This window comes from Ctenopharyngodon idella, chromosome 20, assembly GCF_019924925.1.
Source record: "Ctenopharyngodon idella isolate HZGC_01 chromosome 20, HZGC01, whole genome shotgun sequence".
Taxonomy (NCBI): domain Eukaryota; kingdom Metazoa; phylum Chordata; class Actinopteri; order Cypriniformes; family Xenocyprididae; genus Ctenopharyngodon; species Ctenopharyngodon idella.
The window spans coordinates 29872085-30016263 of record NC_067239.1 but is presented as its reverse complement, the minus strand read 5'-3'; the positions used below and the strand labels follow the sequence as shown (position 1 = coordinate 30016263).

General features: G+C 37.7%; 6 protein-coding genes and 1 pseudogene across 6 annotated transcripts; 4 read left to right on the top strand and 3 right to left on the bottom strand.

Moving 5' to 3' along the window:
• Positions 1–53726: 53726 nt before the first annotated feature.
• On the bottom strand, positions 53727–57057 carry LOC127502636 (putative nuclease HARBI1; annotated as a pseudogene).
• Positions 57058–59758: 2701 nt separating this feature from the next.
• LOC127502754 (serpin B4-like) lies at positions 59759–63602 on the top strand. Its single transcript, XM_051876046.1, has 8 exons — positions 59759–59822; positions 60397–60422; positions 60526–60714; positions 61352–61480; positions 61577–61694; positions 61794–61915; positions 62653–62826; positions 62998–63602. The coding sequence occupies exons 3-8, from the start codon at positions 60538–60540 to the stop codon at positions 63397–63399; spliced, it is 1122 nt and encodes a 373-aa protein (XP_051732006.1). The 5' UTR covers positions 59759–59822; positions 60397–60422; positions 60526–60537; the 3' UTR covers positions 63400–63602.
• Positions 63603–72714: 9112 nt separating this feature from the next.
• Positions 72715–96311, bottom strand: cd109 (CD109 molecule). Its single transcript, XM_051875281.1, has 33 exons — positions 96241–96311; positions 95209–95375; positions 93581–93609; positions 93216–93452; positions 92943–93068; positions 92735–92774; positions 91020–91101; positions 90721–90814; positions 90482–90620; positions 90240–90349; positions 88912–89187; positions 88704–88802; positions 88560–88622; positions 87215–87391; positions 85402–85554; positions 84807–84896; positions 84651–84720; positions 83016–83121; positions 82469–82583; positions 82276–82389; positions 81785–82003; positions 80950–81091; positions 80659–80835; positions 80497–80578; positions 80057–80285; positions 79391–79562; positions 78681–78871; positions 77441–77599; positions 76767–76832; positions 75078–75214; positions 73913–74063; positions 73494–73596; positions 72715–73382 (listed from the first exon to the last, which is right to left on the bottom strand). Exons 1-33 carry the CDS (start codon positions 96309–96311, stop codon positions 73186–73188), a joined length of 4383 nt encoding a protein of 1460 aa, XP_051731241.1. The 3' UTR covers positions 72715–73185.
• A 622-nt stretch (positions 96312–96933) lies between these two features.
• On the top strand, positions 96934–100643 carry naa20 (N-alpha-acetyltransferase 20, NatB catalytic subunit). Its single transcript, XM_051876302.1, has 6 exons — positions 96934–97066; positions 97499–97523; positions 97639–97729; positions 98849–98984; positions 99165–99310; positions 100085–100643. Exons 1-6 carry the CDS (start codon positions 97014–97016, stop codon positions 100168–100170), a joined length of 537 nt encoding a protein of 178 aa, XP_051732262.1. The 5' UTR covers positions 96934–97013; the 3' UTR covers positions 100171–100643.
• A 755-nt stretch (positions 100644–101398) lies between these two features.
• Positions 101399–109159, bottom strand: crnkl1 (crooked neck pre-mRNA splicing factor 1). The gene is made up of 14 exons (XM_051875342.1): positions 108953–109159; positions 108642–108794; positions 107573–107664; positions 107332–107490; positions 106083–106249; positions 105397–105578; positions 105150–105320; positions 104325–104516; positions 104161–104220; positions 103820–103900; positions 103028–103267; positions 102280–102381; positions 101946–102194; positions 101399–101861 (listed from the first exon to the last, which is right to left on the bottom strand). The coding sequence occupies exons 1-14, from the start codon at positions 108998–109000 to the stop codon at positions 101484–101486; spliced, it is 2274 nt and encodes a 757-aa protein (XP_051731302.1). The 5' UTR covers positions 109001–109159; the 3' UTR covers positions 101399–101483.
• A 14-nt stretch (positions 109160–109173) lies between these two features.
• On the top strand, positions 109174–140693 carry cfap61 (cilia and flagella associated protein 61). The gene is given in 27 exon segments (XM_051875340.1): positions 109174–109280; positions 109512–109661; positions 110118–110268; positions 110358–110434; positions 110717–110784; positions 110877–110994; positions 111696–111790; positions 111793–111827; positions 112705–112914; positions 113012–113065; positions 113185–113306; positions 114048–114087; positions 115509–115648; positions 116141–116267; positions 116353–116430; positions 116508–116714; positions 117420–117548; positions 125418–125545; positions 129183–129275; positions 131200–131368; positions 132026–132194; positions 134609–134901; positions 135202–135529; positions 136438–136520; positions 136650–136855; positions 138277–138373; positions 138807–140693. Coding segments are annotated over 26 exon segments (3558 nt in total). The 5' UTR covers positions 109174–109280; positions 109512–109518; the 3' UTR covers positions 139005–140693.
• A 244-nt stretch (positions 140694–140937) lies between these two features.
• insm1a (insulinoma-associated 1a) lies at positions 140938–143425 on the top strand. The gene has a single exon (XM_051875341.1). The coding sequence runs from the start codon at positions 141081–141083 to the stop codon at positions 142248–142250; it is 1170 nt and encodes a 389-aa protein (XP_051731301.1). The 5' UTR covers positions 140938–141080; the 3' UTR covers positions 142251–143425.
• Positions 143426–144179: the final 754 nt, after the last annotated feature.

Here is a 144179-nt window from a genome sequence, read left to right as displayed (position 1 = left end):
CTTTCAAGTTTCAACAATGTCTCAAACTGTACTTACATTAGATAAACTCTAATCAAAAGTCAGTGAACTACCATTCATTTTAAATTCATAAATTCGTTTTATAACTCTTTACTTGTACTATATGTCAAAACTATTCCCATTTTGTTTATTTTAGGAGCAATGAAGCTGATACTCAATTGAACCCCATACATATCTAAAGTCTGATGTGGGGTTTTCCTTGGAATCTCTGATGTTTGATCATAAAGGCTTTCCATTGCACAACACCATATGCGGTATAAAAAAACAAATGGTTTTGCAGGTGCATCATTATCAACAAAGAATTTGAATTGCAGAGGATAAAAGATGTTGTGCAATGCTGGCATTTGTTTTGCAGGTGGAAAAATTATCAACAGAAAAAGCTCAAAATAATGCAGGAACTTTGACTCACTGATGCATTTTATTTGCTTAAGTGAATATTTATCATCAGATGTGGATATTGGGGATTTCCACAAGACTTTAAGCACCATCTTTTGCATTTTTCGTAGCAGAAAGTTGGAAAGTCCAACATTCCAAATGGAATGCAGCATATACATCTCCTGAGTTATAAAAGAGAAATCTCAGAGCAATAAACATTCCTTGACCTGGTACATTAACGCAGCTTTTGACAGTTTTTCCAAGTTATATTCATCATATTTAAGGCATTTTTTTAATGCAGTTGCTGATAAATACATCCGCACATTATTTATTTTACTGGAGCGATCAGAAAGTAGTTTACAGTAAACATTTAAAAATAAGATATTGAAGTTGAGACAGACTCTCCATGTTGTTTACAAATGTGTCTACAAAACCGTCCCAGCCTTTACCACGCAGAGGACCGTGGGTTAGGTGTTCAAAGTGACACTGCACTGTAGCACTGTAAATCAAGCTAATTAATGTCAGAGACAGAGAGAGGGGGTTCATGTGGTTGCAACTGCTCTCCATATTTCACATTTATACTCTCACACGACTTCTTCTGTTTAAATTAGATGACAGCTGCTGTGCTAATTTAGATAAATGGCACTTGGATTAATCAAAAACATGTTCTTGATAACTAGCTCAGTAACCGCCTCTCATCTCAGAAACACTGATAGAAATTTCACGTTTGTTCTTGTATCAGACGGTCTGAGACTTGGCGAGACATTTAGGGCCCTATCATACACCCAGTGCAATGCGGCGCCAGGGGCGATGCAAGTGTTTTTTGCTAATTTCAGCCCGACGCAGTTATCATTTTCACGTCCTGCGCCACGTTGTTTAAATAGCAAATGCATTTGCGCACCCATGGGCGTGCTGGTCTGAAAACAAGGTGTGTTCAGGCGCATTGTTGGCGTGTTACTATTTTGAGGCAACTGAAATAGACTGCGCCATTGACCAACTGAAACCTGGTCTAAAGTCAATGAGGCAGTATTTGTTTTGTTATTTAAAGATCACGTTATTAATATGTGCCTATAGGCGGGTGCACAACGCACGTATACTCTGCTTATTACACACACAGCAGCACACAAACATGCCAAATATTAAAAATAAAAGGATTATAAATGAAAAGATTATTATTGTGTGCATAAAGATAAAAATGCTTTGGTGGAATCCAGCTTATCCCGTAGATGGTCTGTGCTTTAACTTCGCGCACGTTTCCTCAGTAGAGAAGCGTTCAGTTTTTCAGCTTTCAAATTCCGCCATGTAAATAGCGAATCCGCCATGGCGCAAGCGCAACTGGCTTTTAAAAGGAATGGGAGATGAGACTCTAATTGGTTTATTGCACGTTACACCCAAATCACACCCATTACTCATTAAGAGAATAGGGACAACCCTTTTAGACCATGCACCGGGTGCGCCGACCATTTTTCCCGTCCTTAAATTAGCAAAAGTTGATTCGGACACGCCCTAAGTGCACTTACGCCGTGCGTTTTAGACCATGCGCTTAGATCACTAAAATAGGGCCCTTAGGGTTAATTTTCATTTTAACCTGAACACCGTGTCGCAATGCAAAAAGTTTCCAGCAACAAGCAATGTATCGCTGACACGTCTGGTAGGATAAAAACTCTGGGTGCATATCAATCAGCTCCCTACCTTTCCAAGGTTGTGAATCAGTATATCGTGCACACAAATTCAGCTCTGCTAAGGACAGTAAGGACCCTTTTCCCTGTTTTTCACTGTGGACTGTGGGACTTTTTTGGGAGCAAACCAGTGCCCTTTTGTGTTTGAGAAAGCCCTTAAAATGGCTGACTTCCTGATCAGTTCCCTGACTACTAAACTAGGGAGCTGATTGAGACGCACACTCCGATTAACATGGAAAAGATACCTTTTATCACGTCGTGACGTTGCTTCGAGTCTGATTAGGACCTGATAGTATAGATAGACCTGATAGTAAAATTTGGCACATAACTATCCCGACTTTCAATGTACCTTAGACATGAATGATATCTCAAGTCATGCAGCTTGTTAAAGAAAGTTATGCGATTATATTTCAAAGTGATTGGACTTGTGTTTTTCACCTGGCATAAACATACATTGAAGAAGGCACCCAAGCCATACAGGCTAGAACCAGTAAGAAACCACCTAGCAACCACTCAGAACGCTTTATCATGGGCAAACATCTACTTTGTTCAAATCTGTTGTAATTGGTAGTGTCTCACTGCATAAGTAATTAGGTTGGAAATATGAGCATCTGGCTCCAGTAAAGGATTCTTGCTCTGCATGTTGTTTCCGTGTTAGTAAACCGCTGCCAGCACACGACCGTTTAAAGTGGCATAATTGCTCCTGGTATTGTGACATCATTCAGTAATGGGAAGCTTAAAGAATTAAGAACTATTTCTGGCCGTTTCCCCCTCATGACTTCATAAATGCTGCATTTTTATAACTCCTTCTGCAGCCTCAGGAAACTGCATTTTATTATAGCAGTTTACCAACAAGTCTTTATATGAGACTTCATGGAAAATGGCTCTTCCAAGAACGCCAAGTGGTTCACAGTTGTGTAACTGCATTTAAATATTTGCTTTCATACCAGAACAGGGTATCACTGAGGTTATGTCTGTCGGTCTGTCTATCTATCTATCTATCTATCTATCTATCTATCAGACTATTTGTCTGTTGTTCTGTCTGTCTATCTATCATTCAATGTATGGTTCTATGTTTCATTCTATCATTCTATCTATCATTATTTCTTATCTATGGCCCTGTTTCCACCTGGTATTAAGAAGTGTTTTGGTTGATCAGATCACAGGTGTAAATGGGGTGTAAAAAGTTTTCAGCTTGTCTACTTTCGACTACTTCCAGAGGCAGTCGAAAACGCATTCGACCGGATTGCTTTACTAGTGTAGATGCTCATGTGGTCGAATGCATTCGAACAGTGCAAAAGACCACCTACTCTCCACCTACTAAATGCGTAAACATTATGGAAAACGCGCTAGCCAGACGGGATTTAAACTTTGTCGGTTGAAGACGCAAGTTTGGTTTGAAGACGAAAAACGTACCAAGCACAATGTTCTCTCATCATTCCTGATTTCTAACACACACTCACTGCGTTCGACGTGGTCTTGAGGCTGTCAGAGCAGAAACGAAAGCTGCTCCCTGTATGTTTTTCTGTCATCTCCGGTAGCGTTCATATGTAAATTGCGTGAGCTCATTTTGTCCATTAGATCAAAAGATCTTAAAAAAGCTATACATTTATCCACCCATAGACCCTCCCCTTGAAGAAATCAGGACAGAAGTGGTTGAAAGTGGATAAAAGAGACGGATTAAAACACCAGGTGTAAACTGATAGTGTCTCCCTCGTCTGCTTGTGGATCTGATCAACCAAAACACTGTCGTTCTATAGTTCTTTCTTATCTATAAGTCATTCTATCTATCTTTTGTTCTATTCATCCATCTTACAGACAATTAAACAAGTCATTTATTTACATAGTGCTTTATACAATACAGAGTCAATTATGAAACAACCTCAATTTCAGCTGTAAACAAAGACAATAGTGTCATTATCAGCTCAATTTAGTTCAGTGTTGATTCAATTCAGTTCAATAACTGTGTCATTGTTGAAAAGTTCAGATCGATAGATAGATTTCATGAACACTGTAAAGGAAACTTTGATCATTCATTGAGTACTTTGTCTGCTTTTTGTTTCAGAGGTGTTTTCGAGAGAGGACAGCTAATTCTGAAAAATGGTCAAAAATCAAGCCAAATGCAAGAATGTGCGCAGACGTCTGAGCTAATGTCTAGGATTAGGAGCCTTTTCTGTGGGGTAAGAAAAGGAAATTGCGCCCCCTACTGATCTGAACTCTGCTTTCTGATTCTGTTCTGAGCCAGAGGCTTTTTTCCATCAACATGAACGTGTGCCAGCATGCTGCTCTTAAATCAGATGATCCTGGCACCGGGACGCAGCCGAAGGTCTCGGAGAGACGAGGAGAAAGAGCCATCCATCACACCACAGACGGACTGCCTGTCACTCTGTTATCATGTATCTGAAAAGTCAGACTGATGTCTCAGGGAGCCATATGGAGATGAGATTGAGTATTTACTCTGAGAGGAGCCGTGATTCATGGTGAAGTGATGTGAGTTAATGAGTCCTGAATGAGACGGACCACCTGTACCGCAGTCGTCCTTGTCATTGAGTGTTTTTGTGATGGATTCAAGGGACGTCAGAGAGAGCGAAACGTCCTCTGATTGTTTGAAGGTGCTTGAGGTGTCTGTCGGCTCTGTGCAAACGAGAGGGAAGTGAACACATTCCATAGTGGTGAAACAAAGCTGTTTTCCCAACCACTGAAAGTGTTTACAGATGTGCCGTCAAATTTTACATCTCAAAAGTCATCTCAGCACAGAGGTCTCTTAAATATATAACATTAAAAACAATGTCGCAAATCTGTCACCGGGCACAAAATGCTTTCCAAGAGAAAAAAAAACACACACACAAATACACACACTAACTGCTTAACTCGATGAAATGTAAAGTTCCGTGACACAGCGATCTTCATTTGTGCCGTTTTCTTAGGCGCTGAGAGGGGGGTGGAAAATAATCATAGCACATGTCCTCAGACTCGCAGACTTGTGCATGGAGACCAGATGCTGGTCTCTAGCGGGATTGTGTCTGGGACTGTTCTGCTGGGATTCGGTTAGTCAATCCCAGACGCAGAGGCCCCGTTTACACCTGGTACTAACACTGGATCCGAACGCAACTGGATGGAGCTAAATACAGGTGTAAACTCAGACAAACATGCTTTCTGATCTGATCCTGCAAACCACATTCATAAATGCACATGACCATGTTGCATTTACAGTACGCTAATGCATCCCTGACGACAGCTTAAAAGGATAGTTTATTGTTTTGAAAAAGTGAATTAAGTCCCATCTGATAACACTTTACTTGACGTCTTTATATACAGTGCATTATAAAAGTATTTTAATGCATTAATTATGCCCTGTAATGCACCTTATAATGCATTGATCTCATGAATAATTGAAACAACAGTTATATTACAATACTTGTGAATTAATGCTACCAATTTCAGATGTTACAAGGAATCTGCCAATTATTATAATGCATTTTAACTTTGGTAACAATTACATATGAAAAGATATAATGCATTACAAAATACATTATGCATACCTTAAAGTTTTCACCTACATCGGGCATGCCAAACTGCATGCGCATTAAAGGGTTAGTTCACCCAAAAATGAAATTTCTGTCATTAATTCCTCCCCCTGATGCTGTTCTAAACCCATAAGACCTTCGTTCATCTTCAGAACACAAATTAAGATATTTTTGATTAAATCTAAGGGTATCTGATCCACACATAGGCAGCAGCAACATTGCTCCTTTTGAGGTCCAGAAAGGTACTAAAGACATCGTTAAAACAGTCGACGTGACTGCAGTGGTTCAACCTTAAAGTTATGAAGCGACGAGAATACTTTTTGTGCGCCAAAACAAAACAAAACAAAAATAACAACTTTATTCAACAAATTAATCTGTCCTGTCATACTGCTACGTCATTGCAAAGCGTTTATGTCTAAGTGAGGGCTGAGTATTGGCCGGCTCCTGCGTCAGCTTCACACGCACGCGTCGTGCTACTCACGTGACCGGAGCTGGCCAATACTGAGCCGTCGTTCAGACGTAAACACTGGAGCTCTGCGATAAAAATAACACAGCAGTATGACAGGGGACAGAAGAATTTGTTGAATAAAGTTGTTATTTTTGTTTTGTTTTTGCACACAAAAAGTCGCTTGCAGTCACATCGACTGTTTTATCGATGTTTTTAGTACCTTCCTGGATGTCAAAAGGTGCAATTTCATTGCTGATTATGTGTGGATGAGATACCCTCAGATTTCATCAAAAATATCTTAATATGTGTTCCGAAGACAAACGAAGGTCTTACGGGTTTGGGACAACATGAGGGTAAGTAATTAATGACAGAAAATTTCATTTTTGGGTGAACTAACCCTTTAAATCAAAGAATGTAAATTAGAAATACGGATGGATGTGCACAATTACAGTACATAATGTCTGAGCTACAATAACAAGTCAATCGTTTAAGAACGTAAATGCATTATTCTCATTGAGTCTGAAGGCTAGGTAAATATTAGGCTAGACAAAGTAAATATAAAATACCAAATTGATTTTGTACTTCAGTGTGATTTTGCAATGTCTGGCATGAGCGAGTTGATTCGTGCCAGATCAACTGAAGGTCCGCTGCAAAATAGTAGCAGAATATTGATGACAAAATCAAAAATGGGAGGTTAATGGTTGTTAGAGCAGCTGAAAGACTAAATACATGAATAAATGAACAGCTGATGGACTGTGACTGACAGACGGGGAGAGAACAATAAGCTCAGTAAAGAACAAGCGGTTATGAAGTGCTTGCTGGACATAGAGACGGTGTAGAATTTGACGTGGTGTTCAGATGTTTGTACAAAATTGATATACGGACAATAGAGAATAGTCCCTGTGGAAAGACATTGAGAATTGTATTTCTGCCTTGATTAGTTTAATAGTATCTGCTGAAATGTGGCTTATAATCAGCGCTGTCAATGGCGAAACCCAAATGATTATGTTATTGTGTCAGACAAAAGTATTAAATGAATCAAAATGGCTTTAGAAGTAAATATATTCTTTATCTCTTTCGTGCATTTCATTGAACAAGCCTGTGAGTTTGTTAAGCTGTCTTTGGGGCTGTTCACATTTTTCAGCATCCTGCACTTTTTAAGATGCTGTTCAGCTGTTAAAAATGTGTCTCAAAACCTCTGTTCTGTTTTTGTGCTCCATCTATCTGTTTTGTGTATTGCACCATTATGTGGATTATTTTTCATGCAGAGCCTCAGACAAACAGATTTCATGTTTCATGCAGACTCGACAAATGGTGTATGAAGGCCAAAAACAGGAGAGGAAGAGACTGAAGACACTTTACTGATTCCTGCTAACGCATACCACATCAGTCAGGTAAAAAAAACAGATGTCTTCTTTATTCTTTTGGCACAACAAAAGAAATTTAGTTTAGTTTAGATGAAGACTATCATATTTCATTGTTCTTGGAAGTAAACATACTCTTGGACTCTTGGATGCAAAGCATCCTCATGAGATGTTGAAAGTATTCAGGCGTTAATGGAGAAGGGTATAATTTGGGGTTTGGTGTCGGTAAGTTTTTTAGTACAAGTCTTCTGCTCACCAAGGCTTCATTTATTTAATAAAAATTACAGTAAAAAAGTAATATTGTAAAATATTATTATAATGAAAAATAAGTGTTTTCTATTTGAATATTTTTTAAAATGTAATTTATTCCTGTGATCAAAGCTGAATTTTCAGCATCATTACTGTCACATGATCCTTCAGAAATCATTCTAATATCCTGATTTGCTGCTTAAAAAACATTTCTGATTATTATTGATTTTGAGAACAATTATGCTGCTTCATATTTTGTGGAAACTGATACATTTTTTTCAGGATTCTTTGATGAATAGAAAGAACAGTATTTATTTGAAATCTCCTTATTGTCACTTTTGATCAATTAAATGTGTCTTTGCTGAGTGAGAGTGTTAATTTCTTTTTAAAAAATCTGTGTACAGTAGTTTTTCTTTCTGCAGATGGTGATATACAGCCGAGTGTGTGTGAATAAAGCATAATGAATCTAATTAAATTATAAAGTTTTTGATTTAGGCGTTGTTGTGCTGAAATGCATGACAGTTATTTCACTTATTCAGCACAGCTCTATTTCAGTACATTTAGTGCCTAGTTAGAGTGGATAGTAAAGATGTGCACAAAAGTGGTGCAACCTTTAGTGAATTCATGCCTTAAAACATAATGATTTTTTTTCTTCAACTCCACTCCACCTGAGTTGTTTGGCAACCACATTTTTCAGTTACTAGCAACAAGAAAAGTCGGACAGCACAGACGTTTTGTTCAATGTACCACACGGCTGACTTCTGTTTTCACTGACATTTTTAATTGCTCTTTCTCTAGCCGCTTTTCTCTGTTTTTTGATTTTTAGAGGAGTGGCCCTGTGGAAATCAAAGACATCTAGTGAAAATGACTGCCATCTTGTTGCTCTAACACTAGGGACACAGCCACAGCCACATTTCACTTTCCAAAACAAAGCAGCAGATCAGTGAAGGAAGTGGTTCCTTTTCATACTCTTTTTTTAATGGCGTGAGGTAGTGTGGTTAAAGATTACGACTGCAAACTGGCTTGATTTACTGAAGGATTGAGGTTTGATCAAGATTCAAGACACTTAAGCTCAGGTTGCCCGAGGAGATGCAAGCTGTAGAACGGCATGCTTTTCCAATAAAATGGTGTCAATAAAATTAAAATTTTTGGACGTTGATGATTAATCAATTATCAAACTGATTGGTTTAGCAAAAGAATTCTCTAGAGGAGAGAAGAAAGGTAGCAAACTAACACGAACGCAGGTGAATGGCTGCAGAGGAAAGTGTGATCTGTTTCAAATTCAGCAGAAACTCAAAGACAGACCTTCAAGTTTACAAGCTGTTACAAAAGGAAATGCATTCTCCATTTAAATGCATTCACTGAGACCGACTAGAAACAGGCGGGTGAAGAGATTAATGCTTTGCAGGCAATGGTTAAGCAACAAACAGGATTTCAGATCTGATATTAGTTCTACAGGCAAAACCATCCATTGTTTTTTCATGGACTTGACATTTTTGAGATTTGTTGTTCCATCCATCCATCCGTTATTCCATCCATCCATCCATCCATCCATCCATTGTTGTTCCATCCATCCATCCATCCATCTATCTGTTGTTCCATCCATCCATCCATCCATCCATTGTTGTTCCATCCATCATCCATCCATCTGTTGTTCCATCCATCCATCCATCCATCCATCCAACCAACCAGCTTCATCCAGTTCCAGTTCATGTTCAGATTTCTGTTCTATTAGTTTACCCTATTAGTTTTACCCTGTTCACCTGTAGTGTCTTGCATTAAAAGTGCAATGCATATAGATTGACTTGCGTTATTTTCTATAATGAACATGCTTTCAATTTCTGAATTAAAATTCATTTTGCTTTTTCATTTGATCATTTTGTGGGGTTTAAAGTAAAAAATGTCTAATTGTTGTAACTGTAACCTTGTCTGCAACCCATTTACTTGTGTAATATATCATATTTTCATGTTTTGAAATTCCTGGAAATCACTCAAAAAGGTTAATAACTTCTCCAGTTCCAGACTGGATTCCCCAGAGCTGTCCAATGACTTCTGTACCGAACACAAAGCAGCAGTTAAGGGTGGGAATGAAGTCAGCGATGGTTTGTGGTAGTGCCGTACCCTGTAAATCATCCCATTACTGCCACTGTGCATCAGTAAAAGCACTAAATGTTTGGAAACGGCACAGGGAGAAAGAACAGGAACATCTTTTATTTACAAGCAGACTCTAATACATGCTTAAAATTCTTCTGTTTGTACCCACAATCGAGTCTTATAAACAAACACATAAAGTTTAATGCTTCCCTGGTAAATGTTAGCTTGACTGCTGTGTGAACTGACATCCCTGCTGATATAAGCCGTATTTCCATGACCCATCGTGCCCGCCGGTGGCCTGGCACATGCTGGGATGCAAACGGCTGTTACACAACTCCAGTGTTGGGGGTAACGCATTACAAGTAATGTGAGTTACAGTGCTCAGCGTAAATGAGTACACCCCCTTTGAAAAGTAACATTTTAAACAATATCTCAATGAACACAAAAACAATTTCCAAAATGTTGACAAGACTAAGTTTAATATAACATCTGTTTAACTTATAACATGACAGTAAGGTTAATAATATAACTTAGAGAACAAAATTTTCAGTTTTACTCAAATTAGGGTGATGCAAAAATGAGTACACCCCACTGAAAGTCTCTGGAGCAAAGCTAAATTTTAGACTACAAATGTCTAATTTAGCAAGAATTCAACCACAGGTGAGTCTAATTATTCATTACACAGGTGTCCAGCAGACAGTTGACTATAAAAGTGTTAAAACCCCATTTCATGCTGTCAGCAATGGCACCACATGGAAGAGAAATGTCACAAGACCTGAGAAAGAAAATAATTTCTTTACACCAGAAAGGTGAAGGCTACAAGAAGATCAGCAAAGCTTTACTTATCAGAATACTGAAGCAAAAGTGGTACAAAAATTTAAAAAAGATGGAACTGCAACCATCTCACAGAGACGTCCATGGAAGTTAACACCTCGACAGGAGCGTCTTCTGATGAGAAGGGTTGAAGAAAATCGGCATGCAAGTTCACTGCAGTTATCTGAAGAAGTAGAAAGCCAAACTGGGGTGACTATTTCCCATGACACAATACGGCGTACACTGCAGAGGAATGGCATGCATGGGTGCCGTCCATGAAAGAAGCCTCTCCTAAAGCCCAGGCACAAAAAAGCCCTCCTATAGTTTGCCAAGGCCCATGCTGACAAAGATGAAGACTACTGGGACTCTATACTCTCGAGTGATGAGACCAAGATGAATGTTTTTGGAACTGATGGCTTCAAAACTGTATGGTGAGGAATACAAAGAAAATGGCATCATGAATTCACAGATGTACTGCTCTATACTAAAAGAGAAGATGCTACCATCACTCCATGCCCTTGGTCGTTGTGCACTTTTCCAACATGACAATGATCCTAAACACACATCTAAAGCCACTGTTGGATTTCTGAAGAAGAACAGGGTGAAAGTGATTCAGTGGCTCCTGATCTGAACCCAGTCGAACACCTATGGGGAATTCTGAAGAGACAAGTTGAGCATCACTCTCCATCCAGCATCCAGTCTCTAAAAGAGGTCATTCTTGAAGAATGGAAAAAGATAGATGTTGCAAAATGTCGCCAACTTGTTCATTCCATGTCTAGAAGACTTGGTGCTGTCAATAAAAATCATGGAGGCTAAACAAAGCACTAGATGTAGTAGTTTTTGTTGTGGGGTGTACTCATTTTTGCATCACACTAATCAGAATCAGAATCAGAATGAGCTTTATTGCCAGGTATGTTTACACATACGAGGAATTTGTTTTAGTGACAGAAGCTCCACAGTGCAACAGAATGACAGCGACAATACAAGACACAGATAATAAAAGAATAAAAGAATAATATACAAATATACAAGATAGACAATGTGCAAAATAGCAAAAAAACACAATATATAATATAGACAATTTTGTATGTAATTTGAGTAAAACTGAAAAATGTGTAATCTAAGTTATTATAAACCTTACTTTCATGTTATAAGTTAAACAGATGTTATATTAAACTTAGTCTTGTCAACATTTTGGAAATTGTTTTTGTGTTCATTGAGATATTGTTTAAAATGTTACTTTTCAAAGGGGGTGTACTCATTTACACTGAGCACTTTACTTAATCAGATTACTTTTTTCAAGTAACTAGTAAAGTAATGCATTACCTTTAAAATTACAACAAAATGTAAAAGTTATTTTTTCAGATAAGTAATGCAAGTTACTTTTTTTTCCCATTTATTGACCGAAACCTCTTCAGTCCCCATGTTGAGAGAAATCAGGAGCAAGTGCCAAGGTAAACGTGTGTAAACATGATGCTTGTAGTTCTAGACTAAATGTGAGCAGGCATTTACTCACCTCACTCGCACAAAAACAGATTCAGTGTTCCTTAGAATGAATAAAAACTGCGAAATGCAAACTCAGAATATTATGCAAACCTGCAATAATTAAATATGTTAAATAACACATAATCTCACTTTATTAACCAATGTTTTTGCTGCTGATGTTCTTCAACCATACGAATAAGCAAAATGACTTTTGATAAACATCACATTTGTGTTTCATTTTTTTGTTTGTAATTCTTATCAGATTCAAAGGTTCAGATTTCTTTCAATTTTGATTGTATCCAGTAAAAACACACAAACCGCTCTGAATGTTCCACACTGACATTTCAAATTTCAAAAGTTCAAAGGCTGTTACAAATGTTCCTGCATGACCTTTGTGACTCTGTGTGTTTGCAGTGGAATAGACTGTTATTTGGAGATGAATAATTATGCTGTTTGTGTTCTTATTTAGGATGCTGTGTTTGTGTCGATCAGCCGTGTCTCACCCTGCTCGATCGTTCACATCTGTGGAGATGAAAGGAGAAGCAGAGAAACGCTTTCACATGCCAAAGGAAGCATTTCACTGCATGCTGTGCAAAAACAACATGACTGTGTGTATGTGTGTACATCACACTCCATTATTTGAGCCACCCAGACACAGAAAAAAGAAAGACAAGGTTACATCACAGTCCACATTCTAAATGTACACTGCTCGGCCAAAAGAAAAAAAGTTGCTGTCTGGATTTAAATAGGCAAATAGGCAAAATGATTGGATCATTATTGCAGGTGATTATTATATTTCTTGCATGTTATATGTTTGAAACAGTTCTTCTAACCCTAACTGATGGAGTGTGTAGCTTTTCATTTCTTAAAGGGATAGTTCACCCATAAATGAAAATGATCCCATGATTTACTCACCCTCAAGCCATCCTAGATCTTCTTTCAGATGAACACAATCAGAGATATATAAAAAATATCCTTAGTCCTCCAAAGTTTATAATGGTTGTGAATGGGAGGCCACCTTTTGAAGTAAAAAATAATGCATCCATCCATAAAAAAAAGTAATCTATACGACTCCAGTGGGTTAATAAAGGCCTTCTGAAGCGAAAGCGATGTTTTTGTAAGAAAAATATCCATATTTAAAACTTTATCCCCCAGTTTCACAGACGAGGCTTAAGCTAGTCCTAGGCTAAAATGCATGTCTCAGCTGTTGTAACTGAAAGTAACTTGTACTGACAGATCTTAAAATATGTCAGTGCCATTGTTTTGTCTCAAGATGCACAACATAATGACGAATGCGGAGGCGCAGAGGAGAGAGCAAATCAAATCACCAGTCACAGATTTTAAGTCTAAAACGATAATTTTTAAAGAAAAATTTCAGAGGATTTCGATATAAGAGAAGAGGAGCTTAAATTTGTTGCAAAGCCCTGTTTGTTTGAACCACAAGAGCATCTAAGATTACAATACTCCAACATCCTGCGTCATACATCGCGTCAGAGGATTACTCATTTGGCACAAGTCGACTTGCGCATTCTGCGTACGGTCATCCGCCAGAAGCTAGTTATTTGAATTTATAAAGTTTAAATATGGTTTAAACTGGAGTCGTATGGATTACTTTTTTTTATGGATGGATGCATTATTTTTTATTTCAAAACGCAGCCCCCCATTCACAACCATTATAAACCCTGAAGGACTAAGGATATTTTTTAAATATATCTCTGATTGTGTTCGTCTGAAAGAAGATAGTCATATACACCTAGGATGGCTTGAGGGTGAGTAAATCATGGGATCATTTCCATTTTTGGGTGAACTATCTCTTTAAACAACCATGACACATCATGGCCATATTCCAGGATGACAAATGAAGATTCATCAGGCTCAAATTGTGAAAGAATGGTTGTGAGGGAGCATGAAGAATCATTTTCACACATGAATTGGCATGAGTCTAGACATTAAATTCATTAAGAGTCTTTGGGATGTGCTGGAGGAGATTTTACAGAATGCTCACCTCTTGCATTGTCAATACAAGGTCTTGACCAAAAATCACATGGAAATAAATGTTATGATGTTATTTCCATCAAGAGGTGCATCAATATTTGGTCAAGATCTTGCATTGACAATGCAAGAGTCAAGCACTCTGTAAAGTCTACTCAAGCACATCCCAAAGACTTTCAATGAATTTAAGGTCTGGACTCTGGACTTTTTCTAATCAAATTTTTTCATAGATCAATTTACAGGTTTTCTTGTGTCCTCAATATCACTTGTTAATAATCTTGTTGTTTAATCCTGTTAGTCTTCTTGTAATATTATGGTAACAAAAGCCAATGACTGAATTCAGGATAGCACTGCTCTTGATACCTTAATATTTCTGCCTAAAAATAGGACTATAAAATAATACTAGTATGCTAGAATGCTTTTAAATTCAGCCAATTACATCATTTTGATGGTTAAACCATGGTCTTGCTTGTTTAGCATGACACTGTTTACCTGCTGTAGATGTTTGAATTACACAAACATAGTTCTCCATTGACGACCATGCAATTTTTATTAACAAAAAACATTTCCAGCAAAAATCGAATTTTATAATCTGCTTTTTATGCATGCAGTGCAAAGGCAAAGGCGTAATTTTCAAGTAATATAAGTTTGTAAGTAAATACTCAAGCATTTTGTGTTTGAATAATTGTGTCTGTGTGTATTTTGACTTTTGTATAAAATATCTTCCATCTCCACAACTGTAAAGTCAAACTCAACCTGCACTGTGATGGAAACTTGGCTAAAACATCCAGTGTCAAGTGTATAAAGAGAGACGGAGCACTAGACACAGAAGTTATTGATATAAACTGTGGTAATATTTATTTTGTAACTAGAGATCTGACCGTGAAACAAGGCAAGCTGTCTTCTGTGAGATAACTATCCTGCGATTGCTCTGGAGAAACATGCGTTTGCCAGACGACACACCTAATCATTTCTTCTGCTTGAGTCAGCATCTGACGCAAGTGTAAAGTGTTTCTGTCAGAAGATAACAAAAGATCCGAGCTTTAAAAGTGCTCCAAATGCATCATCATGGCATGTTTGTGCTTCTGTTGAAATTGTGCCTCTTTTTTATGATCAGGTCCAGTGTAATTATGCGCTTGACTCTTGGAAAATGCAGGATTTTTAAGTTAATATTAACTCAGTAACTGACCATCAATGTCTTGCAAGCCAAGTAGAACTTTAAATGACCTTACAAGTTCAATTTAACCATCAAAATGTGAGGAAAATATTTTTTAATATTCTAAACATGAGGGAAGAACAAAACACTAAACTTGGTTAAGGTATTTGTCTGACGAAAATATTGGGCAAAAAAGGCAAACTACAGCTACAGGTTTTATTTTACTCTGCAAAAAAAAAGGACAGAAAAACAAAAAGCTCACAGGAAAAGGCATACATTGACTACAACATAATCAGTTATTAATGTTTCATTGGTTCTCTCTTGTTTTTGCATGTGTTCATAATTTCCTTGTATGACAGCCTGACCAAAAATAATGTCGGCACAATTTGGCATGTTTCGTTGCATTTTCACAAATAAAACAATTGACTACAAGCCAAACTTTGCATGATTACAAAATCTTTCACATATATTTTTTTTTAAATAATATTTGAATAAAGAGTGACGATGTCAATTTTCATCACTTTTGGCCACTTCTGTAAAGGGGGCATTCCTTGTGCTGTCAGAAACCACATTTATTTCTTTTTTTTTTTTTATTATTATTATTATTATTATTTGTGACGTCAAGATATTTAGTAAATATTTTTGGTATTTTTATTATTATTAAACATTTATTTGTATTATTTTATAAATTATTTTTATTTACTAAATTGTCAATTTTTAGTCATTTTATAATCTGAAAGCATGTGCTGGACTTTTGTGGTTCTGCATGGCAAACTGTTTTTATTTTTATAAAGCTATCTGAAAACATGTGGTGGACATTTTGTGGAGCTGTACAACAAAATGAAAATGTGTTTTGATAGCTGTGTTAATTGTTTTGACAACACTGGGCTTAGTTCAGTTTAACCTTTGCATGTTTGAATGCTTCTGCGAGCTTTCACATAAAAATTCAAAATCTATACACACCTTAGACAAGAATAGCTTCAGTCTGTGATGCAGGTCTGAATCATTCAGCACAGCTGTAGATGAGCAGAAGAACATGTGGACAGATCCGTATGTGTACTTCATGATAATGAACGTGCATGCTGTTATCAATTAAATATTTGATAAACATGGTGTAAACAACACTTCTTTAAACAGCATCGGTTTTAGATTTTGTTTCCTTGTCTTTGACCAACGTCTTTCATCCCCTGCCAAATTTCTGCACAGAAATGTTCAGTTTAACCTTTGCATGCAATACATATGTCAATTTTTAGCTGTTCAAAAAAAGAAGCCGTACATAGACCAAACTCAATGGGCATTGCTTAAAATACAGGGAGACTTTGGATGTGGAGGCAGAGTAAATGGAACTATAAAACCATTTTGTGGAGTCCCAATAACATCTGAAAATAACAAAAGCTGAAAGCAGCACAGTCATGCAACAGTTTATGGTGCACTTCTTAAGCTATGTTTGCTGTAGTTACAGAGGACTGGACTTTACACTTAAAATGCAAATTACACAAACGGCTCTATGAAACATTATGACTTGATCCAGAATAGCATATTACCAATTACAACTGCAGTTTTTGGCAAACTGGCAAACATTGAAATAACAGTCCACAAACACTTAAAAAAATGTAAGACTACTATAATAATGTAAAACTTTGGGACACAACAACTACAACTGACTTCCAGTAAACAGGAGTTCATTTCTAATGTTTTTCATTTTAAGTCACTATTATGGTGATCAGTGTTTCTTTTAATTGGGCTCTTGATTATTTTTGTCACCTCTGGCTCCTGTAACAATGCGTTTACAGAAAGTGATCTGATTCACAGATTTCATCTGAATTCTAACCACTCATCATAAGTGTGTTGTCACATTCCAATCCAGTGATATTATAACATGAGACACAACAGTGTTGCAACAATCAGCTATGAGAGATTTTTAAACATGCTGTACACAAAAAAAAAAGTTTTAAACTACTGAATGATTCAGAGACACACAAACATCAACAATCAGCATATGAATCTCAACAATGGTGACAATCAACATAAATCTTCATGCCGCAATTCACGCTGGGTACCAGCATAGCAAAAACTCCCAGCATACATTGCGGCATGAATAAATAAATTATACAGCTAAAATTTTCTTCATTACTATTTGCTTTTATTTTTGCTGTTGTTTTTCTTGTGACTTTTTAGTAGCTTGCTATGTGATGTTCAGAGTTGTTTATCTGTTTATCTGAATAGTTTGTTGATTGTCACCATTGTTGCAGTTTGTATGACGAGTGTTGATGTCTAAATGTGTCTCAACGCTCAGTTTATCAAAACATCATCCCTGCACCACTCTATATGAAATAAGCTAATTGGCTGATTTTAGGCGGTTTTTAACTGCTTATATACATGTTTGAAAGATTATCTTGAAACACAAGACTTATTTTCTTATAAACATTACCCCAAACTGCTAAAAGAGAATCAAAATTAAGTTCAGCTGCACAGATAGAACCAACAAGTATCAAAAATCTCCACAACATAATCAGTATGATGTTGTTTGCTTACAGTCATTTTTGTGTTTTCCAATACTGTAAACTCACAGTAAACCCTAAGCTTTTTCTTGCAGAACAATAGTAAAATACAAGAAATTTCTGAGTGCAGTTACACAGCAAAATCAATGGTTAACCCACCCACAAGTGTTAAAAACTAAGGGTACATTTACATGACAATGACGTACTAAAAATGGAAATGTTATTTCTTTGCATTTTTCGCGTACAGATGACAGCATTGTCAAAACGAGCCCCGTTCACACGGATCTGCAAAAACGACTAAAAATGCTGCATTATTCATGCTAGGCCAGAAGTTGGTAATGTCACTTTATAAAGAAACACTACGCGACTATAGACTGAATACGTAATATGCATGCACATGACGTCACCGTTTTCACAAATAGTTTACACGGAAACACTTGCACTTTGTAACCCGTTTTGAAAAGTTTAAAAAGTTTTTCAGGCCCCCAAAACCCTAGTCGTGTAAATGAACGTCCAAAAGGCATAAAAAGTTTTCCGTTTTTAATTGAAAATGGTGTCGTGTAAGGCTAATCCACCCTAACAACGAATCTACTCTCCAAGCAAAAGGCACGACACGGCACAAACATAGAACACTTCCACTGTAATCAACAAAGCTGCAATGGTGCCAAAGTAGACATGGTGCGTGAAAACCAACATCAAATTTAAATGATGCATTTTATGCTCTAATTTTAAACATATGTTCTAAACGAGAGCAGTGAAATGACAGATTTAGTTAAATAAGTCTTTTAGTAAATATGGCATCATTCTCTATGTGAAATCTGTGAAACAGTAGGGTTACTGTATGCTATTTTAATGCGTTTCCTGCTTAATGTGCGAACGTTTGGGCAAATTAGACTTCTGAGCGCTCATAGTAACACAAAGCTCTGTGTCATAATCCGCATTATTTTCACGTCCTATAGGCCTTTGAGAATTTGCTTCTCATAAAAGCGATTTGTTTGACGCACGCAAATATCAGTCATTTGATACTTGCTATGTGAACTAGTAAACATCACAAAAGGCCAAAACCAGCTTAAGAGCAACAGTGGCATTTGCAGTATTCAAGTGTGTATATGTGTGCGTCTGCATCTTTCATGCTCCAGAACTCATAAAACCATACATCTGCTGCATAAATTTTAATGAGTACATGGCTTGAAATACGCTTATTATCATGTTTTATTTCCTGGCTAAAGGATATTTGTGGAGAATGCACGGTTTGCCTTAAAGCTATTGGCATACCTTCACCACAATTGGAAAAAAGGAAAACATTAAACTGAGGATATAGGTAGTTTCCCAGGGTATCACTCATGTTAGAAGGGAACAGTTGTGCATCTAAAACTGTCCGGAAACCTTCCATACATCTTTGAGAGGCATAATATACTGAGTGTGCAATGACAAACACATTTGGGCCATTCATGAACTCCAAGACCTTTACTACTGATGACTGTCTGGAAAGACTGCAAGTCCTGTTTCACACTGCAAACAAAAGTATTTATTTCAGTGCCCATCTTAATAGGTTACAGTATTGTAAATTTTATTTCACGACAATAATTCTTAAAGCTCACTTTCTTAATAGCTCATTTTACAACTGTAGCCAATCACATGATCAAATCACTTAATACTTAATAGTGTTGTTTTCGTTAACTAAAACTATTATAAGTAAAATGCTAAATGAAATGAAAATAAAACATAAATATTAGATGAAAAACATACTTCCATACTTTGTGTACTTCCCTACTATATAGTAGGTGACAAATAATATGTGACAAAAGAAGTATGTCTGAATTCACAGTACTCATAAAAGAGCAGGCAAAAAAGTACCCGGATGACCTACTGCTTCCGGAGAGATTCTGAAGTGTGCATACGATGGACACTTTACTATCCCATGAGGCCAAGGGAGAGGATTTGTGAATGGCAGTGAAGTGACGCAACTGACACTGATAGGTCACATGACAGTGACAACATGATGAATGTAGTACTTCATACTACACGTATTCATACTATATAGAACATATATTTTTTTGCAGTTGCAAAGTATTCAAAATAAGTACCTACTCAAGAGAGTATGCAATTTCGGACACAGCCGTAGTCAAGACCAGACCCTTCAAGACCAAGACCATTGAAGAGTCACACAACAAAATCCAGTGTTGAAGTTAATGAGATAAATAAGTGATTAATTAAGTGTTAACCAGCAGAATCACTGAAGAAAAAAGAATCATCAAGAACAAAAAAAAAGAGAAGATCTACGACTGACTTCCAGCCACAGCCTTAGATGAAATCCACTGCAAATTAAAGAACACATTAAATCTCTCAAGATCACAGGAGAGGATGATTAAACTACTCCGAAATCAGCATTACCATCTCCAGTTTGACTTTATTTCTTTTGTATGTCTACAGAAGCTCTTATTGAGAATTAACAGAGGTTTAGATGTTGATGTTTTATTGAAAACATCACCATTATGGTGATTAGTGTTTGTTGTAGTTGGACTTTTTAACATTTAGTTTTTCTCTGGCTGCTGCAACTATGTGTTTATAAAACACATTTGTTACGGCATGAAAAGCAAAGAAAAAATATGATCAGGTGTTGATGGTTATACATTGATGATGACATTATTATCCTGTAATGATCTAATAACTGATCTCCTTCAGAGTCTAAGCACACAACAACGATGTAATTAAAACGGGAACATTTTTTCTTTGCGTTTTTTTGTGTATAGCTGACAATGTTGTCAAAATGATCCACGTTCACAGATCCACTGTGACCAGAAGTCAATCATTTAAAGTGAGAGTTGGCAATTTGAAGTGACCCCTGGCAATGCAACGAAGTTGAGTGCTAGAGTTTATCTTTTTGCAAAACTGAAGCTTGTGCAATCCACCACCTGATACAGTTGAGTTCAGCAGTGGAGTAGGAATGAAACCAACAGTATAGCCACTAGGAATAACCCTTTCTATTATAAAACAGCAAGAAAAACGGCCCCTGTAAGGGAAGTAGGAGGTTAAGGAGACAGACAGACAGGATTTGTGTGCTGGACTGATTAAAGTGCTCCGATAATCCACCTCAAAGCATGTAAAAGTGCTCAGCGTCAGAACACAGCCGTTCCTTCAGCCAGCTGTGAGGCTTCACTTGATGAATTACAAGGAGTTTAAACTCTCTTAAGTAAATGTAAATCTTTCTACCCTCCCTCTTAAGACCCTTTCAAGAGTTTTTATATAATAGCAGTGATTGAATTTGCATCTGGTGGGCGAAATGCCTCATTTTTGACTTCGACCAATTCATTTATCACACCGTCGGCTGATGCAAACTGCTGAAACAAACAGAATGTAATTCTGAAGTTACAAGATGCACCTATAAACTTAGAGGCCCACTTTTACAACAAGCAAAATAATGACAAACAATATATAATCTATAAAACCTCCAGTGTAAAAAAAAAAAAAGTCATTTTTTGCAGTGTAGGTTGTCGTCACACTGTGGTGAAGTTTTTCTCAAAGGTTCAGTGACGTTTAGATGTGGTGAGTGATTGAAGGCGTTTCTGCAACAACTCTTGTACATCATCAGGGAATAGTGTTCATAATGTAGGATGCAGCTGGTCTTAAAAAAAATGATCTCATATTCATTTGAGGCCATTACACAACCCTACACAGCAATCATTTGATGTAATGAGAGCTATAAGGTATCTTCCCATAACCGTACTGAACGTTTAACAGTTGGCAACACACGTTACGGGCTGGAGGCATCCTTTTGTTTTCCCCAAATATGAACCCAGGCAGACCTAGGAGAGTCTTTGAGAATTTTGTGTTCTTTACATGAGGCTGTGGGGGGGGGAAAATGGTTGTCTAGACATACAATATGATCAATTCAGAACAACTTTCCCTTTTAAAACACGGACTGCAGCTTTAACATAACAACAACAACAACAAAAAAACAGATAAATACAATCAACTTCTCAAACTACCTATCCAAAAACAAAGAATAAAGTGGGCAAACAAAATGGTATCAAATTCCTTACTTTGTATTTTCAAACACCATTTACAGGCCGGAACAAACTAGTTAAGAGGGCAAACCAAAACCAGCGTCAGTAAGCAGGCAATAGGGTCAATACTTACAATTTCTAACTCACACTCAGAGAACAAACAAAGCTCACAAAAACACTCTTGAACACTCAAACTTTGTCTAATCAAACAGCCAAACCAACAACACTCCTCACAAAACACAATGTCCTCCTAAAGGAAGTGACATCAAAAACTTCTGTTTTGACAGATTACTTTGAAAACTCATAAAGTCCCACTGTAGTCAATAATTGTATCCCTTAAAACTCATCTTTGATCACCAAAGTGACATATTTAAACATTTTTTCCTGTAAATAAAAAAAAAAATTCTTCATGCCTTAAAGTAGCTTGAATGTAACTCTACACCCTTGCTTCATTTAATATACATGCATCTATGAATATGCTAATTAGCCCCGCCTCCACTCACTCACACGAGCTCAGAGCTCTACTCGGTCAACTTACTGAGGTGAACGCTGCACAATGGTATCGCTTTTTACAACGTCGGACACATAACGGTAATTAATATGATTAGCATTTTGCTTGACAACATTATAAAACAGCTAATGTGTTGCTAATGTTACACAAACCATGTTCCCGTTCACCATTTCAGAGTCAGACAGCTGCCTTCTAAAGATCAGTATCCTTAGAAATGCTTTGAACAACAAAGTTAATCATAACATTGTAATATACATCATACACCCGCTATATTCTAAATCCTGGGATAACCTTCTTTTGAGACTCTCCTGCTTGAGATCGGTCATAGTTAATGATATGCTAACGCCGGCACGTTGACGGGCTTGGTTATGTTTGTGATGTCACAAACACCAGCGATTTCAAACTGCGTTTTTGAAACTGTCTCTAGATCACTGCAGTTAAGAAGAAAATACTCAACAATGTTGTTGACTTCTGAATTTGCACATGGTTCGTGTTAAAGCATCTTAAAAACACCACATAGACATAAAAACAACATTAAAAACTTGATTTTCACCACAGGGGGACTTTAAAATCAATTTCTGATTGTCAGGTCTTTTTTATAGTCTGTTTGCAGCTGAATTTTTAAATATAGAACGGTTTATCTGAATTTAATTTTCTTTTGCATGCTGCTTTTGTTATTCTTACCCTCAATGTCCTGTCCTATTGAAATAGCTCTTTGAGTTTTTAAATGCAAATTCACTGCAATTGAACAATCAATTCTGACCCTGTTTGCCAGTAACAGAATCCAAGGATAAACCAGCATTGTAAAGCTGTTGATACAGTTTCCCCAGTAAAAAATTAGACATGGTTTCATGATTTAATATATTCCAGATTAACTTTAGGTTTCAGTGCTACATATGTTTTCAGTTCTCCTGTTTACGCTGCATGTTTTTTGTGCTTATGCAATACTTTATGCAGCTCTATTACAATGAAAAATAATAGTTTTAGGAAAGCAGTAAATCTCATGGGCCACTCGTATTCTCCCTTGAAGGTTTTGGGCATAAAGATTCATTACCTCACTTTACGTATATTAACAGCTGAATAAAGTTTGTTCAGAACACCACAGATGACGTATCATCAACAATTCTGTAAATGACAATTATACTCAAATAAACAATTAACAATTATACTCAAATAAAATTCTTTAAGATCAATATTCCCACCCTATTGTCTCTGTAGTGTAATAAATTTACCCAGTGTCTTTTGCATTAACCATAAAAGATAATATGACTTCATTTTCGGTTCATTTTCATGAGAAAACAGTTCATGCTGATGCGCTTGTAATGGTTTAGTGACTCGTTAAATATCTGGTTATTATGACATTGTGTGGCCGATTAAGTGGCTGATTAATTTAACTACAGATTTTGTAAAACCTTAAATACACTTCAAAAGAAGCAATACCACAGCAGACCTGCAAAACTACTCTGTAAATGTGGGAGGTCCAGCGTTACACCGCAGAAATTCTCTACATTCATGTCAATTGTTATTTTATGGTTCCTTCCATGATGTTTGCTTTCATTCCCACCTCGTTTTGTTCTCTGATGTAAAGCTTCTTGGAAAATGCAGTTTTACTGCCTCAATGTGATTTTATGTTGCTCTTATGTATCCATTAACAACTGCAAGGCGTGGAAAAAGACAGGCTTGTTAAAGGGGGTGATTCATTTTTAGAATGTGATTTGGGATTAAGGTTCCACTTTAGAACTCTGAGATTCACACACACACACAAAAAAAAAACTGGGATCAGTTTTAAGTTCAAATCATAACTATCAAATAAATAACCATGGCTTGCAGTATATCAAATATTTGTTTTTTTTTTAAAGAAGTCTCTTCTGCTCACCAAGGATGCATTTATTAGATCCAAAATACAGTAAAAATTTGTAATATTGTGAAATATTACTACAATTTAAATAACTGTTTTCTATTCTAATATATTTTAAAATATAATTTATTCCTGTGATCAAAGCTGAATTTTCAGCATCATTACTCCAGTCTTCAGTGTCACGTGATCCTTCAGAAATCATTCTGATATGCTGATTTGCTGCTCAAGAAACATTTCTGATTATTATCAATGTTGAAAACAGTTGTGCTGCTTCATATTTTTTTGTGAAAACCATGATTTTTTTCAGGATGATGAATAGAAAGTTAAAAAGAACATCATTTATTTAAACAGAAATCTTTTGTAACATTATAAATGTCTTTTAATGTCACTTTTATCATGCATCCTTACTGAATACAAACATATTGGTACAGATATTGCTCATATATTTTAATTAAGCAAACTGAACAAACAGCAAAAATCGTTTTTGAGTGCAGCAGAATTTGTCCGGTTTGTCAATTAATCAGTCTACTGAACCTGTTATTTTCAGTGAATTGGTTGAACCAAATCAGACTGAATCATTTGAACCAGTTCACATCATAAGTCGGATTCACAAGCGACTTAATCAATGAACTAACTGGTCTCTCAAATTTGTCCGACACTCTGACTCAAAGTGGATTCATATAATCCTAAAAACTAGTTATGTCTGCTTTTGTTAACTCTTCTTTGAAGTCATTTCAACTAGTTTGCAAATCAGTCACTGCCTTAATTGCAGCCACTTAATATAACAGTATACGGCTCTTTGAACAGAGAACCGTATCTTTCAGACATGAACCAAGTGCACAGAATTGACAGGGTAAAATGTTTCTTGTAAAGACGTGATTTCATTTTAATAAATAGAGACTTTTTTGATGGAAATGATTTAGTGTCTGGTTTATAAGTTGTTACGAGTTGAATTTTGGTTGTAAAGAGTTGTTTAAAGTCATAATTTTCTTCCCTATTGTGACGAGTGAAACAGTTTCTGGAACAAAAAAAAAAATGTAGAGCAGGACTTTTTGTCCATGGGGAATTGATTGGATGGTTGTGGTTTGCTATTGGTCAATCTCATTTGAGTGACAGGTTACCCCGCCCTCGCGCCAGTAAACACATCATCAGAGAAGAGATGTCTATTTTGATTTCATGGTCACTTTAAGACTAGTTTAACCTCTCTTCTATATTGGACACAGAACATATAGCCTATTTGTGGACTGTTTGGGTGCAATAGGTGATTCAGGAAAATCATTCAGGAAACTTATACAAGACCTCATCAATATTGATCAGTCACAGCCTACATTTGAAAAGCTAGAACAGCTGATCATGTCAAATCCTTGACTCACAAATGTACCATAAAAGGCCTTTGCAGCTCAATAGGAAAGAGCTTGAAGTCAGAGCAGCAGAAAATTGCTTGCATATGATAGAAACATCACCAGTAAGGTGAGTCCACACGCCAGTGAGTTGCAAAGAACAATACATGTTATTAACCAGATCCGCTCTACATTAGAAACAGACAGAGGAATAGCCACTGGGTAGATCTCCGTAAGGAGTGTTTATAAAGGGGGAGGTACGTGCTTTCAGGGCTTCGAGAGCACGGCCGGCGTCTCCAGAGGCGGAGAAGAAACCCTGAGCTCCTATGGAGTCACTGTGACCTTCAGTTCTGCAAGGTCAGCCAATCAGACAGATCTGAGCAAGAGTATGTTATGTCTAGAAGACGACAGCTGAGCCACAGATATTCTCTTCCTGTCAGAGAGTGATGCCTTCGGCAGACGGCCAATGATGGAAGCCTTCTGAGCTGCTACTAGAAATCTCAGAGAAGCGCTACGGAAAATATCACTCAATATACTGAAAAAAAATATTGAACAAACAGATAGCCACAAGGGAATCCAAGCGAAACGCACAGAATATATTTCAAGTGATGTTCAAATGTGAGTTGTACAATCATATATAATGACCCAGAAACTAGTGCGCTCATATATCACTCCCACAAGGAGGACTAGAGATAAATATTGTGTAATTTCTGCTATACCAGCGGGGTTTGTGAAATTAATGATGGTTTTCAAACAAGGTTTCTCAAGCACGTCCCCGATCTTTCTTCCATTGGTTATGTTTCAACAGGTTTCTATGAAAAAAGTAAATTGGATGTGAAAACTATCCTTTGATGAAAGGTGATAATATACTCCATGTAATAATCCAAAGGGCCTATAATGCTGACAGAGGAACCATAACCTGAATGCTTATTTTTGCTTTTACTTTTAAAGGATGATCAGGACCCAAATCAAAGGGGTTTGTTCTGTCATAAAACTCTTATGTGAGTTGAAATTGTATTATGTGAAAAGAAAGAGAGTGCAGTGTGACACAAGAAAAATAAATCTTGCACAGCTTAGAAAAATGATTAAATGATTTTGACTGAAAAATGCTGTGATTGACCAATCAGAATCAAGTAATATGCAGAAATGCATTTGGAATACATCAAATTAAAAGATTAGTTCAAGTTAAAATGAAAATTACCTCAAGCTTTACTCACCCTCAAGACATTCACAAACGCATCGCTTCGCTTCAGAAGGCCTTTATTAACCCCGGAGCCGTGTGGAGTACATTTATGATGGATGCATGTTGTTACTCGTTGGTCCCATTCGCTGCCATTATAAAGCTTGGACGCATCAAGATATTTATTAATATAACTCCGATTGTGTTCATCAGAAAGAAGAAAATCATATACACCTAGGATGGCTTGAGGGTGAGTAAAGCTTGGGGTAATTTTCATTTTAAAGTGAACTAATCCTTTAATTATAAAACATGATTTGATATAAAACTAAATCATTGTAACACCATCAAAAATACCATAGGAAAACTGACATAAAACAACCTTTTTTTAGTGGAATCCATCACTGTACACATTACTAATCACGTCCAAACCTGCCGCTCTCGAGAAAAGACATACCCTCTCTGACATACACTTACACACACTAAACAAGTCTAAACATCAGAGGCTGTTGAGGGGATGAAGTGCCAGTGACACATACTGTATGTTTAGAATGACATACTACTCCTAATGTATTTCCGGTATGTATACAATATGCACATTATTTAGAATACCCGGATACATTACTACATGGATATACAGCATAGTATACAACAGAGCACACTGCATTGGACAATGTATCCCAGATTGCAATGCACTCAATATGAGTTTCCATTCTAGTCTATTTAAAAACAACAAATGTGATTTTTGTCTCTTTTTTTATCAGACAGACAGAAGATGATTGATTGTCATACAACAAGAATGCAAAATGCCTCAAACAGCAGAACATGGTGCTTTATTTTATTGGATAACACCTTTTATGGACAAAATACACCCAGCATGTCTCAAAATCCATTTTCTGAACAAAATATTCTGTAAATGAATATTCGCAAAAGGGGATGTCTGGATGTTTTTCCATAAATTCCTTTTCGTGACTCGTGATCAACGAAAATATTCATCTGAAATCACATAATCTTCTCAATCACCAAAGAACATAATTAGAGTTTACAGAATTCCCATTCATTGGTTCGTTACCTCCACTTTGAAGAAAAGCATTAACCTAACCTACTTTTGTTGCACTATCCCATAATGCTTTAGTGAAAGAGCAAACTTTTGAAAGGGCATCAAATATAAAGAACAAAGACAGACGTGGAGAACGTCACTTCGCAGCCAGAATTCCCTTTCTTCCCATTACGGGAAACTCCAGGCATTTGCATAACCCACAAAGCATGCTGATGAACCGACACGCATCCATCCAAAATAGTTTTTCCATGCGCGACAAGACGTTTCGTATGAGCTGAGATGTAATTCCTCAAAGTTCTCCACTGTCTGTTATTTTTTCCAATAACTCCCTTTTCCATGAGAAATCACGAGAAGCTACTCCGAAGACCTACAAATTACAACGGCGCTGGGTTATACTTAAAGTATCTAATGTATAAAACAGGCTTTATATTAATTTCAGATCGTTTTTGTGTGTGTTTTGATAAATGAAGTCATGCAGAAGGGTGAAGCATGTGTAATCTTCCCTGGAAGACCTTCGTTATTCTCTGTGAAGGATTCCACTATTTCATCTTAGATACTGAACTGTGTGGAATATTATAATTGTAAGTATTACGTATGACAGCTACATTAAATAACTACAGGTGTGTGTTTAAGTTTCAGTTCTGGGTGGTTGCAAGGGGGTTTTCGTATTGGTCCAAATCAAAATAACTCATTCTATGGTCTCTGGGATATTCTGGTGTCTAGATATGCTCTTTCAAAAGTAGGCCAAGTATGTGAGAATTTTTGCCCTTTTATTTATCATCCACCATGCCTAAACTGCAGTGTAAATCATATAAAAAAGTAACAGAACACCTCTCCTCAATAATACTAATAATGGCCATAAATGCTGTGCTGTTCTAGCAGCATAGGTAGCTGTAGGGAGGCATGATTCTCGTTCTCTGACTCACCACCTCTTTATGTGAGTTATTGAGTTTCCAGACGCGGTTGATCTGGGGTGAAATGTGGCAGTGGAAACATATCCTCCTTTCCTTGACGAGCCTGTTAGAATGTTCTAGGGAGAGACACAGACAGACCGACAGAGAGACAAGACAGAAATGATGATATTATGAAAGAAACAATATGCTGCCCTGTTCTGTGTCACCTATGGAGAAGTGCAAGGTTTCCTTTACACAACAAGCCTGACATCTAGTGGCAGCACGCACCATAGCGTCTGGTTTGGAGTACGGTTCTCATCATATGAAACAGTCTTTCCCTCATAGCTGAGAAATGAGTTCATATTTTTGGGAATCATTTTGGGATGGTTACGCTGCACACTGGAAGAAGATGCCGTGTATAACGGGAACTGACCGAATATTCAGAATGGAATATTACAGTCCTACTGTGAAACACACACCATATACGTACAGCAATTGGCTATGTTTTTAAAATCAAAGTGAAACACAAATAAGTTGCATTAATCCACAATATATTTTAAACAGCAATATGCTATGGTCACATGACTATATGTTGACTGACAAGCACTAGTTATCTTAATAATAAAAAAAAAACACACACATATATATATATATATATATATATATATATATATATATATATATATATTTCGTAATTTTCATTTTATGTAAAAAATAACTTGAAGTTGAATCAACGTATATATAACTACTACACACACATAGGCCTATATATTAACACATTAAAATTTCGCGCTGTCGGGTCTGATTTCGCGGGAAATTCCACACCTACGTCATGTCCGTACACAGAAAGAGGGCCGGCTACTTTATCGCGTGTTTGGTTGCAGCTTGTTGCTACAATAAATAGTGTTGTTTAAACAAGATGGCTAGCTAGCATTTAGTATGGAGAGTTCTGAACAAACCCTTGTTGACCTGTTGGGGAATCACCCTATCAAAACAAAGAAATTTCGAAATGCAAAAGGGGAATGCGGCAGAGCCCTAGCCAAAACAACACCCGAACCACAAGGCAGATGTGATTCTTAATTGTTCAGATGGCATTTTTGTTCTGATATATGCTTTGTTAGAAATGTTTCTGTCTAGATCCGCTTTGATATGATGATCACAGGTAACCATAGGAATTTCAGTGCCGAAGCACGTCTTTACACGTGACATGTAATTTTATGTTTCAGCTACAGATGGCGAAGGAGAGGTCGATTTTTTTTTTTTTACTTACCGTGGAATGAGCAAATACTGTACAAAAGTCATTGATCCGTTTTTGTTCACCTCATACATTAATTAAAAAGTGTATATGAAATTAGTATTAAAATGTGTGGTATTGCTACTCAATTCGCTTTGTACCACACACGGTATTTGAGTTGAGTCAACATAGTAATTTTATGTTAAGAAAAATAATTTCCAATATGTGGAACCACTGTGCTCAATTGAATTATGTTAAAGGGTTAGTTCACTCAAAAATGAAAATTCTGTCATTAATTACTCACCCTCATGTCGTTACAAACCCGCAAGACTTTCATTCATCTTCGGAACACAAATAAAGAACTTTTTAATAAAATTGGAGAGATTTCTGTCCCTCCATTGACAGCTACGCAACTACTTTGACGCTTCAAAAGGTTCATAAAGAGATCATAAAAATAATCCATATGAATTGAGCGGTTTAGTCCAAATTTTTTGAAGACATGATCGCTTTTATTCACATATAAACATTGATCAGTGCACATAAATGAAAGCTCTGATGATGCACAAGAACAAACCTCATTGGTGTGTACCTCAACCTCAAATGTGCTTCGTAACTCGAGAATGAACCTCATTGGTTCTCGCACGTCAAGTAAGCATGCTTGAGCTTCCATTTACCATAACTGATGTGCGTTGATACATGTTTGTATTTGAACAAAAGCCTAAATTAAATCTGTTCATCATATAAAGCAATCGTGTCTCTTCAGAAAATTTGGACTAAACCACTCAATTCATATGGATTAGTTTTACGATCTCTTGTGGTATATGACATTCTTTCATTGTTCTTTAAGATTTGGCAATTAATTACTAAAAAAATAAAAGGGTTTTTGGCATTATCAACAATAAATCTGCATATGGATCCATTTTTATCATTATGAATGAATGTTTCCATGTCCAAGGACATGACCAGCTCAGAGTTGAAATATGTAATTGCGGTAATTCCATCATGATGTGAATGCATCATAAATGCAAGATTAGTCTTAATTTAATTCTTCTTCTGAATGAAGTCAAACTGTTTTCCAAAAACAGCGGTTGTCTGTGTTTATTCTCACTCTTACATAAGCTCTTTGACTGCAGGGCAAGGATTTTTCATGCCCAAACCTGAATCATCCTCCTAGTACATCTCCACAGAATGGACACAACTCACTCCACAAAATCACAACATACACAGGTGACCATCTTCTACAAAATATCCAATGAGAAAAGTCTGTGTGCCTTAGAGTTAACCATTTGTGTTTTGTTCTTGTTCTCCTCCCCTCAAATTTTGCATTCAAGAAATTCTAAATAAGAGTAAAATAAAGTCTAAAATATTTTAAATGTGAAAGCATTTTTTTCTCATCAAGTTCTCTGCTTTATTGTTTTAATTATTGTGATTTCTGTTTTTATTTTGGTGGGTTGCATGCCTCCTCTCAATATTTATTCACTATGATCCCACAATTCCAACCAGTTCATCCACCTGTTTTACCATAACCAATGTTTCGCTGTTGTGCCTGGAAACTCTGCTCAAACAAACACTTATGGCGAATCGGAGAGCACGGGTGAATCACAAGGAAAAGGGTTATACAAAGGGAGAAATCTATTCCCATCTGTGGTATCAGCAGACTGGAACGCCGGGGCGCCACCATCACACCCAACATCATGCTGCTTCAAAGATTTCTCCTCTGCTCATGGCTCATTCTCAATTTCAAGATTTGCTTTTGTCTGTAATTTCTAGTTGCCAGAAAATAATTAGCAGGAGAAATGGAATCAGGACATGTCTTGAACCTGGACCACCCACATGAACACCAAGGGTTAATGTATCAGTGGATTATAACCGGTTATGGGTGTGTTCAAATCCCTATCCTAAGTAGGAGCAATAATATTGATGCTTGTTTTGTCATCTGCTATTGGCTGACTTATAAAAATGGCCTCATCGGGACTCTCAAGACCTGGGGCCTCGTTTATAAAACGTGCATACGATTAGATTTGATCCCAAACATACGTCAAACGTGAGGAACAAATCTGGATTTACATTATAAAGTGATGTGAAAATGTTTGTATGCATAGCTTACAAACTTTCTGCCACTCTTATAGCTACCAGTAATTCAATTCAATTAACATTGTTTATGTAAAGATAAAGACAATCGCAATATGCATTAATGTAATTATATGCATATTTTAACTGCTTACAAATGTTTTATAAATGGTTCACGTTTGGGATCATTATATGCATGTCTTTGTAAACAAACCCCCTGATGCTTCTCAAGAAGAGATGATGTTGATTTATGGGAAAGACCAAAAAAAAAAAATTCTTATCAAGTGACGGCGTGGTCCCTAGGGTATTATGTGAACATGCTCGACATAGACCCGATTAACCTGCTGCTTTAAATATGCTGTGTTGACAGCCAAGTGCCGACCATGGTTCCTGGACCTCCAGAAGTGAGCAACACTGAGATGACACTAGATTTATGACGAGTGAGCTCTTGTTTTTTAATAAGTGGAAAATAGAACCATGGGCCATGTTCACATATCTGGCTCGGAAAGTATTCCAGAGCCCTTCCAGCTGTTGGACACATCCCATTCGACAAGCAATAAAGATGGTATGAAAAACGTAAATAGCAATGCCGTGTGTATGAGTGTGTGTAATAGTCTGCATGTGAGAAAGAAACAAAAGAGTGACGAAAGGCCACAGTATTTAAAAGTGCTGCTACACATATTACAGATTATGGAAAAAATACCATCAAATACTTAAACATTTTTCATTTAGTACCACATCAATAATGATAGTATAGGTACTTACCTAATACTATCATTATTGATGTGGTACTAAATGTAAAAGAAAAAAAAAAGAAGAAAACCACAGTATTACCATTTTTAAATGTGCAAAAAAAAAAAAAAGTAATAATAGTAATGGTAATACCATGTTATTTGACACTATGGTTCATGTGTTACTTAAGCATGATACATTTTACCATAAAAATAAATAATTTAAATAATAACATTTATTTATTTGGATACGGTAACTGCAATCTTTTTTTGGTCCCAAGTGAAGCATGCACTAGTTACATGAAGCTTGGTATTTACATGGAAAAAAAAAAAAAAAAAATTCATAGTACCATATATATATATATTTATTATATGTGCCTATAGAAAATCATTATACCCCTTTGAAATAGTTACTTTATTTGTTGTACAGCCTGAAATCAAAACCCATTCCAAAAAAAAAAAAAAAAAACCTTTTTCAGCTTTATTTACAGCTTTATTTACAAATTTTGCCTTACAACAAAAAAGAAAAAGGCAACAGTTCTGAGAATTAATAAAAAAAAAAAAACTGAAAAACTAGAATAACAGGGTTGGAAAAGTCATCAGTCCCCGATTTAATACTTCGTAGAGCCACCTTTTGCTTTAATTACAGCCATTAATCTTTTTGGATATGTCGGTACTAGCTTTGCACATCTAGATTGGGGAATATTTGCCTATTCTTCCTGGCAGAATTGCTCAAGTTCAGTCAAAAAACATGGTGAACGGCAATGGACTGCTCTCTTCAAGTCAATCCACAGATTTTCTATCGTATTTAAGTCAGGGCTCTGACTTGGCCACTCAAGGACATTCACGTTCCTATCCTTAAGCCATTGAGTTGTTCTTTTGGCAGTATGTTTAGGATCATTGTCATGTCATGCCATTTTCAGCTGTCTGGCAGAAGGATGCAGGTTTTCCTCAAGAATTTGGATGTACTTGGCATCCATTTTCCCTTCAATCCTCACCAATCAATCAGTCCTCACTGAAGAGAAACACCCCCTAAACATAATGCTGCCACCACCATGCTTCACAGTAGGTAGGGTGTGTTTTGGGTGGTGTGCCATGTTTGCTTTTCGCCAAACATAGTGCTTTGAGCTCAGTCCAAAAAGGTCAATTTTGGTCTCATTAGACCATAGCACCTTTAGCATCAGAGATGGTATCAGAGTCTTCCAGGTGTGTTTTTGCATAACGTAAACAAAACTGAGTGTGGCACGTTTTTAGAAAAGGCTTCTTTCTTGCCACCCTGCTATACAGGCCAGCTTTGTGTAAAGCTTGTGAGATAGCTGTCACATGCACAGACCGATCTGTCCCAGCCATAAAGCCTTGTAAGTCCTTCAAAGTTGCATTTGGCCTCTTGGTAGCTTCTCTGATCAACGTCCTCCTGGCTTGGTCGTCTAGTTTGGACGGACGGCCTGATCTAGGCAATGTGGTGGTGGTGCCATACGCTTTCCACTTCTTAATGATGCTCTGAACAGTACTCAGAGGGATAGCTAAAGCCTTTGAAATGTTTTGTAGCCTTCTCTTAACTTGTGCCTTTCTACAACTTTATCCCGGAGGCCCTTTGAAAGCACTTTCCCAACCATGGTGAATTCTTTGCAGTACCATGCACTACTAACAGTGGAATCTTCAAGAAACAGCTTTATTTATTCTGAAGTATTTAAAACAACTTCAATTGATGTCAGGTGGGGCATTTACCTGGTGTTTGATCTGGAAATTGATTGGCTGCACCTGAGCAAGTGTATAATGGTATTTTCTTTGTGGCTGCTCACTTTACCAAACCAGGTATTTCACTAATTAATTTTTCCAGAATTCTGCAGAATCCTATTCTGCAGAATGTTTTAAAATGTATTTTTTTTTTTCACTTTGATAAGGGTTATAATGTGTACATACAGCTCAAAAAAGTTAGACTTAATTTATTTTATCTTCCAGGGTGTAATGTGACAAAAGGTAAAGATTTTATATATATACATACACCAATCAGTCATAACATTATGACCACCTTCCTAATATTGTGTTGGTCCACATTTAAAGCCCTGACCCGTCGAGGCATGGACTCCACTAGACCCCTGAAGGTGTGCTGTGGTATCTGGCACCAAGATGTTAGCAGCAGATCCTTTAAGTCCTGTAAGTTGCGAGGTGGAACCTCCATGGATCGGACTTGTTTCTTCAGCACATCCCACAGATGCTCGATTGGATTAAGATCTGGAGAATTTGGAGGCCAAGTCAACACCTCAAACTTGTTGTTGTGCTCCTCAAACCATTCCTGAACCATTTTTGCTTTGTGGCAGGGCGCATTTTCCTGCTGAAAGAGGCCACAGCCACCAGGGAATACCGTTTCCATGAAAGAGTGTACATGGTCTGCAACAATGCTTAGGTTGGTGGTACGTGTCAAAGTAACATCCACATGGATGGCAGGACCCAAGGTTTCCCAGCAGAACATTGCCCAAAGCATCACACTCCCTCCGCCGGCTCGCATTCTTCCCATAGTGCATCCTGGTGCCATATGTTCCCCAGGTAAGCGACGCACACGCACCCGGCTATCCACGGGATGTAAAAAAAAACATGATTCATCAGACCAGGCCACCTTCTTCCATTGCTCCGTGGTCCAGTTCTGATGCTCATGTGCCCACTGTTGGCACTTTCGGCGGTGGACAGGGGTCAGCATGGGCACCCTGACCTGTCTGCGGCTATGCAGCTCCATGCGCAACAAACTGTGATGCACTGTGTATTCTGACACCTTTCTATCAGAACCAGCATTAACTTCTTGAGCAATTTGAGCTACAGTAGCTCGTCTGTTGGTTCGGACCACACGGGCCAGCCTTCGCTCCCCACGTGCATCAATGAGCCTCGGCTGCCCATGACCCTGTCTCCGGTTCACCACTGTTCTTTCCTTGGACCACTTTTGATAGATACTGACCACTGCAGACCGGGAACACCCCACAAGATCTGTAGTTTTGGAGATGCTCTGACCCAGTCGTCTAGCCATCATATTTAGGCCCTTGTCAAACTCACTCAAATCCTTACGCTTTCCCATTTTTCCTGCTTCTAACACATCAACTTTGAGAACAAAATGTTCACTTGCTGCCTAATATATCCCACCCACTAAAAGGTGCTGTGATGAAGAGATAATCAGTGTTTTTCACTTCACCTGTCAGTGGTCATAATGTCATGCCTGATCGGTGTATGTATATATTATTGTATTTATTTATTCATTTCGATAAGGTAATTGAGAAAACTGACCACTTTCAAAAGCCCCTGCTACAAACCCAAGCACAATATGCAGTATCTTGGAGAGCTAAAACATTCATTGTTGCACAGTGTTCACACTTTCCAGCTGACTGGAGAAGTGCCCTCGTATAAGGAATGAGGTAAGATTGACAAATCACTGACAACAGTACAAGGACACTCATTCTGCAATGTGTGCTCCTTTGCTGGCCATTAAATTCATAATTGTGTCAGGCTGTTGCCATCCAAGTGAACAAAGAATATTACTGAACCTGCGTTCAACTTTCTGTTTTAAAGCTATGAGCTCATGGATCTGTTTTCCAAAGCTTCTGTAATAGGTCAGAGTTCTAATGGTTTGCAAGCCATTGCATAGCGTCAGAACATGAAACTCTTTTGATCCATACAGGCAATGGTGTCTAAACAAGTGCATTCTAGGCTTACATTATCGTATTTGGTTACTAGTAGGGTGGCTTTTAGAGGGCACGCTCAAGTATGCGTAAAAACCGACTACCACAGAAACATGCCAGAGCCGTGAGTTCACCTCCACTATATCATCATTTAACCTCCAATAAAAGCCACTGGAAAGTCGTTCTTTTAGTTTAGCTTATTTAACCATTAAGTCAACTCATGTTCACATGCATGCACGCACATGCACATACAAAAAGTCACGTGAGCGCACACCCACAGGCAGACGTGCACCAAAATTGACTTATATTCAAGCATGCAACTGCACGAGATCACGTGCACGCTGACATGCTCAAGAACGTGTCTGTTTGATGTTTTTGTGTCTGCACAAGTGTTGACTTTCAAGCTGCTCCTTGTTTAAATTAGAGGTGGGTGATATGACCAAAACCTTTTCCAGAATATAAGTAATTTTCAAACAAAATCTTTACCATGATATAAGTGATTTTCAACCACACAAGGAACACCATTTTGTAATAGTAATTCTGCATAATTTAATTCTGAATGGCGCGTATCTGTGCATTGGCTGTAAATGTGACGCTAAACGTGTTCTACTGTAACAGTTTCTTAAGATCCCAGATTAGCATGAATCGGGCCTGTTTGGTCTGCTATCACTCATCCAAACCTGCAGGCTTAGACTGCGTCTGGATGTCATAACCCCTAATCAGCTTGCCAAACCTCTGAGCAGGCTCTTCAAAACCTGGCCGTACCTCTCGAGCGCCGCTCTGCTCATCCGCCGCTATCATTTACCTCATGCTCCTGTCCGCACACACCAATTAGATGCTATTACAGCCCGTCATGTCATGTCTCTGCAGACAGCAGATATGAAAAACATCTCAAGGGCACTCAAATTAAGTGCACACCGACCTCTGATTTTCATTCCTTGGATGCAGTATTGATTTGAGCCTTGTTTCATGTCCTGCTGCTCACCACGACCTCTGCTGATTTACTGTTGTGTGTTTTGTGAGTTGACATCGCTAGTACGGCTCAAAGCCCCATTCAGCAGGTCAGAAAGTCAGCAAGTTCACAGAACCAGCCAGAAGTACAACAGTACTTTTTCCAGTACAAATATCAAAATATTCTTATGTTACAAGTTACATTTACTTGAGAAGCAAAATGACTTAAGAAATTAAGTATTCTCTTCTGATAAATGTAACAAAATTGAGTGAGATTTTGCTTAAAACAAGAAAACATATCTACCAATGGGGTCAGAAAATAAATCTTGTTTTCCATATTAATTAAGTTTATTTTTCTCCATTAGCAGATATTTTTTGCAGTGTACTGGAAAACAAGGCAAAAATACTGAGTAAAAAAAATTTTTTTTGAAGCATTCATCATCACCGACCACTCATGGACCTCCAAAAACGGGCTTGTGGACTTCAGGGTCAGGGCGTGAGTCTCGCTTGGGGTATATTACGAGGTTAGCACTTAGACCTTCATCCAACATTAACAATTGTTATAGAAATTGCACTTGGTTCCTGACTTCTAATGATGTGTTTGTAAATTCTCCACGGCCCTTTCATTTTGTGTGAAGGTTCTGAAAGGTCGGCCTTCCCTTGCTGTCGGCTTCATGTGCAGCTCAGATGTTTGAAGTGAGCCATCAAAAGGAAATTCCACCGAGCACATAATTCTGTAAAATCTGGCGGACCGCAAATGTGACATATTTGGGAATCAGATGTAAATCTTTAAAACTTGGGGTGGAGCTTCAAATGATTCGGAGAACCTTCCTTCGTGGAGGATGTACGTCAACAGACATGAGCCAAACCTCACGCACACTGTTTTGCATGTTTGTTTCTCATTTCTAAAGCTTCTAGAACATGCAAATTGTTTTTTGTACTTGTTTTTGAAGTAAAAAGCCCTGAACTAAAATTTATTAAAATTAAAAAATTAATGGAAGTAAATTAACGTCTTTATGTAAATGCCACAAATTAGTAAAATACTTAGCTGTTAGTAAAACACATTGAGTTAATGCCTAAATAATATATTTTAATAATAATAATAATAAATAAAATAAAACATTTTTTACCTTATTTATATAATTTCATTTAATTTTAAATTTCACCTATATAATAGGCCATTTGTCTCTGTTTATTTTAATGTTTTAATTAAGGAATGATTAAAAAGGTAAAAACTAGAACCAGCAATAAGAAAGCTGCAAACTGTATCTCTCGTTCAAACTCGCTCTCTCTCAGGCCTATCCGCGTTGGATTTTGGGAAATAGTGCTTCAGCGAGTGTACATCAGATGTATGCTTGAAATCAGAGTGCATCATTAAATGAGTGAACGAATGTAGTTGCTTACTCAGAATTCGAACACCACTACAAAATGGCCGACACCCGATATAGAGCACTATATAGTGGAAAGGGAGCTGTTTCGGACACAGCTCTACTGAGTATTCAGATCAAACTCACTACCCAAACACAAAGCATGCTGGGCAATCAGCAGAGCAACAAAATAATTAGCATGAATTGTCGCTAACATTTTGACAGTTTTACACCACAGAACTCATGTTCATGCAAACAGGAACCGTTGACAAACATCTGAATAAGATAGCACTACAATTTGAATCATTCTACATCACATACACCATGTGTAACAGCTACACAAAGGCTTGCAAAGTCTCCTGTAGATATTAACATTGCTGTCCCCATTACTTTGCCCCATAAATCTTGATATGAAGAAGCTGACAAAGAATTCGACTTAAACTTTCCTACTTGGTAGAGCAACTATTGTAGCTTTTTATGACTAACTTTTCATACACTGGTGAATCATACTTTGAATCGGTATTGTGCTTTTGATCGTTTGAAATAAAATCTCTCATCGTTGTAATAAAAGATGAGTTTTTGGGAGTTAAAGGAACATGGTGAACTGCAAATAGAGGACTCCCACTGACCCATTATGAAATACTTACACGTTTTCGTCCTTTCGTCTTTACTTTCCTCGTCCGGCAATTTCATGCCAAACGTTTGCGCCAGTCACTGGAAAATTTACAATACAGAAATTGATTCCACATTGAGTCAGGCTTCTTGTTCATAGCCACAAGCCTGTGTGTGTATTTTTGTAAGAAAGTGAAAAGCAATTTAGCCTCTATGTGGTTTTCAGCTATTTAGCTGATGCTGCTTATCCAAAGCAACTTGTGTTGTTACCTCATGAATTTGAGCTTGCATTGCTAGAAGCATTTGCATTCACTTGCATGCAATAGTATGTTTCATGCCTCAGATGTCTTGCTCAAAGGCTCGATGATGTAAGTTGAAATTAGCAACCCTCCTGTTCTGAACTCAAACCCCTTCTGGGCTTTGAACCTACAACCTTTGGGCTTCCAGCCCTGATCTTTAACCACTGAGCTACCACCACCCACAAGCTCCCTGGTGATCTCAGCTCTTGACATACTGTATTGGGTTACAGCTTCTTGTTCAAATAAGCAAGAGGTCAGATTGGTAGAGCACTCACCCAATCAATCACTGACAACATTGAGTGTTTGGAGCTCAGACTGTTTCAATTTGAACCATCAGGAGAAATCAAATGAAAGGGCCACTCACTGGTAGAATAAATCTCTTTTAGTGCTCTCAGAATAAACCATCATTCAAATATGTGTTGAGGATTAAACGCAATAGCTTAAAGGTTGTTTTTCTTTCAGTTATTTCTAGTATAAGCATGCAAGGCGAGACATATTCAAGGTTTATTGTTCAATCCCCTTAAAATAATAACATAGTTGTATATTTGCTTTTCTTAAGATCTGTGAAACCCAGATTTACTTCCAAAGTCATTTCATGCCAGACGTTTCAGTCATCTGAGCGGCAGACAAGATACTAAAGCAGTTCTCAGAAAGAGAGATGATCACAAACAAATGCTGGGACATTTTTCAGAAATTTTCAAAGAAACTTTGGTCTGTGTTTTATGTGTTTAATGAAAGACCAAAGTTTAGAGAAAGTCTAATGGACCAGTGCAGAGGGAAAGTTTATTGCTCAGAGGTTGCTCTTGCATAACTCTCACAGATTGATAGAGTCAACTTAAAGTATCAACTTTCTGAGTGCCGTGTGAGATATTATTGAGATCTCTCAGGAGAAACATCTGAAAAGCTTGAGCAAAGTATTCATTTCAAACTCTTCAGTTTGTTTTTATGTGGCCTGACAATATACAACCAAATGCACATGTATTTGTTTTACTGTACTGGTCATTGAAATCATAAGAAGCATAATAGACATCAATACTTGAATCAAATACTAGTGAGAAACGAAATAAAATAAAGCAGTATACAGCTTACAACTTTGAAGCATCTCATGAAGCATCTTCAGCACTTGTCCTCATTTTTAAATGACTCTTGGTGAGACACAGCGGCGCTTCCAAAAAACCCCGCTGTTGTCTGTTTTTGATTATGTCCTTCTTTCAGCTGTCTAAATCTACAAGTGAAAGCTCCTGCTGAGTCGGGTTTGAACTCTACATGGGCCAGTGAAAAATCACATATTGAACTACATCCGGTAACCTCTCTATACGCCAGACATGGCAAGAAACAATCACTCAATAAGCACACTGGAAGAGATATTGCAATACTTTGAAATATCATGGTAAGCATGATATGTACTTTTATTGGACATGCTTGAGACTCATCACAATCATTTTTTAACATCGCCAGATTCGCCACAAAGATAGATAAATAGACAGACAGACTTTTTCCTGGAAAAATAAAAGCTTGGATCAACATGAGGATGAGTAAATAATGAAAGAATTTTCATTTTTGGATGAGTTACACCTTTAATGTTTCCTCAGCAACACGTCTTTTGCAAACCATTACTCACTGATGTCAGATGCACATCTGAAAGTAGCCAAAACCAAACCTCGAACAGAAGTCTTACGTAATGTAAGCAAGCAATTTTTTCAAACGGGTTGTACACTGCACCGATCAAGAGAAACTCACTAGAGGGATCAGTGCTCATTCATCACAGAGATTCTTTCATTCCCATCTCGACCATTCATGTATGACACAGCATATTTCCAGACTAACAGAGGCCGTCTACGGATAGACTGTCTGACTGTCTGTCTGAGAACTCATAAACTAGCCATGTTTGGCATGTTCAGGATCAGTTAATGGACTACTCGCCATGGATTCCCAAGGCACGCTTTCTTTAGGAGGAGGAAACAGACCCCTGAGGGTTTTGCCCTCTCTTGCCCTCTCTTGCCCTCTCCGAGGAGAGCTGCATTTTTTTCCAGCAGAGGCACGTCTGAGACCTCTTAAAATATTTCCTTTCTTTCCCCTTGTTTTGGGTCTTACTATAAATCAAACCTGACTGTCATGGTTACATCATTTCTGAGCTAAATGATAGTCAGAGATGATCTTGGACCTCCTCCTGAACGAAGCCCTTATAGACAAAGAAATACAAAAAATAAATGCTCAATTAGATTTCTACATGGTTTGGAGACAATCGGAGGGCTGTTTGCCTGCAGAGACTCACAGCTGCAGTAGGGTGTTCTGGGTAATTGTAAGAGGGTGTCATGGTAGGCTAGCCGTTTATTTCGAAACATAATTAACCAAGGGTCCTTCAAATAAGTGATTTTACTAAACATAAGAACTACTTGTGTAAATGCCACATTAAAAATACATAGAATAAACAACAAGTATTATACTACGGGGCTGTTGAATGCTCGAATTTGATTGGTTGACCAATGTTATATGGTGTGCAAATATTTTCAGGGAAACGCACGGCTAAAGTAGTTCTAGGCAGGTCTTGACCGCATTACGGTTCCATATCACTTCACCAAATGATTTCAGTTATTTTAATATGTCCTATAGCCTACAACCGCAAAAGAAACAAAACCCACAATGACACCAAGCAAGCAAATAAATATAGTAAACAATAGGATGAAAACGACAAATTATTGTCATGGTTTTCGCCACAAAATACATTTTATTTTGTCCTGAAAGTGCATACTCTCTCACGCTCTCTCTCTCTCTTTCAAGCGTACACACATACTGTATAGTACGGACACACACTCGCACAGAAATGTTTTGTCAGCGCAGCTTTGACGAATTAATCAGTAAAATAGTTTAGCAACTTAAAAGCTACATGACATTTCTCACCAGCGAGGTAATAACTGTCCGGTTCTTGAGATAAACTTACAGTTTCGCTATTAGTAGAGACACTGCTGCCATGAGAGACGCACAGACTCAGGTAGGCTAATTCACATATCTCTCTCTCTCTCTCTCTCTCTCTCTCAACTGCGTTAGTAACTGTATCAACTGTATTAGTCTGCTATCAATGGCTCAAGCCTCCGTTACTAGTTCTGAAATGACATTTTGGAATTAGCAATGGAGGCTTGGGATGAGATGCGTAAGAAATTAGTCCCACACACAAGAGTGTTTTAAGGACAAAAACCTGACAAATGTCTTGAAATACAACAATGGAACAGTATCTTGAGGTGTGGTTACTGTAGTAAAGGCGGAATAATTGACTCCGGCACCCTCGGGTGTGCATTATTTTCTAAGAATTCAATGGCCCGTCGTCAATTATTCCTTATATAATATCCTGGTTGATAAGCGATGAACTTCCGAGCTGTTTCAGCTGTGTCCTATTCTATGGCACATGGCAAATCAAGACCTGTCAATCTGAACGATCAAACCAATCCAAGTGCACTCCAGCTGTAAAACAGTGCCCGATTGTTCTCTACACATCATCCCTACCCACTATACCCATCTATCATAACCAAGATCTAGTTTCCATTGGTTGAACTTTCAAATGACATTGGAAAACGCTGAGTCATGATCGTGACGCGATCAGATCCAGGAAGTCCTGTAGCTTTAGCAAAGCAGCATGTCATGTCACTCTGTGATCTCTGCATCGTCTTATGTTGTGTTTGGGCTCGTTCGAGACCCCCTGCTCTGAATAAATACATGTAATCTACTATGGTTTACTAATGTTTCGCAAAGTTACAAACAAAAATGTGGCGCAAAAGCATCATGTGTATACTGTTTACGCATGCCGTAGCAGCGACTTTTCATACAAATACTTGGTATAGTTTGGTCACTAACTGAAACAAATATGCTTGTTGTATTCTGCTAGTTGAGACCTTTTCAATGATATATGACAAGTCTATTTGTTATGTACGATGATTTTGCTGTTCATATTTTCATGTAAAGCAGTTGTTTTTTTCACGCTATGAAAATAGAGCACTTCTAATATGTCAGCAAATTTAAAAGCACTTATTAAGTGATGGCCACATTCCTTATATTTGCTAAAGTCTGACTACACTGTATTCAGCACAAACCGTGCTTCAATAATATGTGAGCAGCATGTATGTAAAAGTTTGTAGTTTTGAGAAAATAACGTTTATGCGTGGTTACTGAACAAATTCACTGAAATGTTTGTGTTCGTTAAGCAAGTGATGGTTAAAGGAATTGTTCACTTTCAAATGAAAATTACCCCAAGCTTTACTCACCCTCAAGCCATCCTAGGTGTATATGACTTTCTTCTTTCTGATGAACACAATCGGAGATATATTAATAAATATCCTGATGCATCCGAGTTTTATAATGGCAGTGAATGGGACCAATGAGTATGAGCTGAAGAAAGTGCCTCCATCCACATCCATCCATCATAAACGTACTCCACAAGGCTCCGGGGGGTTAATAAAGGCCTTCTGAAGTGAAGCGATGCGTAAAAAAAAAAAAAATCAATATTTACCAAGTTATTTAGTAAAATATCTAGCTTCCGCCAGTCCGCCTTCCGTATTCAACTTACGAAGAAAGTGTAAACTGGCGTCGCGTCAGTTAAGCTTTTTCTGTAAGTTGAATAGGGAAGGCGTAGGACGTAGCGTAAGCTTGGGATAATTTTCATTTGAAAGTGAACTAATCCTTTAAGTAACATGATAACTTAGTTATAATGGATTTCTAGAGTGTTGCTAGGGTATTCTGGCATATTTTAAACAAGTTGCTATGTGTTCGCTAGAGTGTTCTGGCGGGTTGCAAGGATTTCATGGTGGATTGCTAGAGTATGAGCATCATAGCGATGGGGCATTTAAAAGTTTAGGAGTGACATGCATGCTAAGTTATTTTGACATCAGTGGTACTTATGAGACATAGTGGGCCCCGATTGAGATATAAACATATTTTATCATCATATTAAAATAAACATTATCATAGCAGTAGCTTTACAAAGAATGACGTATTGCCAGGCTTTGTTCACAATTTCCAGTGCAGAAGCAGCTGTGAGAGAGAGTAGCAATGTGGGTCATTCATGATACTCTCAGTTTTTGGACCCCCAGACGGAGGTATGTGCGGGCGTTCTTGTTTAAATAAAATCTCTGGGTGGGATGACAACACCAGACGGTTTTTCCATGACTCCCCATGAGAGGGTGAGCTGTCTTTGCCAGAAAAACACATCATCATCACCGCGGGCCAGTGCAAGGTTATGTTTGCTTGTTTGTCTGAAACAAATGAGAACTTTCCTACCGGCTACTCCGATCTATGACATCATCTCTGTGACGCCGCCAAATCTCCAAATCACCCAATCCATGATGACTAATCTAATTTGTACACAATAATGAATGTAAGCTATGAAAATGCCGTGTTGATGTGATAACTTGTTAATATATTCCAGCTGGAATATAACACGGAACCTGCGACCCTTCGTAGGGTCATGGTCTCACTGGCTTTATTTAAGATTTCATAGCAAATTACTGAAATGGGAAAACAACAAACCATTAGTAGCAATAGTTATGGCCCATTGAAGCAGTTAATAATTCCCATCAATAACGATCCATCCAGTCTGGAATTCCACATCCATAAATCCACTACTGCCTTCTATGATTGCAGAAAAAAAAAAAGAAAACAAAAACAGGAAGGAAAAAAATAGGAAAACAAAAGCCAGCAGCTCTGAGCAACTACAGAAAACTATACAAATCACATCCTGTCAATGGTTGAGGTCAGAAAAAATGCAAACACAGATGCGAATGTTTGGCCAACACAATTGCATGCGCGTGATCCGCAATTTGCAACTCTTTTTACTTGCGTAATGTGATGTATTTCCAATGACATTGTCAAGAAAAAAATATTTGATTTGCTTGATTGGATCATTTTAAGTGGCCGTTTCATAGTAGAATGAAGACATTTAAGAGGGATTGGTGATGTCGGTGGAAAAAAGAGAGTTGTTTAAGAGGCAGAGCAAGTTGCACTTTAAATAAAAAAGATTTTAAAAAGATAAACATGCACTAAAAAAATCTTGCACAATAAGACCAAAGCATGCATTAAGAAAAGAAAAAGTGCTTGACGTTTTTTGCTACTGTGCCAGTAACAACATTAGTACTCCAGGGGGCGATAGATTCATTCAAATGTCTGAAAGTGTTAGACATCATTTCTATTACATTAGGGAATCATCAGGTTTTACTCACTAAGTTGGCAGTGGGAATGTTCCATGACATTCACAGAGAACCCTAGAACAATAATGAGTTAAACACACTGTGTCCTGCTGACATCATTACAGATCCTCTTACTCTGTCTGTTTCAGTCATAAAGCCTACAACATTAACACGCACTCTTTCAGAAAGATGTGGTGTGTTTATATGCATGTTGATTTTATGACCTTATTCAGCAAAAATGAATTCTATAGTGGCCATCGCTCAGACAGGTCATGTCTACTTCTAAGACTTAAAAGTTAATGATTTGAACAAATCTTTCTTCAAATGATCTGGCTTGTTGAATAAAAGTGTGCTTTTAATTTTATAAGATTTTCATTAAACACACAATAAAAACTAGTGCGTACAGTGTGGATAAATCTCATAGATTTACATCCGGAAAAGCAGACTTGAATATAACACTATTGTGCCCTATAGCAACCACTCTGAACATCTTAGCAGCCACATACTGTACTGTAATACTTATTACAACTGTTCTATCACTCCATCTTTTAATTGTCACATCGCTCCCTCTTTTCTCTCTTCATTAATACCTGATTCTCAGCAGTGAAGAGATTTTGCATATTCAGCTCTCAGCTCTCCCAGATAACAGGGAACGTTACCTCAACTTTCACTATTGTTTTGTAAAGGTTATGTAAATGAATCCTAAAGATGTTATTTTTACTTGACAAATGTTCTCACAACATTGAGAGAAAACGTTCTTAGAACAACATTCTCGGAACGTTCTAATGTTATTTGTACTTGATGAACGTTCTCATAATGTTGAGAGAAAACGTTCTTAAAACAACATTCTCAGAACGTTATATGATGTTATTTGTACTCGATGAACGTTCTCATAATGGTGAGAGAAAACGTTCTTAGAACAACATTCTCGGAACGTTCTTATGATGTTATTTGTACTCAGTGAACGTTCTCATAATGTTGAGAGAAAATGTTCACTCTCGGAACGTTCTTATGTTATTTGTACTTGGTGAACGTTCTCATAATGTTGAGAGAAAACGTTCTTAGAACAACATTCTCGGAACGTTATATGATGTTATTTGTACTTGATGAACGTTCTCATAATGTTGAGAGAAAACGTTCTTAAAACAACATTCTCAGAACGTTATATGATGTTATTTGTACTCGATGAACGTTCTCATAATGTTGAGAGAAAACGTTCTTAGAACATTCTCGGAACGTTCTTATGATGTTATTTGTACTCAATGAACGTTCTCATAATGTTGAGAGAAAACATTCATTCTCGGAACGTTCTTATGTTATTTGTACTTGATGAACGTTCTCATAATGTTGAGAGAAAACGTTCTTAAAACAACATTCTCAGAACGTTATATGATGTTATTTATACTCGATAAACGTTCTCATAATCTTGAGAAAACGTTCTTAGAACAACATCTCTGGCTCTGTAGACATCTTACAACTGTTCCCACACGAGCGATTTATAGATTATCTTTAAAGAATGTGCTTATCGATGACTTTAAGATAGTTACCTCCAAATCAGCTACATAAATTCATCAACTAACCATTCAGAAACGTCCTGTTGCATTCTACATGTTGTCACTTCTTCTTGAGTCACTCCATCATTGTCCGACTTCGTTTTGAACATAAAAGCCTGAACAGTTTCTAACATTTTAAGTGAGGTAATCGACGAGCTCTTGAAACTCCGCCCTCTTCTTGAGAGCAGCAGCTCATTTGCATTTAAAGGGACACACACAAAAACAGAGCATTTATGCTCACCCTCAAAAAAGTGAAAAATTTTCTTTCGGAAAGCTATTACAATCTCTTTGGTTTTACTTGCATTGAGTTCAAGGCTATTCAGCTAGCACCAGTCAACAAAGTTCATAATCAGCTCTCTATATTCATCTTCATTATTATCAGTTATATACACCCAACAACTGCAACAAGAAGCACTTGAAAAGTCAAAGAAAATAACTCTCACTATACTTCCCGCTTTCTCCAAAAGAGAGAATGCTCGATGCAAAAGAAAGATCACTGTATCATCAAGGACCAGCCTCTCAAAAGTTTTCATCAGATGAGACGTTAAAGCGTCAGGCATATAATGATTAGGTTCACTTGGGGTGGTAATCTTAGGTACAGGCACAACACAAGGTGTCTTTCATAGTACCGGCACTCTTTCCAAATGCAGACAGCCATGATAAAACTTGTTATGTTAGCTTGATACAATAACTTTGACACATGCTAGCTATACCAGAAGCTAAGACAACAGTGATTAAAATGATAAGACTTTAAAAAGCTTCACCCAAATAGTATAGACAGTATGACTCATTCATTTATTTTTGGCAGAAGTAATGATCTCTTTCGTCTTAATGAGCTGCTTTCGTCCAGAAAGGATGAGAGGCTAACTGAGCTTGTGTAATATGAAAATCATCTCTCTAGGTCATTCCTGACTGGAGAAATAAGCCATGTTGTAACTGCCCCCACTCTCCCCACTCTTTTTTAGAGAAGTATAGTAGAGTAAAGGCGGTGAAATAACTGCCTAATATTAACTCTACTTTGTTGCTGCAACGATATTGTACAATGGCGATAACCAACATTGTCATCTGACCTGCCTCAAAGGTCAAATATAGGCTATTTAATAGGCTACATAATTTACGTGGTTCATGTAATGTAATTCGTAAACGTCAATGTGACGAGATATTAACGAAGCAGTTCCCTTTCATGGGAACATCGACGCTGCGTTGAATCGCATTGGGATCACCTCTGCGTGATTACGTCTTGAAGCACTTGTGAAATCGAACCAATAGTGTGACGGGATGTCAGAGCGGGTGACGTCACGGACCAGGAAACTATAAAGCACTCCTGAGAACAAAGAACGCCAGCTTATGTGTCTTCAGCAGCGCTCTGTGTTATCGTGTGTCATCAGCGCTGGTGGGCAAAGCTTACTCGGCAGCAGGTCAAGCCGCAGCATGTTTACACACTATGTCAATCCTGCAAGCTTATCAGGCTGACCTGCTGGGGGAAATCGATGAGAGTGGGGAAGCAACGTTTGATGCTATCCAAGAGCTTAGGAAAGCCACTGATCTCTCTCTCCGGGCCACCAAGGAGACAGCAAAAACGATCGGCCGTTCTATGGCAGCCCTGGTGGCCACAGAGAGGCATTTATGGTTGAACCTCTCAGACATAAAAGAAAAAGACAAAAGTGTTTTATTGGATGCGCCGCTGTCTTCCCTTGGCCTCTTCGGCGACTCGGTCACCTCGGTCGTCGAGAGGTTCCAGGAAGTCAAAAAACAGTCAGCGGCCTTCCAGAGGTTCCTTCCCCATCGCTCTCTTCCCCCTGAGGCTGCTGAGCGGGAGCAGCCTCGGCCGTCAAGCAGCTCCTCATTCACGCATAGAGCGCAACAAAAGCAAAGTGTCACCACCCGTGCTCCCCCGCAAAGAGCTTGGGGACCGGGACGGGTGACACAGTCAAAGCCTCCCAAGGGCAAGACAGATCTGCGGACTGTCATTGTCGCTAGGAAGGCTTTGAAGAAGTCCTGACGCCAGTGGCTCAGGACTTCCAAGGGCAGCCCCCTCTGGAGAGGGTCCTAAACACCAGAGGCCAGTCTCGAGAGACTGGTTCCCTTAGTAGAATTTCTAGAAGAATGGAAACGTCTTCCCAATATTTCTCGATGGGTGCTGCTCATGAAAGAAAAGGGTTACAAAATACAGTTCGGGTTTCGCCCGCCCCAATTCAATGGGGTCCTCCCCACAGTGGTGGGCCCCGAGCAGTCTCTGGTTATGGAACAAGAAGTTATGACACTTTTGCAAAAAGGAGCTATAGAAAGGGTTCCTCCTCCCAGCAAACATTCAGGGTTTTACAGCCAATACTTCATTGTTCCGAAGAAGGGTGGAGGGTTGCATCCCATTCTAGATTTACGCATGTTAAATCGTTCGGTGCAAAAGCTCAAGTTCAAGATGCTTACACTCAGACAGATCACCACACAGATCAGGTCCGAGGACTGGTTTGTGACAATAGATCTGAAAGACGCTTACTTTCATGTATCAATCCATCCTTCACATTGGAAGTTCCTCAGGTTTGCTTTCAGGGGCGAAGCTTACCAATACAGGGTTCTTCCGTTCGGCCTATCACTTTCACCCCGCACCTTCACGAAGTGCGTGGATGCAGCTCTGGCTCCCCTGAGACTCCAGGGCATCCGCGTGCTAAATTATATCGACGATTGGTTGATTCTAGCTCAATCAGAGCAATAGGCAGTTCAACATTGAGATGTAGTTCTGTCACATACGAGAAGGTTAGGGCTGAGACTCAATGCCAAGAAGAATGTGCTTCTTCCAGCTCAAACTACCAGCTATCTAGGGGTAGTCTGGGATTCCACCACGTTGCAGGCACTTCTGTCTCCTGCTCGGGTGAATTCCATTCTCTCAGCCGTGAATGGGGTGAAATTAGGCCAGTCACGCACTGTAAAACAGTTTCAGAGACTGTTGGGTCTGATGGCAGCTGCGTCCAACGTGATACCTTTTGGCCTGCTGCACATGAGACCCTTACAGTGGTGGCTCAGGACCAGGGGGTTTTCTCCGAGGGGAAATCCTTTCCGCATGATCAAGGTCATGCGGCGATGCCTTCGTGCCTTAGTCATGTGGAAGAAGCCCTGGTTCCTGTCCCAGGGACCTGTGTTGGGGGCTCTTTGTCGTCGCGTAATGCTAACGATGGATGCGTCTCTCACAGGCTGGGGGGCGATCATGAGTGGTCGCTCGGCTCAGGGTCTTTGGGAGGACCATCATCGTTCCTGGCACATAAATCGGCTGGAAATGATGGCGGTATTTCGAGCACTCAAATACTTCCTCCCAGACCTGAGGGGCCACCATGTGTTAGTTCGCACAGACAACATGTCGGTGGTCTCCTATATCAACCATCAGGGAGGTCTGAGGTCTCGCCAGTTGTGCAAGTTAGCCCATCAGATCCTCCTGTGGTCCCAAGGGAAGCTCCTTTCCCTGAGAGCAGCTCATATCCCGGGGCATCAAAATGTGGGGGCAGACATCCTGTCGAGACAGGGGCCGAGGCCCGGGGAGTGGTGGAGCTCATTTGGAAGAATTTCGGTCACGCAGAAGTCGATCTATTTGCCTCGAAAGAGACCTCTCATTGCCCGTTGTGGTATTCTCTGACCCATCCAGCCCCGCTGGGGTTGGATGCCATGGTACAGACGTGGCTGAGGCTGCGTCTGTATGCATTTCCCCCGATTGCTCTGCTCCCAGGAGTTCTGGAGAGGGTTCGTCGGGACGGGGTCCGTCTCATACTAATTGCCCCATTCTGGCCGACCCGAATATGGTTCACGGACCTAGTGTCTCTATTAGAAGGCTCCCCTATGGAGATTCCAGTCAGGCAGGACCTTCTGTCCCAAGCGGGCGGCATGATAATTCACCCCTGCCCGGAGTTGTGGAAACTGTGGGCTTGGCCTCTGAGGGGGCCGAGCTCATAGAATCCGGTCTCTCAACTGAGGTTGTGGAGACCATACTCCACTCCAGAGCTCCGTCCACGAGAAAACTTTACGCATATAAGTGGAAGCTGTTTGCTACTTGGTATAGTCAATCTCAGTTCCACTCGTCTATCAGTCATTATCAGTACTGCAATTTCTCCAAGAGACAATTTTCGGATGGTCTATCTCCTTCTACATTGAAGGTTTATATTGCAGCTACTTCTGCTTATCATGCTCCTTTGGGGGGTGTTTCTGTGGGAAAGAACCCCCTAGTTATACGTTTTCTCCGTGGCACCCAGAGGCTGAGGCCTGCTGTGCGCACAAGAACTCCGTCCTGGGACTTGGCCATTGTATTGGAAGGGTTAGCTGCGGCTCCCTTTGAACCTTTAGAGGAAGTATCTGAAAAGTTCCTCACTCTGAAAACCATATTTCTGTTGGCTATATCATCTCTCAAAAGAATTGGAGATTTACAAGCACTTTCTGTTGCTCCCTCATGTCTGGAATTTGCGCCTGGAATGGTCAAGGCTTTCCTGCATCATAGACCTGGGTATATACCCAAGGTCCCTACCAATGTCCCAGGGCCCATCGTGCTGCAGGCCTTCTGTCCTCCACCCTTTACAAATCCGGATCAGGAGAAACTAAATCTGCTTTGCCCAGTGAGGGCTTTAGACACCTACGTCCACAGAGCTGCCCTGTGGCAGAAAACTGATCAGTTATTTGTTTGTTACGGGTCTCCTAAGAAAGGAGGCCCAGCGTCTAAGCAGAGAATGAGCAAGTGGGTGGTCGAGGCCATCTCTCTTGCCTATGAGTCAGCCAGGCAGCCTTCACCTTTGGCTGTCCGGGCACACTCTACTAGGGGTATGGCTGCCTCAAAAGCTTTGATCTCGGGAGTTCCCATCAACGAGATATGTGATGCGGCTGGGTGGTCATCTCAGCACACTTTCATTAGGTTTTATAACCTTGATTTAGGCTCCACTCCAGGGTCCTCGGTGCTCTCGTCTCAGAGATAACAGACAGGCACTCGGTCTTATGGCCTAGTTGGGATAGGGTTCCCAATGCGATTCAACGCAGCGTCGATGTTCCCATGCGTTGCTTAGCCATACTCCCTGCACGCCTGTGAGCATCTGCTTCATCCATATCAGAAGCTGGCGTTCTTTGTTCTCAGGAGTGCTTTATAGTTTCCTGGTCCGTGACGTCACCCGCTCTGACGTCCCGTCACACTATTGGTTCGATTTCACAAGTGCTTCAAGACGTAATCACGCAAAGGTAATCCCAATGCGATTCAACGCAGCGTCTTGTTCCGTATTCAGGGAACCAGGGTTACAGACGTAACCCGAGACGTTTTCATCATAATAGGCATAAGATAAGTGCACATATTGTGTATATATGTATGTTCCCTTCAGAGGGAACTTGCGCTAGGGATGGACTGACTGATACTGAAGTATTGATATATCGATACTGATGTGAGAAGTATTCAAAAGTATTGATATTCAAATTAAAAATATCGATACTAAGGTGTGGGGTTTTTTTTACCAGTAATTTTATTTAACAAGAAACTGAATGTGTACAATATGCATTGAATTGGACAAATAAAAGTTCAGTTTATAGTTATCGGTATCGACGATACTAGCCTTTGAAAGTATCTGTATCGTATCGAAAAGAAAATAAGTGGTATCGCCCATCACTAACTCGCACTGCGTCATCATCCTTGATGCTTTGGGAATGCCTTTGTGTAATTGCGTCTGAAACACGTGTGTGAAATCAGTCCAATCATGGCATGACGGAACTTCACAGGTGGGATGACGTCAGGACCAGGAAGCTTAAAAACGCATCCAGAATTACTGTGTGAAATTGTTTGTCTTATCTAGTGTTGTTTGTCCTAAAAATAAAAAAGCACAAGACATAAGGCAAGCAAACAGGCATTTAAATCATGTGTTCCTCCCTGCCCTCGCTACATCATGGACGGGGATATGCTCCGCTCCCGCCTGTCACTCTTTGAGGAGGGTGATCAGGCTCGCGTTCCCCATGGTTCCGGCTCCGCTGCTGCCGAGGCAGTGCGGCGTCTCAGATTGTGGGGTTCGCAAATGGTCAGGGAACTTACACACCCTGCTACACAAGGAAATCGTAACATCATCAATGAGAGCTTCTAGCGTTAAGTTCTACCAAGAAGACTCTAATGCCACGTCATTCATTCATACTAATAGGTCTGGCCAAACACTGCTTGACAACCAAGGGCCAGTTGTTCAAAAGTAATCTGATCGGATTTTGGCTATCGGATTGGATCAAATCTTGAAAATGGATTCTGAAATCAGATTAGATCACAAAATCCAATCTTGGTTTTGATCTGGATAAAATCATCAGTTTGTGTTGTTCAAAACTTTTTAGTAAGATTGGGATACCTTTGATCCAAAAAATCTGGATTATACTGATCCCATCAGAAGGGTGGATTTCAGGAACAAGAAAATTAATACAACTTTAAAACTGGTCGAAAATACATTATTTTATCATGTAATATATACAAAAATTTATATTTTTTATTTTGCTCTTGATTAATTTAACTGTTATAGCAATGAATTATACAAGTAAAGTATAAAGTACACACTGGGCTACCAGTTAAGCCTTTCAGTAAACTGAAAAAGAATTAAAAAAAGATTCTGTCCTAATAAATAATCCCCCAAACAGATGTCAATAGCAAAGACATTTTTTTTTTATTTTAATTGTCATTTGTCACAGTATAATAATTACAATCAATCATCAGACATCAACCAGTCAAAAGCAGTTTTTAACGACTGCATCGCTTATTGCACGTTCAGTCAGGCCGGAGGTTGGTCTGGGTATTAAGCAGGCTCAGGTGGATCATTATCACTATCTTCATCACAGAGAGGGACATTACGCTTTCTAGCAATGTTGTGCAGGACAATACAGGCAAGTATTATGTTGCATGCTCCCTGTGGTTCCACTCGCAAGTAGTTAAGGCATGCAAAGTGCCTCTTGAGGACTCCATTTAAGCGCTCAATTGTACATCTTGTTTTGCAATGAGCAGTGTTGAAGCGTGCCTGCTCAGGTGTGTTTGCTGCAAGAAAAGGGGTCATCAGCCATGGTAGGAGTGGATAGGCACTGTCTCCTAATATAATGCCATCCGGTCTGCTGTTTTGGAGCTCTCTGTATAGAGCACTCTCCCTGTGCATCATGGACAGACCCAGGTCACTTCACAACACAGTTTGAGGTCAGTGTCGCCTACAAGTTGGATGTTGATGCTGTGCCTTCCCTTTCGATTGACATACTCCTACTCCCTCTCATGAGGTGCTTGTACATGCACATGAGTGCAGTCAATAACCCCAATAGTATTGGGCATGTTTCCTAAAAGAAAAAACTTGTGCTTGGTCTGGGCAATTTGGTCATCCTTTGGAAATGAAACAAATTGATTGACTTGGCTCACCAATGCGATTGACACAGATTTCACCACATCACTGACAGTTGATTTGTTCACTCCTATATTGTCACCAACAACTTGGTGGAAAGTCCCAGTTGCATAGAAGCGCAGAGCAATAAGGAACTGTTCTTCAACAGACAGAGCGTGACTCCTTCGGGTTCTGCGTTGAAGTTTTGGCCTGATAAGGTCAGCAATGTGCTCAACATCAGCATTCCCAAAGCAAAACCGAGCATATAGTTCCTTAAGGGTGTACTGCTCCAGTGGTTTTGTACGCTCAACATACACCTTTACTTACTTTACTTAATTTATTTGTAAAGGGACCATGTACAATTTTTAACATAAATGTTTCCATTCCATGCATTGTACCGGATTTTAGTTTTCACCCGCAGTCCCCTGACAGGTCAACATAAATGTTAAAAAAAAACACACACACACACACACAATACATATATACAATAAAACATACATACACATACTATCAGGACCAAAAAAATCAATTTAACTGCAACCATTTAATTCGATTTTTACTTCAATTTAAAAAGAGCAATAGATTTACACCCTTTTATATCCTCTGGTAAGGCATTCCAGTGAGTAGTAGCTTTCACAGCAAAAGACGATAGTCAAAAAGCAGAATGACGAAAAGGAACAACACAATTAGTTACAGATGATGATCTGGTAGATTTCACAGAATTATTAAGACGAAAACTAACAAAATCACAGTACAGAAGGGGCCAGGCCATTTAAAATTTTATAAACCATACACAAATTTGAAAAAAGTCTAAAATGGTGAAAATGGTTTGTTAGTTTTTAAAGTCTGTTTATATAGGGATTTTAAAGGTTTAACCACAGTTTCACCAGCTTGACCCCAACATGTAAGATAGTATGAAATATGAGAAAGAATTGTAGCATGCATAAAGGTCTTAGCTACATCGACAGAAAGACATTGTCTAATTTGTCTAAAATTTGCTAGGTTGTATTTAATATTCCTCACCATTTTCTTTAAATGTTTTTTTAAAACTAAGATTTGAGTCCAATATTACACCAAGATAATTGAACTCATTAACTATTTCTATCTTTTCACCATTTATAAAAATATCAACATTAGGAGATTGAACATTTGTTTTTGAGAAAAACATTCCTTTTATTTTACCAGTGTTCAAGCTAAGACACGACTGCTCCAGCCACTGTGTAATCCTTTCCATAGCAGCATGTAGCTTCTCAGCTGCTAACTCTGCTGTTCTCGCATGTGTAAAAATAACAGTATCATCAGCATACATTTGCACTTGTATCCCTTCACACATAAAAACTGAATAATAAGGGACCTAACACTGATCCTTGGGGTACACCCTTTGTATAATATAAGTTAAAGGACTTAACCCCTTTAATTTTTACACATTGTTCTCTATTTGATAAATATAAGGATATCCACACTAGAGCGTCAGATGAAAACTGGCAGCTAGACAGTTTAGAAAGGAGAACTTTGAAGTTAACTGTATCAAAGGCTTTACGCAGATCTAAAAATATAGCACCAACTAACCCTCCTTTGTCAACTTTAGATTTTATTTGCTCTATTAAATGTATAGCTGTTTCAGTAGAATAATTTACTCTGAAACCAAACTGCATACAATGTAAACCAGACTTAACTGTATTAGGATAGGATGTCAGTTGTTCAAAAACAATCTTCTCTGCAACCTTTGAGATTACTGGCAATATGCTTATGGGTCTCTAATTACTAACTACATAATGATCTCCAGATTTGAAGATAGGAGTGACAATGGCTTGTTTCCATGCAGTAGGAAAAACACTATATAATCAAATGACAAATTAATTAAATGAGTTAAAATATCTTTGTGAGCTTTTACAAACATGGTGTCCAATTGGTGAACATCTCTACATTTAGAATTTTTTAATAAGCTAATAATTTTGTTAACTTGTATTTCATTAGTCTTGGTAATATTCAAACTTTTACTCCCAACATCAATCGGAAACATATTTATTTCCCTCCTTACAAATTTTCCCCTAATTCACTAACAGAGTTAATAAAAAAAAAAACTATTAAAGGTAGTAGCAATGGCATAATCATCTTCAGTTTGCTTTCCCTGAACTTTAAGCTTAAAATCTTCTATAAATGTTGGCTCCTTCCGTAAAAGAGTATTTATGTTTTTCCAAATTAGCTTGCTATTGCCTTTTCCCTCGCTCATTCGATGAAGATAATAATTAGATTTAGCTACTCTCAGCTCTCGGATAACTTTATTTCGCAAACCTTTATAACAGAGCCTATCTTTGTCTCTTCCAGACTTAATAGCTTTCTTTAAAGCTGAATCCCTATTTTTCATCAGTTTCCATAAAGTCTCACTGAACCACGGTAAATTATTTTTATGCTTAAATTTTTTCTGAACTCTAACATTAAATTTATCTCTTACAGAATTATTTTCTTTGATGAAATTCTCTACTACCAAACTGGTGGTGGCAATGGACAATGCCATGTCAGGGCATCTCTGTATGTCCTCTGAGAAAGTCTCAATAAGATGTTTGACACTGTGTGATTTGTCTTTTCAAGCACACACCCAGTAAACATCAATTAGCTGATATGCTTTGGCTTGTGTTCACTTAACTCAATCAAGACCAAGGCCTATAAACTATAAACAAAGAGGTGGTACCATGGACTCGAAAGGACCTAATTTCACAGTTGCAGAAACCCACGCATTGCTGGAGGGTGTTAGGCACCATTATGCCTCGATAGTATGGAGTTTTAATTCTAATAAGGGTGGAGAATTGTCTAAAAAAAAAAAAAAGACAAAAGATATTTGGGATGAAATCACCCAAAATGTGAATGCCATGGGGTGTGGTCAGAAGAGGACAACAGGGCAAGAGAAATTTAGAGGGAAAAATCTGAAGGCCAGGGCAACAAAGGACCATGCTGAAGCAAAATGCACCCAAACAGGCAACAGGCCCTTTAGGAGAGGTGATTACACGGATGTGGTTCTTGACATTATTGGAGGTAGAAATTCATAGTCTCTGCATGGGATTTAAGGTGTTGTTGGAGATGGTGAGTCCATGACTGAAAAGGAAAGTGACAGATCCTTTTAATGCAGAAGGAGCATTTATTCTGGATCTCAGCCCTGTTATTGAGGAAGCATGTGGATCCTTACTGGTAGAGCCAGTAGTTATTGCAACAGGAGCTCCAAAAAAAGGCCAGAAGCGTTCTTTCCCAAACAAAGATGATGATGCCTTTAAATACTTGTTTATGGAATAAATACCATGCAAATGTTCACCTGCCCTCTGAGTCTTTCTGGTCGAAATAGAAAGAGATGGCATCATGGGATTAAAATATCATCAGTGTTCTGTCCCAGCAGGCATCTCATTGTGCTCTTCATTATACTGTTCATTTCAGGAAGTAAATTGACCGTTTGCTCTGCTTTCTCAAACATATGATTTCTCCAGACATATGATTAACCAGCTTCAGGTTTCTGTTCTCTCTTTGAGACTTTTAAGTGGGAAGTGTTTTGAAGAAAGCATTGTGAAAATAAAAGTGCACTTTGCAATGTAAAATTACAGCAATCAATGCATTAAAGCATTTATAAGCATGAGATGACTTATGGAGAGTAGAGCTGTTTGGAGGTTTGAGCGCACCTTATATATATCTGTTCGGAAGTTTTGACCTTGGAACCCGAGGACCAGGCCCAATGCAAAGGAGAAGTTTAGGAGTGAGAATAACACATTGCCTGTAATAGAAAAAAAAAAAATTAACCAAGAGCACATCTGGTACTCAAAAAAAAAAAAAAAAAAAAAAAAAAAAAAAAAAACATGGGTGCTCCAGAAGATGAACAAAACGCAAACAATTGTAGGTGGATCCTATTAAAGAGACTGTCCTCCAACAAAAAACGACCCTATAGGTCGTTTTTCAAGCACCTTTTTACGACCTATATTTATGTTTTAAAGTCATGCGCCCTCTAGCTGGCGTAAAAATAATGACAAGTGTCGTGTTACGTCTGTCGTCATGAAGTGACGTATGACTGTCGTTACCAATCAAAATGCGTGTTCACTTAAATGCAATGTGTGGAGTTTTTACACCATTTCTCCTATTTCCATTTAGCAAAACTAATTTTTGTAATAACAACTCACCCACCCCACTCCTAAACCTACCCTTAGCAATTTCTAGTACATATACACTTTATGAGCACATGCGTTCCCTGGGATCAAACCCACGATCACATGATTGCAAATTGTTATTGCAATGCTCTGCCAATTGAGCTACGCGAAACCCGAAATATGATGCAGATAAAAGGGAACAATGCATTAAAATGAAAGTGTCCTGTTGTCGATAGGGGCGCCACTTTAGTAAACGCTCCTATGGGTCGTATTTCAGAGAAGTGACAAACGACCTATATGGTCGTATTGGTTGGAGAACATGTTGCTATTAAAAGAAAAAATTCCACATCCAGGCACCAGTTTTTTATCTTTTAAAAATCCTTTATTTGCAGAGCAGGGCTACATATTAAAAAACAACAACGTGTAGGCCTATCGACTCAAGTAGGCCTTCATACTCTGCAGAAGTTATAGCCACCTGGTGGGAAAAAAAATGCTGTAAATTGGCAAAGCTTTCAATAATATTGCCTTGAATATTTTTTTATTTATTTAACCTCAAACGAAGTGCAGTAACCAAAACAATTTAATTAATTAAATTTTTGTTGGGCCCACCCTTTGCCTTCAGAACAGCACCAATTCTCTGAGATGTGCTTGCTTGATCTGGAAAGTGTCCGGGTATATCTGTTTTTAACAGCATACAGAAATCTTGTCTTATCTTGCCTCAATTGGTGCACTGATATTTTACAGCATTGATGTGAAGTTGGATTTGTAAAGAAGCACCAAGTGTTGCATGATGTGAAAATCTGTAAAAAAGACAATCTGCAGATACATTTTGTTGCTTTATTTGTGTATCATTAAATGCTTCCTTTTTTATCAATAAATGTTTTCTTATATATATAATGCCCAAGCCAGCTCAAGGTTATCTTTCAAGTTATCTGAAAAAAGTGCTGTATTGTTACACAAGTATTTACACAATGATTAATAACAATCATTTACAGGAATTTATTCAGACTTTTGATTTCACAAGATATTGCTTAACAATGGGGTGATTTTGCGAGTCTACCTATATATATAACTGGAGGCAATGAGACTTGTGTCAGTTGGCCAGTTGTGAAGACGCACCTCATATCAAGGAGAGATCAAATCTTCGCTTTCTTTATCAGTAAGTATTTCAGAAACTTGATTTTTAACTACAACAGTAGTTGTAATAACATTTGATATACATGTACGGTGCAAAATGTTTCACAAAAACATTTGACTTAAAATGGTAATTTTATATCTTCTGTCAGTAAGAAATATTCATTTCAGATACACCTCATTAACTTTAACATTTATTTTGCAAAAAATTTAATAGTCCAGTAAAATTTTTGCACACTGTTAAAAACATATAGCACACGGACACTTTCCAGATCAAGCACTTGGTGTTCTGAAGGCAAAGGGTGGGCCCAACAAACATTGATTTAATTTCGTTTTTGGTTACTGCATTTCATTTGAGGTTAACTGATAAATAAAAACCATTCAAGAACTTTGTCACATTACAGCATTTTTTGTTTTTCACCAGATGGCTATAACTTCTGCACAGTATGGATGTAAAAACAAATATGTATATTACATGTGGTAGACCATGTAGGATGAAAATTGAAAACCTTTTTTATTGAAAGTAAAAGCTAAAGCACTGTCTTTGGGCTTTTCTGTTGTTTTGATTGTATATAAAAATTCTGCATTTGACTTTTTAGGTTTTGAAGACTGAAGAGCACATCAGGTGAAATTAACGTTTGTTTTCTGATTTTTTTCATTCTTGTTCTTCTATACTGTTTTCTGTGCTGGTCTAACATGATGTTTAAAGTGGATTTCCTTCATTCTAGACTGTAAACAAAATGGAACCAGATATTGAACCTGTGATTTTGGGAAACTCAAAATTCTCCATTGACATGTTAAAAGTGCTCTGTAAGGGCAACACAGACAATGTGTTGTTCTCACCCCTGAGCATCTCCTCTGCATTGGGCCTGGTCCTCCTGGGTGCCAATGGCAAAACTGCCGATCAGATGTATAAGGTGCGCTCAAACCTCTAAATAGCTCAGTTAACTCTCTATAAACTGTCATCTCATGTTTATGAATGCTTTAAAGGGGACCCATTATGCCTCTTTTTACAAGATACTTGATACAGATACTCCGGCAACAAAAAAAAAAAAAAACAGGAGAAACATCATGTGGCCGTTTCCACAGAATGTATTTTTGCATTCCACTGCGCTGATTTTTTATTTTTATGTAAACACGTGCTAGACTGACCTTGCTTTTTTTTCCTCCCATTCGGGGCCATTCACACATGTGTCTTTGTGTCTAAAAACGCACGGGCAGTTGAAAACACAAGGTGTCGAGACGTGTTTTTTAAAAGTTTAAACTTCTTTTAACTTGAGCATTTCATTTTTGGAACGCCGTTTCCTGCGCGATTTTTATCATTATAAGGTGGCTGTGTAACACTGTCAACACACATTTATGTTCAAACACCATGTAAAAATGAATTTTGCATAACAGGTCTCCTTTAATGCATTGATTGCTGCGATTCTACATTGTGAAATACATGTTCATTTTTACAATGCTTTCTTCAAAACACTCTTCACTTCACAGTCTCAAATTCGCTGAATACAATTCACTCAATATTAAACAATATCCTGTTTTGTTTCTCTTAAGACGCTCCACTTTGACCATATAAGAATTATATACCACGATCTGTATGAGGCGCTCTACAAAGGAGGGAAGTACAGAAGCCTGCAGCTCGTTAATCGCATGTTTGGAGAAAGCACATTAAACTTTTATGATGTGAGTTGCTGTTGGTTAATTTACTTCCTGAAAATGACAGTAAAGTAATGCATCATTCAGTGAGATGCCTGGGTCTCTTTCTATTGATGATGTTAGGATTTCCTAGACAATTGTGAGGAGTGGTGTTTTGCCAGCGTGAGGAATGTTGACTTCAAGACAAATCCTGATGCTGCGAGAGAAAAAATCAACACCTGGGTGGAGAAGAAGACCAGGGGTAATTCAATTAAAGGCCTAACTATTAGACTATAGTCTATTAGACCACATTCTCATAATTTCTCACTCTTCTGATTGATGTTTTGTCTTTCTATTTTAGATCAAATTAAGAATTTGTTGGATCAAGGAGATGTTTCTAAGGACACGAGTCTTGCTCTAGTCAGCGCGGTGTACTTCAGGGATAAGTGGGGCAAGTCTTTCACACGTGTTCCTGCCACCAAGGTAAAGCAGAGGCTCTGTTTTTTTTCTTTCGATATATTCCATGTTCACATATTCATACTACAAAATATTATGGGAGCTTTGAAATGTTTGTGAAAATGATAAAAAATGCTGGTGCTGGCACCAATGTGTTTGATGGTTGTCTGTGTATTATAAAGGTACAAAACAGAAATTAGTTCTGTTATATCAGTTAATGAAATACAGTATTTTACTGTAAATTTAAGTTGAATCTGTAAAGCTTAAATCATTGCTAACGTCTGGCAACCACAGCTGCTGGTTTATTTACCCTAAATTTAATGGATTTCTTTTTACAGTGTACTTTCATAAACTAAAAAAAGTATTTAACTAATAAACTATCAGTATACCTATAAGTTCACTTGTAGAATAGATGCAATACAAACAAAAAACATAGATGTAAACTATAGTTGTGTACTCAAAGTTACTACTGTTACACTTAAAGTGTACTTAAAAGTATACTTTACACACTAAAAAGTGAGCCAATTTAGTCCCAAGTAGTATTGAAATAGTACACTTACAAGTAAACTACTATTACATTGACATTACATTAGTATACTTACTACATAGTATACATAAAAATATTAAAAATAAGTATACTTAATAAAAATGAAGTACACTTATATTTTGTAAGGTAAGTGAGACTGCAGCACAGCTAATACTGCAGGTTCAAGTGTTAACATCAGTATCACTAATGTCCAATCTGTCTGTGTTTTAAATGTCAGGAGAAAAGAGTAAACTGGCAAATGATGCGTCAGACGAACAAGTTTCCTCTGGGTAACATCCCACACATGCAACAACAACTTCCCACTGAAGCTCGGATTCTGGAGATCCCTTATAGGAATAAAGATCTGAGCATGCTCATTATACTCCCAAACAAGAAAGATGGGCTACAAAAGGTAAAACAGTCATTCACATGAACAGCAACTGAACCTCCCTTACCGCTTTTACTTTACTTGGAACTGCATAATTAGGATAAAGTCTATATGAAAATTTGGATTGTTGTGTAGGTTTGGTATTACATGAAATAGGAGACAATTATTATCTTATTTTTCTCCCCTTCCTCTAAGTTGGTAGAATCGATCACTTATGAGAAGCTTCAGGAGTGGACTGAGCCGGACAACATGTTTCCCACAGAGGTGACTGTTGAAATACCCATCTTTAAGATGCAGGAGAAATATGATCTGGAGGAGGCCCTGAAGGCTCTGGGCACAACTGATGTGTTTGGTGATAAGTGTGACTTATCTGGCATGGCGCCTGGACCGCTGAAGCTGTCCAAAGTGGTGCACAAGTCTTTTGTGGAGGTGAATGAAAAAGGCACAGAAGCAGAAGGAGGCAGTGGTGGAGTGATGAAGTCATTTGCTAAAAGTAAAAGCCCAGAGAGTTTCGTGGCAGACCACCCCTTCTTATTCTTCATCCGACACAACCTCACCAAGAGCATCATCTTCTGGGGTCGCTTCATCTCCCCATGACCTGAATCTGAACCACAGAGCAGGGCAGACAGTACAACAGTGTGATCTGTCATATTGAAATATACAGTACGCAGTGATTATATTGCATGAATCTTCATTTAAAATTTATTTGCTTGGAACGTATGCTTTAAACAAAACTCTGAATACACAAAATGTTCAAGTATTTAAAATGAAAAACTATAAATAAAGGAAATCAGGCAGAATCTTGTGTCCTTTTTTCTTAAACAACTTATTGTGTAAAGTGTCAGTTAACAGGTGGAAATTAACTTTGAAATAAACTGATATTTGAATGATTTGAATTGAATCGTGGGGATAGCATGAAGATGACTAAATAAAGACTGGATGAACTATTTAATGCCGCAGCATCACAGCGGAGGCCATTTTGTTTGACTACCTAATGTAGCAACATATCAAACTTCTAAATCTAAAACACTGACAACACCTTAGAAATCGCATAGCAACATACTGGAAACCACCCACAAGACTCATGTTGCAGTAAGGTTGCGATTAAATCTAGTTTAATTTTATTATTTTACCTTTTAGGAAAAATAACAAAACGATAGGTTAAGCAACAGGATGAATGTTAACTCAACAAATATCTACTTAAGGACCGGGGAGGATACGAATGAGACAGCCCTTAAAATGGCCGACTCCCTGATCAGTGCCCTGACTACTGAACTAGCACGCACCCAGTGTTTTTACAAAAGGCAAAAAACGTATTGTTCAGTTTTCTCCCTGAATTATGATGCGAGTTACTGTCGCTATTCTCGATGCAGTAGGAATGACCTTCAGTGGCGACATTTTTCACAATCACAACAGAAATTCAAAACATTGCCATAAACATCACTAGCAGCAAAGAGAATAGAAAATTTCTCAAATTCAGTAAATTTTCTACAGGTTTCATCAAATCTAATTTAATGCTTTTTAATGCCAATTTTTAAATTTTTTAATGCCATATATATACGTCGCTAAATGTCGATAGATGACGACATACGTTAATTCGAAAATTCATCATGTCATTGTTACATTTGCATTCTGCCAGTGTCAGCCCTTTAGATTTGTTTGCTTCTCTGCTGCTACCCTTTTGCTCACATAATGTATTTTAATACAGCCAAATTCCCAATAAAATTGTTTCATCTATATATTTGGGGGGGAGATGATACTTTTAAAAATGAAACTAAACCACCAGTAGGTGGCGGCAAGTAACCGTCTTAATGAGTGAGTCACTGATTCATTCATTCAAACGATTCATACCAATGGCTAATTCATTCAAGAATGAGGCAGTTGTTTATGAATGGGTCATTGAATCTTTGACTCAACCCATTCGTTCAAATGAAAACAAGGCTGAGTGCTGCGCTTTGGTGCTGCTGTTTGAAACTATTTTCGCTGATAAAATAGAACAAAAACAGTCGATGTTCCTTCTAAAATGTAAGTGGCTTAATATTAACTACTTGTTAATTTAACTGTTGTATGAAATCAGTGTCACGTTTTTAATCGTGATATTTAGGAAAACAGCATTCTTGGTTGTGTGGTTTTGCTTACCAGTATGAAGTTATAAAAACTCCACATTTTGAATTTTTACCTCAGTATGTTTAACTGAGTTTCTTTTGTGTGTGCTTCGCTCCTGTTTCCATTTCTCCTCGAGAAATGCGCGAGCCTCAACAGCGCAACCTTGTTATCATCACTACATTATACAGCTTATTATCATCCACTATCGATCGCCACTTACATTAAATGTAATAAAATCAGTCATACTCGTGTTTTGGCGATTCCCAAGTTGCTGGGTTTTTTTTTTTTTTTTAATCAGGTCCTTCCGGTCGTGAAAGTAAACGAGCCCTGACATGTTAAACCAGCACTAAAATCCTGATTTATAATCGAGTTGTCTGACAAAATCACCATACACATAAGATAAAGACATTTGCTGTGATTTTGGCTATATGTACACGTAAAATGATCACTCAGGTTAGAAGCAATAGTATTTTATTTGTTCTCTGACAGAGCGCACATTCTCAACTGCGGCAGGAAAGCAAGATTACTCGTGCGGTAGTGGATCTCGGAAGCTAGATCAGGTTAACAAGTCGATATTCGTCACAACGCGCTTTCTTAGAAAAAAGCCGCGAAGTTGGCAGCAATAATGCAGCCTTCTATCTACAGGTCCCAGTGCGCCGCTGTCCAAACCGGCGTTACGGCAATTTTGAACCGGCCAGAGGCAATTACCAAACTGGTTCCGTAATGTACATATTTTGCGACAGCAAATCAAAGTTATTAATTATTTAGGCTTTATTCAAAATAAACTGATTTTTTTTTTTTTTTCAGAACTATCTAAAAAATGTAATGCCTGTAGAAATAAAATTTAATGCTTTTTAATGCCATTTAAGGCCTTAATTTTCGCAACATCAATTGAATGACTTTTATGCTTTTTAATGCCCCGCGGATACCCTGGACACCTACAGTAAATGTTGTATTGTCTTAACCTATATAAGTTTTATGTGATCAGTTGTGGAATCCAACCATTACATATCTGAGGTAACGTAGTTAGTCTACTTTATTGAGTATTTCCATTTTATGCAACTTTACATATTTACTATTAATAGTAAATTAATAAAGTTAAGATAATCATGTTTGTAGCGTGGTCCAGGGAATTAAAACGTATATAGGCAAACCTAGTGGAGTAGCTAATATAGTAATAGTAAATTAGGCCTACTCCACTAGGTCTGAAATATACGTTTTAATTCACTGGATCACGCTACAAACATAATGATCTTACAGAACATGATGCATTGCTTGTCTGTTATCCCATAATTCCCACTTTTGGACACAGTGGCTATGTTTTTTTGTTTACATAGTCTTGCTTTAACGGACATTAATATAAGACAACACTGCAAAAACAGTTTCTGTCAAGCTGTTATTCTGTTATATTTTCCAACATTCCCAAATTTTCTGATGCATGTCCTTAATTTAATGTCATATGTTGGTATTCAGTGTTTATAATGCTAATACTTGAACTTCAAAGAATTTTAACCCAAACTGACTGGGTTTCTAGAGAGCAAAGGTTTTGTGAAAAAATTAATTAAACAGTCTGTAAAATAAACTGTTAAAAGGATTTGATGATTACTAGTGATAGTATTTTATTCTATGTCATCTTCTAGTCATCATTCAGGTTGGATTTTAGCTTTAATGTACTTTTTTTTTTTTTTTTTTTTTTTTTTTTTTTTAACAAAGCAGCTGATATTGCCATAGAAACTAGTGGACTGCCGAGTCGCTTTCACCCCAAAATGGTGGAAACGCAGGGCTGCTGCTGGGCGCCGGTGTTGCAATGGAACGTTCTATTGAGTTTCGCTTCTTGTCAGTGTATATTCTTTGCTAGCAGTAAGACTTGACTAAAGTTGCGTCCCAAATGACGCACTATACACTTATACACTATTTAGGCCTACTTATGCACTATGTACTCATCCAGGTAGTGCGTGAATTGTATAAGGTTATTTTGTCATTTAACAACGTTTTTTCCGTTAATTTAGTTCATCATCCGGGTACTTCAAGTGCACTTTTTCTTTTTGGAATTTTATGTGTGAACGCACTACTCGCACTATCTATACTTAAAAACGTCATGGAATAGTGCATACGCGAATTAGGACGCACTGAGCAGCGTGACCCTCCTAATATGGCGTCTAAACAAAACAGTTACCCAGAACTCAACACGGCGTGACTTCAGCTTCTCATAATGAATAATCGCTCTGATAAAACGAGGATAGCGACGTCCACACCACAACTATAACGATAGCAACACAGTGAACTATCCCTTTAAGCTTATTTTGCTGCGACAGAATCTCTTGTGTGTCTCCTTCTACAACTGTCTCTTGAGTTTATGTTTGTGATGATTAGACATTGTGATGCTAAGAGCTTTATACACACCTTGGGGTGATTACATGTCAGTTTATGCCCCGAGAAAAGTGAGACGATAGAAAACACTCACAAATATCTTATATACACACTTTATGAGGCTTCCTCAAGTCCGGACGCACCAAGGGAACCATGTCTAGCATTGCTTAGCCATGTCTGCCACCTAGTGGGAACATAAACCCATCCATTCATCCTGCGTCTATGGACAAGGCTGACTGTTAGTATCCATGATGTCTAAATTAAGTGGATATGCAGGCCGTTGGATCATTTCCTCTGTGCCGCTGGGGAGGAAGTGTTGTACAATCCTCTTTCATCACCCCCACGCGCTGCCTCTGTGGATTAATACAGAACGGAGCACTTCCGTTTAGAGTTACAATGAGTAAAACTTGATGTAATGTGAAATCATTTGATTATTCCTTTGGAAAACAAAGTCGGAAAGGGGAGTAGCAATGCTGGATTCGGCTTATGGGACATGAGTGGAAATCCTTAACAGTACTTCCTGAATTATTCATAATATAAAACCAAATGATAGATAATGCTTAATATTATTGTATTTTTTTTAACCTGTATTCATTGATGAATAGAAAGTTAAAAACAGCATTTATTTGAAATAGAAACTTTTATAACATTGTAAATGTTTTTACTTACAGTTTTGATCAATTCAATACATCCTTGCTGAACAATAGATTTAATTTCTTCTTTTTTTCTTTTTCTTCTTTTATATTACACTAAACTTTTGAATCGTAGTGTATTGCAGGTTACACAAATATAGTAAGCAGCACAACTGCTTTCAAAATTAATAATAATCAGAAATATTTCTTGAGCAGCAAATCATCATATTAGAATGATTTCTGAAGGATCATGTGACACTGAAGACTGGAGTAATGATGCTGAAAATTCAGTTTTGATCATAGGAATAATATATTCAAAACAGAAAACACATTTTAAATTGTAATAATATTTCACAATATTACTGTTTTACTGTATTTTTGATTAAATAAATGCATCTTTGGAGAGCAGAATACATTTCTTTCAAAAACATTAACAATGGCCAGTAGGCTATATACTGTTTAAAGGTTTGGGGTCAGTAAGAATTTTTTTTATGTTTTTGGTATTCTTGATATTCTGAGATAAAAACAGACAACGGGTCAACAGAATGATACTGTCATAGTGTGGGTTGTTGTGTTTATCTGTTGCTGTTTGCTTTAGAAAAGTGTTAAGTTACTAAGTAAGATCATTTATTTGTGAGTCTTTGACATTTATCATCTGAGGAGAAACACAGCTCACATTCATGTTGACCCCGAGAGATATTCCCAGAGTTAAATTTATGATGAAATGATATTGATGGTTTAACAATTTGTGAATCAATGTGAACCAATGAGGTCTATGATACCTAGAGAGCTATCTGTTAACATTCCCATTCATCTTAAAGGCACTTACTTGGCTATCCCATACAGCTCTGGGAGTATGTGATTGGACATCTTTACTCATTTAACACAAATTTATTTGAGCCAAACACCTAAACTGTAAATGTCATGCGACTAATCTCTCTGAAGCTCCATGAAAATGAAATTAAATTAAATTAAATTAAATGAAAAATGACATCATGACAACACTAACTGGCTGATGTCAAGGTGACGTCAAGCCGAAAAGGAAGAATAAGTCCATTTTACATTTTTAGTCTATAGTAGGCCCTGGATCACGTACAATGAAATATTAGCCATATACACTATATTGCCAAAAGTTTTGGGACGCCTGCCTTTACGTGCACATGAACTTTAATGACATCCCATTCTTAATCCGTAGGGTTTAATATGGAGTTGGCCCACCCTTTGCAGCTATAACAGCCTCAACTCTTCTGGAAAGGTTTTCCACAAGGTGTAGGAGTGTGTTTATGGGAATTTTTGACCATTCTTCTAGAAGCACATTTGTGAGGTCAGGCAGTGATGCTGGCGAGAAGGCCTGGCTTGCAGTCTCCGCTCTAATTCGTCCCAAAGGTGTTTTATCGGATTGAGGTCAGGACTCTGTGCAGGCCAGTCAAGTTCCTCCGCACCAAACTCGCTCATCCATGTCTTTATGAACCTTGCTTTGTGCACCGGTGCGCAGTCATTTTGGAACAGGAAGGGGCCATCCCCAAACTGTCCCCACAAAGTTGGGAGCATGAAATTGTCCAAAATGTCTTTGTATGCTGAAGCATTAAGAGTTCCTTTCACTGGAACTAAGGGGCCAAGCCCAACCCCTGACCACAACCCCACACCATAATCCCCCCTCCACCCAATTTTTCACATTCAGCACAATGCAGTCAGGCAAGTACCGTTCTCCTGGCAACTGCCAAATCCAGACTCGTCCATCAGATTGCCAGACAGAGAAGCGTGATTCGTCACTCCAGAGAACACATCTCCACTGCTCTGGAGTCCAGTGGCGGTGTGCTTTACACCACTGCACCGACGCTTTGCTTGGATGCAGCTGCTCGGCCATGGAAATCCATTCCATGAAGCTTTCTAAGCACTGTTCTTGAGCTAATCTGAAGGCCACATGAAGTTTGGAGGTCTGTAGCTATTGACTCTGCGGAAAGTTGGCGACTTCTGTCCACTGTGCGCCTCAGCATGCGCTGACCCCGCTCTGTGATTTTACGTGGCCTACTGAAGTAACGGGCTCGGAGGACCAAGGCGGAGCCAAGGGATCAACACAACTGGAGCTGGAGACTGGAAAAGCCCAAGGTTGATCCAGGCAGCTGGGCAAGCCACCAAAGAAGGAATCGTGAGGCTGAATGGAGCCAGCAAAAGTGGGGCAGAGGAATTGAATGGTGTTGTCAGAGGAGGAGGGAGTGAAAAGCTGGGCAGGACCAGCGGCGACGAAGGAGACTTGAGGCTGGGTGGGACCAGAGGACACAGGAGACCTAGAGACATGACATAATCCATTTCATTATACCATTTTATGGGGCCAACACACCCTCACTGGTGTCACAGGGTGTGGTTTCATGCCATTGTAGCCCCTCCAGTTTAAACCACCCACTCTAAGAGGGACTCGAACCCGGGCCTGTCTGCACGGAGGCGGGCACTATAACAAGGAGGCTAAAGACTGCAGTCTCTAGCTTCAGTCGCTAGAGTGCCTCTTGAGATCAGGGGAGTGAAGTGAGGTTTACACGCACAGTTCTTACTAGCCTATGTCTGTTACACAGTCATACTCCACTAAAATACCCTCAGTGATGGACATCAGTGCCGGATCATGCACTTGGCCAGACTCCGTTATTGGCTTGGCCTCTGGGATGAAAATGGCCTCAGGCGTTGGCTCTGGCACTGGTTTCGTGGTGGGCTCAGGCTCTGTGACTGCGGTGGGCTCTGGCTTAAGGTCCATGGTGGGCGTGGCTGAAGACTGGCTGGTCTCTGGGTCTGTTGCGGGGCTGGTGTTGTCCTCCTCTGCGATGCAGATGGTAAGAGGGGAACCACATTGCACCAACACCCACTCGACATATTCTGCAGAACTCCCTCAAAGACCATCCCCAGACAGCTTGGCCTTTGTCGAGGTGTTGAGTCCGACATAATAAAAGGTCCATAGGCAGTTGTCTGGGTAGTGGGTCAGGTGAGCCAGATCTAAAGACTCAAGGATGTGGTCCTCGAGGGAACGATCCTCATGTATGAGGCAGAGAAGCTGGATTTTCTTCTACTCTTCTACTATGATAACGACTCGCACATAATGTGAAGTAAATCAAACTGAATTATATTAATTTTGACACATCCTTTTAAAATAAATCTGTAGCTGGTCAGATAAAATAGGCTTAAATAAAGAAAAACAAGACAGATACAAGTTCCTCTTACACCACAGTACCCATGTGTTGACATTGAATCAGAAATCCGTTGTTTACAAAGATGCATAAACAGTCAACTTGAAGTTGGAGGAATTGGACTTCAAAAGGAAACCCAGGCCTGCGGGTCAGGATGGAGCCATGTTATGATGCGTTTCCTGTTAGATAAAGCTCTCCATGTGGGCCGCACTAATGAGGTGGCAGGAAAAACGTCCTGTACAGCTCGATCATGTGAACATGGAGAAAGGAAGAGATTAAACCTCCCGTGCTCAGTAAAACAGACTCATGGATCTCTGCTAATGAATCCAAACACATCTTGGGCTCATTACAATACTTTGTCATAAACACCCATACAAGGTGACTACAATCGCTTCTGCTCTCATCATAAGATCAGCTAAGTCTGTGGTTTTACCATCTTGAATTGCGGTGCTGTGTTTGATTGGCTCTGACTATGGAGCACATTTGTCTCGTTTTCAACTCTCTGGCCAAAGACGTTCATCACTGAATGAAAACAAGTGGGATGTAGAGTCAAAGTTTGCGCTAAACGTTTCCTGCTAGTTAAATCCTCTGCTCATTGCGTCTGCTATTTATCCACAAGAGCCAGAATCAGTTAGATAAATTGTAATTCCTATGCATAACTATTATGGTAATGCTGGGAAAAAAACAGCTTACACAAATCCAAGGTGGTTAGCTAGTCTTCCAACTTGATTAACTGGTCTGTTCACAAGTGTCTTGTCTGATGGTCAGGCTGGGAGACCATCTTAAACCAGTTAACCCAAAACATAACCTAATAATCTGGGTATTTCAGCAATGATATGCTGTCACATTGTGTGAATTGACTTTGTTGTGTCTATACACTATGTTCACAATGTTGTGTTGATGGGTTTGTTAGGCTGCACAATAAAACGGCTAGCTTACCCTGCCAACCACATAACTGAAAACACAAAACAAAGAAATCAGCCATCAGTGTGTTTATCGTATGACTGTGTAATCTTGCATGATGGCTTCACACTTTAAAAGGAACATGTTATGCCCCTTTTACAAGATGTAATATAAGTCTCTGGTGTCCCCAGAATGTGTCTGTGAAGTTTCAGCTCAAAATACCCCACAGATCATTTATTATAGCTTGTCAAATTTGCCCTTATTTGGGTGTGAGCAAAAACACAGTTTTTTGTGTGTGTCCCTTTAAATGCAAATGAGCTCCTGCTCCCCGCCCACTTTCCAGAAGAGGGTGGAGCTTTAACAGCTCACACTTCGGTTGCTCAACAACAACAAAGCTGGAGAATCTCACGCAGCCAAAATGAGGATTGTCAGTAACGGTGTTCAGCCTTACATTGTTCAAACCGGAGTCGACACTGATGGGGAGATTCAGGAAGAAGTTACAACTTATAGAATGAAACTGGACGTTTCTGAACAGTTAGTGGATAAATTTATGTAGTTGCTGTGGAGTTGATTCAACTCATCAACTAGCATGTGCCGTAATCTTTTGTGCAAAACCCGTATGGATGCCCACTATACATAGCATACCTGGTAGAAGTCAAAGCTTTTAAAAAGATTTCCAAATTATGAGTTAAAGAAGTTTCAACTTACAAGATCAAATAAGACATGAACACATTTACTACTGGGCAATTTGTAATTGCGATAATTGACAATATGACACATTTTATGCAGTGAATTATTATAATGGTGACAAGGAATGTAAGAATCACAGTGTTCACATTTAAAAAGTTAATGTATCAGTTTTGCACCTGACCCTGAATTACTATTTCAATTATGCTGCATTGGAAAAATCTAAAAACAAAAGCATCCCTTATTCACTCATAATCAATTAATTAATTAATTAATCACTTTAATCACTTATTTTTCATAAAGTTGTCAGTAATGAAATGTCATTTAAATAAAGTACTCTCTAAACTGTTTGTAAAATCATTCATTGTTAAACTAAATTGAATCTGTCAATTTTCATACAAAAAAAAAAAAAAACACATTTACAGAACATTTTTTGGAACAATTTACACATAAACTTTGCTTGTATTGGAGTGTTATTGATTACAATGGTAGAGATTTATGGAACACACTGATTAGTTGTAGATTGTCAGGAGGATGATAAGTGCTGTGGTCAAGCTTAGAGCCAGAAGTGGATGTTGGCTGATGGAGGGCGTCCCATCAGTCACCCTGATGTCTTGAGCCCCACACTGGGAGCAATCTGACCCACACAGCGAACACACAGACATGTGCTGTCTTATCTCAGATGTGTAGGACCGCACTGTCCTCCGTTCTGCAGAGGATAAGTGAATGAAACAAGGAACTTGAAACACGTACTGGCACAGAACAGCATATGAAGGACCATGAATTAGATTGTATGGAGCAATTACTTAAAGAGTCTTACGGGGCTCATAGTAGTCGTAGATCATCGTCACAGCATCTTGGACACTGGCCACCTTAAAGTCCATTATGGTGGATATTTCAATGCACTTTTCAATTGTGGTCACCTGCGGTGAGAGAAAAGATGTTAAAATTGGAGATACAGCCACGAACCATCTGATGCATAATGCACAAAAAAAAAAAAAAAAAAAACATAAGAACAAAAACACAGCAAAACTTGATTTTCTTGATTAGTATTTGTGTCTGGTTTTCCAGTATAAATATCTAAACATTCTTAAATCAAGAGACATTTACTTGAGAAGCAAAATGACTGGTGATTCTGAAATATATTTTCTGAAAATATATGACTCCAGACACTCCAGACACTTTTATCGTCATGTTTGTGGACACCCTTAAGTAAATAAGTTGCTATATGGAACTCACCGTGTCTAAGTAAAGTATAACTCGTCCTGAAGGTGTCTCTACTCTTCTGACTACATCATCTATCTGGACACCATCTTGGGCCAAACTGAAGCCCGTAAGCAAGCCCACGTCCAGTATGGCCATACCCGTCTGACCCTGGCCTTCCCTCAGCCTTAAAGAAATGGCAAAAATGATGCTTTCAGACAGATTTCTACTCAAAAGTGATTCCATAAATATCTACAGTGGCCCCAAAAAGTATTTAGACACACATTTTATGATTTGCATTAGATATAGAATATCTAACGCAATATTGCTAGTTGTCTAATAAACCTGGCATTGTATATTATGTTTATTAATGGCTCTTTGATGAATTGCATCAATTGAAAAAGCATCTGCTAAATTTATAAATGTAAATATTGATAATATATAATATACATATTATTTAAGTATGTTGCTTTGATGTCGACACTGATGTTGCTTTTTACATCTATAACGAGACTACTGTTTATTAATATTATACTTTTATTATCTTATTGGTATACATGCTACTTATTTGTATTTAATTGAGCATTGTGCATATGTTTTTTTTTCTTCCCATTAACGTCAGGCAAAATGGTACATTTATTTCAATGTTTATTAATGTACAATGCCCCTTTTTAAATAAATAAAATTTTTTGTTTATTTATTTAAAATAAATAAACTTGTTTTGTAGGGCTGGGTGATTAATTAAATTTTATTTCCATTTTCAATTTTGGGATTGTGAAAACAATCGAGATTAAACAATTGTTGATCTAATTTTTTATTTATTTATTTAAATGTGTGTGTATAAACAGAAACATGTGTGTGTATATAATATATATATGTATATATATATATATATATATACACATACACACACAATAATATTTTATTATATATTTTATTTTTCAGTTGTTCAAGGAAATGCACTGTTAGAAAGACAATTTTTTTTAAAGTTCAATAAATGCGTGATGTTTCCAAAGTTAATGCCTAATCTTGTTAAATAATCATGATCTCAATACTGACCAAAATAATCGTGATTATGATTTTTTTCCCATAATCGAGCAGCGCTATAGTTTTGTTGACTTTTTAATCACATTTTTTGGTGCTGATGAAATCATTTTGGCAAAAAGTGAGCCGTGCATGTGTGCTCAGTCCAACCACTCACCTGAAACATATGTGAAGCTTTACACGAAACTCCTCATTGTCCATTACATCTACATACAAATAAAAGGCCTCATCTGTGTGTATATCACGCCGTCTGAGAGACCTTCTCAGGTTCATCACATTGTAGAACACAGTAAGCTGAAACAGTAAGGGAAAATGAATGACAGAAGCCTTTGGGATTTGTTTTCCCATTTTATAGCTTCGTAAAGTACTAGCTCATCTCTCCTCAACAAGTCAGATGATTAGGAATCATTCACGTCTGAAGCACAAATGAACAAACATCACTCAAAATTAGGTCATTTCTGCTTTTGTGAATCTTCTGGACACTGTTTTACTGTTTCACTGCTTCTCAAAGCAGCTCAAGATGTTGTTGGTGTCTCAGTGATGAGGAAAACCGCGTCTGGGCCTGTTTACGTGCTCCATGGCGAGCAATCAAAGGTATAATTACACACTGGACTGAGAAAGATGAGGATCCGACCGCTGATGACATATTTTTGCCATTACGTCTCTTTTTATTTTTATGGGGATTTCAGTTATTATTCACAGCTGCTGAACCTTCATGACCTGTTTTCATTTGCAATATCTTGCTGTTTGACAGATGATAGCTTGATCCTGTTAAACTGTCAAGACAGTCCACTTGTTGTTCAACAAGCAATTTGTTTTACTTTTTACTGTTTTGTAGCTATACTATTTTTTTGTACCAGACCAGTGCTTAAAGGGTTAGTTCACTCAAAAATTTAATTCTTCATTAATTACTCACCCTCATGTCGTTCCAGTGAGGCCTGCATTGCCAGCAAGATAATTAACACTTCCAGAGGCCCAGAAAGCTACTAAAAATAAATTTAAAACAGTTTATGTAACTACAGTGGTTCAACCTTAATGTTATGAAGCAACGAGAATACTTTTTGTGTGCCAAAAAAAACAATTAACGACTTTATTCAACAATATCTAGTAATGGCCGATTTCAAAACAACGCTTCGAAGCTTTATGAATCTTTTGTTTCGAATCAGTGGTTCGGAGCGTGTATCAAACTACCAAAGTCACGTGATTTCAGTAAACAAGGCTTTGTTACGTCATAAGTGTTTCGAAATTTCAATTGTTCACCACTGGGGGGCGTGACTTTGGCAGTTTGATACACGCTCTGAACCACTGATTCGAAACAAAAGATTTGTAAAGCTTCGAAGCTTCATGAAGCAGTGTTTTGAAATCGCCCATCACTAGATATTGTTGAATAAAGTCATTATTTTGTTTTTTTTGGCACACAAAAAGTAATTGCTTCATAACATTAAGGTTGAACCACTGTAGTCACATGAACTGTTTCAAATATGTTTTTAGTAGCTTTCTGGGCATTGAAAGTGTTAATTATCTTGCTGTCAATGGAGGCCTCACTGAGCCATCGGATTTTATCAAAAATATCTTAATTTGTGTTCTGAAGATGAATGAAGGTCTTACAGGTGTAGAACGACATGAGGGTGAGTAATAAATGACAAAAATTTCATTTTTGGGTGAAGTAACCCCTTTAACAATGAATTTAAGGACGAATTCTCAATCAGGGGAACAGCAGTTTCTATATTAAAAGGCCTGCCGTATATGTCATTAATGCCTGTTTCACACATACTGCATATGCTGTGCAAGACATCTGTTTTGATCACAACATACTAGCAGATGATAACTACGAGTTTAGACATACCTGAAACAGAGCAATGCCTTTACCCTCTGCCACCACTTCAATGTCAATCCCCTCATTTCCATCAATCTGTAGAGGCAAAGCAAACATTAGCATGCTTCGCTTAGCAGATTTTGACAAATTACTAAGGTCGCAAGCCATGCTAAAGTTTAACACTTTTGAGTTATACACTAATGTTCAAAACTTTGGGTCGGTAAGATTTTTTAATGTTTTTGAAAGAAGTCTCTTCTGCTCACCAAGGTTGCATTTATTTGATCAAAAATACAGTAAAACAGTAATATTGTGAAATATTATTACCAATTAAAATAACTTTGTTCTATTTGAATATATTTTAAAATGTAATTTATTCCTGTGATCAAAGCTGAATTTTCAGCATCATTACTCCAGTCTTCACATGATCCTTCAGAAATCATTCTGATATGATGATTTGCTGCTCAAGAAACATTTGTTATTAATAACAATCTTGTCAAATCATGATTTTTGAGGAATATTTGATGAATAGAAAGTTCTATTTATTTGAAATAGAAATCTTTTGCCACATTATTAATGTTTTTAATGTCACTTTTGACCAATTTAATGCATCCTTGCTGAATAAAAGTATTGGTTTCTTTTTTAAAAAATCTTTTGAGCTGTAGTTTGTGTCAGCACAGATCTAGATCTGTGTATTATATACATACGGGGAGGTCTTGGCTCTGTTGCAGCAGGTAATTGGATCTGTCTATGTTGAATATGGCGTCAACACCGAAGGCACTGTTAACTGTGATGGTGAGATCAATGGACTCGCCGTTGTTGATGGTGGCGTAGACCGACAGTGCCTGCAACGCCATCACCGTATCCTGACAATAAAGAAAAACACAGAGCACAGATATTATAATAAAGCATCAGAACTGATCAAAACAACAAAAAGGGCAATTAACGAGGGGAAAAATGGGATAAGCATGTATTAAAACCGTAAATAGATGCTGTTTTGATTTCATGTGTAAAAGGCAGATGTGATCATCTCTGTCACAGAAACCTCACATTCAATCACCTGCCACCTGGTAAATAAAACCGCACATGTGCAGAGCAGAGCACAAAAACAGCCACACGTCCTTTAATCTTTACATGCTCAAACAAATACCACCAGGACTCTCTTGGCAATCGCAGTCAGATGTTCTCCTGTTGGATTCAAGTTGTTGTGTCAAAGCGAGGGGCTTCAACATGAGTGCAGCGCATTATCAAAGCTCACAGCCCGGAAACTGCTAGTCTTCATTGAGGTTAGAGTTCCTGACGGAACGCAGGCCTTCGGTCCCGAGCCAGGCGTCCGGGTTAATATCATGAGGGTCTTTTTAAAATTAAAAGTACATTTCATAATCTCATCTCAATGGCCTCTTGCACATCTTGATTTCCAATTGAAACATTCGCCTGTCAACAAATCTCTCTGAATCAATTAGATCAAAGATGTGTGTAATCATAAACACGGGGTCAATAATTAATACCTCAATAGATGCAAAGCCCGTTTCATTTCTTAAAGGAATATTTCCAGGTTCATTTGTGGCATGATTTCAATTTGCTCAACTTAATACTAAACTAGAGTAACTCAAAAGCAAAAACCTGAGGCACATACAATGGAAGTGAATCTGCAAACATTCAAAAACTCACTGTAGCAATAGATACACAACAATAAGCATGTTAACATGATTTTAGTAGGAAAAATTCTTACTAATTAATAGTTTTTAGAGAAATCCTCAAAAAATTGTCTTTTAAATCCTCGAAAAATTGTCCTCATTCACTTCCATTGTAACACAGTCTTTCTAAAATGTTGACATTCATTTCTGGAGCCTGAATGCCTAAAAGTGCAGTCTATGTTCGGTCATTCTGTCCCATATAAACAGTTTCTATTGTCTTTCGTGAGTTAAACGTCTGTTTGACATGTACCTGAGTGGATCCGTATCCCCCAAGATGGTTTCTTTGCTGACTGAGCCACTTCATCAGAATGAATCCTTCATCCATTACTTTCAGTCTGTACATGGAGAGCAGTACATATGCAGATATCTCAATTTCGGCTGAACGTGGCTGCCAGGAATTGTACAAGATGTCGCCTGGAGATCTCCAAGTTGGCACTCCATCTGAAAGACCCAGAATACAGCGTCACCATCCAACTATTATAACACATTTTACTGTGCCAGATACAACGCTCATCCATAACAGTACAGCTGGTCGCCACACTGTGTGGAAGTAAAAGAAATTGGTTATTTTCAGCTTTATGTATGTTTCACATCTGTGGCATGCTGTCGATTACCACAGACAACAGTTTAACCCCTCAGAGAGTAGTCTGGCCTAATGGTTAGAAAGTCAGAATGGTAACCCGAAGGTTGCGAGTTCAATTCTCAATACCGACAGGAAATGACTGAGGTGTCCTTGAGCAAGGCACCTAACCCCCAATCGCTCCCCGGGTTGCTCCGGGTGTGTGTGTGTCCACGGTTTGCAGTGTGTGTGTGTGTGTGTTCACTACTCACTACTCCTAATGTGTGAGGATTAGTGGGTTGGATGGGTTAAATGCAGAGGATAAATTCAGAGTATGGGTTACCATGCTTGGCCTTCACATGTCACTTTCATTTCACTTCACATTTGCAGGGTATATTTACCAACAATTAGTGCTCTGTTCAACAGCTGGGTGAGGGCCGATGGAGCAGTGGTGCTGTTGGCCAGTGACAGCGCATAGGTGACTAAAGACAGGCTGTAGTTACTGGAGATGCCCTGAGACAGTCGAGACTTCAGGAAACTCAAGGCTGAAGACACACTGCCATCATATGCACTCTACCAGGAGACACAAAACAATCAATCAATCAATCTATCAGTCTATCTATGATTATCTGTCTGTCTGTCCGTCCATCTATCTGTCAATGATTATCTATCTATCTATCAATCTATCTATCTATCTATCTATCTATCTATCTAACCATCTGTCTATCTATCCATCCATCTATCTAACATCTATCTATCCATCCATCATCCATCAATCAATCAATCAATCAATCAATAAATCAATCAATCAATCAATCAATCTATCCATCCATCCATCCATCTAACCGTCTATCTATCTCTCTATCTATCTATCCATCCATCCATCCATCCATCAATCCATCCATCTATCTAACAGTCTATCTCTCTCTCTCTCTCTCTATCCATCCGTCCATCTATCTATCTATGATTATCCGTCTGTCCATCTATCTATCTGTCTGTCTACGATTATCTATCTATCTATCTATCTATCTATCTGCCTGTCTGTCTGTCTGTCTGTCTGAACTCACCTTATATTCGGCATTCTCCAGAAGAGCAATGAGGACGTACGCTGTGAGAGACACAGGTCCATCCAGACCGCCCTGGAGCTCTGTGTGGATGACCCGACCTGGCTCTCTGAACGAACCGTCAGGGTCCTGTTGGACTGACAGCCAATATGCTGTCCTCTGAATCACCATCGGGTCAATGGAAATGAAGTCCTGAGCCTGGAGGAAACACCTGAGCACGAACGCTGACAGCCTGAATATCACAAAGCACACCATCAATCACTCATACACTTGATTTGTGTTTGATTTCATTTTTCACCCATCGGTTCGGAAGTCAGTGCTGAACTGGAAAGATAAATGAAACTGTTTTATATTAATTAGTGATTTTACATAATTTTACTCCCAACTCAGAATGTACTATGTTTTGGGGGGTAGATCTTAAGCTGTGATGTATTTATGTATACCATGTGCTGCCAGAATAATCACTGTCTCCAAAAGCACTGAAAGAGCCATCAATCCTTTGGTAGGAAAGCTCACGTTCATACGCTGCAACCAAACAGAACACACGTGTTAACTCAAGGACATCAGCTGTGTGTCTCAGGACTATACGACTTCACAACACTCACCTTCCATCATGTAGCTCATAGCCTTGCTCCTGGTCTGTTGCTCGGCTTGCTTGGTATTTCTCAGATACTGGAGAACATAAATATTTGGAGCAAAATGGATCATGTTCTGCTCACCACAACCATACGGCATCTCAATGAGAGAGTCCAGATTTCCAATGGATGGGCCCAGAATGTCACCTTCAATATTGACACATATAAAAGAGGTGTTTAGATGAGGTGTTTGCACTCAAAAGAAGCCTGATAACAGCCAGAAATTCTCTTACAATAGAAACACAGAGTGAGGACACATACCCACAGCAGATACAGTGGCCCTCTGACTGTCAGGAACCACATCTGCAGGAAAACTGAACATCATCGCCCTAGACAGCGTGTTCTGGTTCAGGTGAAACTCCAGAAACAACGTTTGAGTTGATGACTGCTCCATTCCCTCTGGCTAAAGAGAAATCATTCAACACAAAAAGACTTTAGAAGGATTTTCCTCTTCCCAGACTGCTATAAGAGTATTTGTTGTACTTTAAATATAGAATCATCAAAAATAATGAGAAAAACAGCTAAAAATGTTCAGATGCATAACAGTCGTTAACATGAGGTGAAACTTTGCATTTTTTTCATGAAAACATTCTAAAAATAAGTTAATCGTTCATCATTTTTAATTTCATTGCATTGAAAAAAAATCTGCAAAAATAAATTGCTGTACTGTCTTTATTTAAATAAAAACATAGTTGTCTGACAGATTTTGCTTTGCTTTAATAAATATAAAATCAAAAATATTAAGAGAAAAAAAATCTAAAAATGTCCAGATGCATTACAGTCATGAACATATGAGGAGAAGAAAATAATGTCAAAATACAATTTTTTTGCAGTGTCTTCAGTTTAAACAAAAACATATTGTATTACAAATATTGCTTTGTTCAAAGAAATAAATACCATCAAAAATAATGAGGAAAAAATCTAACAACCTCCAGATGCACTGCAGTCATGAATCTATGCTGCAAAATGGGCTTAACTGTCTTGAATATGTCTAAATAAATAACGGTCCTAAAAACAAACATACTTTTCGTTAAAATAGGACTTTTTTTAATTTATTTTTTATTTTGGGGCGTAACATCATGCTGACTTGAATCACCTTGACAAGAACAGTCTTGTAGACCCAGTCTGAAGAGTAGATGGATGTGGCTTTGACGGAGATGGGAATGTCTCCCAACGCTGTGGCTCTGATGGGGAACAGGAGCGTCGTAATGTTCTGACTCAACACTGAGACTTTCCTCACGTTGTCCATAGAAAATTCTCTATTATCTGGTGACACAAATTCAAATGCCGAACTCTCTGCAACAACAACCAGCACCTGTGATGGGCAAAGACATGAAAAGAACTGCATTCAGCAGACTATAATTCACTTACAACAGAACGACCCTAGAGTAACCTGGGTTGAAGTCAACATGAAAGAGCATTTGCAAGCCATTTCAAAGAAAAAAAATGATGTATAAATAACATTTTTGTGCTAATGTTTTATGAACGAATGTTCTATTAATGTTACTGGAAGAATGTTTGTTCATAACTTTGAGAGAACCTTGCCAGAACATTCCCTGTTAGCTGGGCTACTGACGCAAATCTTACCTCCAAATCTTCATCCATATAGTTAAACAAATTGACTTCCAGCAGTAGCAGTTCCCCACGGATCAGGAACGCCGGGAGATTGAGTGACAGGAAGAAATCTTTGAACACGGTCAGCTGGGAAACAAACACCTTTTTAATAATCAGTTATATATATTAATATTCAGTGACAGGTAAACTGTACACGATGCATCACCTCTGCAGGAGAGCTGATGCCCAAACCCAGATTCTCTGACATCACGATGGCAAAGGCCACCCAAGAGGTCAAGCTGTCCGGCACGGTCAATGGGAAGGAAGCTGAGGCAGAATTACTGCAACATAAGAAATAAAAACAGACATTAATGAGTCAGTTGCTTTCATAGAATGAATGTGCATATAAAGACCTTTGGAGAATTTTATAAGAAACATTTGAATTCATATTGTGATATCTAACATTTCATTGTATCTTGGCAAATATAAGCACAGTTTGATACATTGCTACAGGATGACTGTGATAGTTTTTTCAGTCTTCAAAAGTCTCCATTTGCTCTACATTTCATCTCAATGCTCTCTAGAAGAAATGATTAAGATATTAAAGAGATCTCAGAGACTTGTGGTTTTTCATTCCTAAGTGACTGCATACTGTAAACAATCAAAGTTACTGAGCAGAAGTTGCTTGTTCATAGCTCAGAAAGTATTTTTAATATAGTTAGGTATTATCCTAGTGAAAATCAGCTCAAGGACAGACATATTCCTTGTCGTACCTCATATTAGCATCCAGCCAGATCCAGGTTTCAGGAAAGTCTTTTCGCTCTCTAGGCTCTTGAAAACCCCCACCAGCCACCTGATTCAGATAGAGTCCCTCCCCTGCTGTGGAACACATGAGTGTTAGTGAGAAAATGATTATGAACCAGAATTTTATATTTTCTTAAGACAACACACCTCAGGCAAAACCACTGTTTTTTTAGGAACTTGTCAATTTTGAGATTTTGAGCTATTCTGCTTCAATAACATGTCTTCTTTCAGACTAATGGAAAGAAAACATCCAAATACACATTTAAGAGGTGTGCCTCAAGGATCGGTCCTTGGTCCACTACTATTTCTAATTTATATGCTTCTTCTTAGATAGATCATTAAATGTCATTGTCTTAATTTTCATAGTTATGCCGAAGATACACAATTTTTTTTCCGATCCAGCCTAATTCAGTCTTTCCACCCCCATCTATAGCCGCGTTTCCACCGCAGGAAAACTATGAACTTTGGGGTGGTACTCTGTGTGTTTCAACCTCAGCAACTAGGGTTTAAAGGAAGTTCCAGGTAAAAATTTACCCCTCAGAAAGTCGCTGCTCATGAAGTAGTACTTTTTCAAAGTTCAGGAACTTTTGGGGGTGAGACTTGGGTGCTGAACATGCTGATTGGTTGAGATCGCACAGCATTTTGATTGGTTGACTCCACGCAGCATTTTATTTCAACGACCATTTTTAAAAGTCGGTGTGTGCAGCAAGAGTTGTTTGCTATTTAAATCAACAATGGAGTTTAAAAAATATGACCGATGGACTGACGATGAGGTTCAGGCTTTATTAAGCTTATATGCTGAGGACGAAATTCAGTGGGAACTGGAAAGTCTCACGCAGTCCTACGTCACCGAACTAATTTGCCTAGTCTTCACGGTACTTTATACCGGTGATGGAAACGCAGACAGCAGCGGATCTGGTGGAAAAAAGTTCCTGCGACAAATTGTTCCAGGTAATTTCGGTGGAAACGCGGCTTATCACTTCTTGCCTTCAAGATCTTAAAGCATGGATGGTGGAAAACTTTCTGAAACTGAATGCTGACAAAAATGATATTCTACTAGTTGGCCCGAAATCGAACGGAATATGAACGGAAATCTCTGTTATTGATGAGTCCTGGTAAGGCCTTCACTAATTGTTCAGAATCTGGGAGTACTGTTTGATTCTAAATTATGTTTTGAACCATATCTGCCAGCTTGTTAAATCTTGTTTTCTCCACCTTTGCAATAGTTCACATACAGTACGTCCTTCACTTAACCATAAAGATGCTGAAAATGTTATCCAAGCTTTCATAGCCTCTAGATTGGACTATTGTAACTCCTTGTTTAATGGCCTACCAGTTAAATTCCTTAATCACCTGCAACTGGCACAATATTCTGCTGCTCATGCCCTTACATTTGTGCAACAAATGAGCTGGAATATTAATGTGGATAATATAATTGGTTTTGGAAAAACTTGAGAAATGTTTAAGATCATATTGAGATCAATTTCTCTTGCATTTAGAAAATTTGAGTAGTGCACAACTCATCAATGTGATGTTGCTGTGTTTTGGGTGATTGCTAGGGTGTTCTGAGGGGTTGCTAGGGTAGGTTCAGCCTTAAGACTTACGAAACGCAGGGAACAATTGACTCTTCTCCTGATTCAGTCTGGCATCTGTCAGAACCGTGACACCGCACGTCTGAAAAATGAAACAATATCCATAAACCCTGTGCGAAAAAGTGATACATTTCTGTTCCTGAGATAACATTGATGTGTCTGATCTACCATGAATATGGAATACGGATCTCCCATTTTCATGCTGCTGTAATCTGTATGGGTCATCTCTCTGCTATATGACATAAATTCTTCAAGCACCTGCAAAACACACACACACACACACAAAAGATCATGTTGCTGATCTTAGATAAGTTTTTGTGATGACTAGCATCATATGAATAGGACAAGCTGCTCTGGGGTCCGTATTTGGTTATCACAAACCAGCTATTGTTATAAATCACATCCAGAACAACAAACTGAACAACACAATGGTGTCTGCACTATCAAACCTGTTCACCTAGTTCTGATAAACACAGTTGCTCTCAGTTTCTTCCTTTTGTCAACAAGTGAAACCCGGGTGTGGTGTTAGCGTTTGGTTACATAGGACGACCAGCTTTACTTATCATGTGATCTTTTTGTAAGAACAAACAATCGTCAGAAATCCCAAAGATGTTTTCCCACACTTTAAACCTCAATAAACTGAACGAGATAAGTCATCAGGTGAGAAAGTTGGAAAACAATGGATCTCCATATTGCCCAGTGTTGGTGTCGCAAATTATTCTATGAGTGTAAATTATCTATAATCTCTAGTAGACCATGTTACCTTCTTCTCTGTAATGCCATTGTCTTTGTTGGAGTCCATTGTTGCTTTGTCCACCACCAGAATTCCCACCAGAGATCCAGGCTTGGATACGGAAACGGAGAGAGATACAGAATCTGCTGGCTCGGCACGATCCTGACTCCAGCTCAGAGATACCTGCAAATGACATAATATATGATTATAATTCATTATTACACTGCAACCCAATTTACTTCTGTAATGTGACACACTTCAGAGTGAAACAGGATATTGAAAGTTCAAATAATTGCATTTAATATAAATTTATGCTATGATGCATTTTTATATAATTGCAAATAAAGTGTCTGAAAACATTACATTCACTTTGAGAATTAAGAATATTATTTCCATAAGTACTCTTTTTTTTTTTTAAGTATGCAAATGTGTATTTTTTTTTTCTTTTACAAAGGTACTGAATGGTGTCACATTATTTTACAGATTAAACAGTCTGTCATGCAAAACACATTTATTGTTAAGTGTTATCAGAAATGATCAGAAAATATTAATAAAATGATAAATATATTAAATATGCAAAATAGCATATTTGCATGTCTACATGTGTCAGAATTGCATATAATCTCTCTCAGAAACTGACATTTCCTGCTTCAAAAATGACTGTTTGATTTTTCTGACATCATATTTAACATCAGTACTGGCTTCGTCAAGCTCAATAGTTCATTTTTTGTCTTAAAATTGACATATTTCAGGATATTCAATGAGAAAATCCATCAGGAATTGAGTATGAAGCACTTTCGTTATTAAGAAGTCTATCGTTATTTAATTTTCTTACTGTGACTTTTATTATATTGACATTAACCAGCATTAAATTACTGGTAAGTAACAGTAGCCTACCACAATGACTAAGGGGGCGTTTCCGCGACACTGTTTTCAACTAAAAATGTAAAACTTTTTATGCATTTTGGCAGTTCATTGGCCTGAAAATGCAAACTTTTGAAAACAGCATTCAAATTGCAAGTTTTTGAAAAAGATACCATTATCGTCTCCATGTAAACTACAAAAACGCAAATTTGTGAAAACGGTGATGTCCTGTGTGTGCATATTATATGTTCAGTCTATAGGCGCGTAGTTTTTCTTTACAAAGTGACATCGCCAACTACTGGCCTGACAGCATAATACAGCGCCTTTAGTCATTCTTGCGGATTCGTGTGAACGAGATCGTTTTGACAAAGCGAAAAACGCAAAGAAAAAAAATTCCATTTTTAGTACATAGTTGTCGTGTGAATGTGCCCTAAATAGCTAATTTATTGAAGAGTAAAATAAATCATATTAATAAAGGGGTGTTTAAATGACACCGTTTTCAACTAAAAATGGAAAACTTTTTGAGTTTTGGTCATTCATTTACACGACAACGGCGTTATGGGGGCCCGGCTATGCAAACTTTTGAAAACTGGTTTTAAAGTGCAAGTTTTTGAAAACGATATCATTATCGTCTCCATGTAAACTACAAAAACGCGAATTTGTGAAAACAGTGACGTCATGCGCATGCGTGTTACGCATTCAGTCTATAGGCGTGAGCGAGTAATTGACAACTAAAACAACAATGGTGGACTACAGGACTGGAGAATGCGTATTTGCGCAGATGTGTAGTGTTTCTTTACAAAGTGACATCGCCAACTTCTGGTCTGGCATGCGTAATACAGTGCTTTTGCTCTGATCCGTGTGACCGTTTTGACAACGCTGTCGTCTGTACGCAAAACTTTACATAAAGCAAAGGAAAAACTTTTCCGTTTAGTACATCGTTGTTATCCCTGATGATTCTGTTGTCCTGAATTCTTACTGTGTTTCTCAGGACTTGTGTGAAAGTAACTTGTAGAGCATCGTTCACGATCTCTCCATCTGGAAGCGTGTAGTACACCATCACACAAGCCAGTGGAGTCCAAGAATGATCTGTGTTCAGACTGAAGGAGGAGGAATTCACCGTCCCAGCATCCACCAGCCGACCGCGGGACATCACCTACAGAACACATCATAACTACAGGCTCATCCTCAGAAATGTCCAAATGACTGATATCATTAACAGGATAGCCTTGTGAAATAGAATTGCACTTAATAGAATTGAATGTGCAGTAGTGTTCTTCAGATCTTAAAGCATTTTTTTTTAAACTGTACTTGCAGATATTAATGAAATAAAAGGCTACTGAAGTGTCTTAACACACTTAAGTACTTTTATAAAGTTGCACTTTAAAATAAAACTTCTAATTTGACATTATTACAAAGTAAATTGTAAATCATTATGTTTTAATAATCTTTTGTTGTGCTTTAAAGAAGTACACATATTGATGTGCTGACTAACATACTAAAGCACATGTAAAGTACTTGATTATAATTTAACTGTAGTGTTATTCAATACAGTTAAATTATAGTTAATATATTTTAAATTTACTCAACTGCAACTTCATCATTACCAATATGTAATTAATATATATTGAAATACATGACAAACAAGTCGACATTAAAATACGTACAGTACATTAGGCAATACTCTTTAACCATATTTCAAAGACAATAGAAGTAATTATGAAATTACATGTAACGATGTACTTAAGACCTACTTAAAAAAAATCAGTTCAACTTAAAAAAAAGTTCAACTTATTGCATTTAATATAAATTTAAACTACCTTTTCATGTGATTGCAACTAACATGCAATAAAGTGTCTGAAAACATTACATTCAGTTCACACATAAGTACATTAATTTAAAATGTATTATTTCTGTAATAAGTACTCTTTTCAAAAGTATGCAAAAGGGTACTGAACCTACATTAATTTACAGAATAAAATCCACTTTGTTAGTAATGGAAAAGCAATTTTTTATAAAAAATTAAAAAAAGTCAGAAAATACTAAATAATATAATAAATATAGTAAATAATATGCAAAATACGTTTTTTGCATTATTTATAATTAAAAAAGTTAATAAAATATAATTTCAGTAAAATAAATTGTACTGAAGTTTCAGAATTTTTCCCTGCTTTTTCTGTTTAACCCCATCATGACATTTCCTCCATTTGATCTTTCTGACATCAGATTTAACATACTGACATCATGTTTTGACAAACAGAGGTTTCTCATACAGTCTTTATCAGTAGCTTAAAATGGACATATTATCTCTGGAAAATACTTACAAGGTAGTGGAATTTGGTCAGGTTAAAATTGCTCTCCAAAGTCAAGTAGAGTGGCTGTCCGACCTGCAAAAGTCACCCTTTCAGTAAAAACACTCAGTGAAAACAAAAATCTCGGCAGAATATATACACGAACAGATCGAGTACCTGAGGCTCGCTGTCTCTGTGAAGCTGTATGTAGGATCTACTGGGTGAAGAATAACTGCTGTAGACCTGAAGACGCTGGACTGTGTCTTCAAACCGGGCCTGAAACCAACATCAGGAGGAAGTGTTCTAAGCTGCATCACAATTTACATACTTCTACTATGCATATGACATATCAAGGCCATGGAAAGTGTGGATGAAGTGTGCGCACCTCTATATCAAGTGTGGCAATGCTGTCAGAGAGCTGAACCTGAAATGACATCACCCCATCGGCAGCAACAGGAAGCTCGATGTCTTGCACTGGAATATCGGAAATGGGAGTGAAGTTGAACTCTGCTGTGGTGTTCATCGTGCGAGGCAACAGGGATTCTTTCTCGTTCCACATCCACGACCAGGGGCTGAACTTGTGCTGGGTCACCGCCAGCCGCACACTTCTGCTCTGTTCTTCAGCAGTTAGTGGCCGCTTGTCATAAGTGCTTAACTTCACCTTGTTAAATAGAAATACAGAAAAAAAAAACAGTTTGAAAGCACGAATCTCACAAAACCTGCTGGTCATGTCTGGTTCATATTTCACATTCAAACAAACAAACAAATTTTTTTTTTCTAAGATTTTTTGCATAATGACATTATTGTAATGTCAGTTCTTTTGTTTAAAGAAAATGAAGCATATTCTTTAGAACAAGCAAGGTTTGTGCATTGTGACATTATTTTCACGACAACTAAACATATTTACCTCCCAATTCTCATTAATTTAAAAATAATTATATATTATTTAATTACTGTCATTAATATGAAAAATAATGATATAGTATTTAAATTTGTCATTAATATGAAAAATAATTATATATTATTTAAACATTGCCATTAATGTGAAAATAATTATTTATTATTTAAATACTGTCATTAATTTGAAAATAATGATATATTGTTTAAAAATGTCATTAATATGAAAAATAATGACATATTTAAATACTGTCATTAATACAAAAAATAATGATATATTATTTAAATGCTGTCATTAATATGAAAAATAATGATATATTGTTTAAAAAATGTAATTAAAATGAAAAATAATGACATTATTTAAATACTGTCATTAATACAAAAAATGGTATATTATTTAAATACTGTCATTAATATGAAAAATAATTATATATTATTTAAATACTGCCATTAATGTGAAAAATAATTATATATATATTAATTAGATACGGTCATTAATGAAAAATAAATATATTATTATTTTCATTTTAAAAATTCATTACAGTAATTTTTTGTGTAATAACGTAAAAGCTATAGTAAAACATTCCTGCATTACAGTAATGAAACAAGGATGCATCACGCAATTTTGGTTCATTGCCATGAAAATAATGTCATAATAATCTAATAAATCTTAATTTTCCTCAAAATAGGGTTTATTTTTTTCTGAAAAATATTTTGATTTTTGATTTTCGGGTGAAATATGACCTGAATACATCACACGATTCACCCACAATATGGACCGAAACGTAATGCAAATATTTTTTCTTCTGTCTTTACCTGAGCAGTGAAGGTCATGAAGGGTTTAATGATCTGTGGATGGTGCAGAAACTCTAGATTATATTTATTATTCACAACAGAAACCCTCACGCTGCTGTTGTATGTTAAACCTACAGGCAGAGAAATGGAAAAACAGCTCAAATGAAATCTGAAGGGTCTTCACAATTTGTGTAGGTTATTAATAATAAATAATAGATAAATATAAATAATAGCAGGATACACATAAGCAGGACGGGACGCACCTGTAATACCCTCTGTGACGTTCACGGTAATGTCGATATATTCACTGGGCCCGTATCCACCATAATATGTACTTCCGTAATCAGCAGAGAGTTTGTACAAGTACGGCACATCAAATGTGATATCAGCAGAGCCGTCAATCTACACCAGAGATATACCAGTCTGATTAACAGTTAACTTTAAATTCAATATATGAGGTTTTCAGTGTAACATTATATGTTTCTCGTCAAATGGTACTTACAGTTTTATTGTGTTCGTAACGCCTTTCGAGGCCATCAAAACCGTGGACAAGTATCACAGACATTATCCCACTAACGGGCTTCCCATAAAAATATCTGAGAAAAAAGATAGAAGTTATATATGTTATATATGACTGTTAAAACGCGTCATCACAGTCTGTGAAAAGGGTGGCCACTTTGTAGTAATATGCCACGATTTAACCAAAATGAGGGATTAATTAATAAAATTAATAAAACGAGAGAATGAATACTTCCTTAGTACGTAATGAATAATAAAACTATGTTTAGGACAAGCGCTCACCTTGCTGTGACCGTCCCTGTCAGTGTGTCTTCATAATGCAGGACGGAGGGGACGTTCACCTTCACCTCAAACCTAGGAAGCACTGTAAACACATACATTTAAATTCACATATATGATTTCACATTTTTAAAGGGTACCTATAATGCCCCTTTTCACAAGATGTAATATAAGTCTCTGGTGTCCCCAGAATGTGTCTGTGAAGTTTCAGCTCAAAATACCCCACAGATCATTTATTATAGCTTGTCAAATTTTGACCCTGTTTGGGTGTGAGCAGAAACACCCTGTTTTTGTGTGTGTCCCTTTAAATGCAAATGAGCTGCTGCTCCCGGCCCACTTTCCAAAAGAGGGCGGAGCTTTAACAGCTCGTGCTTCGGTTGCTCAACAACAACAAAGCTGGAGAATCTCACGCAGCCAAAATGAGGATTGTCAGTAACGGTGTTCAGCCTTACATTGTTCAAACTGGAGTCAGACACTGATGGAGAGATTTAGGAAGAAGTTACAACTTTTAGAATGAAACTGGACGTTTCTGAATGGTTAGTGGATAAATTTATGTAGTTGCTGTGGAGTTGATTCAACTCATCGACTAGCATGTGCCGTCATGTTAATCTTTTGTGCAAATTCAGCGTTGAATTGACCCTCGTTTGTGAAGCAGTCCGGAGTAAAATGACGGCATGTCAACAACACTCTACTACAACAACTCTTCCTCTTCTATAAAGAGTAAACTAACTAAAGTTAAAAAAGTGAACCCCCCCTTTAACTTTAGTTAGTGTGTAATGTTGCTGTTTGAGCATAAACAACATCTGCAAAGTTACAATCCTCAAAGTTCAATGCAAACAGAGATATTTTCTTTTACAGAAATCGCTTTTTAAGGACTACAACAAATGGCTGGTAGGGACTACAACGAGCTTCTTCTTGGATTGGTGACATAACCCTAAAATTTACATAAACCCCACCCCCGAGAACACACAACAAAGGGGGTGAGGCCATGTTGGGCTGCTTCAGAGAAGAGGAAGAGTTGTTGTGGTAGAGCACATTTGGGAGTTGCATTTATTGCAATATAGTACACAATACAAATGCAATAGCATGTCATAAGAGCAATATGACAACATAAGTTATAACCGTAATTAAACTAAACTACACCTGTTCCATCTTCATGCAGCATATATTCTCTGGCTCTGTAGGCATCTTACAACTGTTCCCACACAGGCAATTTATAGATTATCATGACAGAATATGACTTGAAGATAGTTAACTCCAAATCAGCTACATAAATTCATCAACTAACCATTCAGAAATGTCCTGTTGCATTTCTTCTTAAGTCTCTCCATCATTGTTCGACTCCGGTTTAAACATAAAAGGCTAAACAGTTTCTGACATTTTCAGTAAGCGTCTGCGTGAGGTAATCGGAGCTGCTGACATGAGCTGTTAAAGCTCCGCCCTCTTCTTGAAATGGGGCCGGGAGCAGCAGCTCATTTGCATTTAAAGGGACACACACTAAAACAGCGCGTTTTTGCTCACCCACAAAAAGTGACAATTTTAACATGCTATAAAAATGATCTGTGGGGTATTTTGAGCTAAAACTTCACATACACACTCTGGGGACATCAGAGACTTATTTTACATCTTGTAAAAAGGGGCATTATAAGACCCCTTTAAGATTAATGTCTTGACAAAACATTGATCATAAAAGATAAGTATCATATGTGAAATCTCACCATAATAGTCCACAATGAACGATCTCTCCTGTACAATATCCTGAATGTCAAAATTAACAGTGTTAGAAGAGCAATAAAGCCAAAATTAAATCAATATAAAACTAAATCTAAATAAATAATTTTTTTATTATGGATTCTAGAGTATTGCTATGCAGTTTCTAATGTGTTCTTTGTAAATTCTAGTGTTTTGTTATGCGGTGCAACTCACATGGATTCCGGCTATAATTTTCCATTGGCCTGGCGGTGGGTTCTTAGAGAGGTTCAGCTCTTTTGAAACAACACCTAGAAAAGCGTCCACAGACAGCCACTGGCGAATCATATTCCCCTTAGGATCCTGCTCATGTTAAAAACACACAAATACAATGAAATCCATTAATCTGCTAGTACTCCAGACCTGTCATGATGACTCTGCTGATGTATCTGTTCATATTCTAGCCTTTTCTGCTAAAATAATCATCATCAAACACCTTGAGACACCCACCTTGATATAAATGTTGATCTGACCCTTGTACGGCTTTCCATCAGGTGTAACCGATACAACCCGAAATTTTACTGTCTGCCCTGGTTGGTAATTGTTCTTGTCAGTCTGGATAAAGATGGACATGCACTTGGGGCTGAAAAGCAATGCGGTCGTGTTCGAAAACACTTGAGCAGCTCCAACAAACCCATTAACGTACAGCTGATACGGATACCAGTAGGTCAAGTCATCATAATAGACCTGCGGAGGGAAAATAACACACAGTAAACTCTGTATGTAGGTCACAGACAAACAGCCACTGATGCAACCAATTCATTTATTTTATTTGGAGATTCAATCATAGAAATTGTTACAGTCCTGATACTCACAGGTGGAAGAGACAGTAGTCTGGTAGAGCCTTTAAAATCAAAGTAGAGCAGACATGAATACTTGTTTGAACAGGGTGGAGTTGTATATTATATAATATAATATTTACATTGTATAGGTCCTTTTATAAAGGTGCCTTTCGAGTTTGACAAAGTCATTTCCAGTGTAAATTTAAACAGTTCAGGCTAAATTAATAAATCTGATTATATGTTATATAATTGTGCCTTCAGAAATTACAAGGTGCTTTTTGGAGAGAAAAAAAATAATTATTGTATTTCTGAAACAAAGTTGGTCTACTAAAACAGTCAGAGAGAGAGAGAGAGAGAGAGAGATGTCGAAGTGACACACACCTGCCTCCTCTCTCTCACTTGTCTCATTCGCTCCAGTGAAGTAGTGCTTGTATTGCGCATAATTTTAGTCATTCCTGCAGGTTTTGCGTGACTTACTGTGATTAAACGGTCAAATACATACAAAATTATGTCATAACGCCCGTCCTGGCGAGCATTCAGTTAAACACAGTCAGTTTTGGAACGTTAAATAGTTGAAAAAGAGAACACATGTTGTGTAACAGTATACTGGGTCCGCTCATTAACTCTTAAAGTGACAGCAGTCTAATATTCCTGCTGTCAATCAAAGAACAATGACAAAGAAAATCACTTTCTACTCTTGACTGAATAAGTTTTATAACTTTAATTGTAAGCATTAATCTGTATTTAATTTTTACAAATGAAGACTATCCAGTGTTATTTTACATTTCATTACTTTAATTTCTGTAGTATTTCTTACCTGAATAAAAACCTACTTAACCTGAAAAACTTAAAGTTTCAAAGCTCTCTTTATTCTATTGCATTTATTTGTGCTGTTGTTTCCAATAGACCCTTTTGACATTTCCGGGTTTCTCAGAAGCGGAAGTTGTCATGGGGTGAAATTCTATGGCGGTGAATGAGAGGTTACATTACATTTTTTTTGTGTGTTCCCATGTTCTCAAATAGCAAAAGAAAAACTCAACAACAGTGTTTTCACAACCGTCAAAAAGAGGAAAAAAATAGAGAGAGATTGATAATGGAAGTCAGAAGAGAGAAAGATGTCAACTTTACTGTCACTCCCATAGCTGCTGTATTAGAAACACCCTCACAGCAGCAGTTAAGTCGTTTTTTGTAATTTGATGCAAAGGTAATACAATACTAAGTAAGCATAGTGTTATAAATGTACATTTAAAAAAAAAAAAAATGAAAATTTAAAAAACTTTGCAAGATTTACGATGCAGATGACCATTTAAACACGTCATCACAGTCCGTGAAATCGTCCATTTATGTATTTGTTCTTATTTTATGATTGTCTTTTTACTTGTGTTTTTTTTTTTTATGAAAATAAAACTACGCTGAAGAAAAGCAGATTTTTGTTTGTATATGCTGTCAATTATAGTTCTTAGAAAGAAAATCGGAATCGGCAAAAATCGGTATCGGCAGGTCACGCTAACAAAAACAAATCGGAATCGACCAAGAAAATTGCAATCGTTGCATCTTTAATAGATAGATAGATAGATAGATGTTAACATGTATATGAGGGATACAATCAGATGATCCTGAAGATAATAAATGTCAGATGACAGTAAATGATGGTGATTTACCTGCTGGGATGGTGCTCTGTGTTTGGGCCACACTGGTGTTTCCATGGATGAGTTCAGCTGTGACTTTGATGGGATAATCTGACAGAATGGTGACTGATATTGTGGTGGGAACGCCACAGCGCAGAACTTCAGAGACGGATATGAGATAGGAGGAAGGCTGTGCTGGGCTGAAACTATAAAAAATGTCTTATTTTCATGGGATTATGATAGAGATACATAATATATTTGTGATTATATTTCATATTATATATTTCTCTCAATAATTAGTTTCTTAACATAAATAACATTTTTCTTTTTTTTTTTTTTTAGAACTTATATTATCAGAAACAGTAAACAGCTATAATTTTCTATCTTGCACTACCGTTCAAAAGTTTGGGTTCAGTAAGATTTTTTTTTTTTGTTAAAGAAATTAATACTTTTACTTAGCAAGGATGCATCAAAAGTGACAGTAAAGACATCTAAAGGACAAAAAGATTTCTATTTCAAATAAATGCTGTTCTTTTGAACTTTCTATTCATCAAATAATCCTGAAAAAATGTATCGCGGTTTCCACAAAAATATGAAGCAGCACAACTGTTTTCAACTTTGAAAATAATAATAAATGTTTCTTGTTTCATTTTAAAATGTATTCAAATAGAAAACAGCTATTTTAAATTGTAATAATATTTCAAAATATTAATATTTTTTACTGTATTTTTGATCAAATAAATGCAGCCTAGGTGAGAATAAGAGACTTCCTTCAAAACATTTAAAAAATCTCAAATCCAAATTTTTAAATAAAGAAGAATGAAGAAAATATAGAAACTTGTCAAGAGACAAAAGATACAGATTTAGAATATTGAGCATAAAAAATAGAATTTTTCAATTTTGTTAAAATTGTCTATATCAATTCATTACTAATATGTTATTCAGAAACCCTTAAAGCATCAAAAGCTACACAAAAGTTCTATTCTGTGGTAATTATACAATTTTTAAAACATATTAATCACCTTTTAAACATGTTAGTAAAATAGAATTGTAAATGTATCAAACCTTGGTGTGGTTAGAGTTCCACTGCAGAATAGTAAACATCCCAGGATTCCAAAGACTTGAAGCCACTCCATTTGCAGGTGTGACACTCCAGTGAAAGCACTTACTGAACTATTAAGACTAACAAATGCTTTTAAAGAGCGATCCAACACCTGATCCTTCATCACTCCACCTACACGTCTGAGGGAATAACAGCCCATTCACTGGACAATGAAGGGACCTAAAGACTTGCATAACATGTTTGAGAAGAACTAGCAGAGCAAAGAGAAATCATTTAATGAATCTTAACAAATCTTAGATGTTGCAATGAAATGTGGAGTTTAAATTCAGGGAAATAATTAAGTCAACAAACAATGTTTGTTCATAAATCAATGATGTAGTAATAAAACGTAAAAGTTGCATATGTATTTCTCCTGATACTGTATCCATTCTATATATCCTAATTATTGTTAATATGTAATTCATTTTTCCAGGAGCTCGTTTGCTTCTACCTTCAGTTAAATTGCTAACAGTGATTGTAAATTAATTGCCTAAATTATTACATTATTAGCTAACTGCATTCTCCAAATTGTGATGTTGACATGCATTCTCTGTAAAGCTGCTTTGAAACGATATGTATTGTGAAAAGCGCTATACAAATAAATGTGAATTGAATTGAATTGAATTGAATTTCTCCTTCATGCCGACAGATGTCGCTGTTTAAAAGACAATGGAACGCCACACGTGTGACGTAGAGGTGAGAGGTCGAGGCGCCGTCGTCCTGCACACACGGGAGAATGACAACATTACGAGCTTTCACGTGCGATGATCTGTTTAAATTCAACAATATGTGAGTTATATAATTACAAATTATATAATAGCGCTGGTAATTACCATTTCAGAAATGTACTTTAGCGTTACCATCGTAAAGTGAAGGCACTACTAGTCTAATACCTTAATTTCAGTACCATGGTATTACCAGCAAGCACCTTCTCTGTACTATGGTACCGCTACAGTTGTTAAATGTTAATTAAGATCATATTCCACATGATGATGCAGCACAGTTTACTAACAGAAAGTAGACTGTTTTTAAACGCATTAATGTAAGTTATTCATTTACAAGGAACATGTTGCTTTCTGCTTGTATACTGTGCTGCATCATTTATATTGATAATTATGTACATATTGTATTTGTTCGCAAATCTGATTTAGGTGTCTATATTCTACTCATCATATATGAGATTGTGATATTTAAATTAATTTGTGTGTTTGTGTCCCACAGTAATCTGGACCCCTTGACAGAAACTGTATCCTTTAAAACAATTACGAGCTGTTATGTGGATTATCAGCCTGTCACGAGTCATTTTACTCTTTATTACACATATATTTGTGTTTTATTCTTAACTTTCATTCATTGTACAGTATGGAATTCCCTTCTATCTTCAATATTTGGCTCATTGGCCGGAGTATTTCATAGTAGCAGAAGCTCCAGGAGGTGAACTGATGGGCTACAGTGAGTGAAATGTGTTTTGAGTTTAACATTTTAGTTGATAGTGCATTGAATATTCAGACATTATTTACTCACTCGTATGTCCTTCCAATCCTGTATGACTTTCTCTCTTCTGTGGAATATAAAAAAGACATGTTTAGAAGAACACTCATGCTGCTCTTTTCCATACATTGAAAGCACTGAGTGAGAAACAGACAGAAATTTTGCTAACCTTTTAAAGGATTAGTTCACTTCAGAATTAAAATTTCCTGATAATTTACTCACACCCATGTCATCCAAGATGTTTATGTCTTTTCTTTCTTCAGTCAAAAAGAAATTGAGGAAAACATTCCAGGATTTTTCTCCATATAGTGGACTTCAATGGCTACCAACGGTCCAAATGTCAGTTTCAGTGCAGCTTCAAAGAGCTCTACACGATCCCAGACGAGGAATGAGGGTCTTATCTAGCAAAACGATTGGCCATTTTCTTAAAAAAAATAAAAATTGATATACTTTTTAACCACAAATGCTCATCTTGCACTGCTCTGTGATGCGCCACGTATTACTGAATCACGTTGGAAAAGTTGCATGTGACCAATCCAGTGTCTACAAAGTGAACATGCAAAGATTAAGTCAAACTCCCTTTTTTGAAAATGAGTTTTTTCGCTCTACCGCTGTACTTCCGCCGACATCACGCTTGACCTTTCCAACGTGATTATAAAATGCGTAGCAGATCACAGAGCAGTGCAAGACGAGCATTTGTGGTTAAAAAGTATATAATTTTTTTTTTTTTTTTAGAAAATGACTGATCGTTTCACTAAATAAGACCCTTATTCCTCGTCTGGGATCGTGTAGAGCTCTTTGAAGCTGCACTGAAACTGCAATTCGGACCTTCAACTCGTTGAAGTCCACTATATGGAGAAAAATCCTGGAGTGTAATCTTAAGCTCAAAAAGGTGGAGCAAATTTCTATTTTTTAATCCAAAATTATGAAGACAAACTTTTTTTTTCTTTGGAAAAACATGCACTGATGAGTCGTTCACTATAAGACCAGCAACTAGGGTCGATTTTGATTTCATGTCGACTTTTAACAGTCAGATTGGAGTGTACATATTTAACCTGTATGTCAATCGTCATCCTGTAGTCATGGGAAAGGCAGAAGGATCCGTGGCCAGGGAGGAGTGGCACGGGCACGTCACCGCTCTCTCTGTGGCCCCAGAGTTCAGACGACTGGGTCTGGCTGCTAAACTCATGGAGATGCTAGAGGAGATCTCAGAAAGGTAGATCCAACTTTACAAAAGCATCTATAATGCATGTAAAAAAGAAAGCAGGCAGAACAGTAAAAACTGAAATCATGTTGTTTATTAGCTGTAACATGACATCAAAAGTTAGTATCGTCGACAGTATATCTGTGTCCTGATTCTAAACAATGAGTTATTTTGAGTTTCTCTTCTGTTTAGGAAGGGCGGATTCTTTGTGGATCTCTTTGTGCGGGTTTCCAACCAAGTCGCTGTGAATATGTACAAACAGCTCGGCTATAGTGTGTACAGAACGGTTATAGAATATTACTCTGCCAGTAACGGTGAACCTGATGAAGATGCTTATGGTGAGCTATTCACTTGTTTGCTTTTTGCAATAACGTTCAAAAGTTTGGGGTAAATTTCTTTTTAGAAATTAAAACTTTTATTCAGCAAGGATGCATTCAGTTGATCAAAAGTGAGAGTAAAGACATTTATAATGTTACAAAAGATTTCTATTTCAAATAAATGAACTTTCTATTCATCAAAGAATTCTGAAAAAAAATGTATCATGGTTTCCACAGAAATATTAAAGTCCCCCTGTAGTCAATAATTGTATCCCTTAAAGGGTTGTTTCACCCAAAAAGGAAAATTCTGTCATTAATTACTCACCCTCATGTCATTCCACACCCGTAAGACCTTTGTTCATCTTCAGAACACAAAGCGGAGTGCCAAAGTCATGTGATTTTGGCAGTTTGACACGCGATCCGAATCACTGATTCAAAACAAAAGATTCGAAGCAGTGTTTTGAAATCACTTCTCTCTAGACACTATCCTACTTCATAGTTAATGATATGCTAAAGCCCACAGGCACATTGACTTGATTGGTTACCAGTTTGTAACATCAGAAACACCAGCGATTTCAAACCGGGTTTTTGAAACTGTCTTTAGATCACTGCCATTTTAAAAAGAAAATACTCTGCAACTTATGAATTTGCTTAAATTGAATTTGAAATAGACTTAAATTGCAACATTTCAGTGAACTAAAATCCACTGAGAATTCTAGCGTAACGGCAAAGCTAAACTCACGTTTTCTTCAGAAAATGTACAATACTGATTTGAACTGTTTTTTCATTTGACAGATATGAGGAAGGCTTTATCCAGAGACACAGAGAAGAAATCCATAATTCCACTTCCGCATCCTGTCCGACCAGAAGATATTGAATAACACTAATATGTGGCTCTCTGTAATGATCAACATCCAACTGGGAAAACAGACATTTGCTTTTTGTGTCACAATATTGATTTGAAATGTCAGAGAGTCACTGCTTTGAACGGATTATTTGAATTGTTTTCTATTGGGTTAATAAAACTGAAACTAAAGGACATTGGAACTGTAGTTACATGAAATAAAAAGGTTAAAGTGAAAACTTGGATGATTTGTCTTTTTTAACAAAATATATACTTTTGTTCAGGTTGACACCTTATTAGCATAGTGGAAACAGTAATGGTCAGGGTCATATACTATTTTTCCTCTGATTTCTTCTATGATTGCATCTGAAATTTCGCTAATTTTCCCCGTGACACTTTAAAGGCAGTCAAAATAAAACAAGGGAGGACTGTACAGGACATAAAAACTTATAATAAACTTTATCTTGTAAATGTGTGTCCATGCACAGTAAATAAATTCAATAAACAGTATTCTGCCTCTGCATTCTTATTGTATTAGTTATATTGTGATGTAGATCCAAGTGTAACAATGTTGTGACAAATGGGGTATTCTTTTTAGCGCCTGATTACAATTCCTACAAAATCATGTTATGATAAATACTGTTTCAACTACAATGACCATTTCTGTCTGTATTAGCTTATATACTAGTTTAGCATACAGATAAGCAATTAGCTTGATAGCTTAGTTTACCCTACATGTATTCACAATCATCTTTAATGTAATTGAGTTGAATTAAGTGTTAAATGTCCAAATATTGAAGTTATAAATAAAACAAATTAATGATGTTCAACTATTCACTTAATAGGCTATTATTATTAGGGTATTTATTAATTACAGAACAGAAATGATGTTCAATTGGTTTTATTATGCACTAATGTGTTATTGTACGCATTATATAGTAAGCTATGTGTATTTTAAATTAATATCATTCGTATATACTTAGGATAATCATTAACTGACAGTTTGGGGAGACCAATTTCAAGGGAGGACCCAATTTTCATGACAACGGATTACCGTTTTCACCGGAAGATCCGTTTATGACATTTTGATTAAACATTAAGAGGTCAAACATTTAAAAATGAAACATGCACAGATTAATTGTTTGCAATAAGATCTATAATATGCATTTAGAAAATAGATGAATTTTCATTTCACGACTTCAAAGTGAACAAGTTTTTTTTATATATATATTATATAAATAAAAATAATGATCGGCACAAGAATGTTTGGTTCACACCTTTATTTTGTTACAAAAGAAAAGAGACAAAGAAACAGACACAAATAATATGTTAAGTTCCAACCACACCAGTTCACTGTTTTTCCTCGTCCGCCTTCGTTTGTTCTGTCTTATCTTTGTCGTCTTTGTGGTCGCTATCACTCTCGCTGTCACTGCTACTGCTGCTCTCATCATCGTCGTCGCGATCGTCATAGTCATTTTCCGTCTGTTCCCTGTTGACCGCAGGTTCCTGCTCCACAGGTTCCTGCTCCTCTGGTTCTGAGCTCTCCTGTGCTTCCTTCCCTTGAGGAACCTGCTGTTCTTCTTCTTCTTCTTCTTCCTGCTCTTTCTCATCCTCCTGCTGCTGCTGTTTCTTCCACATCTTGGCCATGGCCAGCAGTTTGAGGTTGGGTTGATTGGCAGCATCCTCTGGGAAGATGTAGTCGTAATATTCTTCCCAACCTGCATCCGACTAATAAACCAATGACATTATGTTAGGTATGACTAGTCGATGCAAGAAAAAACACCCACAAAATTGACACAAAAAGACTCTCACCCCATCCTCCGCTGTGATCTTCCTCCTCTTCTTCACCTTCTCAGGCAGGAGTTTCCGGACTCTGTCCTTGTTGGCGAACGATCCAAACTCCTCCTCAAAGTCTCTCCAGGACTCCAGGAGCATCAGACGTTCCTCCTTCTCCTCACAGCCTTGCATACTCTTATTGGCCTCCTCGTAGATTTGTCTGCATCGCTGTATGCGGTCGTCGCTGTCAATGGACATCTCAAACTGGGCATAGCTGATCCAGACCTACAATTGGAAGAGATTGGAATCAGCGGAGTCAGATATTTATTTAAAATGAGCATGTTGTGTTGCCGTCATTTTGATTGCTTACTTTGACATGTTGAGTACGCTGTAACAGTCTCTTGTACAGTCCTCGTGTGTTCTCGTATTCTTCTTGCTCGATCTCAAAGTCGATGTATGACTTCCACAGCACCTGATGTAAACAATACAGTGAAGAAACAGTTAAGAATTACCTTTAACCCAGCCCTGACATATGAAATAATAGTCAGATGGAATAGTTTATTTTATTATTAAAATATTATTTACTTTATAGTATGATATAGTGAAAATATAGAGCTTATACTGAAGGAGAAAACCATCTCAGTTTTATTCAGAGGTCCAATCTGAGCAAAAATATGCAATTTGGTGCAGCTGCTGCTATTTATATGGCCAAAAAGATGAAATTTTGATAGCTTGTAAATTAATGAGATCTTTATTAATATAAATATCAGTAGTCACTCTATATCTCCCAACAATATGTGTAAGATGATATTTAAATGCTTAGTTTTATGATCAAAGCTCTGTTGCTTCAAAAAAATATAAAGCAATGAATACAATGATGATCAAAATCCATCCTCAAAAGCCTGATGGATTGTATTAGATACTTATATTTGATTTGAATATGATTTTCTTCTAAAAAATAATGTATGGATAATCAAGTAAACATAAGAATTTACTTGATCCGACTGCTTAGTCTGAACCAGACTTTGATCAAAATTAAATGTGAAAATGGCCTTAAGCTTTAACATGACCTGGAAGGAACCAATAACTGTAGAAAGAGAGATACGTGAAGTTCTGACCTCTGGCATGTCCAATCGTGGTTGTCCAATGGCCAGTTCAAATATAGCTCTGGCACGTTCTGTGTCTCCCAGGATTGTCTCCAGCTCAGCAAACTTGATCCAGGTGGTGCAGTTCTCTGGACTGAACTCCAGGTACTTCTCGTAGAGCTTCCTGCAGCGGTCAAACTCCCTCAGCTGTAGCTCCAGCTCGATGTAGCCTTTAAACAGTTTGTTTTTGGGACACTTTCCAATGGCTGTGCCCTGATAGGACAGAGGTCAAATACAATACCTTATAATAAACTTGAACCATTTAAAAGTTTGGAGAAGATTTTTGAAAGTCTCTTCTGCTCACCAAGACTGCATTTATTTGATCAAAAATACAGTTAAAAAAAAAAAAAAAAAAAAAAAAAAAAAAACAGTAATATTGTGAAATATTATTATTATTTAAAATAAGTGTTTTCTATGTGAATATACTTTAAAATGTAATTTATTCCTATGATCAAAGCTGAATTTTCAGCATCATTACTTCAGTGTCACATGATCCTTCAGAAATCATTCTAATATACTGATTTGCTGCTCAAGAAACATTTCTGATTATTATCAATGTTGAAAATGCTTAATATTTTTGTGGAAAATATGATGCATATTTTTTTTTAGGATTCTTTGAAAAGGACAGCATTTATTTGAAATAGAAAACTTTTGATCAATTTCAGGCGTACTTGCTGAATAAGTATTAAATTCTTTCTTTAAAAAAAAAACAACTTTTGAACAGTAGTGTAAAAGTATAAATCAGTTTTAGAGTGAAAAACTTACCAAGCCTCGTCTAGCATTCTGGAGGTTCTTTTGTCGGATTTCAAACTGCCCATATAAGAGCCAAATCTTGGCAAATGTAAACTGAGTATAAAAAAAACATATATAGTTAGAACTTAAACCATTAAAAATAATCAAATTTAAAAAATGGTAGCTACAGCATAATGTAAAAACCCTTTCACAGAAAAAAATACACCGTCAAGCCAACATTTTCTTTTTTCAGCTGTTGAAATTGTTGCGAATTCTCCACAACGGTGCAGAAATATTTTTTTTATGAAGTTTAAGGATTATTTCACCACAAATAACATACGAGGTTGTGTAAATAATATTTTTACCACTATTACCTTTTTGTGTGGTATAACCTCCAGACATGCCTGGTACACCTGCCTCGTTCTCTCAGGGTCCTAAACAAAACTTATTACATCAAACTCTGCCTCAAAAACATGTACATGTAATTACAAGGCTGTATTGAATGCTGAATACTTCAGCTGACTGATGTCTCTCATACCTTGACCTCCAGCTCCTCATAGAGAGCGTAGTTAATCCACAGGTAGATGTAGCGTCTCCAGTGTCTCTTCTCTTGGATAGGGGGCATGTTGGCTATTGCTCTCTCATACACTTCTCTAACCGTGTCTGCATCTGCGTCACTCTCCACCAGGCGCAGGTAATCAAACCAAGCATCATAATTATGTGGGCTGGCCTATACAGGAGGAAATTATGTAAAAAAAAAAAAAAAAAAGCAATAGAGTCATTAAGCAAGAAACTGATGCTCTGAACTTGGCTAAAACTACAAACAGGTTTAGCAAAGACCAATTAGTTTTTTAAAATCCAAACTTATGAAATTTTGAATGAGGATTAAGTCATATAAATAAATAAACACTTACAGTGTAAAATATATATACATACATGTGAAGTAATTTATTCACATGGAAACAAAATGTTTACAAAGCATTCATACACATTGTATTATGCCAAATTAATTTTTAATAAATATAAAATCATTTAATTAATAATATATATATATATATATATATATATATATATATAGAGAGAGAGAGAGAGAGAAAGAGAGAGAGGTAAAAAATAGTGGTAAAAACATTATAAAAAGTTCATCAAAGTTGTCCTAAGAATTAAGTTGTCCTAAGAAGGTTTTAGGACAACTTTGATGAAAGGTTCTGATCCACTTCAAATGTTGACTGCTGTGTATATATATATCTGAAGTTGTCTGAAGAGTTCACTTAAAACAATACAAAGGCACATATAAATAACTTAAAATATCAGTCTTGACCAGGAAATTATATAATAAAAATAAATATAAGCAAACTTTACGCACCTTGACTTCCTCTTCGTACTGAAACCTCCTTTTGCTGACGATCACATCTTCGATTCCTCTCCTGTCTCCAAACCTCTTCTCAAACACGGTGTAGTTCTTAAAGAGCTCCTGGGCCTGTTGCTTAGGGATTCGGTCCAAAGCGTATTTATAGATGACGCGAACTCTCTCAAACTGAAAGACACAATGCGAGTGGTCACGTGTGAACAGGAAACATCTTGTTTATTGGATGACATGAACGCAGGATGGCATACCTCTTCTGCTTCTCTTCAAATCTGGCAAAAGCCACGTAGAGGCTCTCGCTGATGTGATCCTCACCAAAAAACTCTACGGCCCTCTCAAACACTTTCCTACCGAGAGCGATGTAGCCGTGCTTCTCTTCAAAGTTAGCGTACTTGATCCAGTTCTTCACTTCAGGATGGACCATCACGAGTGCTCTGCTGTTAAAGAATGTAACTACATTTTTTACGTAACAGCCGTTCAATCTCAAATGAGAAATTATATAATAAACATGATTTAAATGCATTTATTTATTTGCACATATTTAAAGTCAAGTAAAATGTATTTATATAGTGCTTTACGGAAATTCATGATGTTATGGTTTATAATATCTTAATAGTCGCATACAGCAGATTAGAGCTGGGCGATAATATAGTTTACATTTTGCAACAATACAAGCAATCAAACAGTTGAGATATGTTATATAGAATATAGTGTATATTGCACTACATGAGTTTACTGTATGTGTGCGGATTAAGCTGGACATACATATATAAACAGCTGGATGATAATATAATTACATTTTGCAACAAAATAAATCAAGCCATTAGTATATGCATATATAGTATATATTGCTTTACGTTAATGTACTGTATGTATCCGGAAAAAGTTGGATATAATATTTCAGAGTGAAACAGATGATTCATGAAAGGATATATTTCTCATAGATGCTCCGGGCCTTGTCCACCTCCTTATAGCGCAGCTCAAAGTTGATGTAAGAATGCCAGGCCTGTTCCTCCGGCTCCCACTCCATCCAGCGCTCAAACACCTGCCTGCAGCCAGCAACGTTCCCCAGCATCTCCTCCATATAGGTGTACTTGTACCTGGTGTATAAACATATGAGTCACAAGAAGAAAAAACTAAGAGTATCTTTGTCTAAATACATTATTGTCTGTATGATCTAGCGTTGTCAAAAGTACCAGTACTGCATTACCAAGTCGGTACGGAGATCTTAAAAATGTGTGATACCAGGATTTTTTGCAGTACCGGTAGTACAGAATATATTCGGCACCCACTAAAAGGTGGCTGCTTTCAAACGCTTCTGTGTTTATCTGTGTAAGCGCTCTGTGAAGAGAATCAAAGGTTTCTATTAACAACGTGTTTCTGAAGCGTTGATCATTGTAGCCAATCACAGACATATATGTTGAGTGTGTGAACACACTGACCAATCAGAGGCATTTAAGTTAGTCAGATTCCGCTCAACACTGATCAAAACACAGGAGTTTTCGTTCACCGTGCTTTAGAGTTCTGCACGCTCGCGAATCCTTACCAATAAAGTGTAAACATGATGTAAATAAGAGATTCATTGTGCAATGTAGACAGCGGGACTTTTCGCAGGAGTGTAGATCTCAGTGAGCAGGCGCTGAACATGATTGACAGCCCCCATACACAATTTGAATAAAAGTTTAGTTTTTCATGCTGCTCAGTACACTGCAAAGTTTTACAACTGTATTTAAATGCGTGATTGAATCCAAAACTGCAATGATTGACATTGATATAACCATAGCAACAGACAGGACAAAACAATCTGATACTGTATGTCAAAATTGATCTGTGCATTAAGTCTTAGAGTGTAAATGCAAACTAACAGACCTGACACTTGTTTTATGTAATGTGTATGTGTTTCTTTGTCCATTTTATTACAAATTTTTCACTAGATTTTTTTTTTTTATTTATAAACAATGTTCACCTATAAACATTTGAAGGCTACATGTGGTTTAAATGTATTATTTACTTATAAATATTATCATCATAAATAATATAGTCATTTAATATAATATTTTTATTTTCAAATAGTTTAAGAAAATAGTTCCAAAAGTTTTTGCTATGGTACCAAAATTGGTACAGAGAACCAGGAACTTTGGTAAAGTGACAACCCTAATATAATCATGATGAGAAAGCGTACCAGAACTGATTCACACGGGGCAGGATGGTGATGGCTCGGTCCCAGATGTTGCGAGAGTGATTCACCTGCCGGTTCTTCATCTCCATCTCCGCATACTTCAGCCACAGCGTGATATTGCGGTGATCCACGTCGAGCGCACGCTCGTAGATGGAGCGAGCTCTAAAGACAATGGGAAAAAAAACAGTTAAGGAAATCGCCTCCAGTCCGCAATTCATTCAGTAGGTGCTGAACGGAAACTCACCTCTGGACCTCTTGCAGGCTCTCCTCCCATTGTGCGTACTTGATCCAGTTACTGATGACAGTTCTGTTCTTCCTGATGTTGTCTTCAAACCCCTGTGTTGAGAGAAATAATGAACTTTATTGATTTATTTGGTTTATATATATATATATATATATATATATATATATATATATATATATATACACACACACACACACACACACATACATACATTTGATATATACTATATGATATTAACATGCTTTTTGGAGATGTACAATGGCAATATCATGCTTTATGGCATGCACCTTGCTAATGCTATGTTTTTTGGAGCACATACTATGGCAACACCAATGTGTTCTGGACATGTATGGTAATACCATGTTTTCTGAAGATGTACCATGGTAATGTCATTGTATTGGCATGGTACATTTTTCAATTTAATTGCATGTACCTTGTTAATATTATGTTTTTGAGGCACGTACCATGACAACACCATGTTTTCGGGATATGTACTATGGTAATACCATGTTTTAGGACATGAACAATGGTAATATCATATTTTTCTGAAGATGTACAATGGCAATATTATGTTGTATGGCATGCACCTTGCTGATGCTATGCTTTTTGAAGCACATACTCTGACAACACCAATGTTTTCTGGACATGTACTATGGTAATACCGTGTTTTCTGAAGATGTACCATGGTACTGTCATGGTACATGCTTTAAAAACATATTTTATTGCATGTACCTTGTTAATATGTTTTTGGGGCACGTACCATGACAGCACCATGTTTTCTGGACATGTACTGCAGTAATACCATATTTTTCTGGACATGTACCATGGCAATATCATGTTTTATGCCACGTACCTTGCTAATACTATGCTTTTTGGGTCACACACCATGACAACACCATGTTCTCTGGACATGTACTATGGTAATACCATGTTCTGGCCAAAATCCCGTTATGTTAATATCATGGTACATTAATGGTATATACACCAAAATACCATAGTACTACCTTTCGATACAATGATGTACTTTTGCAAAATATGTCGTGATCACATACAGATATAGCGCTTATACCTTCCTCTTCCTCAGTTTATAGTCGTTGAGCTCTTCTTTATCTGTGATTTTCTGTTTGGGTGGAGGAGGCAGCAGCTCTAGTTCCCTCTCTTTCGCCTCTCTGAGCAGCTGCTCTGCGGTGATTTGCACCTCTGCAGGGGCTTTATTCTTCACCTGAACACAAAACACAAAATAAATACAAATACAAAACTCGTTTAATTACAACTCTAAATAGTAGATAGTAGTTGTTTACAGAAGAACACAACAACTTCACGTTGTTTACACGCTAATGCTAATGCTAAGTTGCTATCTCACAAAACATTATTTGATACCTTCGCCACTTTCGGGATTCTCTGTTTACCCGCCGCGGTGGACGCCATGATTATTACGCCCCTGTCAATTTATTACAAGGAACCTTTACGTAGTTATTTAAGTTTTTAAACTTCGATAAGCCGCTAAAGCATTAGCGACGTTTCAGTGCCGTGTGTCGCGAGTCGCGTCTGTCGTGACGCGCTGTAACCTTTGACTGCCGCTACGTCACGGAGACTCAGTCACCATGGTTACAGGACGCTTGCTGACGGTTAGCGTTAACTGCAGATGAAAGATTACGTGCAATTTACTGCTTTTAAAACACTGGTTTTTAGTATTTTCACACGAAAGGTCTGTTTAGTTGTTTTATATTGCATTTACATTATATTTATCTGTAATGTAAGTGAATGAACATTGTTTTCTTATTTATTGTGTTCAAGTGGCGAAGCTCAAACTAATTCATCGTGTGTCTAAACGTTTGACTGGCAGTGTAGACATGAAAATAAAATAAAATTACGATTTTTTTTTACAGCTACAACACAATTTATGTCTGTATCTAATCATATGTGTTTATTGTATTAGAATTAAAATGAGCACTATCACTTCATCCGCTGGTAAAGTTGAAAGTGTGACTGTGAGGAGGACAGAATGGTCAGATGCTGAAGAGATCGAAAATCTGATCAGGCCTGCAGCTGTTGCTGTGTTTGGGAGACTCAATGTCATCCATCTACTGTAAGTGTTAGTCAGTTTAAAGTAGTTAGTATATGTAGTGTGTGTGTGTGTGTATACTTTGGGGTGAAATATGAACTGGATATTGTGAGATTTACCCATAGATTATATAAAAAAAGGAAACTTTATAAACATTCAGGTCACAGTTAAAATCAGAAGTAGGTAATTGCTCAGACTTGTTTCTTTAGGCATCTTTACACAGCTTATGTAAGGCTGCTCTGTGCCTGCTCACAATTCTGTGTAAAGACGTAATGCTGCATAAAAGCCAGACTAAGTCATGCCTGCTCTGACCCACCTTAACCTCTATAGTATAAAAGTACACTATTAAAACTGCTGTGTAAATGCATTTATGCCAATCTGTGTAAAGGTCGCACAGAAGTGCTTCTGTGCGACCTTTAAAGTGTAAATTTGTCATTTAACAATTATAAAGGAGATTTTTGTTTTCATTTCTCATTGCAGTGAGAAAGCCAATTTAGCCGTGACCCTGAGCACCGCTAAGAGTGAAGTGCTCGCCCATGCATCTTTCTCAGATCACCCCACTGAAGAGCTAGTGGATCAGGCATGCTGGGAGAATTTACTTCAGAGTCACGTAAATGGCGAGAAGTTCACTGTAAGCAAAGCAAATCAACCAAGGTATCCATTAATATTTAACATATATTTTTTACAGCCCTCTGATAGTCTTGTTTCTCTTTTTTCCAGCCCATGAACACTCTTTTCCTGCGTCTATTTGTGGCTCAGCCCGGCTTCTCCATAGGGGGCGCTAAAGAGATAGTGAGGTAAAAGGAAACTCCTTCATAAAGGTGAACAGGTTTTGTGAAGTCCAACTATAAGCATTACAGTTCGGTCCTATTACATGAATACACAGTCTGCTCATTGATTTATATTTAACTTAATAAAACAAGACAGATTTTTCTATTGTTATTTGGTTAGAGTGAATATGACCTTAGGCAGCACAAATTGTATTGACTGTATAGCAATGCCTTCCTGTATCCACTCAATCATGTTATATAACATTTCATGATCAAAGATTTTTATTTCCTTTCCGATGCAACATCTAGAACAGTTTTCAATGCCGTTGTGGAGCTGGAACACATCTGCCTTCTGACTCCCTACAGAGGCTCACTTGGTAAGAATTAATATTACTTTGGACATTTTTTGTATGCTGGCATTGACAGTTACATTGTTCAACACATTTTTCTGTCATGCTCTTCATATCAGAGGCAGGACTGGAGAAGATCTTTGAACCACTGACGCCTGTTATGGAGGAAGTTCAGTATTCGGCCTACGTTTGTCATCGACACAATCACTGCTCTCGATTTCACATCCGCAAAGCCAGGTTTACAAACACCTCTCACTCTCTCATGGACTGGTGAATCTTATGGAAAATGGAAGAGAACATGGCTGGGTCATATTTCACTGCATTGTGACATTTTGTTCATAACTAAGCACATTTTTTGAATACATTTTAATTTAATATTATTATATATATATGATATATATGATGTTTATTAAGTTTTTAATTAATATTCATTATAATGTAAAAAAAATACATATATATATATATATATATATATATATATATATATATACATACTGTATATTTAAAATTGTTAATATTTACTGTATTAGTGACAAATACATAAATAGTCAATCATCAATAAAAACAATGAAAATGACAAAGAACTACAAAGTAAAACATCCATTACAGTAATGGAGGAAATGTGCTTAATTGTCATAAAAATTAATGTCACAATTGAAAGAAATCTTGATGGTCCTAAAATATTCATTTTCTTTGTGCAAAATGGAGTTTCTCAATTTTTTTTTTCACTTGTATTTGGGCTGAAATATGACAGCCATGTTTCTGTGAAATTCACTCAGACATTTGTGTAATTTCATCTAGTGTAAAGCCGATCGTAATCCACGTCTAGACTCTTTTTGTCCTGCTGTACACAGTTTATATCAATATTCAGTTTATACAGGACATCTGCAGCACAGCGATGAATTAAAATCTCGATGCAATAACTTCAAATTCCCCAGAGTAGAGGATCACGATGACATCATGCACATATTTGCAGAGCAGATCACGCCACTGGTGGAGTCCCACGGGCCGTACTTCCTGTCTGAGCTTATCGAGGTCAAGACGAGGAGAACCATGCAGCCATCTGTGAAGTTAGTCTTTCTTTTAACACTAGGAGCTTAAAGCATCCTGTAGTATAGAGCTAAAATAATAATAATGGGGGATATAAAGCTCAAATCATTTGGTTTAAGAAGAAGATAATTTTTCCTAAGTGCACATAGGAAAAAAAATCTAATTTTTACTTATCTGTCAGGGTTTTCTCTTAGACAACAAAATGGAGAATAACTGGAGAATTTTGCATGCCTCTTGCTTCTGTATATTGAGGAAAATAGCCCACTAAAGCCCAGTAATCAGTAAGTTCATAGACTCTTTATGCAAAGTGGGGCAGAAATTGTGTTAGTTTGTGTTTTCTCAGGAATGACAGGACGGCAGATCGCCCCACTCTCTCCCCTGCGGCGCATGCTGACATGTGTTCATGCGACATATGGCAGATGAGAGCTCATGCCCTGCCAAGACATACTCACACTGAACATATTGTGTCCAGACATCTGTAGCGGTTTTGCCTTTTGTCTGAATGTCCCGTCCATTCAGCGGGACAACTGTACTACATTGCCCAGGAGGATTACAAAAAAAAAAAATTTCCAGAGAAAATTCATAAATTATTACAGAGGTGTTGTTTTTCTAGGCCTTTTATGAGAGTTTTAAATTATAAATGGGCGAATTTCATGAAATCTGTCAGGAGCATGTCCAGGTCATATTTCACGGCAAAATCAAAAAGAAATAGAAAGGAATTATATATTTTTTAAGAAAAATAAGCCTATTTAGTACCATTATTGTACCCCAAATAATGATTATCATATGATTAAAAACTCATTACTTTCATTGTAATGCAAGAAAATGCAATATTATTCAAATTAAAGTGTTAATGTGTGTGTGTGTGTGTGTGTGTGTGTGTGTTTACTTACACAGAGTGAAGGAGCTGTCGTTGGCTTTGTCTCTGTGAGTGGTCAAATGGATTTGAAGCTTCTCAATCAGTGCTTTGATCTTGGAGCATTTGAAGGACTGAGAAAGACAAATTCAGCACATCAAGAGGAACCACCAGAGGAACCACAACTGCTGGAGGAGGAAAACCATGTCACTGATGCCCAGGAGTCTTCTGAAACCAAAGAACCTGTGGAAGTGAGTTTCAAAAGACACGTTCAACATGTTTAATGGTGCTCATTAGAGATCATTTATGTATGAATTCCAGCTTTACTAACCCAAATGAAATTCACAGGGTGAACTGACGGCAGAGGAAAAGAGTGGAGACGAGCATACTGACATATCTCAGGTCAGAGCTATTTCTTACTTCTTTTGCATTTTAAAAATGGTTTCTATATTTGGGAATCCCTCTAAATGTGGTTCATGTCAAATGCTTATTTTTGTCTCTCTATTGATTTTTCTAACTAGCCAGAGTATGTTGAGTCAAGCATCAAAGACACAGTGGACTCCAGTGAGGACTCTGAACCAGACAGACCTCCTAATGCATTCTGCATCCAGCTCTTCACCATGGAAAAGAAGTTTGAAATGAGGTGAGGATGTCTTGGACTAGTACATGGGGAAAAAAATTTGGTGTAGAATTTTCATTCACAAATAGCTAGTAATTTCACAATTAATGACAAAGAAAATGGTAACACATTGAATTAAACATGAAATTTTGAAGTAGAAATAGTATTTTCTTGTAAAACATACTCTAATCACCTTTATTTACAACTCTGAAATACGTTTTCTGCAGTGTAAGCAACTCGCCAAAATTGCAAAGCAACATGCTAAAGCCAGCCAGAACATTCTAGCAACAACCAGAACAGCCAGATTAATTCAGGGGGTCAGAGAGAAGGTGGACAGGTTTTTTTTTTTCTTTTGGTGCAAGAAATCATGACTAGTGGGGAAAAAAGCTATAAAAGTGTAAAATATGGCTAGTATGTAAGCTATCAGAAGTCAGCAGAATTTGTAATGGTTAAATGAAAACTGTCTGGCCGAGCTCCAGTGGCTTTCAGTGAGGAGCTGTTGTAAAAATCATTCTGAGTGTTATTTGGCTCCTGCTGAGCTGGTCTGTGTGCCACCTTATTGGCCAGCTGTTGTGGAATATGGAGGCCTGTCCCACCCACAGAGCATGAACATGTAATTAATGAGTAGAATGCTTAAAGTGACAGCGAGACCAACTAGACCACACTCTCTTTCTAGTGCCCAACATGGCAGCCTTTCTCATTGCTCCTACAGGACAGATGATGCTCATAAGCATTCATTTCTGTTGTCGTCTTCTTTCCTCAAAGATCAGCAGATTTCTTGCCGTACCTGTTTAAACTGTTTCCGGTAAGTACATAAATCAGCTTATTAAAGGAATCACCCAAATAAGGAATACAATGAAGTATTAATTCACCCAAAAAATGAAAATTTGCATCACTTACTCACTCTTATATTGCTCCAGCTGCTCTTTCTTTTCCTACAAAAAGTACCAAAGGTAGTCAATATGATTTGTGTGCTGTATTCCGAATCTTCTGAAGACATATGACAGCTTTGCGTAAGAGATTATTATGAATATTAAAGGGTTATATCACCCCAAAATGAAAATTCTGTCATTAATTACTCACCCTCGTGTCGTTCAAAACCCGTAAGACCTTCGTTCATCTTCAGAACACAAATTAAGATATTTTTGATGACAGAATGCTGTCAGATTACCTTCCATAGACTGCCTTTGCAACTACCACTTTGACGCTTCAAAAACTTCATAAAGAGATCGGAAAACAAATCCATTTGAATCAAGCGGTTTAGTCAAAATGTTCTGAACGTTTGAGCTTCTGGAAGAGGTTTGTTCTTGTGCGTTATTCAGGTATGTCAAAGTGGTAGTTGGGAAGGAAATTTGACAGCATTCTGTCATCAAAAAGATCTTCATTTGTCTTCTGAAGATAAATGAAAGTCTTACGGGTGTAGAACGACATAAGGGTGAGTAATTAATGACAGGATTTTCATTTTGGGGTGAACTAACCCTTTAAGTTTTTGCCATATCTGGAAAAGTGACATTCTTCAAAATATCTCCTTTTGAGTATACTGTGGAAGAAAAAAAGTCATACAGGTTTAAGACAACATGAGCGTGAATACACTATCGTAGAAAAGTTTGGGGTCAGTAAGTTGAATTAATACTTTTATTCAGCAAGAATGCATTATATTGGTCAGAAGTGGCATTTATAATGTTACAAAATACTTCAAATAAATGCTGTTGGTTTGTTTGAACTTTCTATTTATGAAAGAATCCTGAAAAAAAAAGTTTCCACAAAAATATTAAGCACCACAACTGTTTTCAACATTAATAATAATAATACATGTTATTATAAGTCAGCATATTAGAATGATTTCTCAAGGATCATGTGACACTGAAGACTGGAGTAATGATGCTGAAAATTCAGCTTTGATCACAGGAATACATTACATTTTAACAAATATTACAATAGAAAACAGTTCTTTTAAATTGTAATAATATTTCACAGAATGACTGTTTTTACTGTATTTTTGATTTAAAAAAAAATGCAGTAATGGTGAGCATAAGAGACATCTTTCAAGAATATTAAAAAGCGAACACATTTTTGAATGATAATGATGACAGAATTTTCATTTTTTAGTGAACAGTCCCTTTAAACCCAAGTCAAACCCAGTTGCATTTCTACACAGCCATGTGTGCTTTACATTTTTGACATCTGACATGATATTAATTGTAATGGTGTTCATGTGTTCCACAGGATCGGGACTTCTGTGTGATCTCAGTGCCTAAACTGACTCCAGATTTCCCGCTGCTGCAGTCCTTCATCAGAGTCGCCCCTCGTGACACCAGCATCTTCCCGCAGGAACTCTACCTGTGTCACCGGTGGGGTCTGCTCAGGTACACACACACTCTCAATCATCTAAATCAATCTCTAAAGGAAGCATTGATAGTTCCTTTTCTAGGAGATGAATTGTAAAATAAAGCATGGTTGAAACTACAATGCACTAAAAGAACAATATTGTGGCCTTGCTAGTGAATAAAACCAGATTCAAAAGATGTCCTACTGAAGATAAATCAATTGTTCTGTGTTCTAACATATTTGTTCTCAGAGGTTTCTATACGACCTTTCATTGTTTGTTCGTGTTAACTCAGATCCATTAAATTATATTAACAGATACAGTTTTTGATTTTAATAATGTTTTAGTAAATGTTGTAATTAACATTAACTACTGTAAGATGAATAAATGCTTTAACTAATGTTAACAAATGGAACCTTATTGTAAAGTGTTACCAAAATAAACATTATACAAAATACTGACAGGAATGGCTACAAAATACAGTCCTGGTGCTTGGATTCATGTTTCAGACTAATGTTTTTCTGTCCATCAGGACATTGGAGGTGCGTGTGGCAGTGTCATCAGATATCCCAGCAATCCAGAGTTTGACTGAGAGTCTCAGCCAGCGGGAGTCCATCAGTGAAGATCTGGATCTGTTCCTGCAGGCCCGAAAAGACCCGGTCTGTCACCAACCACACATTAGACTGTCTCAGACCGTCAACAGAGCTGTGTTTGTGATGTCTGAGCATTGTCTCTCATTCTCAGGATGGAACTGCTCTTCAGGCATTTGTGGCGCAGGTCGAGGGGCGAGTTATTGGTTTGATAATCATCAGAGATGAAGAGGTAAATATTTAATGACGTGTCACAGTGTTTTCTGTTTCTTACCATTAATCGTTTGCCACATGTTTTGTGTCTCCCAGGACATTGAGTTCATCCGAGCTAACTTTGACGTCGAGAGGTTCATGTACTTCAGCCACCACCAGCGAGAGGAGCACGGTCGACTGTGTCACTTTCTCCTCAACCCTGTTTTCCAGCATCACGCCAAATATATCTTCAAAGAGGTGCTGCGCTTGGCGCACAAGTCCTGCCTTTACTACCTTCTCCATCCACCCCATTATAGCCATAAGGTGGGCAAAAGTCGACTTCCTGTCAGATTTTTCTCCTGTAAAAAAGACCACAGTAATCTCACGTGTGTCCTCTAGAGCAGAGGTTTCCCAAATGGGGGTTTGTGAGTTGAAGCTACTAAATAATTAAACTGAATACAAAATAGAAAATAGAAATATACAGAATTTCACCAGTATTCTGCCCAAAATAAAAGCTTGAGGATTTGAACATTTGAAAGTGAAGAATTTAAGACATAAATATTAATGTTGTAACTTGTAGTGTAAAATAAAATTGTTATTATAATTATTATCAAATATTCATTTTTATTTCACAGGACAATTGTAATTTGCAACAATAATATATTTATATCTAATAGTAATAATAATAATAATAATAAACCTTGTATAAGGACAGCCCTATATATAAATAATTTTAAAATAAAAACAATCAAAATAAAATACTTTATAAAATTTATATATTTTATCTGTTTACTTGCATGTCATGTGACCATTAACCAAAATCAGACCGCAAATGTTTTGTTTTATTACTGAAATATTATCTTAAAATCTCAGGGCATACTTCAAGTAAATGTTTAATGTCTAAGGAATTCGGCTGACAAAAATTTTGGGAAGTCTGCAATCAAAAGTCTTGATTTCTGATTCAGCAACCTTTTCATACCACGTTATTTGCTCATAAACGTTTCTTCATTTGTCCGTCTTTGCTCGCAGAATGTCAGTTGTCACTCTCTGACAACAGTACTGAATTTCATGGTGCCGGTGAGCCCGAGACGACAGATAATCTACCCGCTGGAAGAGCTGGGTATCAACGCACCATCCCAGCAGATCACCCAACAACAGGTCAGACCGAAACCAGCTTCCTGAAATATGAACATAATTGTGCATTTAAAGCAATTTGACAATTAAATACTGAAACAATGTGGTAGCATCTAGTTCAGACTTTTCCATGCAACTCTCCGCCATAATGCTTGGCTGTTGTATTCTTAAAAAGGTCCTATTATGCCCTTTTACAATGTCTTGATTTTGTTTTTGGGCTGTACTAGAATAGGTTTTCATGCTTGAATGTTCAAAAAAAAAAAAAAAAAAAAAAACATTATTTGTCCCATATTCTCCATTGTTGCAGCTCCTCTCTTCCCAGTCTTTCAGTAACACTCTGTTTAGTTTCTGTCTCTATGAAGCCCCGTCTTCTGAAAAGCTCAATGTGCTCTGACTGGTCGACTGGACCAGTGTGTTGTGATTGGTCAACTGCTCTGAGTGTGTTTGGGTAATATCACAGCCTTACCATAGTTTACCCAAGTTTCAACACACTACTAACTCAACCTTTATTTTGCATATGCCTTGGGCGGGAATTATTTAAATGAGAAATATTGTGACATGTTCGTTCCCGGAAGAAAACTCAAGACTACAATGGAGGCATTTCAGGGAGTTAAGAAACAGAGACACTGATCTAAGCTGTGTCTCATTTCAAAGGCTGCGTCCTCCGGAGGTCGCATTTGAAGGCTGCATACGTTATCGAGGCGGTCTCATTTGAGAAAAGTAACTGTTAGATTGCAAAATAAGAAAGAAATTACAGTATTTTACACCTCACAAGGAATAACAGTCAATTTTATTATGGTTACTTTTCTTAGATAAGACATCCTTGATGATGTATGAAGCCTTCAAATGCGACCTCCAGAGGACACAGCCTCCAAAATGAGACGCAGCTATAGAGAATAACTCCTGCTGGAGGGACTTTGTGCTTTTGAACTTTGCAGACATTTTTCATGCTCAAACAGTAACACACTACACATACACACTAAAGAAAGCTCAACATGAAAAAAAGCATAATCCCACGTAGAAGGCGACGTTCTCAGAACCTTGCGCAACGTTGCCTAAAAGTTCTCTAAAGGTGACGAAAATTCTGAACCTTTACAGAACATTAGGGACATTCCTAAATCGTCCTCTTTTGGTAGTGAAAGTGCTGCAGTTCAAGGCTCCTTTTATGACTTTAGGGGGACAATCCAATTTTGTTATTTTATGGTCACATAAGAACATTACAAAGAGGATATTTGGGACATTAACTGAACGTTCCCACACGGTCCTCTGTTGGTCATTTAATAACGTTCCCGATATGAGTTTAGGGGGACGTTCTATTTTGGTTATTTTATGGTCGTGTGAGAACGTTACAAAGAGGACATTTGGGAAGTTAACAGAACGTCCTATAGTAATAGTCCCCTAAACATTCACAGAACGTCCTGAAAGTTCCCTGAAGGTCCACCAAATAACGTCCCCCAACCCTTAAAAGAACTCCACATCATGACCGTCTCTGAACGTACTGGGAACGTTACTAGACAACATCCTTAACACCAGTGGGGACATTCTGAGAATGTTCTGGGAACGTAAAATTTCTAGCGGGGATAGTTCCTCTTTAAGACACAGTCTTAACATAGTAGTTGTGTATATGCAGCTGGCCCCAGTTACATGCTGAACTGTAATACTTAGGGCTAGGGGTCTGTTTAAACTGCTTACCCTCATTATGAGCAATAGTAACGATGCAAACTTAAGTAATCACATTGAGTAGGAAATGATGTGCCACAAGAGGGTGCTGTGCAGTAAATGAATGTGCCACAATCACACTTGTCACACAATTTGTGACACACTTGTAACTCTCCATCTCTAAACTGTCAAGGGACAGCATGACATCTTGTTCCTCACACTTACGTTTATCAATAATTAACGCCGTAGCTATCTGCATTATTCCACTCATTATTCGTTTTGTGTATCAGAATCGTTAGCCGTACGTGAAGCAGACCACAGGGCCGTTGTTGCCTGAGGTTATTGAATGTCTAGTTGTAAAGAAACAGATGGATGGATGGTGGCAGATGGCGGTGAATGTTTACGCTGGTTTCTAACAGGTAAAGCAGCAGCGTTCTTATCCAGCCATCATCAGAGCAACCAACATCTGCTGTAGACATGCTTATGTGTGTGTGTGTGTGTGTGTGTGTGTGTGTGTGTGTGTGTGTGTGTGTGTGTGTTTACTCCTGAGTGAGATTCCACACACCCACTAGCCAGAGGGGGGATTTCACTTCACACAATGTTTCTTCATCAATACAATCTAAACAAGCTAAATTAATCATGAGGTGTTATGAAAGAGCACATTCAGCCCACATGATTTCACAGTTTTCTTCAGTAAAACACCTTAGGAGAGCATGAATAGGGCATTTTAGGTGCTGTCTATCTCACTGGCATTGGCAGTTTACAAACACAAGGCTTGTAAGTAGGCAGCATTTAAAGGCATCATAGGTACGTTCACAACATGTTTGTGTAACGCTTCATCCGACGGCACTCAAATCACTGGGCAGACACGAGGAGCTGCATTTCATTCGTTGTTTATTCCTGTAACACAAGGAGAAAAACATTTCCTCTGGTGACACAATGGGCATTCATACATATACTGCCGGAGGGAGGGGAGTGGTTTCACAGGTAAAACGACCCACTTATTACTTCACCAAGAGAGGTCACATAACAATTATTAACCAAACAAAAGGTATTTCAAATGCTAAAGTTGCGTCTTATTCATCCTTTACAAAGCCAATCGCTGCATGCGCTGCTATGAAGTCAATCCAAGATGGTGGACGACAATGACATTAATTTATTATAAATGCAATTTATTGTTCTGGCTGCTGAAAAATCTGATTTTAAAATATATTCAAATAGAAAACTTTTTTCTATAATTGTAATAATATTTTACTATATTACTCTTTGACTATATTTTTGATCAAATTTATACAGACTTTTTGAGCATAAAAGAGTTCTTTCAAAAACATTGTAAAATACGGCAACGATTTATATTTAATTATGATAGTGTGTTATGTGTTTTTATGTTTATTATACTCTGGGTTAAAAACAACCCAAGTTTGGTTGAAAATGGACTAACCCAGCGGTTGGGTTAAATGTTTGATTTATTAAGTGTTTATTGTTTAATTATTATTCATTAAACTTATTAATAAATGCTAATTTCCAACATATTTTAGGTTCATTTTATGCAAGCAATACAGTAATTTTTAAACAATAGCTGAGATAAATAAATCTGCACAGCAGGTTGGGAAAACATTTAGGGCCGCTGGGTTTGTCCATTTTCAACCCAACTTGGGTTGTTTTTAGCCCAGAATTTTTTAGAGTGTAGAGTATCGCATTATTAGCTAATTTTTGTGTCCTTTTGCTTTACAAACAATTCAGTCACTACTTAAAGTCCAATGTAAATTCTGGGTTCTGAAGCAAAAGGCAATAGACAACAAGGCCACCTAGGTTTTGGAACAGAGCTGCTGTGTCATATGCTGCTTTGTGTGTGTGTGTGTGTGTGTGTGTGTGTGTGTGTGTGTGTGTGTGTGTGTGTGTGTGTGGTGCATTAGCAAGAAACACAAGCTGTCACCCTTCAGACCACATTAGAAAGCTCCATTTGGTAACGCAGCAACGCTGGTGTCCAGGCAGCACTGCAGATAAGAGCGCAATGACTGCGTTAATCCTCTGTCCGGTTCAGATGAATTAATCAGAGTTAAAGCACCTGTTCGGTCTTCGTCAATAGAGTGTTGTGTTACGAAGGGCATTATGTCTGTTAGAAGTCCTGCATGTCCACCAGTGTTTGAGACAGGCGCACCTGTGCTGGCTTTACCTGAGCAGAGAGGACAGGGTCAGCTCCTGTTTGACATCCTGTTACTGTCATATCATTATCAGGAGCAGATGAACACCATCTAAGAACATTTTTTCACAGTTTTCTAGTTTTGAAGAAATGAACAGAATCACAAAAATACTGACCATTTTCAAACAGGTTTCCTAAAGACTTTCACAGTCTTCCATTGTGTGTGAAAGCCCCAGTAGATCATCAGTTTCTGAAACACTCAGACCAGCCCATCTGGCACAAGCAAAAGTCACTTAAATCATCTTTTTTCCCCTATTCTGATGCTCAATTTGAACTTCAGCAGATCGCCTTGATCATGTCTATATGCATTGAGTTGCTGCCATGTGATTGGATATTTGAATTAACAGTTGTACCTAATAAAGTGGCCGGAAACTGCTAATCTACTGGGATTTTCACACACAACCGTCTCTAGGGTTTACAGAAAATGGTCAGAAAAAGAGAAAAGTTCTATGGGCGAAAATGCCTTGTTGAATTCCAAAATTGGACAATAGAAGATTGGAAAAACATTGCCTGGTCTGATGATTCGAGATTTCTGCTGTAACCTTCAGAGGGTAGGGTTAGAATTTGGCATAATCAACATGAAAGCATGGATCCATCCTGCCTTGTATCAAGGGTTCAGGCTGCTGGTGGCGTAATGGGTATTTTCTTGGCACACTTTGGGCCTCTTAGTACCAATTGAGCATCGTTTAAACGCCACAGCCTACCTGAGTATTGTTGCTGATCATGTCCATCCCTTTATGCCCACAGTGTTCTGATGGCTACTTCCAGCAGGATAACACACCATGTCACAAAGCTCAAATCATCTCAAACTGGTTTCTTGAACATGACAGTGAGTTCACTAAACTCAAATGGCCTCAACATTCACCAGATCTCAATCCAATAGAGCAGCTTTGGGGTGTGGTGGAAAGGGAGATTCGTAACTTTGTGATGCTATCATGACAATATGGACCAAAATCTCAGAGGAATGTTTACAGCACCTTGTTGAATGTATGCCACAAAGAATTATAGGCCTGCTGAAGTGCCTTGGAACATGCAGCATTATTCAATGTGTTGACGTAATTTCCACTGAAACAGGAAGACAGGGCGGGACATATGATACAGCTCCTCCCCTTTTTTAAAATAGCCAATAGCGTTTTGTTCATATCACAGCTCGGCCAATTGCCAGAGCCATTGAGCTCAGTAAAGCCTCAGTTTCTTTCTAATCTCTAATCGTTTCTCCTCCTAATCTCCTCCATGTTGCTTTACCATATAGCATTCTGTGCAGAATTCAAATGGGTCCGAAACATTTTCTGGTCTGCGCTGGCTCGCGCATATCATCCGCTCTGTGCTATCGTGTCTCTGGACCGGAGCAGACTGTGCGCGCGCTGTGTCGGTTCTCGTGACCCTAATGTGAAACCAGACTTCATTTGCCTCAATAGAAAGCATATTTACACAGTCTTAATCGTTCCCTATCCCCTATATATTGCACTATGTGCTATTCACCATTTAGAAAATAGTAAGTGTGTGAACAAGTGACCGATTTTAGCCACAGCTTCAGCATCTGTTTATAATGTAGGGGGCGGGACACTTTAGATTCTAGAGTTGATTGGTCAGAAAATCTGATGAGAAGCTGAAGTGCAGGGTGATGTCATCAAAACCATGACCTTGATCCAGCAGTGATGTTTTGAATGTTTATCTTCTAAATGCGAATTTTGTCATTTTTTTGGAGCACACTAGCTAAAAGCTAAAAAAACAAAAGGGGAAAAAGGGGATCCAACCCAGTACTAGCAAGGTGTACCTAATAAAGTGGCCAATGAGAGAGAGAGAGTGTGTGTGTGTGTGTGTGTGTGTGTGTGTGTGTGTGTGTATATATATATATATATATATTGATGTCTGTGTGATTTTTGTGGACACGATTCCTGCGTTTTCTGATTTCTGCCATCAAGTGGCCCCACATGTCCAGAATTTAAACCTCCTTCAGTCCCTGCCATTGATTACAGCAATTAATGAATGACTTTGAAGAGCCAATCACTGGCCAACCAATGGCCATGTAATCAGCTACGTTTCCTTAAATTACAATGACAATTTGGGCCTCTCCCTTCCCAGAGTCCACCGCGTCTCTATTCTTCCAAGTTAAATCAGATAAGGTGTACCACAGAACAAATCCCTCAAATTATTCATGCTCAAGGGCCAATTAGAGAACTAGAGAGAGAATGATTAGGAGAACACGGCAGCTGTTCGCTTTGAATTGATTCAGAGACGGCCAAACATGTCCCTCTCTGTAAATCTGCTCTAAGAATTGACCATTTCAATGCTTCATATTAGGCGCAGAGCCTATTGAAGTGGTCTGCACTGTTTTTTATAGAGTGGGTTTCTATTCTTTCAATGGAACGCAGCACATTTCAATATTTTAGATGAGTTATAGTGTTCGCTAATGCAAATGCTTTTTCCTGTTCGCTGTGCTGGTATCTTTTTAGCTCAATAAGTGCTCAGTGAAACATACTGTCGCTCTCGCGCTGATTAAACTATTGTCATGCAGGGGAACCCTTCCAAATGGAATAGTCCGTCTGTAGGACATCAGCAGTGCTTTTAGGAAAACTGCAATTACTGTTAGCTGCTAAGTGAGCTTAGCTGTTAGTTGTTAACTCACTGGTTAAAGGACAAACATTCACCTGAAACACAACACAGGACCATTTCGCAGCATTGACAAGCAAAGGCTTATGAGATTATCCAGGGTTCGACAATAAGGCCCGGTTGAGCTGGTAGTTCAAATGACCACAAATATGATAAACAGCTGTTTTAGCAACATATCTTTATGCGTGTTAGTAAAGCACATGAGTATTTTTCATTATATTTTTGAATTTGATGCTTGTAAATTGCTAAGCGACAGTATTGCTGGTAAAATGATGGTATACGGTACAAAACATTACTGATTTGTTTATCATAGATGCAAACTCCTCACCTTTCAGTGGCAACTCACCTTTTTGAGATCAAAATAGGTCACCTATGGGATTTGCATATCTACTGAGAAAGTGTTTTTATGGGGGAGGGGGGGGGGGGGGGGGGGGGTACTTGTGAACTTACAAAGGTAAATAAAGAACTGGTTGTTTCAATAAGCATTATACAGTGTTTCCTTTACTCTTTACTTTAAAAACTATGTCTATAAAGGGTAATATTTTATGAATTTGAGGTCTGAGAACAGTTTTGCAGTTTAGCTCAGTATTCATGAAATTCATGAAAAATTAGTTTTGGACATATAAGGTAATAAAAAATAAATGTAAAAATCCCTTAAAGTAACTACAAATGAGCATGTAAAGCAGATATCTTTAAAAAAAAACAATTCCCTGCCCCACGCAATGTTCTCTCCTTTTTTCCCCCTTACCTGTTTGCATCCCTGGTTTATAATTTTGTAAAAAAAAAAAAAAAAAAAGTGATACGTTCAAGACTTTTATCACAGTTTCAATAAATCCTCATCTTATCTTGGAGACATATTTAAATCAGACAGTGATGTTCAATATCACACAAACTTTAAGCTTTCATTTGTAGGATATAAAAACATAAGCGTGATCACATTTTCTGTTTTCAAATACATTTCGTATAAGTGCACTACTGTTCAAAAGTTTGAGGTCAGTAATATTTTTTGATGCTTTAAGAAGTCTCTTCTGCTCACAAGGCATTTATTTAATCAAAAATACAGTAAAAGCAGTAATATTGTAAAATATTACTATTTCAAGTGATTGTTTTCTATTTGAATATATTTTAAAATGTAATTTATTCCTGTGATCAAAGCTGAATTTTCAGCATCATTACTCCAGTCTTCAGTGTCACATGATCCTTCAGAAATCATTCTAATATGACGATTTGCTGCACAAGAATCATTTCTGATTATTATCAATGTTGAAAACTGTTGTGCTGTTTAATATTTTTGTGGAAATTTTGATACATTTTTTCAGATTCTTTGATGAATAGAAGGTTCAAAAGAAATTAACCATCGGTGAGCATTTCTATGGGTTAGATGCCACTAAAGATCTTTTCTCATATATTCCTTCCAGGCTCATTTTGCCCTGTACTACACAAACAGAAAACTCATCATGGAGCCGAAGGTCACCATCAATGCCAGAATCGTGGTAGTGGGAGCATCCGACACAGGTTTAGCTTTTCTTGAAGCACTGACATTCAGGTAAGTACTGCATATGCCATTTTTAGAAATGCTACTTTAATCAAATGGTCAACACTGATAATGAAGCCCTAAATAGCATTTATGATTTCTTTTGAAAAACAGCAAGATATTTCTATCTGAAACAGGTTTTTTTTGGGGGGGTGGGGGGACATCATCTCAAGTGTGATTATAATTAGTGAGAGTGACCCTCAGGGATTTGAGCGAAACAATGATTGCATGAAATCTGAGCTTAGGGCTTTATATAATAACACTCAGCACAACACGCGCCAATTAATACCTGTATTCTGGATCTGGACAGAGATCTCTTTGTGTTCTAAAGAAAGCCAATGCGCTGAATTTGAAAAACAGATTCTTTCAATTCAAAAACATTTTTCAAATAAAATATTTGATTATCTTTATTAAAGTATTTTTAAGCAGTGATTCCAAACCGGTGGTTGGTTCCAAGGGGAAAGATTGGAAAGATTTTGACTTAAATATCAGGTCCATATTCTGGTGAGGAAAAAAAGGTGATTCTAGATTGAGAAAGAAAAAAAAAAAAGTTATTTAAACAGATATTTAAATGTCACTTTAGAAAAACTGTAAATGGCCACATCTGGAGTCTAGAAAAAATGTTCCATTATGTCTTTCTTGAACATTTGATGTACATTACCATTCAAAAGTTTGGGGTTGTTAAGATTTGTTAAATTTAATAATTTTATTTCAATTTAAAAATACCGTTTTTTATGTGATTATATTGTAAAATGTAATTTACTCCTGTGATCAAAGCTGAATTTTCAGCATCATTACTCCAGTCTTCAGTGTCACATGATCCTTCAGAAATCATTCTAATATGATGATTTGCTGCTCAAGAAATATTTCTTATTATTATCAATGTTGAAAACAGTTGTGCTGCTTCATATTTTTGTGGAAACCGTGATACATTTTTTCAGGATTGAATAGGATAAGTACATCATTTATTTGAAATATTTTGTAACATTATAAATGTCTTTGCTTTCACTTTTGATCAATTTCATGCATTCCCTTGCTGAATATAAGTATTAATTTGGCCCACAGTATTGTACACAAAACAAAAAACAACTGTTTTTCCAAACATGTTTAGTATAGTCTCTGAAGGATTTCACTTTTCAGAATGTCATTTTATCGAGAGGATATCAGGAGATGTCAGGACTTTGGATGCGGCCTCTCGCAGAGCGTTTGACCAAACAAAGCTGTGATTTAAGGCCGTTCTTGTTTCCTGAAAGCTGATAACTGCCTGGCAACCAGGGGTCGCTCTGCGGTTGTGTGTGTGTGTGTGTGTGTGTGTGTGTGTGTGTGTGTGTGTGTTAACTCCTGCTGCTTTGGCAGGCACTGCGGGCACGCAGCTGTCTAGAGCTGGCAATGTGCGGAGGTCACGCGCTGGCCCTTTAATTAGCCCTGCCACTGTTCTCTAGGCCGCAATTGGTGTTTGCTGTCGCTAATGACTTGACTAATGAGGCAGTTAGTGTCCACTAAACTTATGGCCGTTCAGCCCCTGTAGAGGCCGCCTGACTAATGGAGAATGTGGAGGCCATGGCCGACAGCGCTTATCTGTCAAGCCAAAACCGTTAGCCCCCCTCATGCTCGCTCTCTTGTCCTTTATCACCCCTGAGGATGGGGTGAAACGCAGGACCATAGAGGACCGATAAAGATGCTTGGCCTCTGCTTGGCCCCTAAACTTAGCAGTCAGACACTGGCCACAATAGAGGTCTGTCAGCTGCTGATAAGGCCAGAACGCTGTGAGCTGGTGGTCAAGAGCAGCCTGTGGAGAGAAAACACACACACACACAAGATCAACATTTCACATTGACACACATTCTGGATTTCTTTTTTCTAATATAAAAGATGGACAAATAATTCTGTTTTCCAAATAATTCTATAATTTTTTAACTTGAACAACGCCAATAAAAATAGTAAAAAAAGAGTTTCTCAATTTCTCAATTTTACACAAACAGAATTGTGTACTGCATTTGTCAAGCTAAAAATAATAATTTAAAACAATATTGTAAGAAAAATTATCAAGCAAATGTTTCTTTAAATTATGTTTATCAATAACTACAACATCTGGTCCCAAACTAGGTAATTTAGGCTAAATGTGCAACCAAATTTTTATTTTATTTGTATTAGTAATATTTTCATGCATATATTGTTTAAATGTTTAAAAAATGTATTTTAATGTTATTTTAGCAATATCATTAATTTAATTAATGTTTATTGATAAAATAAAAATCACACAAATCATTTTTTTATTTATTTTAAATTTATTAAGTTTATTTAGACATGTCCCAAATAAATATTTTAATGTATACCTGTTTTTAAACTTTATTTTAATGTTATTTTAGCAATAAACATTTATTAGGCATTCATTTAATTAATTTTTATGGCTTAAATAAAAATCACACAAATCAATTTATTTTTAATTTATTTAGTGTATTTAGGCATGTCCCAAATGTTAAAAATATGTTGTATACATATTTTTAAATGTTAATGTTATTTTAGCAATAAACCTTAATTAAACATTAATTTAATTGATTAATTAATGTTTATGGATAAAATAAAAATCACACAAATAAATTTATTCTTTACTTTAATATTTTTTTATTATTATTTAGTGTATTTATGTCCAAAATTTTTGTTAACAGGTTTCGAAACCTCATAAATGAATAGAAAATAAAATAGATAATAGAATATTTAATGAATTTTGTTAAAAATAAATAAATTGACTTAACGTTTCAAACCCTGTTTTGTACACTGCTGCTCAAAGTGCTGTTAAAAACTGGCATTTTTCTGAAACATTTGCATGTGAATGTTTGTGCAAATCAAACATGCAGGAAGGAGTTAAGTGGGGAAAAAAACAGCTAAAATAAAAGACAGATAGCTGAAGATGACAGTAGCAGCCCTGTCTGTCTGCGTCGCTTAGAGCGCTAGAACGCAGACCTGCGGCTGTGTGTCCAGCGTCCTCCGTCTGATCAAACGTGACGGTCCACAGGCCTCACGCGCTCCTCTTTCTACACACGCTAGCCTGATTTCCTCTCCCGCCACAGATAGAGATCATGTCTTTCTAGCACATACAAAACAGGTCATTTACATGACAAGAGACCTTTTTACACTCCTGAGGGGACGGGAGGAGGGCGACGGGGGGAGACCACTACACACAGGAAACAAAACAAGAGGGGAAAAAAGACAAAACAAAAGGAAAGGCTTTTACTGTGATGGTTAGAGAGAAGAAAGCGCTTTAATGCAGGCCAGCGCTGCGCTGGAAATTAAGGGATTTCAGCATCTGTCCGTTGAGTGTTTTCAGAATAACCTCACACACTCCGCGTGCTTTTGTTCAGGCGTCATCACTGTCCTCTCTTCATTCAATGGTATTCATTTCTGAACAGCAAAAAAGAACAAAAAATTGGACAAAAATAGCCTCATTATCCAAAATGGACAAGATCTGTCCTACACAGGGTCTGTTCTTCAAAAGAACACGTTTTCAGTACCTGAAATCGATTAAGAGTATGAACATCAGTGTTTCTCATTCATTCGTATCATGTCGAGATGCAGAAAGTTGATAAAGATGTTTGACTCTCACTTGTCTACAGTAACACATTTCTCTCTCCTGCTTGTATTTGACCAGTCCTCATCTTCGATTCAACAATCTCACTCTCATCTCCACTCATGGGCTTCCAGATCGCTGCTCTGATGATAACATGAGATTTCTGGCTACAAGGTGAGCGATGCATTACAAACGAGAGGCATTTAGACTCCAAGCAGCATATTTCCACTCCATGAGAGAGGGGAGAAAAATTTGTTATTTCCATTCTATCATACAGAAGTGAAGTGCTAAAACATTAAAGCTGTTCTGGTCCCTCATTGGAGTCCAAACTTGAAACATTGACTTATATTTTAATATTGCAATCCAGAAAGTCAATTTATTATAACCATTATTAATAATTTCTTAAGAGACCAGTTTAGACAGCAGAATTGCATCGCTACAAAAAAAAGTATGAAAATGATGATTGCAAATGAGATTTAGTGATACTTTTATACAGTGCAAAACATGATTTTTTAACTCATTATTTTTGTCTTGGATTCCATTAAAAATGTCTACAAAATCTTATTTGTCAATATAGACTTATCTTATTGTATCAAAATTGAGTTTATGCTTAAAACAAGAAAAAAAAAATTCAGTTTTAAGTATAAACTCACTTAATTGTATCTTGACTTAAAGGCACAATATGTAATTTCGCCGCTAGAGGTCTCTTTTTCAAAACAAAGGCATAGCTTGGTGACGCCTTGATTTTGAGGAATCATGGGAGGTGTTGTCTTCACGTCTACAGCTGGTGGAAAAGAATCCGGCGAGATTTGGACAGAAATCAATGTATTAAAGATTTATTAACATTACTGTAGTATGAAGCAGGGTGTGGCTGAAAGCCGTTGGGGCGGAACGAGGCCGCTGGAGCGATTGCTAATGAGAGACGAGCGCGACATACACGGCTCGAGAGCAGTGGAGCTTTTATTATGCCATAGTCACCGCATCCGCTTCTTCCGGTCAAGCGTATGCAGGGTAACACAGCACTGTTTATCATAGTAGATACATTTGTGTGTTGAAAGTTGTTATAATGCTACTCTTTGCGTTCGCTTAGCAGCTACTATGAGACACTTGTTGCTCACTGCAGTAAGCTAGATCAATATTAGTCATGGTAAAACATGGTACTCGCAGTAAATCAAGAAAACGAGATTTAAACAATAAGACTTACTGAGTTGAGCTATATAACAATGATTTTTTTTCTGTCAATGAATGTATCCAAACAGTTGCTCACCTGTCTAATAAAAACACATAATATATTAAAGCGTCTTTGGTGTTTCCTTGGTTTCTACAAAATAAAACCGGGAATCGAGGTTAACGCATCGATAGGCGATGCATGGACATAGTCTGTGTCCTGGTTAAAATGGCTTATTTCTCTGGATTTAAACATTCTTGGAAACATCTGGGATAGTGAAAGTACACAAGTAAACAAAATATATAAAACTGTTCTAGTGGTTTTTAAATATTTTAATCCAAAAATCTTACATATTGTGCCTTTAAGAATGTTTAGATATTTGTACTGGAAAACAAGCTTCATTTTTGGCAGAACATCTTGTGTTTTTCTTCAAAGAGGAACAAATAATACTTGGCTGGAATGAATAAATCAAGATAAAATTGGGTGAAGTATTACTTTAAAACTGCTTTGGTCTCTCAAGAGATTCTGACCAAGAGGTCTTACCTTAAATCTTACTGTTTTGAGAGCTGCGGCTTCACCGAAGGCATCACTTCCTGGTGCTCATGATGGAAAGCAGGAACTGAGCTCCAGTGAGTGTCTGTTTATCACGTCTGTTAGTGGTTCTGCATGACTGGCACATCTAATCCAATCCACCGATCCAAACAACTGATAAGACACACTGTATCAGAGCTCTGGAGAAGAGCTTACACATGAAACCTTGATTCTCAGCATCTCAATTATAGCGTAAAACAGTGAATGAGTCCGTTAACCTTGAGCATTGAGAATCTAAAAAGGTTACACTGAAAGATTCCCTGATGTCCTTCTGGCCGCACTTGAAGACTGCTCTTTTCATTGCTGTGTAAGACAGATACAGTTTCTGTTCCTCTACAGTCACTGCTTCAGCGATCAGGATCAAGCCCAGCTGTCTTTGCGCTCCTGGATCAGTGTGGTGACGGGTAAGATGAAGGCCATCAACCGCGAGGTCAAACACGTGGAGCTGATGGCGAATGGTAAAGTGAACTATGACTATCTGATCCTCTGCACCGGCCTGCAGTATCAGGTCAGAGATGCACAAACACAACATTAACACAATTCAATGAACCAAGATGTCACTATGAATTATGAAACATGTATTATGAGCCAACTTAGCTCAGTGTTTGCAAATTAATGCAATGCTAATTTGTTATCCATGCAGAGCACAATAATTAGCACATGAGAAATCAGCTTGTGTGGATGCTGCTGTATTTGGCAGAGTCTGACAATACATTTAGCAGTATTACATTGCAAAAATGTGTGTGTGTGTGTGTGTGTGTGTATATATATATATATATATATATATATATATATATAATGTATATACACATATTATGTAAACACAAACTTTATTGTTAGATGCGATTAATCGTGATTAATCAATTTGACAGCACTTTTATTTATATATATATATATATATATATATATATATATATATATATAAAAGTATCTGTAATTTGTGTTGACAAATTGATATTAAATTATTTAATATAAATAATATTAATATCAATTTGATATTTAAATTTATTTATTTTTATTTAAATAAATTATATTAAACAGTGTGGTTAGAGAATATACAGAAAAATTATATGATTTATTTATTTATTTATATGTATACATATTATACAGAGAAAGAGAGATCGAGATTTTTTATTTTCATTATTTTTTTCTAACGACACTTCAGATGCCCAGTCTCACCAGTATGGACGTCATTAACCAGACCACCAGCAATCTACATCAGGCCAGACACAGATCCACATGGCCCGTTTCATCCAACCTCTTCACCCTCAATGACCAGCATGACTGCTCAAACGTCCATCAGTGGCTCATGGACAACTTCGTGGAACTGACAGGTGCACTTACTGCAAATTTAAAAAGATTTTATTAGCCGTTCTTCAGAGCTGAGTCTAGATCAGTGTGACATGGCAGACCTCTCTCATGCATAATCTCATTTACCAAGCCACTGTTATTCTAAAGCTGCATCCAACTGTCAGAGCATAACAAGTAGCTAATTAGCGTGAGTGAAATCTAATCTCCTTCCATCCATTTACAGGGGAATATTAATATTAGTAGGGTGAGCTAAGAATTAATCTGCACGGGCAGAGATGAGCCACCGCTATCTGTCTGATTAAGCCTATTATATTTACTAATTACAGCCTCCTTTAATAATCCAGGAAGTAGTGCAATTATCAGTGAATGCTAATTATACCGTCTGCACATGAAAGATATCAATTTAGTGGCATGAGAATTTGTATTTGGGTCAACCAGAGGCTTCGCTGGGTCTGGCTCCGAATAAGTTGTCAACACAAATTACCTGATAATAGTTTTGGCAGAAATCCTGTTCGGGTTGAAAACATCCCTGTGCTCAGAGGTTGAGTGTTGTGCGGCGCTGGCTGTGGTTCAGCACCATGGACAGGGCATTGAGCGAGGCTTTCTCAAAATGTTCAGCTGTACAGCGCTGCACGGGGAAAGAAGCACATTCATTCACCACACAGATGATATGTAAATGACCACCATTACAAAATCCTATTTAACATATACTGGCATAAATAAATCTGGCATTGAAGACAGAAGCTATAGAACTGCATGTGTGAGATGTATAGAAGACAAAGCCACATTTATATTGATGCACATTCAAGAATATTTTGTATACATTAAAGGGGACCTATTATGCAAAATTCACTTTTATAAGGTGTTTGAACACAGATATGTGTCCACAGTGTGCAACAACCAGCTTATAATGGTAAAAACCCAACCTCTTTTTTTATATAATCCCCATAAATCATAAACAGTCGTCCAAACCAGTGGTTCCAGATTTCCCCCTACTCTTACGTAGGAGCCATGACTGGTGACGATCTGCCCTATTAGCTTAGCTCCGCCCCTGAGTGAGCTGTACACAGTCCGCCATGTTTATCTCCTCACAAGAGCATTTAACAGCAGCGTTCAAGTAAGAAATGTATTCTTATTAAAGCTACTAAGCAGTAGGTACTGTATTACACTGCTGTCACTTTAATACACAGATCTAGTATACACATGCAATTTCTTTCCCTGCTGTTTATGTTCACAGGCATAACTGACTGAGTTTGTGAAATTTATTGATATTTTTGACATAAACTGTCAAATACACACAAGGTTAAGTGCAAGAGAAAGGCTGCGGTCTTTAGTCTCCTTGTTAGAGCGTCCGACTCCCATGCCGGCGGACCCGCTCGTAGTTACATGCGCTCAGAAAAACATATCAGAAGTTTAAACAGTTGTGGCTTTAAAACACATGCAAATAATTAACTGCAATGTCACATGAGTATGACAGTGATAGAGATGGTAATCAAAACCAAACAGATGTTTTAGTTTTTGCTAGAGTATCCGGGGCACGAGTTGTACAGGCTCCGCCCTCTTCTGGAAAGGGGTGGGGAGCAGCAGCGCATTTGCATTTAAAGACACATGCACGAAAACAGCATGTTTTTCCTTCCACTCAAAAATGGGCATTTACAACATGATATAATAAATGATTTGTGAGGTATTTTGAGCTGAAACTTCACAGACACATTCTGGGGACTCCTGAGACTTATATTACATCTTGTAAAAAGGGGTATAATAGGTCCCCATTTAATGTTATATTCTGATAAATGAATGAACACTATTTAATGAGCACTGATGGTAACAGCAACATGATCAAAGTAATCATGCTTTATTTTAAACACAGCCAAACTAATGCTCATGTATAAAATGATTTTACACACCAATCATCTGTCATTATACAGGGTCATGCATGTGCACCTTATATATTCACTCTGTGTGTGTTATGTGAGCTCAGACTGATTAGTTTTCATACTTGAGGACTCTAATATTAACATCAAAGACCCTCCTTCACAAAAGATCTCAATTAAATCAATCCAGCACTGATGGCGTAAGAGGGTTTCTGACACTGTTTAGATGCATCAGTGAAAGGACATCACTTCCTTCATCTTCTCTTCCTTCTTTCTTTCCCATCTTCTAACCTAATAGGACCTTCTCCGGGTTGCTAAGTGACCCTTCTCGGTTTCATTGTCACTGATATTATCTCTCCAAATGGCCGTAATAAATTGCTTCCCCTCCCCCTTGTGGAGGGTAAATGGCCTTAAGTTTATTTTACTGTTAAGTAAACCATCTTTCTATTGGAGGGAATGCAACTTGATGAATTATTGTTGGTGTGGATGTGGAGGAAGTCTAGTGTCTTATGTTGTGAATTATTCACCACCACAAAATGAAATTATGTGTGGTCTGTCCGCAGGCGATGCTGTGGTATATGGAAACACCATAGACGTGTACACCTGTGTGGAGACGCTTATGCGTCTTGGTGTCTGCGGCTGCCGGATTCATGTAGTACATCCTCCCAAAGATGACCCATCTTCCTGTTTCCATGATGGCTCTGTGGATCACGCAGTGAAACAGGCTCTGGAAAAGGAGGAAGTCCAAATCCATCATGACTGCCTTTTGAAGCAACTCAATGATGGACAACACACAGATCCGGTGACATCGGTGTCCTTCACCACTGACGGTCCGACCCTACGACTGGAGTGTGCGGTTAGGAACAGAAATCATTCTTAAACATCAGTTTACATATTTAAAGAAGTCATATTATACATTTTTATTATTTATTTTTTCTGTGAGGTGCTTATAATGTTAATAAAGGTTAGTTCACCCAAAAATTGACATTTTGAGTTTTGAAAGTAACAGAATGATTTCATAGACCTACAAAGGACATTTGAAATCTAAATGATGTGAGCCATTAACATGCGCTTATCAACTCTTCGTTTAATGGTTGTGTGATGTTCAGCCCATCATGATTTGGAAAACACTTTAAATGCTGCATGTTTGTCACAGGTGTTCTTCAGCTTCTCTTGTAAAACCGTCGACTGCGACGCCTTCAAGGCCATCAATGATGCCTGTTTAGTGTTCGATGGCCGTTTGGTGGTAGATACCACCTTCCATACCAACGACCCCTCCATATACGCCGCTGGCCCTTTGACCAAATACTCCCGCCGTTACCATGCTGACCAGTGGAGCGATTCCTGCTTTAATTCTAAGGAGGTGGGGCAGAGTTTGGCATCTGTTCTCTTGCCCTTATGTGACCCGACCCTGGAGCGTCCCGCCGGCCCACCGTCTGACCAGGAGCACCTCATTCCACTCTACAGTCAGGCCAAGATCCAAGGTCACTATTCTCCTTCCGAATTTCTGAATCACAAGGCCAGTACATCAGTGCAGGTGGTTAAAATGTTTAGCATGTGTTGCGTCACCCAGTTTTCCCCCCTCATCTAATTCTGACCGACACCAAACTATTGACAGTTCATTTGCATAATCTAATCACAGGCTAAGTGATTATAGCAGAATGGACCATCTGTTACACAGAAACACAGTGTCTGATATGAGATAAACAGGTTTATAATCAAATTTCTGGTGTTCGGGGGGAAATGCTATTAATTTTGTGTTTGTAAAAACAAGGAGTTATGAGAAATATATATGGAAGCTTGTTTCCGCCACTGGAAAAAAAAAAATATAACAGGTAATTGCGACTTTTTATCTCCCAATTCTGACTTTTTTTCTCAGAATTGCATGATATAAACTCAGAATTGCGAGTTATAAAGTCTGAATTGCAAGATATAAACGCGCAATTACGAGTTATGAAGTCAGAATTGTGTGATATAAAGTCGCAATTCGGAGAAAAAAAAAGTCTTGTCTTTTTTCCCCCTCAGAATTGGACTTCATAACTTGCAATTGCGAGTTTATATCTCACAATTCTGACTTTATTTCTCACAATTGCGAGTTTATATCTTGCATTTCTGAGTTTATTTCTCGCAATTGCAAATTTATATCTCACAATTCTGACTTTATTTCTCACAATTCTGACTTTATTTCTCGCAATCGTGAGTTTATCTCACAATTCTGACTTTATTTCTTGCAATTGTGAGTTTATATCCTGCAATTCTGACATTATAACTTAAGAAAAATAGTCAGAATTGTGAGATAAAAAGTTGCAATTATCTTTTAAATTGTTTTATTCAGTGGCGGAAATAAGCTTCCATAGGAATAACTTAATAATAATAATACTCACATTCACAGGGGGAAGATTACCAGGCGGCTACAATTACCTCCATGTCGCAAAACCGACATCCAAAGGCCATGAACCTCCATCAGCTCAGAAAGTATGTTTAAATTCTGCAGGTCAAAATCAAATATTAGTCTGCATCTTATCACAGAACAATCATAGTAGATTACTTTAAGTGTTGCATTAGGAGCCAAAAAGGTCCATCTTTATTATTTGTGTCCTGCAGGGTCGTGACATGGTGACGGGCCGCACTGAAACGGGGAACTACTTTCATCTGCATCTCAGCCAGCATGATGTGGTGGAGAGCATCACGTGCCTCTCGAAGAATGCACTTCCCGTCTCCAACCTCCTGCGTCTCTACAGGAAACACCAGCTGCTGCTGAATCATCTCTGCTCACGCTACCATGAGGGTTTGGTCCATGACATGTACAGGTCCAAACTTCTCACATAAATCTTGTTACAAAAATTCATTTTTCTGTCACAGTCAGACAATGCATTTACACTCTAAACAGACTAAATCACGGCTAATTACAAGTTACAGCTTTCAAAGACTAATTCTTCATTTCAAATCTAAAAAAATTCTACAATGAAAGTTCTACACTACAATCTAATGGACGTTCTAAAAATGTCTATTTAATATAATACCTTGATACCTTATTCATGGTTTGATTGTTCAAATACCAAACCTAACAACTAATTATCTTGAATTAATGCACAGGATTATTTATGACACTTAAAACCTTCATCATATCTGTCCTCATGTGGTCACACTTTATATGAAGATCCATTTCGACAGTGTGACCTCTGCTCCAGAATTTTACCACCACTGACCCTTCACCACCAGAGCCATTGTCCTGCATTACTAATCTGTTTATATGCAGGTGTGCAATCCGCTTTATCACACCACCAGGAGACAATAGTTAAGCCACCCAGCAGTGCTGATCACACTTATTAAAATGGGATTCTTCACTGGTCTTTTGTCATGACTCTGAATGTGGCCGGCACTCAATGTCATTACAGAGAACGGCTGATCATCAAGACCTGTGAACATAATTGATCAACCGTGCTGCTGTACGGAGGATATTAGATGAACATGCCGTGTGTCCAGAGTTAAAGTGAAATGAAAGCTCTGTCATTATTTACTCACCCTCATGTCATTGCACACCTGTTTGCAGTTTTCCATGGAATGCAAAGTGTCCATATGCTCTAAAAAAGACAAAACACCATAAAAGCATAATTAAAAATTGCATGTCTAGCAAGTCACAGACATAATGATAGAATTTTGAGTGAACAACACTATCATTAACAAGTTTGGGGTTGGTAAGATTATTTTAATGTTTTTGAAAAGTCTCTTCTGCTCACCAAGGCTGCATTTATTTGATAAAAAATACAGTAAAAACAGTAATATTGTGGAAAAATTATTACAATTTAAAATAACTGTTTTCTATTTGAATATATAAGAAAATGTAATTTATTCCTGTGATCAAAGCTGAATTTTCAGCATCATTACTCCAGTCTTCAGTGTCACATGATCCTTCAGAAATCATTCTAATATGCTGATTTGCTGCTCAAGAAACATTTCTGATTATTATCAATGTTGAAAACAGTTGTGCTGCTTCATATTTTTATGGAAACTGTTACATTTTTTTATTATTCTTTGATGCATTTATTCAAAATATTTTTTTTGTAACATTATAAATGTCTTTACTGTCACTTTAGATAAATTTAATTCATCCTTGTTGAATAGAAGTATTATTTCTTTCAAATCAAAAAACCATACTGACCTCAAACTTTTAAACAGAAGTGTATCTCTTTAAATCCAAATGTAACTTTTTGATTTCTTCTTTCCGCAGTTATTTTAGAGAGAATTGGTGCTTGGCTCTTTATCACGACCGCTTTGCTGACTTTGAACAGGAGGTGCGCCAAATCATGGACTCGGCCAAACTAGAGGTCGGTTTCCTGTACAACTACATCTATGTTTGAAGCATTTACCCTCTGAAAAGTCTTTTCAAAACATGTCAGATAAACAATTACGTAACTTTACGTCATGCACCGATCATTTTAATCCAATGTATTTTTACATTTAGCTCTGGTGGGCAGAAATGCAACCAGATCAGATGTTAAAAATATAATAAAATATAAAAATCAGATGCAACAAATGTGTTTGTCCAAGTCTGGCAAGTAAACTATCTTGCTAAAAGTTGAGTCTTGAATATGGAAATAAACATGGGGGGAAAACTAGACAGGTTCCTCTAAAGGTGCTTCAAACGTCAGTATAAGATTAAATAAAATGTTTGTTTACTATGAAGAACATCTCACTTGGGAACACAAGATTTGCATATTTCAAAAACCAAAATGTTTTTATTGTGTCTTGTCTCTACAGGGTGAGAGTGGTTCGGTGTCAATTCAAGAGGCTCTTCAGAAGATAGTGGACGATAAAGCAGAGTCCGATCAGCCGACGAGTCTCAGCGAGGTGTTTCAGAAAAGCGAGGCTTATTCTGCTCTGAGAAAGAGTGTTCTGGATTATCTGAAGTACAACAGATACCATCTGACTATGTACGCCCGGCCGGGACTGCTGTAATCAATATCCATTTACATTTAGGAGCATTTATTCACTACTTCATCTTTTGTTTCTTTATTTCTTTACATTTGCTGCACCATATGTCACATTGTGGGGGGTGGGGGCCAAAGAACTTGAGCAAATAAATACAGCTTCTTGTTTTGTCAAATGCAAATGTTTGGTGTGTACTGAGTGACAATTCATTAACAATATCTGAGTTTGCTCTTTCGAATAGTCTGTGTATGTGTTATCCAGTATTGGGTTGTATATTATGCTGAGATCTGAAGGCAGTGCGGCGGGGCAGATAAGAGCAGCAGAACGAGGGTGAAGACGGAGCGCAGCAGCAGCTGTATGATAATGAATGTGGGGCAGAAAATCACAGACGCATGATCCAACAGTCACACGTCGTACAGCTCATGTATGGGTAGATCAGATGTTAAACATAACAACAAATGAAAATAAAACAACAGAAGGAAATGAAATAAAATTAAACTATTTCAGATGCAACAAATGTGTTTTTCTAAAAGCTGGGTCTTGATTGTGAAAAAATGCAGTAAAAAAAAAAAAACTACACAGGTTTCTCTAAAATGCAAATCAAGTGAAATAGTAAAAATGCTGGGTTGAAAATGGACAAACCCAGCGAATGGTTTGTTTTATTTAACTCAACTATTGTTTAAAATTTACTGTATTGCTCGCTTAAAATGAACCCAAAAATGGTGGAAATTAACATTTATTAATATGTTTAATAAATTAACAAGTTTAATAAATAATAATTAAACAATAAACATTTATTAAATTGCTCATTAATAAATGTTCCCCTTTTGATTATTATTGTTGCCTCTAGTGATTATGTGTCTGATATTTCATTTCCAACCTATTTTGGGTTCATTTTAAGCCAGTCATATAGTCATTTTTAATCAATAGTTGAGTTAAATAAAACTGCCCAGCACGTTGGCCAAACATTTAACCCAACCGCTGGGTTAAAATAACCCAATAACGGGGTTGTTTTTAACCCAGCATTTTTTAGAGTGAGAGATAAAATAATATAAAATAAAAGGTTTGCACATCAGATGTCAGATGCAACAAACGTGTTAGTCCAAGTTAGGCAAGTAAACCATCTGGTCTTGTATGTGGAAATAAAATTAAAAAAAATCCAAAAGGTTCCTCTAAAACGCTCATAAAGAGTTATGAAATCACATACAGCACATCAAAAGTGTTGTTCTGGAACTACAATAACGCCATTTATGTGATGCTCCTCTCGAATCATTGCGCTGATGGAGATTACGCGAAATTCCGCTATGACGAGACCGTTGCATTGGAATGACATCATCACACACGAGCACGATGATGATGATGATGATGATGATGATGATGATGGCACGGGTGAGTTTGAGACAGGAATGAGTCCGTTTGAACAGAAGGATGATGTGCGTCTGTCCACACAGCTCGCGCAAGCGTGTCTTTTGTGATGCAAACGAGAGGAGCCTCTTTTATGAATTATGTATGCGCGCAATGAGTGATTAATACGTCCCGCATTCAACTGTCGCACATGTCCTAAGCCTGCAGGCGTCTGATTTATACATTTAATTAGTTTCGAGACAAATTACGCATGGCCCTCGCAGCCCTTTTGCAACTGATTTCAAAACATTTGTGTTAAAACTGCGCCGAGTATTAAAAATTGAACATTGCGCGAGTTCTTTGTTGCCATTTCCCCCCTTTTAATTTGAAATTCTGATGCTCTAAGAGTGAAGGAGCCCCTAAAGGATGCTGACAAAGGCAGGGCACGTGCGCATTGACGGGAAGCATCAAAGCGTGAAAAGAGGAGGAACCAGCGTGTGCCTAAAGCATCCTAATATAATAAACCTCAGGTACATCTGCCCGAGCAATCTGCAGACCCTCCCATCTCCAAATCCATAGGGATTCCAGCTCCATCTGATTGGACGAGGCAGCGAGGGGCGAGAACAATGTCATCATTCCTGCTTAAAAAGACTGCTGCTATGCCTCCGTGATGGAAAGATCACCGCACGCGTCCAAATATAGTAAAACCAGGTGTGCCTCTGATTTCAACCCGTCTGAAGTGCCTTTCAGCTGGCGAAGATGCCCAGAGGATTTTTAGTCAAAAGAAATAAGAAAGCGACACCTGTTTCCTACCGCGTCCGCTCGGAGGAGGATGAGCAGGGCGCGTTTCCAGCCGCGCAGCAGGACGCACTGTGCGCGCGCCGCCCGGTTTCGCCTGTGCAGTTCGGGAACCCCGAAACAGTCTACCGATCCATGTACAGCCCGACCCGACCCGTGAGCAGAGAGCACGAGAGGGCGTGTTTGGAGAGGCGCTTCAATCTCGGCTCGCCTATTTCAGCGGAGTCCTTCCCGGCTGCGCCCAACGGCTCCGATCACGCGCCGTTCGCGCCCGTGGATCTTAAAATCGGCACCAGCAACAGCAACCGAACCGGCACCACAGTAGCCACCAAAAGACCCGCATCAGACGCGGAGCGCAAAGGCAAACCCGCGTCCAAGAAAGCCAAAGCCATGCGGAAATTGCAGTTCGAGGACGAGATGACCACTTCTCCGGTGCTGGGCTTGAAGATCAAAGAAGGTCCGGTGGAGCAGAAGCCCAGATCTCAGTGCACAGGCGGCGACAAGCCGCTCGGCGAGTTCGTGTGCCAGCTGTGCAGAGAGGCGTACGCCGATCCCTTCTCCCTAGCCCAACACAAGTGCTCCAGGATCGTCCGGATCGAGTACAGGTGCCCCGAATGCGACAAGCTCTTCAGCTGCCCGGCGAACCTGGCCTCGCACCGGCGGTGGCACAAACCCAAACCGCAGAACCCGGAAAGCAATAAGACCCCCGCGCCCGAGAAAGACGAGACTTCCAGCGACAGGGACACTCCTAGTCCTGGACTTTCCGAATCTGGCTCGGAAGACGGCCTGTATGATTGCCAGCACTGTGGGAAGAAGTTCAAACGTCAAGCGTACCTGAAAAAGCACGTGACGGCGCATCACGAAGCGTGCGATAAAACCCAAAGCCAAGCGCCTCTGAATCTCAGCGCCTCCGAGTGCCACCTGTGCCCGGTGTGCGGAGAAAACTTCCCGAGCAGAATGAGCCAGGAGAGGCACATCCGTCTGCAGCACTCGGCGCAGGTTTACCCGTGCAAATACTGTCCCGCCATGTTTTACAGCTCACCGGGACTCACGAGACACATCAACAAATGCCACCCGTCGGAAAACAGGCAGGTCATCCTGCTTCAGATGCCGGTGCGTCCAGCCTGCTGAACAGCGCTGTGCCTTAAACCAGTGCTTCCCAATCCAATCCTAACAGTGCACATTTTGGATTTGACACAACTATTATAGGAGGACGGGTCGGGAAGCACTGCCTTAAACCACAGAATCGACCTGGATGAGACTGACTCAAATCCTGCTATTTTTCAAATCTACACTCTTAACAACAAAGGTTCCAAAAGGAGGTTTGCATTAGAACCACCATTTTTGATGTGAAGAACATTTTAAAATTCTAAAGAACCTTTCGTGGAATGTTAAAGTTCTTCATGGAAGATGCGGAACCTTTGTTTTTGAGAGTGTAAGGTAGTTTATCTGGAGGAGGTTCAACAGGTTAGACTGTTCGGATATTTTTCTAGGATCTCCGCACAAGTGCTTTTAGCTTTTAGACCTAAGAATCCTAGAACATGCCTTGAATTCACAGGCTGTACATACGTTTCCATCGTTTCTAGCTTTAATAGAGCTTGTGAATCTGTGGACTTTGACTGTAGCTTTCAAAACAACCTACTGACAAGGGTTTCTCCCTTTAGTGTAGCCGGAAATGCCTTGAATTAGATCTCGACATGCTGTAAAACTGCCTTAATCATGTAAATGTTGGAGTGATTGCAGTTGCTTATAATAATTTTTATATTGTTATTATTATTATTATTATTATTGTGTGTGTATATGTTTGTGATTATTTATGTTATCATTATTGTTATTTATTTATTTCAAATGTTTTATTTAAATTATTTGCCTAATTCATTTGTGATTGATTTTAAATTTGTCTCGACAGCCAAATGTTTCGTTTATTGATCTAAAGATCAGTTTCTTCGTCTGCTGAAAGTCTGAAATTCACCTTGCATTAGATACAATCGTTTATTAATTTATTTTTTTATGTTTTACGTGTTCAGCGCTTGTGTGTTTCTGCAGTTGCTATTTGTCCAAAAATGCTTAAAATAATAATAATAATAATAAACAGTCCAAAAAGTCAAAATGGGATCCACTTTTGATGCGACATTCCAGCAATCTGAAGACCAGAGATGTGCGTGTTGTCGTGTGGAAACCCAGACACTGTGAACACATAGAAATACATCATCATCATCGTCATCATCATCTTATACAATGAAATGTGTCCAACTGGATTCTGTACCAAGATACGTCTGCACTTAATAAAACACATCAACCTAAAACAGTCTGTTTGTCTGTGATTAATTACATCCTGAGACGTGAACGAGCTCAAACTGATTATTAACAATCATCAACAATGAAGAGCAGAGCAACTGTTTGAGATATTTTTCAAATTCCTGTAGAATTTGCGACATCATATGGAAACTAAATGGAATATTTGTCCTTTTTAAATGATATAAAAGCTAAAAGGTGATTAAAATGGTCACACCTTTTATTTCAAGTCAATATAGTAAGTCAATTTCTGTACTTTAAATGACTGTTCCACCAGTATAGGCCAGGATATAGTTATATTAAAGATGTTGTTGATGCAATTCTTCATCTAAAACTATTTGAAACATTTCTCTAATTCCAATAGAATTTGTGACATCATATAGAGACTAAATGGAATGTTTGTTCTAATGGAATAATGATAAGTTAAAAAGCTAAAAGGTGATTAAAAATGGTGTAGAACTTCAGAAAAACTCAATGATGAGCAGGTACAGCATCTAAAACACACAATTTACATTTATGTATTAATATTCAAGAAAAAAAAAACATTTCTATGTTATTTGTAAACTATCCAAACAATACTAGCAGATATTTTTAATCAGAAAAACTAAAATTGAATAATTAAAATGATACCGCAGGATATATTTTTACCTATTCGAATGAATTAATGATCTGTTAAACATTATATAATGCACAGTAATAATGTTAATATACAGGGTTACAGAGAAAATCTTATAGTGGGAGTCTCTGTGTTGGTTGAGACTCTGG

Coding starts and splice junctions, on each gene's coding strand:
- LOC127502754 (XM_051876046.1), top strand. CDS start 60,538: ATGGAACCAGATATTGAACCTGTGATTTTGGGAAACTCAAAATTCTCC. Junction 61,695..61,793: donor GGTGGAGAAGAAGACCAGGG/GTAATTCAATTA, acceptor TTTCTATTTTAG/ATCAAATTAAGAATTTGTTG. Junction 62,827..62,997: donor AGAAAGATGGGCTACAAAAG/GTAAAACAGTCA, acceptor CCTTCCTCTAAG/TTGGTAGAATCGATCACTTA.
- cd109 (XM_051875281.1), bottom strand. CDS start 96,311: ATGGAGTGGCTTCAAGTCTTTGGAATCCTGGGATGTTTACTATTCTGC. Junction 75,215..76,766: donor AAGGCATTGCTCTGTTTCAG/GTATGTCTAAAC, acceptor TTACTGTTTCAG/CTTACTGTGTTCTACAATGT. Junction 74,064..75,077: donor AAGCTTCACATATGTTTCAG/GTGAGTGGTTGG, acceptor CATTTCTTTAAG/GCTGAGGGAAGGCCAGGGTC.
- naa20 (XM_051876302.1), top strand. CDS start 97,014: ATGACAACATTACGAGCTTTCACGTGCGATGATCTGTTTAAATTCAAC. Junction 97,524..97,638: donor TGGACCCCTTGACAGAAACT/GTATCCTTTAAA, acceptor TTCATTGTACAG/TATGGAATTCCCTTCTATCT. Junction 97,730..98,848: donor AGGTGAACTGATGGGCTACA/GTGAGTGAAATG, acceptor GTCATCCTGTAG/TCATGGGAAAGGCAGAAGGA.
- crnkl1 (XM_051875342.1), bottom strand. CDS start 109,000: ATGGCGTCCACCGCGGCGGGTAAACAGAGAATCCCGAAAGTGGCGAAG. Junction 106,250..107,331: donor CCCCGTGTGAATCAGTTCTG/GTACGCTTTCTC, acceptor TTTATACACCAG/GTACAAGTACACCTATATGG. Junction 101,862..101,945: donor AGATCACAGCGGAGGATGGG/GTGAGAGTCTTT, acceptor TTGGTTTATTAG/TCGGATGCAGGTTGGGAAGA.
- insm1a (XM_051875341.1), top strand. CDS start 141,081: ATGCCCAGAGGATTTTTAGTCAAAAGAAATAAGAAAGCGACACCTGTT.